This window comes from Anolis carolinensis, unplaced genomic scaffold (assembly GCF_035594765.1).
Source record: "Anolis carolinensis isolate JA03-04 unplaced genomic scaffold, rAnoCar3.1.pri scaffold_11, whole genome shotgun sequence".
NCBI classification, from domain to species: Eukaryota; Metazoa; Chordata; class Lepidosauria; order Squamata; family Dactyloidae; genus Anolis; species Anolis carolinensis.
Window position 1 is genome coordinate 17,632,632 of NW_026943822.1, and position 121,896 is coordinate 17,754,527.

Below are 121,896 nucleotides of genomic sequence, written 5' to 3' on the forward strand. Positions count from 1 at the left end.
CTGCATCCTGAGGATAGTTCTGAAGATCTCTAGTATTTCCCTAATTTCTACGACTTCCTCAATCAAGTTATTCTGATTCTAAGTATTATACGAATGATTACTCAAGAATTAAGATTTTTCTTGGTTCTAATCTTAATATCTAAGTGGTAGATAATGAAAAAAAGGACAGAGATACAAGGATGACTTCAGAACTTTTAATTCAGCCAAGTGTAACACAAAAATATATATTTTAAATGAGCTTGCAAATAACTAGACGCATTGTGCTTTCTGTCCAAACAGGTAGATCAACAAATATAAGTCACTTTCTTAAAGTGCATTTTATATTTATCACATGAAAGTTATATATTTTTGAAAGAAGCCATGTTTCATACATTGTAACACAAAGAAAAATACATTAAACTATTTGATTTCCCTTTGTTTTTTAAAAAGAAGTTTTCACACAAAATATTTTGTCATATACACATTAAAACTTCAACACTGTATTCCCAAAACTACTGGCTAAAACTGGTTTGAGAACACAAATGTTTTATACATGTATTTTAAATATTTGTTCACTTACAAACAAACAGACACACTCAATCCAGAGCAACATCTTTCAGCTTTGATATTCAAGACAGTTGCATGACAAGCCTATTTGCCTCAAGGCTCCATGAAAATTATTTCTATCATAAATATTTAATCCCTTTTACACATCTTCTTACAAGTATGTACAACTTTTTCTCAAAGATCCTGCAATGAAATGGTGTCCGGGATATACTGCCTTAAAACCAATGGCTGGTCCCAAGTAAAGAAGACCCAGTGAATCAATGAGATATGCACCACAAATGAGTCAGGAATTGATTCTATGGGGACTACTTTAGTCAGAAGCAAAGTACTGGATGCAGGCCATTGTTGCTACGGTGCTATGTTTTCATAGCAGAAACAATGAAGGCAATTGCTAGTGCTGGAAGGCTCACTTCCTTTTTTAATGGATAGTAAAAGGACACCGGTCTGCAGAAGGCAGAAGATCAAATAATTTTAGTGCAAGTATACTTAATGGAATTATCTATATTCAACTTGTAACAAGTACATCATAATAAAATCAATCCAAAAGATTTGCTTTTGAAACTTCAGATATCTAGTTCTGTAAGAACTGCTTTCAGTGTTGCTTTTCATTATCTTCTACTGCTGATAGGAAGAAGTTGCATAGGAATTTTCTTCGTTGTCCTCCCTGTTGTGGAAAAAATAAATCAAAATGTGCAAAGATGTCTAAAATTTATTTCACAACTCTTCAATCATAGTTCAAGTAAACTAGTTCAACGTTGCAGCCTGAAATGCTTCCCAATTTTTGAACAATATGGAAAATGTCCCTACAAGCAAAATTCCATATACAACAAATGTTCAATGTTCATATAGATGTCACTTTTATTTCATTGAATCATAGAGTTGGAAGAGACCTCATGGGCCATCCATTTGCTAAAAAGTTGTGGTTAACTTTGCTGCACTCATGTTTTCCTTCAATGCTTAGAACAAAGCATTTAATAAACTCTTATTCAGAAAATTGCAGCAAGACTAGAATTAGTTCAGAACCTTTACATTTTTAATCTAACACTGAATACGCCTGCTTTAGGAACTATGCAGCAGTTTAGTACTGTTCTGCCAAGCTTTTGCCATTTCTAGTGTGATTAAAATAGAAAATTATTTCACGAATGTTTGGCCAACATGTTTCCTCTTTTCGGAAGAGATGAAGGGTGATAATTATGTAAATAACATACTTTATTCACTAACACAAGCAGTGAGCTATTCCAAGCAGGCCAAAAATGTGCTCAGAAGCAAAGTGTGTTATGGTAATTGAAAGAGTACAATTAGTAATGACCCAAGGAACCAACTAACACTTGTTCATCTTTGCATAATGTCAGCAGGGAAGCTTTACTATGGTCAAGTGAAATCAACCATGCATACAGCCTGTGTTACAGAGACATCCAAATCAAGCAATTACAAAAAAATGTTTCAACAAGATTCTCAAATCCTTGCTTGAACTGTCTGATACTCAAAATATCAGTCTATTCAACAGAAAGCTTACCGTTTATGTATCTATATCAATGCACGCAAACTATACTAGCTTATAAACCATAAAATACTAAAGACACAAAAATAAAATCTGTATATATATATTGTAATACTGAGATTCTACACAGTGGCAGGGGATGCAAATATATTATTACATGGTCATATAATGCAATTTCAGAATTCAGATTAACTGCATTGAACTGGGTTATGTGGCAATGTAGATCCAGCCCTAGACTCCCAGAAACAAGCTTGCTCCCTCCTCAATATCACATCCGTTAAAATATTTAAACAAGGCTATCATGTCCACTCTTAACCTTTTCTTTTCCAGGCTAAATGCACCCAGCTCCCTAAGCTGCTCCTCATAGGGCTTGGCTTCTAGTCAGCATGTGTTTCATTGATGATAATTGAGCAACAAAGTGATATTTTAGTAGGTATGTTACTAACTCTCAGCTTCAGGTGTCACTGACCATCTAAACCCACTCAGTCTTCCAACTGTATTCAAATAAACAAGCAGAGAAGATGGTACCTGCTGTCTTCTGGTTTTAATTTCTGAGCTGCCTGCTTGGACAACTTAATCTGTAAATCCAGTCTGTGTAGAAAATCTTTGGCAGATAACTCTTCAGGTGGAGGAAGCTGACTGTCAGTTTCTGGAGGGCTGGGTGAAGAGTTGTCTTCCTGAACTGTCACTGGACCTTCTTCACAAGAAGACAGGCTGTCAGAGTCATTCTCAGGAGACTCTAGTGCATTAAGTCCATTAAATAGCAATGGCTTCTCAGATATAACAGGAATATTCAATGTTTTCTTCAGAAACATACAGTCATTTGTAAACAGTTTATTTGCCCTTTTTATTTGTTCCATCTGAAACAGAAAAAGAAATACCATTTGCTAATTTAAGTCAGCCAAACATCACAATAGAACATACCCTAGTTTCCCGCAAACACCTTCCATTACTTTGATATATTTCCCTTATATTAAATTATTTTTAAGTAATCTAAAGCTGTGCAGTACCCACTAAGAAAAACAGTATTTTCTCTAAGGCATTTCTTTTCACAATGGGCTAGTGAGATGATGTCAGCACAGCTTAATAAATAATGCACTTAAAGCTATTGTATAACCCAGGCTCTTGTTCCATTCTCTCTCTCTATAATATGGTTTAAGTCCTTTAGACATATGGAGTATTATGGATTGGTTATAAATGCTTAATGATTTGATTTTCACAAATGTTGAGCTTTCATGATTATAAATTGTTCAAAATTAAGATTTTTTCAAACACAATATTCTTCAGTCATCAGTTTATACATTCAGCTGCTAGCAATCAGCTGTAAAGCTCTTTTTAATGTTAAAATTAAAATTCATGTCCTTTTGAAACAGTGAATCTTACATGGGCTTCTTGAAATGAAATATAAATACAAACATGTTACACTATACTTTCCTCTTAAGTCCAACTAATGTGTATTAAAGATAATTTTGTTTCATAAAGAACCATGGGGAAATATCTTCTAAATATTAAGTTCACAAATAAAGTACAGGCAGCCTATATACATATATACATATGTTTTGCTGTTTGTGCCCCTGTTCAGAAGATTTCAATGCACTTTCTGTCCCTGTGAGAATTGGATTTTGAAAAATTTGGTTTGTTGTGGAAACAAGGATTGGTGAGAAAGCTTCATTTGGACTCTGTACATGCTCAGGCACCCTCGCTTCAATTCTGTACATGCTCTCCATCCTCATTTGCACTCTGTACATGTTCTCTTTCCTTGCTTGCACTCTGTATATGCTCAGGCAGCCTCATTTGCACTCTGTACATGCTCTCCATCCTCTGCACATGCTCAGGCACCCTCGCTTGCACTCTGCACATGCTCTCCATCCTCATTTGCACTCTGTACATGTTCGTTCCTTGCTTGCACTCTGCATATGCTCAGGCACCCTCGTTTGCACTCTGTACATGTTCTCCATCCTCTGCACATGCTCAGGCAACCTCGCTTGCACTCTACACATGCTCTCCATCCTCATTTGCATTCTGTACCTGTTCTCTTTCCTTGCTTGCACTCTGCATATGCTCAGGCAGCCTCATTTGCACTCTACCTGCTTGCCACCTTCATTTTCACTCTGTACCTGCTTGTCACCCTCATTTGCACTCTGCATATGCTCAGGCACCCTCGTTTGCACACTGTACATGCTCTCCATCCTCTGCACATGCTCAGGCACCCTCGCTTGCACTCTACACATGCTCTCCATCCTCATTTGCACTCTGTATATACTCTCAGACACCCTCGTTTGCACTCTACACATGCTCTCCATCCTCATTTGCATTCTATACATGTTCTCTTTCCTTGCTTGCACTCTGCATATGCTCAGGCACCCTCATTTGCACTCTGTACCTGCTAGCCACCCTCATTTGCACTCTGCATATGCTCTGCACCCTCTGCACATGCTCAGACACCCTCGTTTGCACTCTAGACATGCTCAGGCCCCCTCCCGCGCGGGGCCCGGACTGACCGTGACGCCGTACTGGAGGGCGAGGCCCTGGAGGGTGTCTCCGGGGCGGAGGCGGTGTGGGTGGAGGCGGTGGGCGAGGGGGGCGCGGGCGGAGGCGGTGCTGCCGTAGGAGCGGGCTTTGACGCGGGCCAGGCCCAGGGACAGCTCCGCCTCGCTCTCGCCGCCCTCGGGACCCGGGAGGGGCTCCTCCCGCAGCCCCAGCCCCGCCGCCGGCAGCGACTCCGCCATGGCGCCTCCCTTTCAGCAACAGCACCGCATCGGAAAAGGCGGGAAGGCGCCTGAGGTAAAAAGGGCCCACTCCGCCAAAGCGTCGAACGATCTGCGCCTGCGCGGATGGTTCGCGCATGCGCCACCCCCTCACATCGCCTTGCTGTGAAATCAATGCAGCTTGACGCCACGGCTCAACGGTACGAGGCTGAGGCTGGACCAGGCATGAGCAAACTTGGGCCCTCCGGGTGTTTTGGACTTCAACTCCCACAATTCCTAGCAGCCGGTAGGCTGCTAGGAATTGTGGGAGTTGAAGTCCAAAACACCCGGAGGGCCCAAGTTTGCATTGCACCGCCTTGATGTTCTGCTCCTTCCTTAACCTACAGGCCTCTGCCGCCATCTTGAGGCCTAGTGGGAAAGAGCATTGCTTTGTTATATTTGGAAGAAAAGGGAAGAAAGGCAGGAACAAGCCAGGAGAGTAAAGACAAAGATCCACCCAGAGGAAAAGTGTTCTTACCATACCTCAAGGGAACCTACATACCTCAAGGGTCCTCCAAGGTGAACTGAACCACCTAAACCAGGCTCTACAGGCCAATGGAGGCTCCACCACAGACGTTAGAAGAGCTGCAAGGCCAAGAATAAGCCACTAAAGTAAAGACAAAGATCCACCCTGAGGAAAAGTGTTCTTACCATAGCTCAAGGGAACCTACATAAAAACTCCAACCATCACCCAGATAAAAAAAGAAGCACCATCAAAGACCTGGCAGACCGTACAAAAAGGAGCTGCCAACCCACTGGGTGAACTAAATCACCTAAACTGGGATTTACAGGCCAGTGGAGACTCTATCACAGACATCAGGAGAGCTGCAAGTGCAAGAACAAGCCAGGAGAGGAAAGACAAAGATCCACCCAAAGGAAAAGTGTTCTTACCATACATCAAGGAAACCACTGACCGCATAGAGAGGCTGATGAAGAAAAACAAACTAACTACAGACCCAATAAGAAAATCCAACAAATGCTACATTCAGCAAAGGACAAGAGGGATCCTCTCACCTATACAGGAGTCTACTGTATACCATGCAGCTGTGGACAAGTCTACATAAGGACCACCAAACGAAGCAGGAAATAATCAGGGCCAGCAAACACCTCCCAACAAAGGATTCTCCCAGGCAGGAAGAAGCCAGGCTTTGAAACTGCAAGGCTATTCAATGCTAATCAAGGTGGCCAATTGCAACATTCACACTTGCAGCAAACAGACAAGTGGTCTTTCTCCCACCCTGATATATAACCCTCACTTGCCTCGTTTCCAACTGACCTCACAACCTCTGAGGATGACTGCCATAGACGTGGGTGAAACTTCAAGAGAGAATGCTTCTGGAACATGGCCATATAGCCCAGAAAACTCACAGCAACCCGGTTGTATGTGTGTTTTTGTGTTTGTGTGTGGGTTCCTTTTGCTGTAGGTGACTTCTAGGGAAAAATTAGGAGAGGAGAAGGCGGCCATAACTTGATTTTTAACTGGGGATTTTAAAATGCTGTTTATATTTAATCCTGTTTAAAGGATTGTATATTTGTATATTTTAAATGGTTATATGTTAAGCCCCTTTGAGCCCCCTTCGGGGATAAAGCAGGGTATAAATAAATATAATGACTTTGAAGGTCTCTCATACATGGGATCCCATAAATCGAAGTCAACTTGATGGCAATTAACAACAACAACAAGAGATAAAAGTAGATCAAATTGTACTTAGGAGGAAGAGGATAAAGGAAGTTACTTACAAGGTGGAGTTAAGCAGCGAAGCAGACTGTTACAAAGTATGGCCCACAAGTGCACAGAATACCCATTGTATGGTTCAGATCATAAGATACGCATCACAGTAATAAATTGCCATACAGTAAAAAGCAGCTCAGGTGGCACAGTAGATCCACCACATGCAAATACAGCATCATATACAGTGGTTACAATTATAATTACAACCTCCTTGGCATTAGGGAGGCCTGATGAAACAAGAATCATCCAACTCAACATCTGAGTTCATGTGGTTAAACATCTCAATCGGAGAGTAGCCTTGTGAATGAAGCCATGGTACCTGTGTCAAAACCTAATCTCCAGGAGGCCACATCTATTGACCATCAAAAGCTGCCTTGTACCAAGTAGATGGTGAGTCTTGGTATTAATATTGCCCATATTAAACGGCCCTCCATGGTTTTGGAGTATTTCCCATCTCTCCCTGTAAGCACCATGGAATAAATGTGGGATCTTCTGCAAGGTGTGGTTTCTCTCTGCTTTTGAGAGCAAAATCGTACAAATGAGCATCAGCTTGTGGGCAACACCATGGAAGGCCTAGCTCATAGGTTGCTCAAATCCCATAAAAGTTACAGATTCCCAACCCCCCAAAGTGCCAACTGGAGCCTTTTGTGTCTTATAGAGACAAAGCTATTTCGCATGCGGGTTCTGTTAATACTATATAAATCAGGTCAGTGTTAAAAGCAATATCCTTAAGTGTAATATCTCATACATTACCAATGTCAGGATTGTCCATGTCATGTATGGTTGTGAAAAGTGACAGTTAGGAAAGCTAATAGGAGAATCAACTCATTTGAAATGTGGTACTAGAGGAGAGTTTGGTGGATATTCTAAATCAGCCATGGGCAAATTCCGGCCCTCCAGATGTTTTGGACTCCAACAAATGTGCAAAATCAGGGTTGCATCTTAAAAAAATAAACCTTGGTGATTAGAAAAAACCACAGTACTTTGATTGAGTGATAATCTTGTCTTCCTGTAAAAAAACATATTTATTTGTTTATATATATTTAAACTAAGTGGCTTGAAGCTAGTTTAAGTTTGGCAACACTTGTGTTGGTTACATGAAGTCACCCAACAGGACAACACATTGAAAAGCTGGTTGGTCTCACTTAACACATGTAAACAGTTAGGATTCAACAGCACTCACAAAGACAACTCAAATTGCACCAAGGAATTCACAGGACATTTGGTGGTATGAACATGGAAAAGCTCAGTTTCCCCTCAGTTGATTTAGTGGAAGTGTTGGTTTTTTTTTGTACATGACTTCTAGCCTGGAAGGATGGCTATGGCCAACCTTACACCACGTACATTTCTATCTGAATTCAGACCAAACTGAGCTATGATTAGGGCTGATGTTTGAAACTACTCATTTACCAATCAGCCAGCAAATCAATTTTGTGCAAATCAAAGTTGATTCGAACTATGCTCTGCTGTGCCGTCTGAACCAATTCATTATGTGATTCACCTCATGCACTTTGCTCAGCAAACTCTTCCCGGCAGTGGCTGTGTATGGCACATTGTAGTCTGGATTTCAAAACCTGACCTATTTGACAAAAGAAGGCTGCTGGTAGAAAAATGACTCTGCCTTGAAGTGTCTTAAAATGACCTCTTTGTCACTTTTGGCTCTATGCTGTATACAAAGTCTCACATATAAAGTGATCACTATAGTGGACTCAAAGTGGATCTATCCCTACTTTGAGGCAGGATGGAATGGTGGAATATAAGACAGAAACACAGTCACACCCAAGTCCCATTTGTTTCAGTGAAAGTTTCTGAGTGGGTTTGTGATTCTCATTCATTAGCAAGGAAATGTCAATTTGAGTATCTGTGCTTAGGTAGGACCTGCCTCAGAGTTCTGAGTGACCTGAATTCAGAGCTTGAGTATAGGTTACCAGAATGGGAACAACTGATATAGCACTGCATTGCAAAAAAATAAAATAAAAATCAATTGCATGGAATTTTTCTTATTTGTGCAAGTAAAATTTGGACTGGAACAAAGCCAGCATTCATTAGTAGGGTATGACCACAAAAGGACCCTGTTCTAGGTTCATAACAGTTTAGCTTTTTTCTCAAAGAACTGGTCCAGAGTGGCTAAAGGAAGACTGAGTGGTTTTAGAGGTTCCATAAGAAGCTATGTGTTATGTTGGCCTCTATGGTATGCATGTTGGCTTTACATAACAGATTCAAAAAGTGTGTCTTTAAAAAAAAATAAGAAAATCAGGCTGGACCATTCCATTTAAAATATAAGGGCTGGGATAAGCGTAACGGAACATGAGTAGCTTCATTGTAAAGATTTTCCAGTGTCTCCCCTTAAGACCAGTGGATTTTCTTGGCTCGTGGATGGAACAGAACTCTTTGACAGGTAGCTTGGCCATGTCTTCTTAGGCAAGACTAGTGGCGGTCTCCTTCTACTCGCTTCTTGCGAACTAGAGGGGAAAAGAAGGAAGGAAGCACAGCTTTGTATTAAAAGGCATTAAAAATTTCAATTAGTAAGTTTGATCAATAACTCTTGTATATATGTCTTTGCTCAATAACTCTCGTATATATGTCTTTAGCCCATAGGTCTTTGGCCCCTTCCTCCATGGCAACTCATGGGAAATTACCTTTACTGCTTTTACTTTTTTTAGAAATAAAGTCATGTAGATTAAGTTAAAAGTTAATGGCCAGCTCACAAGCACAGCATGAGCTTTATGGCTAAGCAGAGATTTAGACTGAGTTCTCCCTGGCTCAGGTTTAGGTCTGTGCGCTATAACAGCACACATGTTTCACCTCTTCTTTTGTGAATTTCTTAAGAGTGCTTTCTACATTAACATCAGAGAAATATGAGTAAAGTTTTGAGCCATATTAGGCTACATTGAGCCAGAACAGGCATGGGCAAACTTGGGCCCTCCAGGTGTTTTGGACTTCAACTCCCACAATTCCTAACAGCCGGTAGGCTGTTAGGAATTGTGGGAGTTGAAATCCAAAACACCTGGAGGGCCCAAGTTTGCCCATGCCTGAGCTAGAATCTAGCTAGGTGCTAGACAAGACAAAGAGTTCACTGGCAATAAGGCACCTTCCTACATTATGGTAGGAAAAAGATGCAGGAAAAATGTCTTTTCCCAATAGCATTTCCCTGGTCTGAAGTTTGTATACAAAATAGTCTCCCATGCTCTTGCATGACTGAGAATGTCTTACCGAGGTCATTGTTTTTAGTGATGGCTGTGGCTACCCTTGTCCTTGGGCCTTGTTTTGTAAACTGGTACCCAAATTTGAGAATCTGCGAGTTCTCTTCCAACATCTGAGCAATCTCCATCTCTACTGCTGTCCCAAGCTGTTGCCTCTAGGAAAGGAAGCAAAAGAAGATGAAAATGTTTCCGAAACAGAGAGGAGCAAACCTTGTTCATACAGTTATATGTATCACTTGATCCCTCATTACTTTGGTGGCATCTACACTAGAATGAATACAGTTTGACACCACTTTAACCACCAGAGTTCAACGCTATAGAGACACAGGAGTTGTAGTTTTATGAGGTCTTGAGCCTTCTCTGCCAAAAAGTGCATGTGCTTCGCCTAACTACAAATCCCAGGATGCAATATTATTGAACCATGGCAGTCAAAGTGGTGTCAATATGCATTAATTCTACAGTGTAAGTCTTGTAACCAGCCTCTAAACAACACCTTCCAAATGAGTTCATTGCCAAACTGCATCTTTTAGATTCCAGCCAACAATAAGTTGCAGTCTACCGCATTTTGCTTACCTGGTTGTCAATTTTAATCTCCGTTAGTGTTTCATTCCCTTTCAGTGCATCAATCAAGGCAAGGATGCCTGTCCCGGTAATAAAATTGGATTCTATATTTAGGCTTTTTAGGGTCTTGTTCACTTTTAACATATCAGCAAAAGCCTGAAGGGTTAAGAAGAGTTGGATAAGTTAGGATCTCAGGACAATCTGTAATGTACACATTCACATATATGATATCGAGTGTGGACGCATCAAAAAGCACTTTATCTGTAGTTTGAATCCGTTGCTTATAATAATAGAAATGAAATGAGTCATTAACATGTTTAGTGGTTGTTTTTATATTTTCTTATTTATGTTTCATTATTATAGGCTTTATGTTGTACACTGGGTCTAGTATGGATGAATGCTTGTACCACAAAGGCGTCTACATGGCTTGATGGATCTGGACCAAACCTGGCACAGGTACTCTTTATTATCCAACATAATTATTGAAGGGTTTCAACTAAAAGTCTACTCTGTTTTGGGGTGACGGCTCCCAAAACTAAAAAAAAATGTAAACAGTGCTCAGATACAACCACAAGTGGGCAGTGTATAGATGGAAAAGATTAGCTACTATGTATTATGCAGCACTATATTTTTTTCTGGAATTAGTTTGTAGGATGCACAAGTGATTCCTAGATTCTTCATTCTTGATAATATGACTACTTTGTTGGATGGTCACTGCTAAAGCTACTTTTGAATTGCTTTGTTAGCAACTCAGACATTGTAATTTCATCTTATTTAACATATTTATTCACCACCTACCATATATAAAGTTTTATGGACAATCCCCAGCATTAATAAAATAATTAAATACAACTGTACAATTTTAGCCAATTTATGGTTTTTCTAAGGAATAGTGCATTCAACTTACAATGGCAACAGGGTCATTGCTCCGAGTAGCTGCCAGGCTGAATTTCGTCACATGTGCATTGGTTTCCAGTGCTTTTGCAAATTCTTTCAGGGTTGGAATTGGAATATTCTGTATCATCGAAAAAATACATTTAAATATTCAAGTTGGAGATATGTTGGATTGGGTCTGATTTAAGTTATATTTAGAATAGGTCTATTACTATTTCAAAAATTAAGTTAGTAATGACTTGTTCCATTGATTTCTTTGGTCATACTATAAGCCCAAGTAACTCTGGATCCAATATTTTAACGCTAGTGAGTGTTAATACTTGCAGTCTCTTATGTATTCATACAGCCTACAGAACATTTCAATTGACTCTCAGATGCCACTCCTCACCTCCTTCATGACAGAGGAAACACCTTGGAAAACAAATTATGATTGTCTAGAAATATTGTGCAAATATTTGTGATGGAATGGGATAGGAGTACCTTGATGTTATTCAGATTCACTTCCAGGAGAGTAGGATCGTTTGCCTTAATCCTTTGTAAAGTGGCTTCGACATTTGTTGGGTTGGGTGGTTCCTCAAAAATTGGCTTGACTTTTTCACCCTTGACTATGTCTGTGGAGGGGAAACAAATCTGTTACGCCTTGGGGTGTCATTTTCTTGTAACCAGATATATGTGAATTAGAATAATATACTGTAACTTCAATGATGTCTTCCTTGAGAGGTGAGACAAATAAATGAGTCCATGATCAAATCAAGCCTGAACTCTCCCTAGAAGCCAAGCTGACTAAGCTAAGACTCACTAGAAAAGACAATAATGCTTGGTAAGGTAGAAAACAGTAGTAAAAGAAGAAGACAACAGTTGTGTTGGATTAAATCAAGGAAGCTATGACTCTGAATCTGCAAGACCTGAACAAGGCTATTGATAACAGAATGTCATGGAGGCCTCGTTCAAGGGTTGCCAAAAGTCAAAGCTGACTTGATAGAAAATAAACAACACACACACACACACACACACACACACACACACACACACACACACATACACACACATACATACATACATACATGAGACCCCTGTCTGGCTTATTATTGTAAATTGGCTTCCCTTTTTCAGTTAAGCAAATGATCCTTATTCTTCTGGCCACTCATTCTTTCAACCCTCCTTTTTTTATACAAGTCCATAAAACTGCTGCCTTCTTAGGTCCCAATATCTACCTCTCCTAATAGGTCAATTATCTTGACCATCGATTTCAACTTTGCTTTTCTACATGTTTTGGACTTCAGCACCCAGAAGCCCCAGCCAACTTGGCCGATGGGCAGTGAATTCTGGGAGCTTGACATCCAAAGCATGAAAAACCAAAGGCAGAGGACCATAGCTTTAGACTATAGCCCTGAGGAGCACTTCTGCATGGCTTCTCTGTGACATTGGGGAATGTGACATCAGGGATTAAGTCCATCACTGCCAGGAGCTTACTCACAAACCACAATTAAATTCCTTACTGCATGATAGCCAAATGCCCATTATGGGGAAAAATCATAGTAAAAAAAGTGAAACAAGGGATTTTTCCATTCTATAGGAACAAGGTTGTTCTTAACTAGGGAATGCCCATTTGCTTCCAAGAAGGATCTCCTCCCACTATCTTTCTCTTACATTCATACTCCATTTGTAAATTCAATTAGTGCATGAGAAATTGCCATGTCTGCACAGTTTGTACATTTTGTAACCAGCAAAATTGCTCCATCTGTCAGACCATAATTTATCGAATATTTGAGTAGCTTCACTTAAAGAGATACAGCTCACAGTGCTGCTAGCTATGGGTTGTATAGAAGAGCACTGATCATTCTTTAAGTTTTCCAAGACCTGCAGTATTGTATATCCATTTGCAATGAATATTCTGAAGCATTAGATTCTGATACAAATAGCAGACGTGGGCCACCCAAGCTGCTACTAACGGGAAGGTTAGACTTCCTGCAACCAGAGATCTCCAAGCCAAGGAGAAGCTCAAAAGAAAATCCAGAGGAGGAGTTGTGTTTTCCTGTTTCAGGCATATACTCAAGAAGAATCTGCTGTCAACTGAAATAGTGACACATTTATTGTGGCATAAACCTTTGTGGTATTGAATCTATTTTTTAATTTTTTTAAAAAAAAATTAAATTTAAATTTTAAATTTTTTAAATTTCTTTTTAAGAAATGTTATTATCTACTACAGATGCACACACATCTATATTATGATAGTTAACAATATAAAAATGGAGCTAATGGGCCATGGAATGCTCGAAAACACAAATGCAAACAATTGCACCAATAGACACAATCCTCCACAATTTCCCACCTGTAGCAGGAAAGAAAACCATGGTTTCAATAGATATGACATCTACTCCAGTTCAAAGCAGCTAATCTGGATTTTAAATGGCAGTGTAGAAGGGGCCTAAGACAACTTCTTAACCATATCTATGCTATTCTTCATAAGCAATTAGTACTTCTAATTTGCTCTCTTTTTTAAAAAATCTGCTCTTTGGGTGATGTGCATGGTTCAGCTTCCCTCCTTACTGATCTTATGTTTATAGCCCTGTGGTGGGTTGATAAAGGAGAAATTGCCCACCGAGCTACAATATGGCTCTGACCACAGGTCCTCTTCAGTCCAAACAGCACACCGACTCTTCCCCATAGTCTCCTCTTGTGTATCCTCTTGTGACCTCCTATATCTTAAAATTGTATTTCTAAAGTTACTGGAGCTTCTGAGAGACATTCCCATCCCAAGCCCTTCTAATTAAACAAAACAACACATAACTGCCTTGGGAAGGGAAAGTGTTGTTTTTGGAACAAAGTTGGCTGACAGTGCAAATTCCTGCTCCCTAAAGTAGGAGAGCTTAGCAGGCTCACCAAGCTGAAATGGTGGACTTTTTGCGAACTTAACAATAATAATCATAAAGGGACTTGAATTAGCAACATAAGTAGTTTGTGGGTTGTAGCTTTCTTGTCTCTCAATACAGATAGAAGGAAAACTGCAGATTTTCTCCCACAGTTTCCCTCTCTCTCATAGGCAGTTATGAATGTGGGAAGACTGCTGGGATTTCCATCAAACTTGTATAGACCTCTTCCCCCGTCCTGCACCTCTCAAACATGAAATCCTGGATCCAAAGGAAGTGAAAATTAGTTTCCATTGATGTGGGCTATGTAATTTTACGGTTACAGGAATCAAGGGTAGAGAGCCACTGCCAATCGAAATAGAGGTTAGATTTGATATCAGGCAGGTGATGTGTATTACAGCTGGCACAGGCATAAAGAGAGTTTTACTACATTTAAATTATTCATTAATTAGTAAATGTAGACTTTATCACATTTAGATATCACTACACAGTTAGAGTTGTAGAATTCTATTTTAACTCCCATGATAATATCCTATGATCTTGGGACTCCATAGAGGTCTTCATTGTATCCATAACTGAATACAATAAAATATTTAAACCTCTGTCACACTTTAGGATCACTATCCAGTTACAGTGTGGACAACCTCTTATATGCTCCCTTGCTTGGGCTGAGTGTTTGCAAATCATCAGGGGAATGTGTTGTCGAAGGCTTTCATGGCTGGGATCACAGGGTCGTTGTATGCTTTCCGGGCTGTATGGCCATGTTCCAGAAGTATTCTCTCCTGACGTTTTGCCCACATCTATGGCAAGCATCCTCAGACCCATACAGCCCAGAAAACATACAACAACCCACCAGGGGAATACTTCTACTTACTTTTCACGATCCCTTTGCCATCTTTACTGGTGGCTCCTTCATCAAACTTGGGGTTGTTGACCAAGTTGTGTACTCCAAGAACAGCTAAAAGCACCAAAAACAGAAGGAGATACAATGAAATATTGGAAAGATACCGAAACCCTTGATAGAAATTGCCATTTTCTGCTTAAATCACAAACCTGGAGAATATAAAGTGAATACAAGGAGTTGTAATATAAAAATATTTTGTCAACATAAACCTCTATGGCCTGTCTATGGCCTGAGGAGCATCCTGGAAAACCAGTTTAAAGTATTAGATTACTCCTCCCAGGAGAGTTTGGGGTTGGATTGGGGCTGAGCTTGGCTGAGACTCAGCCAAGCTCTAAGAATATGTTACACATTTATCGTTATTATTATTTTAGGGGGGTTAATTTATTGTTACATTATGATTGAAACACCAGAAACTTCTTCTAAAAAGAAATAAAAAGAGTCAACAAACCTGCCAGGTCATACAGCTCTGTATCTGAGGCACTGGCCAGGGCTTCTTCTAATTCTGGATCCAATGTCACCTTCTCTTCCGTATGCGTTTCTATGGGTCTGTCTTTAGGGATAAACACTTTCCCTTTAAGAAGAAGAAAAAAAAGGATGTAAAATGGAAATAAAATTTGAGTAAGCTGAGGTCAAAAAAGAAAAATTGGGAGAGCAGTGAGGAACTGGAGGATTTTAAATGCAGCTGAAAAAGTGGGATAACAGAGAGACTGTCCCTGTCAAATCAGAAACAGTGGAGGGTATGTATCAGCAGTCAGTTATCTTTTTTAAAAATCTTTGCACTGGACATTAGACATCTGGGTTTTATGAGATGAGTTTCTGAAGCCATTTTGTCTTGGCCTGGGTCTTCCCAACAGCAACATCTATCGATTCTGACAAGATTGAAGCCACGAAAAGGTTGAGAGCTATTGCATTCCCACTTAATGAGTCACTATGTTTATTTTTAAGGCACAGTTTTCTAAGGATCTGGCAACTGTCCAAGAAGCATCCCTCTGTAAGAACATTCCACTATACAGAAGCTTGTAAAAGGGGGGAGAAAACCGCACACAAATTCTCAAGAACTGTTCCCACACGATGCATTGCCTGCTGATTACAGTAATTCAAGGCTCTCTTGATTCCACCAAGAACCCACAAGTAGTGCGCCTGGGAAGTTAAAGCTGAGATGGTTATTCCCTCAAGCTAAATACAGAAAGGGAGACCAAGCCTAAAAGAAATGAGAGGCACATGAGACCTGGGGGAAATACTGTGTGAGAATTGAGCTGTGTTAGCAAAAGTATGTGGACATAGGCAACAGGTTGAAACTAAAACACTGATAATGTCTACATAGGCTTTGTAATGATGATCATCATCATCATAATTATCACTAATATCCTAGGCCCTTGGGAAGAGCCCGATAGTCAGAGATGAATGCCAGACACTTGGACCTAATGTGCATGTGTTCTGTGATGTTATGTACATGTAAACAATGCTAGTAATAATAATAAATGTACTTTGTCCGGAAACTAATTGGCATAGTCCATACTTATTATGCAGTCATTCCTGTCTGCCTGTTCAGTATGATATAGTGGTTTGAGCATTGGACTATGACTCCGGAGAGCAGAGTTCAAATCCCTGTTCAGTGTTGTAAATCCACTGGATGGCCTTGGACAAATGACACTCAAAGGAAAGTGGAGGCAACTCCCTACTAAAGAAATCTTGCCAAGAAAACCATGTAGTAGGGAGTCACCTTATGGTTGTTGTAAGTTGGGATAACTCGAACCACACAACAATAAATGTGTGCAGAGCTGTAGTCTCCAAGCCCAGGTGATACTGATCCAAACTGTTGTTGTTTACTGTCAAGTTAAGCTCCCATCATCAACTGCTGCATTCAAGTCTTGCAGGCAGAATCAATCCACCTGGAGTATTGTCTTCTTTTTCTAATGCCTTCTACTTTAACAAGCCTCATTGTCTTTGAGAACCACTAATGCCTTGTGCCTAGAAAACCCTATGAGGATATGATCCACTAAACTTCAGAGCTTCAAAGCCTTAAGTGGCTTAGGATCAGCCTTTCTCCATATGTTCATCCCCTCTAGATGCCATTTGTAAGGTGGTGAGATGGGGATCTACCAGGGAAAATGTCTTTGGCATGATGGCCTCCCATCTGTGGCATGTGCTCACTAAAGAGCTCTATCTAACCTTCTTACTGTGGTACTTAGATGTATCTCCAAGGCTTTTCTTTCCTAGAAGGCATTGCATCTCAATTTTGCTATATTTTAATTCCCAGTTTTGCTGCTGAGTTTTAAAGAGCTCAATATTTTAATATTGCAGCTATTGTCTTAATGGATACGATTGTAAATTAAATCAAGGATCTTTGCTGATTAGGCCATACACTTGTGATAAATAAAGCAGAAACATGTAATTAAGAGAGTATTGTGCTATCCCTATTTACAAAATGTATAGCACAATCCTACAATGCTTATTCAAGTGCCCCACTACAAGTAAACACCAATGAGAAGCAAATGGTGCACCATCTGCAATAATGCTGACAGATAAAATATTACACCCACATTCTATTATTACCTAACTGCATCACTGATTCCAGCAATAACATTAAGAGAAATCTTGGGCTTATAAGAAAATCCCATCTAGCAAGAAAGAAAGATGTCATTCTTTCTCAAATGAAGCCATCTTAAGTTTTTCTAGGTTTTACATGAAGTTGGCCAAGTTCCTTGGATTTCTGCGCTGTGCACCAAATTCTTCTCGTGCAAAAAGAGCCAACAGATACAACAGGGATTTCAGCTGTTATGAATTCAGCCCACACTACCTCGGGTTTCTTTGGAACACCACAACGTTGCTTTGCTCTGTTTTTGAACAATAGCCTGGAACAGTTAAAGGATCCATTCTCTACATCAGGAACAGATGCTTTCGGCACGAAAGGGTCAATCAACCACCCAAGCTTTGTTGATGCTGTTTGCCATCAAGTTGACTTTGACTTATAGTGACCTAGTGAAAGAGACCTCCAAGATCCTTGATCATCAATTGTCCTGGTCAAGTCTTGTAAACTCACAGCTATGGCTTCTTCTTTAAAATTTCATCCTTCACATGTCACCTAGGGTGCATCTACACTGTAGAATTAATGCAGTTTGAAACCACTTCAACTGCCATGGCGCAATGCTACGGAATCCTAAGAATCAGCATTCTTTGGCAGAGAGGGTTAAAGACATTGTGAAACTGCAACTCCTAGGTTTCCATAGCGTAGCAGTTCTCTCAAACTGCATTAATTCGACAGTGGAGATACATCTCTAGTGCAGGAAACTGAAACTTGGGAAGAATTGTTACTCAATAATAACTTTGCATCCAAATTAAATCCCTAGCAACTCCAATAAAATGGATGGATTGGTGGATAGATAGACTGATGGATGGACAGACCTATAGATGGATAGACAAATAGGTAGATAGATCGATAGATTGATCTTGTCCAGCAGGACCATGAAACACTGTTTCGTAGATTTAGAGAGATGCTCACGGTAAAAAATAGTGTAGTCTTCCCTGATGTACCCTCCAGATGTTTTGTTCTATAGAGCCATAGTGGCTGGAATCGATGGGGAAGAGTGGGATGGACAATAGTGAACTGAAAGGAACAATGACATGGGTCAATTTAAGATAGCTTCCCATATTTAGAGAATCGTGGCATTTCAAAGCTGGAGATGTCATCTAGCCTAACCTGCCCTGCAGAAGACAACTAGAGCATGCAAACCAGGCACGAGTAAACTTTGGACCTTCAGGTGTTTTGAACTACAACTCCCACAGTTCCTAACAGCAGGATTGTGGGAGTTGTAGTCCAAAATACCTGGACGGCCGAAGTTTGCCCATGCCTGATATAGACAGATGCTCACTCGGCCTGTTCAAGACACAAGAGCCAAATAAAGCACACTTGATTGATTTCTACTCACAATATTTACCAGCCTGTATTATTTTTAGGGTGGTGATTCATAATTTCCCATCTTAGGAGCTGGCGATACAGTGACAACTCCCAAAAGAATGTATCAACTCCAATACATGGCCCTGCAACCACCATCTACTTTCTTCTCGTAATTCCCGGGGACATATTAAATCATGAGTGTTGTGTTCAGCTTCAGGACTCTCCCCTCTTTGATCATTTCTGTGCTATGTTGTCAGCCCAGCCTTCCTTCAAAACTCGTAGAGGGTTTCCTTCTCTCACATTTTGTCACAACAATTCTTGTGCCAAGAGAGATTGATTGACTTTGAACCTTCTGGTGAACGTTGAACCTTCTGATGAAATGATGATCTGACCTTAATTCTAATCTTACACTCTGCACACTATCTTAGTTTTCTATTTCTGCTATGGGATATCCCATGGATAAAAAGAAAAATGTCTAATAATAATACTAATATATTGGCAAGAGCATGCTCCAAGAACTGCTGTATTTGAGCATTGGATTATGACTCTGAAGATCAGGATTCAGATCCCACTTGGAAACCCATTGGGTGGCCTTTCACAAGTCATACTTTCTCCGCCCCAGAGGAAGACAATGGCAAATCTCCTTTCTAAACAAATGCCAAGAAAACTGTTAGGAATTGTGGGAGTTGAAGTCCAAAACCTCTGGAGGACTGAGGTTTGCCCATGCCTGATGTAAATGAATGCAAAATAATGGGCTCCAGAGCAAAGTTATCACAAAAGGGTCAAACTGCCTTCCCTAGAAAGAGATGAGCAGTTGCTAAGAAAGACATTAGATTTCTATCTTGTTTCTGCTACATCCCAAGAAAGCTTTGAATTCTGCCCAGCATACACAATTCCATCATAATCAAAGCCATACATCTGGCTTTTAATATATGTAAAGAACCTCCCCCCCAACCTCTGAATCTCCATCTCCCAGCCGGCTGGTTGATGTTGGATCGGCTTTTATTGTCCAAGAATTCCCCAGTGAAGCAATCCCTTTCAAACACAAGGCAAATAAGCTGAGTTAGACTAAGAAAGGGGAGAGAAATATGACTGCAGGCATTTCTGGGAAGAATTAGAAAGATTGGCTTTGAATATCATGCCTCCGGTATTCTTTCCACCTCTCTCCCTGACATGACGCATGCAACTCCAACTAGATTCCAATAAATAACATTTGGGGATTTTTTTAAAGAACTCTATGAAATGCCAATATACTCACACGACCTGCCCAACTTGGAGAAGTTACTTTTTAGAACCATGATATATGCAGAAACACTCTTGGTTAACTATGTGCCATCTCAAACTTAGATCCCCTTTCTTAGTAGTGCGTCTTGTCTCAGCTCCCTTTCAATGAGTGAAAATGGCAACATTGGCCCCAAGAGCTCCGTTCCAAGAAGAATCAGCCTGCTAAGCTTTCCAAATAATCATCCCACAAGCATTTACACTACAGGGTCTGCCAAAATAAAGAGTGTGGTCAGAAACACCACACGGCTCGGATGTCCCGCCAGCACTGCTCACGCCTAACCCTTATGCAACATTTGTCACTTTTTGCCAGCTTTGATTGAATAGGTACATCTTGCGTAAGAGCCTGGAGGGCTCACCATCATCGCCAGAAGTTGCATTTGTATAATGGGAGGTTGTGCATTTGTCCTAATACGCCAATATGTATAATGAACACATACCTTTCTTTTCCCCTGTGAAGGGCACGCAGTCCTCCCTGTCTTTGTGCTCCAAGGCTTGCTTCTCCAAGTAGGACAGCAGACGTTCTCGGTCAAAAGGTCCTGTGGTGGTTTTACTGGTCTGATCCTTCTGGCGGAAGCCTGCTGGAAGAAGCGCATTCTGCCAAAGAGACGGAAGGGAAATCACTCTCTTTAGTGAGGTGATATTCTCATATGATATTTTATTTTGCACCCACATCCTAGGCCCGTTTACTTGTGAAAACAATGTGAGAGGACGTACCAAAGTAGGCTTGCCTCAGGTTTTAGTCAATTGCAGAGGAGGTCTCCAAGGTGCTGAAACTATCTTGGGAAATAGGTCTCAGAACCTTGGATAGCTCATTGAAAGGCTGGACTAAAACCTGGAGTGGATTCTCTAGTCCACTGACGTGAAAACCACCAGCAACCATTTGTGTTAATGATTCAGTGGACATATATTATTTAGCCTATTTTTGTTTCTCAGATCTTTCTCAGTGACTCTCTAAATGTAAATTTGTACATAGTCAATAGGCGCTGTGGGGGGGTCAAAATTCTGTAGGCTAAAGTTACACAGAGAACATGACTTTCTTGGTAGGAGAGTCTCATTGGCTTCTACTCAATTTCAGAGCATAATTCAAAGTGCTTGTTATGACACTTAGGAGTCCTGTATGACTTCTCCGCAGACTATTTAAGGGCTGCATTCTCTAATATAAGCTTGTCAAGGCTGTCAGATCTTCGGGGCATATTGAATGGGGATATAAAGAAGGGCCTCTGTTTAAGGAGCTCCACTGGCTGCCGCTTATTTTCCGAGCCCAATTCAAGGTGCAGGTTCTTACCTACAAAGCCCTAAACGGTTTGGGACCCGCTTACCTTAGAGACCGCATTTCCCCCTATGAACCCGCACGATCTCTTCGCTCGTCGGGGGAGGCCCTCCTCTCGCTCCAACCACCCTCGCAGGCATGGTTGGTGGGGACGAGAGAGAGGGCCTTCTCTGTCGTGGCCCCCCAGCGTTGGAACCTGCTCCCTAGGGAGATTAGGCTGGCCCCCACCCTCCTCTCCTTCCGGAAGAATCTGAAAACCTGGCTTTTCCGGAAAGCCTTTGATGAGTGACTTTTGTTGATTTAAGATGCCTGCCTATGTAATAATAGACCCACTGATCTGCCCTTTTATTGTCACTATTGTCATTTATAGTACTTCATTGACTATGTCAATTGTGTAACTATCTCCTCCCGATTTGACACATTCACTTTTCGGCCCAGACTTGTGTTTGATATACCTGTTTTAACATTTTATCTTGTAAGATTGTCCTTTTCGATTGTTTTACCGATATTGTTGATTTATTGTTGTAAATTTGTGTTTTTGTTTTGATTTTATATTGTGATGTTGGGCAAGGCCCCATGTGAGCCGCCCCGAGTCCCTTCGGGGAGATGGGGCGGGGTACAAGAATAAATTATTATTATTATTGTTGTTGTTGTTGTTGTTGTTGTTGTTGTTGTTGTTGCCAGGCTCTGGACTTCTCTTCCAAGGAAAACTAGCTGCCATTCCACCAGCAAGGCAAAGACATTTTTTAAAGTCAAGCTGACTTTTGGCAGTAGATTGATTCCTTAGTTTTAGTTACTGATATGTCTTTTAAAATCACACTGTTTCAGATGTAAAATGAAGATGGTAGCTGCCATTTGTAACAACGATTTGAGAGGGAGGCCAGATGAACTTCAATGTTTTTGTTTTCTGTAACTTATAAATCTAACCTTGTTCTTTATACAATACAAACCTCTGGATCCAAGTCATCAAGAACACTCTCCAGCTGCTTCAGTTCATCCTCTGAAAGTTTGTTGAGAATTTCATCTTCATTGATGTTCTTGTATTTCTCCAGTTCTTTTCTGAATGGTACCGACATGACTCCTTCTCAGCCCTTGGAGCTTACCTGTCAACCATTCAAAGTGTAATCTTCCAAATTCCTGTGAAGAAAGAGAACTTGTTACTTCTCTCTGTTACATTCTATTCATTCCAGGGTTACGGAAATGGCTTGTCAACGATGGATGGATGGAGATATGACAGATAAAGACAGATAAACAAACAGACAGAAATGAAGAGGGTTCTCTTGCAATATGTTATTCCCTCTTTTTCAAGTTACAATCCATTCCCATTCTTACTGTTTTTAAAAATAGTTTAAAAACACAGCTTTCCAAAGTGGTCTTTTAAACAGTTTTGATGTCTAAAACATTGCCTTTCTTTCAGATGGGTCCTCAAGACATGCTGGGAAAATACTTGTGCATGATAGATCTATATCACCATTTTGCTTTGTCCTCAGACTTCGGTGTATGTTACCTAACAAGACGTTGCATTATATTTTGTTTTGCTGCTGGCCAATGAACAACTCAAGGAAATCTTAATAGATGAACAGGGTTATGCAAAACCAGCAGCCAAAGAGAATTAGTATAATCCTTTGCTGTTTTGTGCCGCTAAATACCAGCATTAGTTTTACAAAAGCTGACTTGATCCACATTATAGCCAATACTCCACTCCTTTGAGCATTAAGCCTTTTTCTGTTTCATTTCAAAGACAAATGTGCCAGAAAGATGATGTACTTTAGAGACTTTAGAGAGCTGGGAAGGAACCCATGGACCAAACATTCAGGGAAATAAGAATCCACCAGTATACCTATGAATCAACATCCAACTTCTGGTCTTCTATGCAGGAGTCATTTCCAGGATGGAAAAAAAAAACCTTCGAGGGGATTAATACTTCCAGGGATTGCATTATAAGATTTGCAAGTGTTCATGACATTTTAATAATATCTTTGAGTAAGTCAAGGCCAACTTGACTCAAGGATATACAGAATCAGTGAAGCAGAGTTTCAATGCAGTACTAAATAACAATGGAGGATTCATAAAAGGACCACAGACTACTGCACTTCCCATTTGTGCTCCGTCTGGAGGAGCCCTAGAAAAAACAGCCTCAGGCAATATTGAAAAACCAGTAGGGGAATATTCCAGTCTGCCTGGACACTGGGCTGTCAACCTGTCAATTGTCATTTTCCAGTAGAAGTCGTTCAAAGGGAGAAGGGATGAGCTGAACTGGAACTAATATCAGAGCTCAGTGTGGATCTCAAGAGGCATGGCAATTTCCTCTGCCATTACCAGCATTCATTTTCTCACCCAGGATAAAGTGATTGCATTATTGCACGTTTTTATATATATATATATAAATTTGGAGGTTATACAAAAGATAACTGAATGGGAAGCCAGCCTCTGTACACACCATTGACTGGTACAGGAATATTTCCCATTGCACCGAAACAATAGAACCAAGTAAAGGCAGTTCAGCAATTGCTTATGGAAGCTGGTTGCTAAAGGTTTCAGCAACACACTTTATCATTCCCCTTGAGAGATTTTTAAGTGCCACAAACTTTGTCTTGCACTTTCATTTCGCTTGCTTCCTGCCTAGTTTATCTCTGGGTGCATCTACACTGCAGAATTAATACAGTTTGGCACCGTTTTATCTGCCGTTGGCCCAATGCTATTGAATCCTGGAATTTGTAGTTTGCTGGCTGTCAATGAATACTAGGTGCTATAGCAAAATTCAGAGGAAAATACTGTCAAAACCACCTTTGGGTATAACTTACCTAAAAAAACCCTATGAAATTCATGGGATCAGCATGAGTTGACGACCGACTTGAAGACACATACATATACAAACATGTCAACAAAAGAAAGTTTAATTTGAACTGGAGCTAGGATGAAAGCAAAAGAACTAAAAATGTGTTTCCTTTTGTACATATCAACACTTCATATCTATTTCTGGGGCAAAGAACTTAATTGCAAGTAACTAGTTTGGGAGGGGAGTGAGTGCCCACTGTTAGCCCCAGCTTCTGCCAACCTAGTAGTTCGAAAACATGCAAAAATGTGAGTAGATCAATAGGTACCGCTCTGGCGGGAAGGTAATGGCGCTCCATGCAGTCATGCTTGCCACATGACCTTGGAGGTGTCTATGGACAACGCCGGCTCTTCAGCTTAGAAGTGAAACACCAGAGTCGGACACAACTAGACTTAATGTTAGGGGAAAACCTTTCCCTTAACCTAGTTTATATCTGGTTACTTGCCAGGTCAAACCAGTGGACTTTCACAAAACAATACTGGTAGGGAGAGATTCCCTTTATCTGAAATTTATTACTCCTAAAAATGAAGTCTGTCCTCAATTTGAAAGGCATTTCTCTCCCTGGCCGCAGTCCTTCACTAATGTGCCCAGACAATCGGAGCTTTGGTGTTCGCTTGGCAAAAATGCCCCTCTAACAGCATAGCTATTTATGAACATCAGGCTCACACACTTTTTTCTTTGATCCAGAGAAGATGAAAGAGCTTAGTGTTGGAAATGAAAGACGGGGGAGAAAAAGAAAGAATAGCACATCCTGCCACTTTGATGTGCTGTAAACCTGCAATAGAGTTGGACAGCAATCTTGTGGGCTCGAAATCCCATGATGGAAATAACCATTGTGCATTAATCCCCTTAGAGCAGTCATGGGCAAACTTCAGCCCACCAGGTGTTTTGGACTTCAACTCCCATGATTCCTAACAGCTGGCAGTTTGCCCATGCCTGCCTTATAGCCACCTATGGCCGGAATCACCAGGTTGCTGTGAGTTTTCTGGACTGTATGGCCATGTTCCAGAAGCATTCTCTCCTGACATTTTGCCCACATCCATGGCAGGTATCCTCAGAGGTTGTGAGGTCTGCTAGAAACTAGGCAAGTGGGGTTTATATATCTGTGGAATGTCCAGGGTGGGATAAAGAACTTTCGTCTATTGAAGGGCAGTGTGAATGTTCCTGCCCCTAGGCAGGAAGCAGCCAGGCTTTGAAGCTGCAAAGCTTTTCAGTGATAATCAAGGTGACCAATGGCAACATTCACACTGCCTCCAACAGACAAGAGTTCTTTCTCCCACTCTGGACCTTCCACAGATATATAAATCTCCCTTGCTTAGTTTCCAACAGACCTCATAACCTCTGCCATAGATGTGGGTGGAACATCAGGAGAGAATGCTTCTGGAACATGGCCATACAGCCCAGAAAACTCACAGCAAAACAATAACTAACATTCTTTCCATCCCTCCTGAAAAATATAATTTTCTCCTGTGATTTTCCAAGGGATGCAGCAGTGGCACCAGGAAGACATTTCAGCTGCTCTACCGGCACTGATGCTCAAACTGATAAGGAATCCAACAAAGGCAGGCAGACCTTGGTGCAGAAGGGAATCAGGTGCGGCCTGAACTCGTATTTCGCCTGGAGCTGTTGTTTCTGCTGGATCTGCCAAGGGCTCCCTGGTCATGATCATTATCTGAGTGAGACAAGAGGCTCCTTGATGAGCCAGCCATTCCACCGAGGTGCGTCCTCTGTCTTTTTGATGCCACGGGATGGCATAACACTCCAGAGAGGACAGGCCTGCCAAAGAATGTTTTCTGCCTGCGGCAAAGGACAAAAGGGCTCCCCTGCACTTCTCAGTTGCATGCTGAAAAATGTCCTGGCAGAGCACCTGATGAACCAACCTGGACACAACATATTATTTGAGAACACAGAAATACTGGACCACTCTAACAACCACCATGTCAGACTACACAGAGGAGTCACTGAAATCCACAAGCATGTGGACTATTTCAACAGAAAGGAGGGAACCACGAAAATGAACAAAATCTTGCTACCAGTATTTTAAAAACTCTAAAATCAGGACAGTGAATAAAGAACAATACTCAGAAGACAGGGAAATTCCAGACAGGAAACAATCAGGGCCAGGTAACACCTCCCAACAAAGGATTCCCCCAGGTAGGAAGCAGCCAGGCTTTGAAGCTGAAAGGCTATTCAGTGCTAATCAAGATGGTCAGTTGCAACATTCACACTTTCCTCAAACAGACAAGAATTCTTTCTCCCACTGATATATAAATCCCACTTGCCTAGTTTCCAACAACCGCACAACCTCTAAGGATGCCTGCCATAGATGTGGGTGAAACGTCAGGAGAGAATGCTTCTGGAACATGACCATACAGCCTGGAAAACTCACAATATTGGCGACATATTGTCCTGGTTTTCTTTTGTCAAATGTTGGAGGATATGACTTCCAAGTCTGCCCATATCCTCGGCAGCTGGCATTCAGCCCTAGGCTATCCTGCCTTGAAACTTGGAGTCATCATGGTTAACCAGGTATAATGACAGGCTTTTCCTACTCATTACATCTTGTGACAGTGAATTCCACAAGTGGATCCTGTATTTGTGTGGGCAAGCCCTTCCTCTCCTCTGCCCTACACTGCTGTCAGTGTTTTTTCCTGGGGCATTGTTATGAGACATCTGTCTGGCTTTTCCCTCTGTGTAGTTGAACCCAAAGGAGATTTCTGAAACCTAGTCAAGCTGTGAGATACTCTTTCATAGAATCATAGAATCATAGAGTTGGAAGAGTCCATGTGGGTCATCTAGTCCAACCTCCTGCCATACAGGAAAAGCACAAAGTAACCCTGACCGATGGCCATCCAGCTTCTGTTTAAACCAGGCTTGGGCAAACTTTGACCCTCCGGGTGTTTTGGACTCCAGTTCCCACAAGAAAGAAACCTAGATTAGAAAGAAAGAATCCTTTGCAAACATGTAACAAGTATTTTCAACCAAAAGAAGAAGAAAAGATATGACTTGCTCACCCAAGGAAACTTGTCTGCACACAGAGCACAAGGCGTTCTCCAACAAGCTATCCTTTGACATCACTGTTTCCATTCAGAAAGAACTAATGAAACCCATGATTAACCAAGGTCATAATCTTGTCAATGGCTTCTTTAGACTCCTGCAAAGGGAGTTTCCCCATTCAGCGTCTTGGAAATAACAATCCATGGAAATACAAGGTTGTTTTTGGTCAGTTTGTATCATTGCATAGTCCTTAAAATGCATGGGAATCATATGCCTCTTGGACTGTTAACTTACAACGTGCTTTATATTGCAGAACGGCTGGAAATTGCACTCCAGCATCTGGACAGCGTCAGGATTCCTACCCCTGCCTTAAAACAACCCAATGGATCTGGGTTGCCGTGAGTTTTCAGGGCTGTATGGCTATGTTCCAACAGCATGTTCCAGAAGCATATCCCACAATTTCTTACAGCCAAAAGGACCGTATTTACGACTGCCTGGAATGCAACCATACAGCCCGGAAAACAAACAGCAACCCAGTGATTCTGGCCATGAAAGCCTTTGACAACAGAATGGATCATTTATATATATATATATATATTCACATCCCTTTGGAAGAGTGATAGTAGTATAGTGGTTTATTTTATGATTTTATCAATATGTATTGTATGTGTTTTTAACTTGTTTTATTCTGTTTGATTTGTTTTATTGCTTGTTTTATACTGTTGATGACTGGGTTTGGCCCCATGTAAGCCGCCCCGAGTCCCTTTGGGGAGATGGGGCGGGGTATAAGAATAAAATAATAATAATAATAATTATTATTATTATTATTTGACTCTGGAAGAAAGGGATGCACATCTCCACTCAGCCATGGAAACCCAATGGTTGATCTTGGGCGAGTCATAATTTCTCAGCCTTCTAAATCAGAAATGACTTGAAGACACAGACAATAACAAGTACCCTGAATGATAGTGTATTAGTCTAGACCAGACATGGGCAAACTTTGGCCCTCCAGGTGTTTTGGACTTCCACAATTCCTAACAGCCTACCCTCGATTTATACATGGAGTTGACTTATATATTAGTATACACAGCAGCCTTGTATCATAGAATCACAGCAAATGGATAACGCCATGATCCCTGGCTTCCTTGAATCAATCCATCATGTATTAATAAAATGAAACTCAATCTGACAGCAAATAACGAATTGTGGAACTAGTAGTTTTGCTTCTCCCAAGAATGCATTGTTATTGTTGTACATAAAGTCATTTAACACTAGAGTAAACGTATCACAGGATAACGGGATTGTTGTTGTTCTGACCAAGTTGATTTCGACTGATGGCAACCCTGTGAGTGAGAGACCTACGAGGCCCTATCTACGCTGACTATTTAATGCAGTTCAGAACTATCTTCAAACTGCGGCAGCCAGACAACAAACTCAATGAAAGTGTACAAAAGGATGCTCTCAATGTGCATTGGTGCTCTACGGCTTGTGCAACCACCATTGGTGCCGCAAATGGGTCCAAGATTTGTTATTATCTGCATGGTGAAACCACTTCCTTCAATATTATTTTGAAACTGCAGATCAAGCATAGGCAAACTTTGGCCCTCCAGGTGTTTTGGACTTCAACTCCCACCATTCCTAACAGCCGATAGGCTGTTAGGAATGGTGGGAGTTGAAGTCCAAAACACCTGGAGGGCCAAAGTTTGCCCATGCCTGGTGTAGATGGCCCCCAATTTGACCTGTCTATCATCAACAGCTCTGCTTTGGTCTTAGATATTACTTCCTCGTCAGTAATTCCAAAGGGCTTCTCGCTTTCCAAGTGGTGTGAGTCCAGGATTCTGCAAGAGATTGTTTTGAGAGCATGTGTGTGTGTGAGTCCACGCTTGAAGCCAACCCTCCTCCTTCTGGCATGCTTCTTTTGGCATCCACATTTGGCCCCATGCACCTCCCTTGCTCTTCCCCGATTACACAACCACAGCTGGATTAAACCGGGGTCATCTCCTGGGGATGGCTAGGGAGGGGCAGAGAGGAGGAGGCAGCAACACAGATGGGCTGGAATCGCATTGACAATCAGCTGGGTCCTTTTTAGCTCTTTTATTAATCAATCAAAGTATTTATATTAAAATGCTAAGTATGATACTCAAACCCTTTTATATTTGTATTTGATTGCTAAGTGTCCCATCCATCAAGAAATACAAACCACAAACACTTCGCCAAGAACAAGTGATGGAAGTAGACAAAGATCCACCCAAGGAAAAGTGTTCTTACCAGACATCAAGGGAACTACTGACCGCAGAGGGAAGCTGATGAGGAAACACAACCTACAAACTATCTACAGACCCACTAAGAAAATCCAACAAATGCAACATTCAGCAAAGGACAAGAGGGATCCTCTCATCTCTGCAGGAGTTTACCATGTACCATGCAGCTGTGGACAAGCCTACATAGGAACCACCCAACGCAGCATTGCCCAGATACAAATCAAAGGACACGAAAGGCATTACAGACTAATTCAACCAGAGAAGTCAGCCATAGCAGAGCACCTGATAAACCATCCTAGACACAGGATATTATAGGAGAACATATACATTGTGGACCACTCTAACAACCACCATGTCAGACAACACAGAGAAGCCATTGAAATCCACAAGCATGTGGACAATTTCAACAGAAAAGAGGAAATCATGAAAATGAACAAAACCTCGCTACAAGGACAGCAAATAAAGAACAACACTCTGAAGAAAAGAATTCCAGACAAGAAACAATCAAGGACAGTTAACACCTCCCAACAAAGGATTCCCCCAGGCGGGAAGCAGCTAGGCATTGAAACTGCAAGGCTATTCAGTCTAATCAAGGTGGCCAACTGCAACAGTCACACTTGCCTCAAACAGACAAGAGTTCTTTCTCCTACCCTGGACATTATTCCACAGATATGTAAACCGGACTTGCCTAGTTTCCAACACACCTCACAATATATGAGGATGTGTGAGATAGATGTGGGTGAAATGTCAGGAAAGAATGCTTCTGGAACACGGCCTGGAAAACTCACAACAACCCAGTGATTGCATCCATGAAAGCCTTCGACAACACACTCCCCATTATATATTTGTATCTGATTGCAAGTGTCCCATCCATCAAGAACTATAAATTGCAGACACCCCCTATTCTATATTTATACTTGATTGAAAGTCCCATCTATTAAGAACTATAGACCACAAAATCTCCCTATTATATATTTGTATCTGATTGCAAGTGTCCCATCCATCAAGAACTATAAATCGCAAACACCCCCTATTACATATTTCTATTTGATTGAAAGTAGTGCGTTAAAGCGCTGAGCTGCTGAACTTGCAGACCGAAAGGTCTCAGGTTCAAATCCCGGAAGCGGCTTGAGCATCCACCGTTAGCTCCAGCTCCTGCCAACCTAGCAGTTCGAAAACATGCAAATGTGAGTAGATCAATAGGTATTGCTCCAGCGGGAAGGTAATGGCGCTCCATGCAGTCATGCCGGCCACATGACCTAGGAGGTGTCTATGGACAACGCCGGCTCTTTGGCTTAGAAATGGAGATGAGCACCAACCCCCAGAGTCGGACATAATTAGACTTAGGGAAACCTTTACCTTTTTACTATCTATTAAGAACTATAGACCACAAACTCTCCCTATTATATATTTATATCTGATTGCAAGTATCCCATCCATCAAGAACTATAAATCGCAAACATCCCCTATTACATATTTCTATTTGATTGAAAGTCCCATCTATTAAGAACTATAGACCACAAACTCTCTCTATTATATATTTATATCTGATTGCAAGTGCCCCATCCATCAAGAACTATAAATCGCAAACATCCCCTATTACATATTTCTATTTGATTGAAAGTCCCATCTATTATGAACTATAGACCACAAAATCTCCCTATTATATATTTATATCTGATTGTAAGCATCCCATCCATCAAGAACTCATTTTCTCCATAGAGTGCACTAGGTGCACCCGATGCCCAACTTAAACCCTATTTATTAGGGGACGACTGTAACAGAGCAGGAACGGCAATCCTATCTCATCCGACACAGTGAAAAATAACAAGGCAAGCCACCAAAGCTGCTTTCGGAGTTAATTCTATGTACATGCCGCACCTTTTTTTAAAAAATCCTTGCGACACATGGAAAGCACCTGCCAAAGAAGAAAGACCAAGAGACTCAAATTAGCACAACCCCAAAATAATTGCTTGGGGTTTTTGTTTCCAACCCTGCAGAAACCTTGGGTGTGGTGAATGAGGAGCTATCCAGGGGATGAATATCCCATCTTCCTTGGGCAAAAGGACCCAGCAAGGCCGCGCCTAGGAAGCCTCAAGCCTTGTTTTTCCTTAGGGATGGATGCAGCAAAAGCAGGGATTTGATGCAAAGATGGGCGAAGGCATTTCAAAGGCATCTTCTCACGCCCGGCTTGGCTGCTTCGGGGTCCCTGGCGCATCCTTAAGCATCAAGGAAGGAAGGAAGAAATAGGAAGGGAGAAAGGAAGGAAGGAAGAAAAAGGGATGCTCAAGATGCTCCTCGCCTTGCTGCAAAAGCCAGCCTCTAAGAGGGATGCATAGGAGCATCCCAAAGCCAGAAAATATGGGAACATCCTTCGACTCACCCTGGTCCTTGCTTTCCTCGGAGTGGAAGATGCAACTGGGTCTCTCCAACCTCTCTCTCCTCTGTCCTGATCTCTCCAAAACAGATCCAGATCCCAAGCCCAGGCTGGGCTCACTGTCAACAGGCAAAGCGCCTCTCTCTCTTCCCTCTCTTGCTCAGTCTCTGGCCAGCTCCCCTCCTCGCCCCTGCGGCTGCGCAGCCTCCCAGGCGTTGCTGAGCACTCTGGGAGTTGTAGTTCCTCTTTGGCTTCGAAAGGCAGGCATCCTGGAGGGGATCTGAGGGGACTGACTCACCAGAATGGGAGTTGTGGTTCACCCTGCAGCCAGAGAGCACTCTGAACCCCACCAAGGATGGACTTGGAACTCACTTGGCACACAGAACCCACATTGTCTTTGGAGGGATTTATAGGAGTTGAAGTTCACCTTCATCCAATGAATAATAATAATAATAATAATAATAATAATAATAATAATAATAATAAATGGAAGGAAAAGCTGATAAGGAGAAGACCTGGCTCTGGCTCACGAATGGGACCCTGAAGAAGGAGACAGAAGGCCTGATCCTTGCAGCCCAGGAGCAAGCCATCAGAACAAAGGCAATTAAGGCCAAGATCGAAAAATCAGCTGATGACCCAAAATGCAGACTCTCCAAGGAAGCTGACGAAACCATTGATCATATCCTCAGCTGCTGTAAGAAAATTGCACAGACAGACTACAAACAGAGGCACAACTATGTGGCCCAAATGATTCATTGGAACTTATGCCTCAAGTACCACAGCAGCAAAGAACTGGTGGGATCACAAACTTGCAAAGGTTGTGGAAAATGAGCACGCAAAGATACTGTGGGACTTCCGAATCCAGACTGACAAAGTTCTGGAACACAACACACCAGACATCACAGTTGTGGAAAAGAAAAAGATTTGGATCATTGATGTTGCCATCCCAGGTGACAGTCGCATTGAGGAAAAACAACAGGAAAAACTCAGCCGCTCTCAGGACCTCAAGATTGAACTTCAAAGACTCTGGCAGAAACCAGTGCAGGTGGTTCTGGTGGTGATGGGCATTGTTATTATTGACAAAACAATATTGTATGACACAGCAAACAAGATAGACATGCTGGATTTCGTATCACAAAATCACAAGTCGAACACTTCCCAAGTGTCTAGGACTGTGTGATGTATTTTCGGATGATCCGCGCAGATCCCAGTAGGGTGGCCTTTTGCAGTTGGCAGATCGTAATTTTGTTAATGTCTGTTGTTTCCAAATGCCGGCTGAGATCTTTTGGCATGGCACCCAGTGTGCCCATCACCACCGGGACCACCTGCACTGGTTTCTGCCAGAGTCTTTGAAGTTCGATCTTGAGGTCCTGATAGCGGCGGAGTTTTTCCTGTTGTTTTTCATCAGTGCGACTGTCACCTGGGATGGCAACATCAATGATCCACACCTTTTTCTTTTCCACAACTGTGATGTCTGGTGTGTTGTGTTCCAGAACTTTGTCAGTCTGGATTCGGAAGTCCCACAGTATCTTTGCGTGCTCATTTTCCAATATTTTTGCAGGTTTGTGATCCCACCAGTTCTTTACTGCTGGGAGGTGGTACTTGAGGCATAAGTTCCAATGGATCATTTGGGCCACATGGTTGTGCCTCTGTTTGTAGTCTGTCTGTGCGATTTTCTTACAGCAGCTGAGGTTGTGATCAATGGTTTCGTCGGTTTCCTTGCACAGTCTGAATTTTGGGTCATCAGCTGATTTTTCGATCTTGGCCTGAATTGCCTTTGTCCTGATGGCTTGCTCCTGGGCTGCAAGGATCAGGCCTTCTGTCTCCTTCTTCAGGGTCCCATTCATGAGCCAGAGCCAGGTCTTCTCCTTATCAGCTTTTCTTTCAATTTTGTCAAGGAACTTTCCATGCAATGTTTTGTTATTATTATTATTAAACAGAGAAACATTGCTACAGGTAGAGACACGTCTTTTCCAAAAGCTTAAACTATTTTCTCTTTTTCCATCAGTTTCTACATTTGTAATGCCTGTCTTCGGCTCAATTAAAGGTTACAGAAGCTGGAAACGTCCTTCGAAGAAGAGGCTTTTTCCTCTGGCAACTCTTCATTGCAAATTTGGGGAAGCCTGGTGCTTGAAGGAGCCTTGCAGAATGATAATGGCACTCGGCACAATGGCAAGGCTCCTCTGGGAGAGACAAAAGCCTCTCTTCATTGGAGCCATGGGCAGCGGGCCAGCAGCACTCAGCTTTGCTTTCTGGCATTTCTCACCGCCTTTAAACAGCCAGCCTTGCACATTCATTGAGGTTAGGGGCAGAGGATGCTCTTGAAAGTGAAAAACCATGAATTAAAGAATTGCTGTTTTCCTTCCCTCTAGGAATTTCTAGGTCTTCCAGCATCACTATGGCAAACGTATGCTGGAGGACCAAAGTATGGGAACCATTGGTTTATACCAGGCATGGGCAAACTTGGGCCTTCCAGGTGTTTTGGACTACAACTCCCACCATTCCTAACAGCCTCAGGCCCCTTCCTTTTGCCCCTCAGCCGCTTAAGCGGCTGAGGGGCAAAAGGAAAGGGCCTGAGGCTGTTAGGAATGGTGGGAGTTGTAGTCCAAAACACCCGGAGGCCCCAAGTTTGCCCATGTCTGGTATAGATGGTGTATATATTTATTTTAAAAAATACAAAATAAATATGAATTATATGCATTTTGGGAGAAATGCAAAAAAAATTATTCCTGAATTATAAAGTATGATGACTATAAGTATACATTTTGAAAAAAAAAAAAAGCAAAATAAATTCCTAAATTACTATTGAAACTATATACAGTTTGGAAAGAGATTGCATATACAGTAGAGTCTCACTTATCCAAGCTAAACGGGCCGGCAGAAGCTTGGATAAGCGAATATCTTGGATAATAAGGCGGGATTAAGGAAAAGCCTATTAAACATCAAAATAGGTTATGATTTTACAAATTGAACACCAAAACATCATGTTATACAACAAATTTGACAGAAAAAGTAGCTCAGTACACAGTAATGTTAAGTTGTAATTACTGTATTCACGAATTTAGCACCAAAATATCACGATATATTGAAAATATTGACTACAAAAATGGCTTGGATAATCCAGAGGCTTGGATAAGCGAGGCTTGGATAAGTGAGACTCTACTGTAATGCTCTATATTACAAGCTATGATGACTATAAATTTTGGGGGGAAATGCAAAAACAAATCCTGAATTACAAGCTATTAAGTGTGTGTGTGCATGTATTTTATATATATACTAGCTGTGCCCGGCCACACGTTGCTGTGGTGTTGTCTGGTGGTGTTGGTGAGAAATGGTTGAGTTAGTGGTGGTATTGAATGTCTGTTGTATGGTTGTCTTTATGTTTAGTATGCATTTGATTGTTTGTGTACAGTGAAAGTGGTGATGGTAGAGGGGTCTATGTCCCTGGGTAGTATTGTATAGTATTTATACGTTGTCAATGTGTTGTGAATGCTTGGATTGTGTCCTGCTGCATAGTAGAAAGGGTTGGGCTGGATGGCCCTTAGGGGTCTCTCCAAACTCTTGTGCCTGTCCCCTGGGCTGAGTAGGTTGCTAGGAGACCAAGTAGGCGGAACTTAGCCTTGTAACTGGCAGAAATTGGATAAAAACAATTATTCCTCTCCCTCTAATTAGGATTTTATTTTTCTTTTCTTTTTGTTGTATCAACCTAGAGCTGTGGATGATGGGTTGTGTTGTCAAATTTCGAGGTTTGGGGGGCCTGTAGTTTTGTTGTTTTGTCCGCTGCCCTGATGCCATCACTCTCTTATATACATATATATATATATATATATATATATATATATATATATATATATCTCCCACATACATGTATATGTATGTATAAATATATATATGAAATCATTTCCAACCTTGAGATATATATGTGTGTGTGCGTGTATGTATATATCAGGGTTGGAAATGATTTCATATACAGTAGAGTCTCACTTATCCAACATTCGCTTATCCAAGTTTCTGGATTATCCAAGGCATTTTTGTAGTCAATGTTTTCAATACATCGTGATATTTTGGTGCTAAATTCGTAAATACAGTAATTACTACATAGCATTAATGTGTAATGAACTACTTTTTCTGTCAAATTTGTTGTATAACATGATGTTTTGGTGCTTAATTTGTAAAATCATAACCTATTTTGGTGTTTAATGGGCTTTTTCTTAATCTCTCCTTATTATCCAACATATTCGTTTATCCAACGTTCTGCCGGCCTGTTTATGTTGGATAAGTGAGACTCTACTGTACATAGATACATACATGTATGTGTTTGTGTGTATATGTATGTATATATATATATATATATATATATATACACACACACACACACATATATGTGTGTATGTGTGTGAAATTATTTCTGACCAGGTTGGAATTTTTTCCCCACTCTGCATTGAAACCTTCTCTTTCTTGCGCAGGCGCAGTCACGGCAGACGCAACCCAGGAGGAACTACGCTTCCCAGAATGCAGCGGGGCCCTGACGCCTGTAGACACGCAGAGGAAGCGGGTGCGCATGCGCAGTGGGCGGGCGGTGGTTGCAAGAGGATCCTGGCTGCTTTCTGAAAGGTTGGGCAGGCAGCGGGGCTGGGAGTTCTCCTTGCGGTCCGGTGAGTACCTTCCTGGGGGGAACAATTGAGAAGGCCGTGGATCTGAACCTTTGGATCGCTTTAGCCAACTTTTGGAAGAGTTTAGATTGGATAAACTGGTGTCAGAAATGGGTCACAAAGGACTTGCATTGCAGGAATCCCATTAAAGTGATGCAAAAAGAGTAAATTACACAATTAGGGTGCTTCTACACTGTGGAAGGAATGCCTTTTGGTAGCACTTTGACCGCCAAAGCTCAGTGCAGTGGAAACTTGGGATTGGTAGTTTGGTGGGGCAGAGAACACTAGAGGCATTGCAAAACTACAACTCCCAGGATTTCATAGAACTGAGCCATTGCTGTTAGAGGAGTGTCAAACTACATTACATTTGTGTGAGATCCATTGCAATCAAGGGGTGGTGGTGATGGTGATTTCCTTCTAAAAGTATGTGTTTACCTGTAGTTTTCATAGCATTGAGCCATGCATTAATGCTACAGTATGGATGCACCCTGTGTTGTTGTTGTTTTTTCTTCTTCTTCTGCCTACTCTTCCCTATTTTCCCTACAACTTTTTCTTTGGGAACTGGGTGAAAAAGGAATCCACACCCAGGAAATGCACTCGGCCAGCCCTGGAGGCTTTCCTCCTCCTCTGACTTGTCAGTCAGGTCCAGCCCTCCCCCCTCCTCCCTGGGAAACTCCCTTCCTTCCTCTCTGAAAACTGCATTTCATTTGGTTGTTGTATGTCTTTCGGGCTGTGTGGCCATGTTCCAGAAGTATTCTCTCCTGACGTTTCGCCCACATCTGTGGCAGGCATTTTTTATTTATTTATTTATTTATTTACAGCATTTATATTCCGCCCTTCTTTCTCACCCCGAAGGGGACTCAGGACGGATCACATTACACATATAGGCAAACATTCAGTGCCTTTTAACATAGAACAAAGACAAACAAACATAGGCTCCGAGCGGCCTCGAACTCATGACCTCCTGGTCAGAGTGATTCATTGCAGTTAATTGCAGCTGGCTTGCTCTCCCGCCTGTGCCACAGCCCGGGCCATAGATCCACAGATGCCTGCCATAGATATGGGTGAAACGTCAGGAGAGAATACTTCTAGACCATGGCCATACAGCCTGGAAACCATACAACAACCCTATGATCCCGGCCATGAAAGCCTTCGACAACACATTTGCTGAGCAGTTGGGCAGCTCGCAAAGGGAAATGCTTGATGTCCCGCTAAAGGACTTTTTAGGAAAACTTGAGTTTGGATAGATGGCATTAAAAGAATCTCAAATCAGATTTATAAGAGTCCTATCCTACTTTTTACTTACTTACTAGGTCCCTCTTATCTGGGTACAGTAGAGTCTCACTTATCCAACACTCGCTTATCCAACGTTCTGGATTATCCAACGCATTTTTGTAGTCAATGTTTTCAAAACATCGTAATATTTTGGTGCTAAATTCATAAATACAGTAATTACTACATAGCATTACTGTGTATTGAACTACTTTTTCTGTCAAATTTGTTGTCTAACATGATGTTTTGGTGCTTAATTTGTAAAATCATAACTTAATTTGATATTTAATAGGCTTTTCCTTAATGCCTCCTTATTATCCAACATATTCACTTATCCAACGTTCTGCCAGCCCGTTTATGTTGGATAAGTGAGACTCTACTGTATTTTAATCTAATGATTCTATCTTTATATTGCTGCTGCAGTCCTTCCCCCCCCACCTATGAAATTTACTGTATTGATATTATTACTGTTGTATTAACTTTTGTTTTAACTTTGTTTTATTACCTTATTGTGTTTTAACCTGTGTATATTGTGCTAATGTATTTGTGTTGAAATGAAAGTTTATTAAACTGCACAAACTGCAACATCCTGCAGCACATTTTGCTATAGTTTTTCAATGAATATCTGTCTCATGGTGTCCCAACCAATTCAACATACAATAGAGTCTCACTTATCCAACACTCGCTTATCCAACATACTGGATTATCCAACACATTTTTGTAGTCAATGTTTTCAATACATCGTGATATTTTGGTGCTAAATTCGTAAATACAGTAATTACTACATAGCATTCCTGCGTATTGAACTACTTTTTCTGTCAAATTTGTTGTATAACATGATGTTTTGGTGCTTAATTTGTAAAATCATAACCTAATTTGATGCTTAATAGGCTTTTCCTTAATACCTCCTTATTATCCAACATATTCGCTTATCCAACATTCTGCCGGCCCGTTTATGTTGGATAAGTGAGACTCTACTGTAATTTGATGTTTAATAGGCTTTTCCTTAATGCCTCCTTATTATCCAACATATTCACTTATCCAACGTTCTGCCGGCCCGTTTATGTTGGATAAGCGAGACTCTACTGTATTACCTTATTGTGTTTTAATCTGTGTATATTGTGCTAATGTATTTGTGTTGTAATGAAAGTTTATTAAACTGCACAAACTTTGTTTTGGTGCAACATCCTGCAGCACATTTTGCTATAGTTTTTTAATGAATATCTATCTCATGGAGTCCCAACCAAGTCAACATAGTTTGTGGCGAACATAGAAACAAAGTTTCTGGAGTGTAACAACTACTTTCAAAGTAACAATTATACAGGAAATAACACTTTCTGGGTTGTTGTTTTTTTTCCAAATTTTGTTACATAGCGTAATAATAAATAACGACAGCCAATCCTTTCATAAACCCTTTTGGAGAGTTAAAGAATGCCAAAAGCTATCCTTTTAGTCAAAACATTCCTAAATTCTTAGCCAATGGACTAATGTATTAGGCTGAGTCTCCCAAATCCAGGTGTCCCTCTTGGGTTGGTTTGTTTGTTTCTCCGATTTCCAGTGTGTTGTTTCTGTACTGACGGGACTTAAAGGCCACACAGGTATGTCATTTATAACAACGCATCATGGCAAAAGAATGCCAGTCCTGAGATGGCACGGGTAGTAATGTCCTAGGTGTGTCCCCGTTGCTTTATGGCATGTGGGTTGCCAACTGAGTGGAAACAGGAAATAAACCACATCAGAGAGGTATGTTTGCTTCTAGAGCAGCACTTGAGTGACAAGAGCTCCCTTGGGTCTCTGCGCTGTTTGCTGTGCAAATGTGTACACACTCGACACGTTTCCACAACACTGGGGCATCTCCTAGCACAGGCTTTGGGAATTGCTGGCCTCCAGGATGCAGGGTTCACTGGGACAGCTCTGGAAAATAGAACCATTGTGTCACTTGAAAAAAAAGAACTTATGGGGGACGAAGAGGATGGGGAGGCAGGGCTATTCATAACTGTGTTCCGGAAAATGACTTTTAAAAATCGGAATCTACTTACTGCACTAGGCTGCGGATTACACTTTTCCTTGCACCGAGAACACACACAAATCTATCCATTCTCTGCATGTTCAATCTCCTTCATATTCCCTTATTTTTCGCTCCTGACAACACTGTTTATGCCCACATAGTGTCCCAATGCGTTCCTGATATTAGAGTACCATTTCCAAAATCTCCCCAGCTAGGGAGTTGTAGTCCAAACTGAAGACCGCTGACTACGCTTCTGAGAGACGTAGTCCAGAAAAAGTTTCCAACTGTCCCACTAGAGAAGATTTTGGCGTTGCATTTCAAAAAAGTACAGTAGAGTCTCACTTATCCAAGCTAAACGGGCCAGCAGAAGCTTGGATAAGCGAATATCTTGGATAATAAGGAGGGATTAAGGAAAAGCCTATTAAACATCAAATTAGGTTATGATTTTACAAATGAAGCACCAAAACATCATGTTATACAACAAATTTGACAGAAAAAGTAGTTCAATACGCAGTAATGTTATGTTGTAAATACTGTATTTATGACTTTAGCACCAAAATATCATGATATATTGAAAACATTGACTACAAAAAAGGCTTGGATTATCCAGAGGCTTGGATAAGCGAGGCTTGGATAAGTGAGACTCTACTGTAACTTTTCCAAGTTCCTGTCTTTTCTCCCCTATGGAAAAAAAAAATCATTCTGTCCTAGCAACTGACCATGCTGCCTTTGGGGGGTACTGGGGGTTGTAATTCCCAAAAGAGAACTCATTCAAGGGTGCTTATCTAGATACTTTTGATAGCAAATGTTTTCATGACAATTGAAAAGTTGTCATGGAAACATTTGGTATCAAAAGTATTTATTTATTTACAACATTAGTACCCCGCCCTTCTCACCCGAGGGGACTCAGGGCGGCTCACAGAAATTGGCAAAATTTAATGCCCAAAACACAATTATAAATCAAAACAATACATACAAATTAAATGATAAAATTATTAAAATACATTATAAAACTTAAAAGCATATATAATTAGTTCCATTCATACAGAACCTCATGCTTGAACCTTAATTCAGACCATGTCGAATTAAACGTTTAGTCATTAAAAGCTTGGGCGCACAACCATGTCTTTACAGCTTTTCTAAAGCCCAGAAGGGTCGGGGCTTGTCAGAGTATCTAGATAAGCACCCTTGAATGAGTTCCCTTTCGGAAACTACAACCGTCAGTAAGGATTCTCTGGAGGGAAGGTTGAAGCAGCCCTTTTGGACCAGTTTCAGGCCCCTGATTCATGGTAGAAAACTGATAAATCCTCCCTCCTCTGGTCCAGGTTCATCCAGAGGATGACGGGGAGAAGGCACAAGCAAGACAACACAGTGCAGTATTAGCTTTCTGGCCCAAACTAGCCCCTTTAATTTGCCTCTGAGGTCATTTTCTATTTTAAAGTATGAGCAACAAGGTTTGGTTTATGGGGATTATCAGCAAACTCAAAAGTCCCGTCCAGCTCTGTCACAGCAGTGCTTACTCCCCTCTAATAACATTCTCCAAAATCATGCTAGAGATCAAGGACCCTGAATACATAGGTTTTGGATGCATTTGCTAACATGTTTTATCTAGATTTCATTTCAAAACATGGCAATACTACATTAACTGATTTTAGATTTGCAGGGGAAAGACAGAGATCTTAGTTTTGTGTATCCCTGAGGAGACAATAGATGCAACACTGAGCAAAAGAGACAAAGGGTTTGGAAAGAGCTCAGAAAAGTTGCCTGGACTTTTATTCATTGTTGTAAGCTAGACTTATGACCACCTTGTGAACAAGAGGTCTCCAAGTCACCCTGTTGTCGTTGTCTTGCAAGTCATGGCTTCTTTGATCTGGTCTATCCACCTGTAGTGCAGTCCTCCTCTTTTCCTACTGCTTTACTAAGCATTATTGCTTGTGAGTCATGCCTTCTCATGCTATGCCCAAAGTACAGTTTAGTCATCTCGACTTCTAGGAAAGGTTCAGGCTTCATTTCCCCTTGGACCCATCTATTTGCTTTTTTAGGAGTCCATAGTATCCACAAACTCTTTTATTTGAACTATAAATCCGCAAATCCAATGGTCTCACTCTGGTAGACATAGGCCCAATGAACTATTCTTTTGCAGTCCTGAACTTGCCTTTGTCTAAGCCAGATGTTTGTTTACAAATATGTCTGTTCCTTGTTCTGATAGAGGGAAAACTCCAAAGTGTGTTGTGTTTCTGGAGGAAAAAATAGAGCAACTAATGGTTACATGTTTTAATTTGTTTTTAATTGTAATTTACATGTTATTGAGTTTTGTGTTTATTGTATAACACTGGCATTGAATTTTTGCCAAAACTTATAAGCCACTCTGAGTCCCCCATGAAGTGAGAAGAGTGGGGTAGAAATAAATAAAGTATGCATAAAATAAAAGATTCAGTCCCTGACATTTGTAGCTAGAAACAAACATCTATGATATTTAAAGCACTGTAAAGCATTGTTGAATAGACTGGCCCTCCATAATGTGATTTCCGGTGTATGTTTTGGACCTTACCTCCCATGAACTCTCCATATTGGACTTGACATCTGATTTGAATGAATAAAAAAGAAATTAAGCATGAAACCATTCTGGAAAATGGTTTATCCTCAGATGCAGAAAATATAGTCAAGAGGATAGCAAAGTGGAGAATTTGAAAACAGGACGTCCAGTGTCAAAAGAGGCATTTTTCAAAAGACTGCTTATGACTGTAAAGTGCATCTGCCCCAAATCTGTGTATAATTAGTCTGGGCGAATTTTGCCTTGTCCTCGCATTATGTAGCCATTTGTCCTCCAAATGTAATGGTTAGGTTAGAAAGCAAGGAAAGAGAAGAAAGCCCAAGGCTGTGGAAGCTCCTGTTGTACGCATGACTACTTGGATGAAGGTCTACATGTAATCCAATGGACTTCCCCAGCAAGTTCATTCTTGCATTGGAAAGTCACATGAGGTTTTTGATCGGTTCAACCTCAGCATGCTTTGCAATCCAAAGAGCCAGTTTAATGCCTGAAGGCAACTACACAAAGTTCTCATGCGGTGAGAAATGCCCACAGAGAGGAAGCGAAGCTTGACTGGAAGGGACAGTAGGACCTTGCTGTTGCAATCGTTTTTTGATCACTTGCCTCCTTCCTGAGAGAACAAAATAATGAACCCATTTAGCGTACGTTGGTTGGTGGGAATGGTCACATACCGCCTGCATCCCTTTGGAGAAGCAAAAACACAAAAACAAGGAGGCTCAAAATAATGAGCACATCAAAACCTAAGCTGAAAAAACAATGTTCTCTGTATGTATCCCATCAATTGCACTCATGTTGTAAATGTTCCGTCGGCACCAGCCCCAGGATTGTGGTCTTGTTATGATTATAAACAGATTTGCACAATGTCGGAGAAGTGGGGATGGGGGGAGAACGCCGCACAATGGCAACTTGGCAAAGGCATATGCAACTTGGCAGCTCACGGCGCTGCGATAATTAGTTTCAGGAAGCCATTTCCTTTTAAGATATTGGCGCATATTGAAGTATGCTCGAGAAGAGGGAGAGAACATTGGTGTGCTTGAAGTAGGAAGCTTTGTTTCTCTGCTATATGGGAATGACTTCTGGGACAGTTTTTTTAAAAAATATCACCAGAATGTTCCAGCGGCAGCAAAACAACAAAATATGGAAACACTTTACATTAGAAAAATTCTAGGGATACCAAATTGTGGAGGCAAAACCTGTTTGAAGAGAGATAAGTATGTGTTGTCAAAGGCTTTTATGGCCAGGATCACAGGGCTGTTGTACGGTTTCCGGATGTTCCAGAAGTATTCTCTCCTGACGTTTCGCCCACATCTATGGCAGGCATCCTCAGAGGTTGTGAGGTATACCTCACAACCATACCTCACAACCTCTGAAGATGCCTGCCATGATGTGGGTGAAACATCAGGAGAGAATACTTCTGGAACATGGCCATACAGCCCGGAAAACATACAACATCCCAGAGATAGGTACAGTAGAATCTCACTTATCCAAGCTAAACGGGCTGGCAGAAGTTGGGATAAGCGAATATCTTGTATAATAAGAAGGGGTTAAGGAAAAGCCTATTAAACATCAAATTAGGTTATGATTTTACAAATTAAGCACCAAAATATCATGTTACACAACAAATTTGACAGAAAAAGTAGTTCAATACACAGTAAAGTTATGTTGTGATTACTGTATTTACGAATTTAGCACCAAAATATCACGATATATTGAAAACATTGACTACAAAAATGGTTTGGATAATCCAGAAGCTTGGATAAGCGAGTGTTGGATAAGTGAGACTCTACTGTATGTGATGTCCATGTTCCATGTTTGCAGATTCAACCATCCATAGCTTGAAAAAAAATGAGAGTTCCAAAAAGCCAACCTTGATTTTGCTATTTTATATAAGAGAAATCATTTTACTATGGCATTGTATATATATTTAAAATCTTGGTGTCTTGGTTTTTAGGCTTGTTATTTGTGTCATTGATTCAGAAAATTTCATTGGGTCGACCGCAACAGCTCTAGTTTCTTAGATATGCTTATCATGGTTTTCTGTAGGCAAGCAGATGCTGATTGGTAGATGGCATACTTTCTGTATCTCAAAAACTAGAGCAGATAGGGGGAAACCGGTGCCATTTTTGGAATCGGCAGGTTAAATACCTCCAGAAACAGATTGTAACATTTGAAGCACTACAATGTGTCTTGGCCAGTGATAGGACAAACATCTTTGGATTTTGGTGTCCATGGGCGTCCTGGAACTATGCCTCAGTGGCTTATTGATGCTGATGTTTTTATTGTTGGGATATTTGTTTTAGTGTTTTATTGTTGCTATTATATTGTTGTATCAGGCAAGGCCCCATGTAAGCCACCCCGAGTCCCTTTGGGGAGATGGGGCGGGGTATAAAAATAAAGTTATTATTATTATTATTATTATTATTATTATTATTATTATTATTATTATTATTATTATTATCATCTACTTCATTGGGTTCTTGCTCTCAAAATCTTCCAAGTGTCAATTAGAACAGTATTTCTCAAACATTCATCCTCCAGAAGATTGAGGCTTCAACTTCCAGAAAACCCCAGCCAATTTGGCCACATCGCCAGGTATTCTGGGAGATGGAAGTCCAAAACATCTGACTGAGAATCACAGGATTAGAGCCTAACTCCAAGATACAATTCAATATCTACTCTGCCAGTCTGTTTATCTGCAGACCACGTGTGGGATCTCTTTGCTTCCTCAACAGTGGTTCTCAACCTTTGGGTCCCCAGATGTTTGTGGCCTTCAACTTCCAGAAATCCTAACAGCTGGTAAACTGACTGGGATTTCTAGGAGTTGTAGACCAAAAACATCTAGAGACCCCAGATTGAGAATCACTGCTCAGTGGAGTGTCCCACTTGGAAAGATCAGCACCATCCTTTCAACCTTTACTTCTAGAAAAGCATGAAAAACACTGGGACTATTCCAAGAGCCCCTCCATGATGTAGAAGGTCTAATGCAGGGGTCCCCAAACTAAGGCCCGTGGGCCAGATGCGGCCCTCCAGGGTCATTTACCTGGCCCCTGTCCTAAACTTTAGACTTAAGGTTGACCTAAGTTTACCTAGTCTTTGGAGGTCTCTTTCCTTACCGATGGTCTTATGAGATCATCTAGATGTCTTTGAGGGTCTCTTTCCTTACCTATGGTCTTATGAAACCATCTAGATGGTCTTTGAGGGTCCCTTTCCTTATCTATGGTCTTCTGATGGCCTGATGAGATCATCTAGATGGCCTTAGAGGGTCCTTTTGCTTACCGATGGTCTTATGAGACCATCTAGATGGTCTTTGGAGGTCTCTTTCCTCACCTATGGTCTTATGAAACCATCTAGATGGTCTTTGAGGGTCCCTTTCCTTATCTATGGTCTTCTGGTGTTCTTATGAGATCATCTAGATGGCCTTTGAGGGTCCTTTTGCTTACCGATGGTCTTATGAGACCATCTAGATGGTCTTTGGAGGTCTCTTTGCTTACCTATGGTCTTATGAGATCGTCTAGATTCGGGGCCACCAAACTAAGGCCCCCCCAAGGTCATTGACCTGGCCTCTGTCCTAAACTTTAGGCGTAGGCTTGACCTAAGTCTGAAATGACTTGAAGGCACACAACAATAACAATCCGTCCCTCCAACAGTCTGAGGGACTGTGAATCAGCCCTCCACTTAAAAAGTTTGAGGACCCCTGGTCTAATGTAAACAACCAACCAAGTGGTTGCTCAGTTTCACTCTAGGAATATAGGTAGTGGTTGGTGAGAATCAAGAGTTTCTGATGGTTTTAGCCCAAATGTATGAAGGGGCTTCCGGGATATGCTCATCATTTTATATGTAGAGCATTGGGAAGTTGCTTTACTTCCCTCCCACCTTTTATGCCCCAACACTTAATGGCAAATTTATTACAGGAAAGGAAACCTTCTCCCCAAAGTGCAATCGCCTCCATCAGTAATACATCAGAGCGTTGTCTTAGGGAGCAGCAAATGGATTGAGTGGCCCCTCGGGAGCAGTTGCTAATAAACAGCTTGTCATGCATGTTTCCAAATATGGCTCCATTATATCCAAGGAAGATGCTGAAGTTCACATGCAGACACACTCTTGGTATTAGAATCAGCAGAGTGGGAAGGTCATCTAATCTAGACCCCTGTCCAAGGAAGAAATGGGCAGCTATAGCTTCCCAGGAGCAAGGGTGCATCTACACGCCTATCTATATTTTATAAATGCATTTTATGAATGTTATATGTAAGTTAATTTTTTAACTGATTTATAGTGTATTGTACTGTTTTTATATGTCTGTTTTATTGTAAGCCGCCCTGAGTCCCCTGTTGGGTGAGAAGGGCGGGATATAAATATTGTAATAAATAATAAATAAATAAAATAAATACATGGTAGATTTAATGCAGTCGGACACCACTTGCAGTCCGAATATTATTGTAATCTTCTGAGCAAAACCCTAGCGATATTCTGCTATCTCATTCTTTATGCATCTGGCATCCTGTTTGAAAGCTAACAGGGCCACATGCTTTGTAAACACTAAAAAACTTGCCAAGTTGTATAGGGCATGATTCCTAAAATGAAATCTCCCATGTCTCTGAGTTGAAAGAATCTGCTAGCCAAAGGTTACACATGCAGAGATCAAGTCATTAGCCACTTCCTTTAAAGTAAACACTGGAGTTCAAACAGTTTCTCCGTCTGAGGTCATCATGTGGACTTGAGTGAGTAGCGGCTTTAGGCTTGGCAGTGAAGGATGTGGACACGACAGCATTTTTTCCTGTACTTGGAGAGGAGTGAAGTGCTACATGTATGTTATTTATTGTGGTTGCGTAAGGAATTATTTATTGTGGTTGCGTAAGGCAATAAGTCAAGCAAAGAAAATATATTCTGGTCAACAAGTTTAGTATAGTGGTTTAGATCAGCTTCTTTAACCTGGAGGAATCCTAGAAATAATTTTTAAGTTTCCGTGTCCCTCCTGCATGCAAACTACAACTGTCTGTCTCTATATATATATACACACACACACACACACACACACACATACATACATACACACACTAGCTGTGCCCAGCCACGCGTTGCTGTGGCTAAGTATGGTGTTATGGGAAATAAAGTATTGAGGAATTGGTGGTAGTTAAGGTAAAGGGTAAAGGTTTTCTCCTGACATTACGTCCAGTTGTGTCCGACTGCACACTGAAGTGGATTATATGGCAGTGTGGAGTCAAGCTAATCCAGTTCAAAGCAGATAATATAAGATTATTAATGGGTTATATAGCTGTGTGGAAGGGCCTTGAGTCTACACTGCCATATAATCCAGTTAAAATCAGATAATCTGTATTTTATAGGCAGTGTGCAAGAGGCCTAAGTGAGGCCTAACTCTGCCTGTCCCCTGGGCTGAGTGGGTTGCTAGGAGACCAAGTGGGCGGAGCTTAGCCTTCTAACTGGCAGCAATTGGAATAAAAACAATTATTGCTCTCCCTCTAATTAGGACTTTATTTTTCTTTTCTTTTTGTTGTATGAACGCAGAGGCATGGATGAGGGGTTGTGCTGCCAAGTTTAGTGTTTCTGGGATGTGCAGTTTTGTTGTTTTGTCCTAGGCTGAAATTTCATTACCCTTATATATATATATATATATATATACACACACACACACACACACACACACACACACACACACACACACACATACATATATATATTACAAATTTGTGAAACTCTGGTTTAGAGGGTAGGATTGAGCCAAGTTTATTCTCGTAGTCTGACCTGCTTTACAGGGTTGATGTTCTAAAGTTTAAACTCTAAACTAAGCCATGTTTCCCAAACTCTGATCTTCCAGGTGTTTGGGACTTCAGCACCAAGAAACCCCGATTACTGTATTGCCCAAGCTCAGGATTCTGGGAATTGAAGTCCAAAACACTTAGACTAAATTTGGGGATCATTTGTTACATTGGTGTCAGCTCCCCAGAATATTGGGCTTTATCACTTGCTCCCTGTGATCCCTTTGAACAGAGAAAAAGGAACTGAACTTGGGAAATTTACATGCAAAGCTCTGCTCCAGAGATCTGATTTCCTGAGATCCATCTCGTCGTTGTAAATACGATGCAAATAAGTTGTTTTGTTCAAACTACAACTGTTCAGCTTCCGTCTACTGAACTGGAAATATATTTATTTTCCACCGCTTGGAGAAAACATTCTTCTGCATGACAACTACCGACTTTTGCTTCTGGGAAGCATTGTGTGCTGAGCTTGGAATGAATATCATGCACAATATCTCTTTGTATAGCATTAAACTATGCCAACCTAGCAGTTCGAAAACATGCCAATGTGAGTAGATCAATAGGTACCGCTCCGGCGGGAAGGTAACGACACTCCATGCAGTCATGCCGGCCACATGACCTTGGAGATGTCTATGGACAACGCCGGCTCTTCAGCTTAGAAATGGAGATGAGCACCAACCCCCAGAGTCAGACATGACTGGACTTAACGTCAGGGGAAACCTTTATCTATGCCAGTTAAAGTGGTATCAAACTGCATTAATTCCACCGTATAGATGCACCTTTGTGAATACAGAGTAAGTGGCCTACCACAGTGTCAGTTTCTTTTCCCAGATGGGTTTGGTGGCCCACATCTGGCTTCCTCCAGCCGTCAGTTGAGCATCTTAGTTTTATGACTTTCAAGCACTTCATCTCTCTCCGCGCTCTGGTTGCAAATCAACTGGGGATTAAGAGAGTATTTTAATAATACAAAATTAGTATCCCACATTGGAATGCAAGCAAGTCAGCGGAAAATTATTTGGTGTTCCTTGCTGACTCATGTCTGCGTTACTTGGATTGTAGCATCAGTCGCCTTCATGGAAACTTCTTTGCGTTCCAGCTGTGAAGGTGATCTTGGGCATGAAGGCGGCGGGACAGTCAAAGTTTCTGTATGCACAGCTGATTCTAGCAAGCTTTGCAGAGTAAATAAACACGCAGCTCCTTCTTTCTCCGGTCACCAAATTCACCCGTGGTATTTTAATCATTTGTTGTTGTGTGCCTTCCAGTTATTTCTGACTTATCCTAAGGCGAAACTATCACCATAAGTCGGAGAAGGCTCAACAGCAAGTAAAAACCAGTTATGATACAAGCAGTATTATTTTGTACAAAAATAATATTGTGTTGTATTTTGTACAAAATATTATCATTATTATTATTATTACAGTAGAGTCTCACTTATCCAAGCTAAACGGGCTGGCAGAAGCTTGGATAAGCAAATATCTTGGATAATAAGGAGGGATTAAGGAAAAGCCTATTAAACATCAAATGAGGTTATGATTTTACAAATTAAGCACCAAAACATCATGTTATACAACAAATTTGACAGAAAAAGTAGTTCATTACACATTAATGCTATCCAGAAGCTTGGATAAACGAGTGTTGAATAAGTGAGACTCTACTGTATTAAATATTATTTTGTTGGCCGGAAAACATACAACAACCCTGTGATCCCGGCCATGAAAGCCTTCAACAACATATTATTTGTTGCTGTTGTAGTTGTGTGTTCTTCCAAGTCCCTTCCAACTTACGACAATGCTAAAGTGAACCTAACGTTGTGGCAAAATTTGTTCAGAGTGGGTTGGCTTTGAAGCTGAAAAAGTGTGATTTACTCAAAGTCCACCAATGGATTTTGTGGTCAAACAGGGTTTCAAATTTATTTATTTATTATTTATTTACAGCATTTATGTTCCGCCCTTCTCACCCCGAAGGGGACTCAGGGCGGATCACATTACACATATAGGCAAACATTCAATGCCTTTTAACATAGAACAAAGACAGACAAACTTAGGCTCCGAGCGGGCCTCGAACTCATGACCTCCTGGTCAGAGTGATTCATTGCAGTGATTCATTGCAGCTGCTCTCCAGCCTGCGCCACAGCCTGAGCCAAATCTTGATATTTTAGATTTGTAGTCCAACACTTAAACCAGTGGTTCTCAACCTGGGGTCCCCAGATGTTTTTGGCTTACAACTTCCAGAAATCCCAGCCAGTTTACCAGCTTTTAGGATTTCTGGGAGTTGAAGGCCAAAAACATCTGGGGACCCCAGGTTGAGAACCACTGACTTAAACTATTACACCTAATAGGCGTTTTGTATCATGAGTTTGACTCATTGTGTACTGAGCTAAGCCATAATCGCACTTGGAATAAGATAACATCTGGGGGTCTAGAATGGCACAAAAAAGGAAGGTTAGTTTTGGTGTGTTCTCTCTCTCAGCTCAAGAATACAAGACTCTTGTATGCCATGCAGGTTGGTACTTGAGTTGAAAAGGAATCTGAGACGTGACCTGAATTTAACTCAAAGAGGAAACAGCGAACGTGACCTGTGCCGTTCTTAGGGTCACTTCTTTCTGCCGGTCCGTACTCAAGGGCGGGTGCCTGCTGTGAAATGAACAAACCTCATAAAAGGCCCACGTCTCACTGTTGTTTTGTGTGCTTCCTTTCCTTGGATACTGTGCTCAAAATTCATTCACGCACCCGAGGGTGACGGAATACTATTGCAAGTAAACAAACGGATCCATTGCCACGGATCAAAATAATATGAAATATTAACATGCGTGCAGTTTAAAGCATGTCCTTGGGAAGCGTCCCGGTGCTTTGAGGATTTTGTGAAGCCTGTATTTTGAAATGATCTCTGCCTCATCTTGGACTTTTTAGCATGGCTTGGAAAGCATTTATCTTTAAGGTTGGATAGTTGGGAGTGCAAATAAACACTCATGTTGGTGTGTAAAATTGTTTTGTTTCCTCTCCACTCCCATTTCTAGAGTTTTGGTGGAAAACAAAAGCTGTTTGGCCAGTCCTGCTGAACATTTCGACAAGCTGCTGGCTCCTATCCTTCTAGAGTGATGGCACTCCCCTTCCTGAAAGACTTGGACAAGTATAAAGACCTTGATGAAGATGAGATCCTGGGGAAGTTGTCAGAGGAAGAGCTGAAGCAGCTGGAAACTGTTTTGGATGATCTGGACCCGGAGGTGTGTATCAGGTCAACTGGACAAGCCCCGCTGTCCTCTTGAAAAGTTCCATAATCTGCTGTTCTATAAAAATAATAGTTATAATCCATTGTGTTTCTGACTTGCTTTACTGCAAGGCTTGAGGCAGGGTATAAGATAAAGCAAGGGTCTGTAAAATCAGGACAGTAAATAAAGAACAACACTCAGAAAACAGGGACATTCCAGACAGGAAACAATCAGGGCCAGGTAACACCTCCCAACAAAGGATTCCCCCAGGCAGGAAGCAGCCTTGATTAGCTATTCAATGCTAATCAAGGTAGCCAATCGCAACATTCACACTTTCTTCAAACAGACAAGAGTTTTTCCCCCACCCCAGACTTTCCACAGATATATCAACCCTACTTGCCTAGTTTCCAACAGACCTCATAACCTCTGAGGATGCCTACCATAGATGTGGGCAAAACATCAGGAGAGCATGCTTCTGGAACATGGCCATACAGCCCAGAATACTCTCAGCAACTCAGTTTTGATTATTTACAAGCGTGCACCACCCCATTCACTCTCTGTGGAAAAACATCTCCACGGGTCATATCAAAATCCATAATTTTGGCACTAAAACCTGCCCTCAACTTATATATGAAGTCAGTGTATACATGAGTATGTACGGTAATACTTCTCTTTAGGATAGGACTAGTGTGTGCAACCTGTAACTGTAAGAACACATGGAACCATCAGGCTTATTTCCATTGGCCTTTTGTTTTATTTCATGGGTAATTTTATTAATGGTAGGAATGTCTTTGAGTGTTGACAACTTCCGTAGCTTTCCGTGGGACTAATCCGGAAAGTGCATCTCTGTGCAAGGCAATCTAACAAGCCCATCTTGTTTTGCAGAATGCGCTGTTGCCTGCAGGATTCCGGCAAAAGGACCAAACTTCCAAAAAACCCTCTGCTCCTTTTAACAGGGAGAAACTCCTTTCCTTCTTGGAAAAGCAAGCACTGGAGCTGAAAGACGTGGAAGATTATGTCCCCTACACAGGAGAAAAGAAAGGTAATTCCTCCTGAATAAGGCTCTTTGTGTAAACATACTATATTCCCTTCCTTTTGTCCTACATGGGTTCAAATGACAGGTAAGGAGATTCCACCTGAACATTAGGAAGACTGTTAGAGATGTTCACCAGTGGAACTTTCTGCCTCAGAGTCCGGTGGAGGCATCTTCCTTGGAGGCTTTTAAAAAGAGACTGGATGGCTATCTGTTGGGGGTACTTTGATTGTGTTTTTCCTGCATGGCATAGGGTTGGACTAGATGGCCCATGTGGTCTCTTCCAGCTCTAAAAGGTAAAGGATTTATTCTGACATTAAGTCTAGTCGTGTCCGACTGGGGGTTGGAGCTCATCTCCATTTCTAAGCCGAAGAGCCGGCGTTGTCCATAGACACCTCCAAGGTCACGTGGATGGCATGACTGCATGGGGCGCCATCACCTTCCTGCCAGAGCAGTACCTATTGATCTACTCACGTTTGCATGTTTTCGAACTGCTCGGTTGGCAGAAGCTGGAGCTAACAGCAGGAGCTCACCCCGCTCCCTGGATTCGAACCGCCGACCTTTCGATCAGCATGTTCCACAGTGCCACCAGGGGCTCCAATATTTTTCTATAATATTATAATAATTATTATTCTGTCATTCTACCTGCACAACATTACTTCTAATAATAATATATAATAATAATACTTTATTTTTCTATTATTTATTATTTTTCTACATTATTTATTTATAATAATGTATATTATTATTTATTGTATTGTTTTAATTGTGTTATGATATGTTGTTTTTATATTTTATTATATTGTACTGCTCTGGGCATGGCCCCATGTTAGCCGCCCCGAGTCCCCGTTGGGGAGATGGTGGCGGGGTATAAATAAAGTTTTATTATTATTATTATTATTATTATTATTATTATCCCGCCACCATCTCCCCAAAGGGACTCGGGGCGGCTAACATGGGGCGATGCCCAAAACAAAACAGAATAAATCAATTACAATGAATATCAAAACAAAAACAGTACAGTAGAGTCTCACTTATCCAACATAAAAGGGGCCGGCAGAACATTGGATAAGCAAATATGTTGGATAATAAGGAAAGATTAAAGAGAAGCCTATTAAACATCAAATGAGGTTATGATTTTACAAATTAAGCACCAAAACATCATGTTATACAACAAATTTGACATAAAAAGTAGTTCAATACGCAGTAATGCTATGTAGTAATTACTGTATTTACGAATTTAGCACCAAAATATCACGATGTATTGAAAGCATTGACTACGAAAATGCGTTGGATAATCCAGAATGTTGGATAAGCGAGTGTTGGATAAGTGAGACGCTACTGTATATGAAATAAAATAAACAATTTAAACATTTTAAAAATACAATAAAACACATACAGTCAGAACAAATGAGTAATAATACAGCATCTGCCATTGGAGATAAAAGGGGTCGGGCATATAAAACGCAATATCCAAAGCTTTGATAAAGTGCATAAACAAGTGTCAGAGAGTCAATTGGGATAATATGGGATAAGGTAAGGTAGGAAGGGATTAAAGTGCTACAGTAGAGTCTCACTTATCCAACATTCTGGATTATCCAACGCATTTTTGTAGTCAATGTTTTCAATATATCGTGATATTTTGGTGCTAAATTCGCAAATACAGTAATTACTACATAGCATTGCTGCATATTGAACTACTTTTTCTGTCAAATTTGTTGTATAACATGATATTTTGGTGCTTAATTTGTAAAATCATAACCTAATTTGATGTTTAATAGGCTTTTCCTTAATGCCTCCTTATTATCCAACATATTCACTTATCCAACGTTCTGCAGACCCGTTTATGTTGGATAAGTGAGACTCTACTGTACTTCTAGGCTGGGATGTCCTCTGCTCTCACCCATCCACACCCATGCGATGTATGAACAGTACTTTCCCAAAAGGGACCAAACAAATACACTTCGAAATCAGCTGCCGTAACTTGAAAGTCTCATTCTGTACCATTTGTTGATAAACATAACAATGGTCCACTGTTGCCCAAGGGGAAAGCCTGACCTCGCTGGCTTCCTTTCATGGAATGACATTTAAAATGTAAATTACATTAGAAAAATAAACAATAGAAGCTTTGTGGGTGCCCTGTGAATATCAACATGGCATGTTAACATCATTGTCTGCTGGAGGCCAGAGAGCAGGGCAGCTTGAGCACCAAAGGGGTCATGGGGTTGCCTTTCCTGCTCAGTTGGCAAGGCCGGCTTCTCTTGGCCTCCTTGGGAAGGTCCCTGGGGCCGAGGGTGCGAATCATGGGGCCCTCCAGATGTTGTTGGGCTTCATCTCACAGCATCCGTCGCCTTGAGCTGTGCTGACTTTGCTGGCAGTTGCAATGCCACAACATGCTAGATAGAGCCATTTCATTTGGTTTATTTATTTATTTGGGACTCAAAGGCACTGCAGACTAATCCAACCAGAGAAGTCAGCCATAGCAGAGCACTTGATGGCCCAACCTGGACACAGCATATTACCATATATACTCGAGTATAAGCCGACCCGGATATAAGCCGAGGCACCTAATTTTACCAAAAAAAAAAAACTGGGAAAACATTGACTCTAGAATAAGCCGAGGGTGGTAAATTTCTGTCCAACTCTGATCAAATCATTATTCTCGTCTTCTTCAATGTAAGTGTGCTTATGTATCCTTTTAATAATAATAATAGGATAAAATAATACAGATAATAATAATAATAATAATAATAATAAGAAGAAGAAGAAGAAGAAGAAGAAAATAATACAAGTACAGTAATAATAAATAGAGTAAAATAATAAATGCAATATTAATAAGAGCAGACAAAATTGAAGGAAAAGCTGATAAGGAGAAGACCTGGCTCTGGCTCATGAATGGGACCCTGAAGAAGGAGACAGAAGGCCTGATCCTTGCAGCCCAGGAGCAAGCCATCAGAACAAAGGCAATTAAAGCCAAGATCGAAAAATCAGCTGATGACCCAAAATGCAGACTGTGCAAGGAAACCGACGAAACCATTGATCATATCCTCAGCTGCTGTAAGAAAATCGCACAGACAGACTACAAACAGAGGCACAACTATGTGGCCCAAATGATTCATTGGAACTTATGCCTCAAGTACCACCTTCCAGCAGCAAAGAACTGGTGGGATCACAAACCTGCAAAAGTATTGGAAAATGAGCACGCAAAGATACTGTGGGACTTCCGAATCCAGACTGACAAAGTTCTGGAGCACAACACACCAGACATCACAGTTGTGGAAAAGAAAAAGGTTTGGATCATGGATGTTGCCATCCCAGGTGACAGTCGCATTGACGAAAAACAACAGGAAAAACTCAGCCGCTATCAGGACCTCAAGATTGAACTTCAAAGACTCTGGCAGAAACCAGTGCAGGCGGTCCCGGTAGTGATGGGCACACTGGGTGCCGTGCCAAAAGATCTCAGGCGGCATTTGGAAACAATAGACATTGACAAAATTACGATCTGCCAACTGCAAAAGGCCACCCTACTGGGATCTGCGCGCATCATCCGAAGATACATCACACAGTCCTAGACACTTGGGAAGTGTTCGACTTGTGATTTTGTGATAGGAAATCCAGCATATCTATCTTGTTTGCTATGTCATAATAAAATAACAACAACAACAACATTAATAATTTTATTTTTATACCCCGCCTCCATCTCCCCGTGGGGACTCGAGGTGGCTAACATGGGGCCAAGCCTCAATTTCCACAATAAACAAAAATACATTCACAATAAAAACATCAGTAACACAGGTCAAACCAACAATTTACAGCAATATAACGGTAAGTAGAACCACCGAATAAGAACAAGATAATAAAAGGCTGGGCAGTGGTGCAAAGTGCATGATTAAAATCTAATGAAGTAAATAAAAGTACAGTAGAGTCTCACTTATCCAAGCTAAACGGGCCGGCAGAAGCTTGGATAAGCGAATATCTTGGATAATAAGGAGGGATTAAGGAAAAGCCTATTAAACATCAAATTAGGTTATGATTTTACAAATTAAGCACCAAAACTTCATGTTCTACAATAAATTTGATAGAAAAAGTAGTTCAATACGCAGTAATGTTATATTGTAATTACTGTATTTACGAATTTAACACCAAAATATCACGATATATTGAAAACATTGACTACCAAAATGGCTTGGATTATCCAGAGGCTTGGATAAGCGAGGCTTGGATAAGTGAGACTCTACTGTAATAATAATAACAACAACAACATTAATAATAACTTTATTTTTATACCTCGCCTCTATCTCCCCGTGGGGACTCGGGGTAGCTAACATGGGGCCAAGCCTCAATTTCCACAATAAACAAAAATACATTCACAATAAAAACATCATTAACACAGGTCAAATCAACAATTTACAGCAATATAATGGTAAGTAGAACCACCAAATAAGAACAAGATAATAAAAGGCTGGGCAGTGGTGCAAAGTGCATGATTAAAATCTAATGAAGTAAATAAAAGTACAGTAGAGTCTCGCTAATCCAAGCCTCGCTTATCCATGCCTCTGGATAATCCAAGCCATTTTTGTGTTCAATGTTTTCAATATATCATGATATTTTGGTGCTAAATTTGTAAATACAGTAATTACAACATAACATTACTGCGTGTTGAACTACTTTTTCTGTCAAATTTGTTGTATAACATGATGTTTTGGTGCTTAATTTGTAAAATCATAACCTAATTGGATGTTTAATAGGCTTTTCCTTAATCCCTCCTTATTATCCAAGATATTCGCTTATCCAAGCTTCTGCTGGCCCATTTAGCTTGGATAAGTGAGACTCTACTGTACTATAAAAAGGAGAATTCAATTGCAGTAACTAACTTTCATTTCCCTCTTGAGAAACCCAAATATTGTGATGTCACAAGTAACTTATTAAAATGTTTCTCCTCTTCCCTTGTTTGTTTTGTTAAACAGGGAAAGTCTTCATCCCCAAACAGAAGCCAGTACAGACGTACATGGAAGAAAAAGTGACTCTTGATCCGGAATTGGAGGAAGCGTTGACAAGCGCGACTGACACCGAACTTTGCGACCTGGCAGGTTGGTGGTGTGCGACGGTTGGGCTCGCAACTGAGAAATGCAAAGAACAGGAAGGAACTTTCTTCCACATGTGGTGGCCCAGTAAAAAAAGCAAAAAAATAAAAAATAAATTCTGGGTCAAGGTACAAAAAAATGCTTCAAGAAATTTTTCATTCAAAGATGCATTTGGAGCCTGAATTAATTTTATTGGGAATACAGGTGAGGTAGAAATGTGGATCATAAGGACTACTATAGCTTTCGTAGCTGATAAAATTTTATGTCTTATCGAAGCGGTGCATTGGAAAAGGTAACTGATTTCCCCCTGCTTTCTTTCTCTCGATAGCTATCCTTGGAATGCACAACTTGATAAGCAACTCTCAGTTCTGCGATATTGTGGGAAGCAGCAACGGAGTCAGCAATGAAGGTTTCTCAAGTGAGTATTCGCCTAAAAGAGGCCTAAAAGAAACACCGGTGGGTTACATTGGGGGGAGAGCCTTCCTTGAACAAGAGAGAAGCCTTGCGGCAAACCTCATCTAGAAACATCTTGCCCAGAAAATCCTATTTTAATGTTGCCATAGGTTAGAATCAACTTAAAGTCACATAGCAAGAATGCAACGTTGATGTTTGTTTAGATAACTTCACCATGGAAGATTAAGTGTGTTACAATTGTAATGTATTACAATATAATACTGAAAATAATACAATTTAATAATATTAATTATCTATATATATAAAAGAGTGATGGCATCACAGCGACCCACAAAACAACAAAACTACAGGCCCCCCAACCTCAAAATTTGACAACACAACCCATCATCCACGGCTCTAGGTTGATACCACAAAAAAGAAAAGAAAAAGAAAGTCCTAATTAGAGAGAGAGGGGAATAATTGCTTTTATCCAATTGCTGCCAGTTAGAAGGCTAAGCTCCTCCAACTTGGTCTCCTAGCAACCCAATAAAAAATAATTAAAAACACTAAAAAATAATTAAAAACACTAAAAAAATCAATACAATAAAATACTATAACAAAATAACTAAAAATAATACAAGAAATTAATAAAATATAATAAAAAGATAACTTACAATAAAATTTATTAAAAAAAATACAAATAACGTCAAATAAAAATTACACAACAATTTTTAACCAATACCACCACCACTTTGCCACAGCAACGCGTGGCCGGGCACAGCTAGTATATTATATATTAAATGTAATATTACTAATAATATTACAATGTAATGATATAGTACAATATAGTAATGTAATACTAGTATTGTACTATGCTAATAATATAATGTATTGTATGTGAATGGAATTTGTAAGCCGCTCTGAGTCCCCTTTGGGGTGAGAAAGGCGGCATATAAATGTAGTAAATAAATAAATAAATGGTTATCTTGGTAGGTTTTAATATACTGTATATACTCGAGTATAAGTCTAGTTTTTCAGCCCTTTTTTTAAGACTGAAAAAGCCCCCCTCGGCTTATACTCGGGTAAGGGTCCTGGTTGGCTTATATTTGGGTCAGCTTATACTCGAGAATATATGGTACATTTATTATTTTTCTCTATTATTACTGGTATTATTACATTTATTATTTTTCTCTATTATTGTTGCTACTATTACATTTATTTTACTCTAATTTTTATTATTAATAATAATACATTTATTATTTCACTCTGATCTTATTATTTTTATTGCATTTATTATTTTACTCTATTATTATTACAGTAGAATCTCACTTATCCAACACAAACGGGCCGGCAGAATGTTGGATATGCGAATATGTTGGATAATAAGGAGGCATTAAGGAAAAGCCTATTAAACATCAAATGAGGTTATGATTTTACAAATTAAGCACCAAAACATCATGTTATACAACAAATTTGACAGAAAAAGTAGTTCAATGCGCAGTAATGCTATGTAGAAATTACTGTATTTAGGAATTTAGCACCAAAATATCACGATATATTGAAAACATTGACTACAAAAATGCGTTGGATAATCCAGAACGTTGGATAAGCGAGTGTTGGATAAGTGAGACTCTACTGTACTTGTATTATTTTCCTGTATTTATTATTGTCATTATTACATGCATTACTTTACTCTATTATTATTAAAAGGATACATAAGCCCATTTACATTGAAGAAGATGAGAATAATGATTTGATCGGAGTTGGACAGTCTTATCTTAAATTTGAGCTTTATGTAAATATTCAAAAACATTTAACCTACTGATGCCACAATTAATGTAATTTTATTGGTATTTATTTTTATTTCTGAAATTTACCACCCTCAGCTTATACTGGAGTCAATGTTTTCCCAGTTTTTGTGGTAAAATTAGGTGCTTCGGCTTATATTCGGGTCGGCTTATAGTCGCGTATATATAGTATTTATTTCCATAGGATGGACGTCTCTGCATGAACACTTGCAGAACTGGGCCAGAAACTCTGTAGCCTTCTCGATATTGTTGGGCTTCACTTCCCATCATCCCCAATGGTCAAAGATGATGGAGGTTGTTGTCTAACATTTTAAGGGCCATAGATTCCAGAGTCTTGTTGTAGAAGATACTATAGCTGGCATATTTTTATGACAGGAAAATCTACTAATGGCCAAAAATGGTTCCAAGAACCCATATATCATTCAGTGTTAAATAAGAAACAACTTTGTGTGAATCGTCTTCTTTATTTCTTACTTCAGACGTAGTCAAAGGTGAAAAGATGGTTCCTGTCTTTGATGAGCCTCCAAATCCAACAAACGTGGAGCAGAGCTTGCAGAGGATTAAAGAGAACGATCCTCGGCTCGTCGACGTTAACTTGAACAACATAAAGGTAACTTTCAAGGGGAAAAACCTATCCAGAGCAATTGCAGTTGGTTCCAGTAAACATTGGGTTATGCTAACCTGAAATCTATATATATAAAAGGGTAGTGACATTTCGGCCTAGGACAAAACAACAAAACTACACATCCCAGAAACACTAAACTTGGCAGCACAACCCCTCATCCGTGCCTCTATGTTCATACAACAAACAGCTCCAGCTACTCCAGAAAATGGCCAGGCTTAGAGGCTGCAAAGCTATTCACTGCTATCTATATATATAAAAGGGTAATGAAATTTCGGCCTAGGACAAAACAACAAAACTACACATCCCAGAAACACTAAACTTGGCAACACAACCCCTCATCCATGCCTCTATGTTCATACAACAAAAAGCTCCAGCTACTCCAGAAAACAGCCAGGCTTTGTGACTGCAAGGCTATTATCTGCTATTTCACCTGGCCAACAAATGATTCCCATAAGCCACAGCAACGCTTGGCTGGGCACATATATAGGATAGTGGTGTACATATGTGAGTAAATAATGATTACAAAGTATTCGTAATAATTTTTTTTTTTGGTTTTAATTCAAGAACATTCCAATTCCGACGTTGAAAGAATTTGCCAAGGCACTGGAGAGAAACACCCACGTGGAGAGTTTTAGTCTCGCGGCCACGCGGAGCAACGACCCTGTTGCAGTTGTAAGTGATACAACGGGTTTTGCTAATAATGTTTATGTTTATTGTAGGGGATGGTTGGGAGTCAAGACAGGCAAGCCAGAAAACTGGGCAGCTGCTTGAAATCAATTTAATATAGTCCAAATGACAACCTGATAGGCATTTCCAGTGCCAGTGTGGTCTGTGACCAACTTTGGAGGCAGATCCAGCTAGAAACAGTGGTATATTTGGCTCTCTGCATTTGCAAGTTAGATATGATTTAGATCTGATTTGGAAATGGAAATGTCCTCTCTAGGAATATCTAGGTCCTCTAGGATGATTCTGTGGCTGATTTCCATCATAGATTTGTGTGGAAGGACCTAATAATAATAATAATAATAATAATAATAATAATAATAATAATAATAATAATGGAAAAGAAAAAGGTTTGGATCATTGATGTTGTCATCCCAGGTGACAGTCGCATTGACGAAAAACAACAAGAAAAACTCAGCCGCTATCAGGACCTCAAGATTGAACTTCAAAGACTCTGGCAGAAACCAGTACAGGTGGTCCCAGAGGTGACCGGCACATTGGGTGCCGTGCCAAAAGATCTCAGCCGGCATTTGGAAACAATAGACATTGACAAAATTATGATCTGCCAGCTGCAAAAGGCCACCCTGCTGGGATCTGTGCACATCATCCGAAAATACATCACACAGTCCTAGACACTCGGGAAATGTTCGACTTGTGATTTTGTGATATGAAATCCAGCATATCTATCTTGTTTGCTGTGTCATAATAAAATAATAATAAGTTTATTTATATCCCGCCTCCATCTGCCCCGAAGGGGACTCGGGGCGGCTTACAGCAAAATCAGATACAAAACAATGATAAAATAAAATAGGAAACATCAAAGAACAATAATAAAAACCAATAAAAATATATACACAGCAGCCAAAAAAACACACCGGAGTATTAAAACATCAAATTAAAAACAATGAGTAATTTTACAGTGTAGATGCGCCCTTAGTCCCCAGAAATAAAAAAATATTCATTGAGGGTGAAAGGTGCCAAGTGAAGGCAACGTCTCAATTCAGACACTTTTAAGCTTTCTCCAAGAGCTTTGACTTCTTCCTTTTATTGGTAAGTCCTCCTCCTGCCTGTGATGCTTGTCTAAGCATCACAAGCAAGGAAGAGAACCTTCCAATAAAAGGCAAAAGTTGGTCCAGACACAGCTGCCTTTGAGTTTTCTATACCCTCTGATGACATTGATGTTGTTTGTATTTCCAAGGCCTTTGCGGACATGCTCAGGGCGAACAAAACACTGAAGAGCCTCAATGTTGAGTCCAACTTCATCACCTCCGCAGGGATCCTGGCGCTGGTGGATGCGCTAAGAGAGAATGAAACCCTCACCGAGATCAAAATTGATAACCAGGTAAGTTTAATTGCATAGTTAAGATTAACCACCTAAAGAGAGGTTGCCAAGTATTGATTAAAGACTAGTGTGGATGGAATGTGGTTTCATATTTGTCACTGCGATTAAGTTTCAAAGTTTGCTGTGTGGTCCAAGCTTCTTGGGAGAGTCACAAATCAAATCAAACTGTCATTCAATCCCAGCACTAAGCTTTTTTGCTCCTATTAGCTTTAGGTAGGTTTATCCTACCTTCGTAAGGAATTAAGTACCTTAAAAGAAAATAACTTTCTTGGATTTTAAGTCCCGCATTGCCATGTTGTTTGGGGATTCTGGGAATCAATCAAAAAGCTGACTTTGCCAAATACAGTAGAATCTCACTTATCCAAGTTAAACGGGCCGGCAGAAGCTTGGATAAGCGAATATCTTGGATAATAAGGAGGGATTAAGGAGAAGCCTATTAAACATCAAATTAGGTTATGATTTTACAAATTAAGCACCAAAACATCATGTTATACAACAAATTTGATAGAAAAAGCAGTTCAACATGCAGTAATGTTATGTTGTAATTAGTGTATTTACGAATTTAGCACCAAAATATCACGATATATTGAAAATATTGACTCCAAAAATGGCTTGGATAATCCAGAAGCTTGGATAAGTGAGGCTTGGATAAGTGAGACTCTACTGTAGTGCAAGTAATGGGACAACCCAGCACCATCCAAGAGAGGTAAAGAAGACCTTAAGATCATGATGGGGGGTATCTAGATGCTGTTTTAATATCGTAATGTTAATGGCTTTAAATTGTATTTATATGTTGGTTGCTTCTATTGATTTTACGTTATGTTTTATTTTCTTTGTATAATGAGGCATTGAAATTTTGCCTAAATGTATGTTGTACGCCGCTCTGAGTCCCCTGCGGGGTGAGAAGAGCAGGACAGAAATGAAATTAATAATAACAGTAATAATAATAATAATAATAATAATAATAATAATAAAAAATAACAAATACACCTAGTTTTCAAGGCCTTATCATGGATTCTCTCAGAATGTCTAATTAGTCTATTTTTCACTCCCTCTATTCTCAAGCCTAATCTGGCTTCTCAGGAAATACTAAATTGTATTTATATGTTGGTTGCTTCTATTGATTTTATGTTATGTTTTATTTGCTTTGTATAATGAGGCATTGAATTTTTGCCTAAATGTATGTTATGCGCTGCTCTGAGTCCCCTGCGGGGTGAGAAGAGCAGGATAGAAATGAAATTATTATTATTATTATTATTATTATTATTAATAATAATAATAATAATAATAATAATAATAATAAAAAATAACAAATACACCTAGTTCTCAAGGTCTTATCATGGATTCTCTCAGAATGTCTAATTAGTCTATTTTTCACTCCCTCTATTCTCAAGCCTAATCTGGCTTCTCGGGAAAACTTCCCCTCGGCCAAAGGCTGTTTCTCAAGAGAAATGGACCTTTCACTTCTTTCACTTTCCCCGGTTGCCTGAGAACAATCACAGGAATCCAAAACATCGACCACATCTGCCTGCAATCCTCTCCTAACACTGACAGACTCATCACTTTGAACCCCAACAAACCCCTCGTCAGAAATGTCAGAAAAATCTTCTGCCACTTGCCGAGCTACAACACTTTCTTTGAGCAACCCTTTCTAAAACACTAGTGTTGACTGACTTCTAACGTTTGCTGATCCTAACAGAGGCAGCAGCTGGGGACCCCGACGGAAGTGGAGATCGCAAAGATGCTTGAGGAAAACACCAAGATCCTTAAATTTGGGTATCACTTCACGCAGCAGGGACCACGGACAAGAGCAGCCAATGCCATCACGAAAAATAACGATTTAGGTACGTAAGGCTTTCTCTTCTATAGAAGAGATATTATTATACTAGGTCTGGTGAATGTTGCTTTGCATAAAGAGGCCTCTTATAATATTGAATCGGATGAGGGAAATCCTTCCAGTGTTGGGGGTCTTTAGACAAACGTTGGATGAGTGTCTGTCAGGAGTACAGTAGAGTCTCGCTTATCCAACATAAACGGGCCGGCAGAACGTTTGATAAGCGAATATGTTGGATAATAAGGAGAGATTAAGGAAAAGCCTATTAAACATCAAATTAGGTTATGATTTTACAAATTAAGCACCAAAACATCATGTTATACAACAAATTTTACAGAAAAAGTAGTTCAATACACAGTAATGCTATGTAGTAATTATTGTATTTACGAATTTAGCTCCAAGATATCATGATACAGTAGAGTCTCATTTATCCAAGCCTCGCTTATCCAAACCTCTGGATTATCCAAGCCATTTTTGTAGTCAATGTTTTCAATATTTTGTGATATTTTGGTGCTAAATTTGTAAATACAGTAATTACAACATAACATTACTGTGTATTGAACTACTTTTTCTGTCAAATTTGTTGTATAACATGGTGTTTTGGTGCTTAGCTTGTAAATCATAACCTGATTTGATGTTTAATAGGCTTTTCCTTAATCCCTCCTTATTATCCAAGATATTTAATCATCTATCCTGTTTTTATTACGGTCTTACCATTTATGTGTTTTAAATGAAATTTTTATCCTATATTGTTGTTTACACTGATATATTGTATTACTGTTTTATCTTTTTATATTGTGATTGTGTTGTTTTTGCTTATATTTTGTTCTTATGTTGTTTGGGCCACTGCCCCATGTAAGCCGCCCCGAGTCCCCTCGGGGAGATGGTGGCGGGATATAAATAAAGTTTTATTATTATTTTATTATTATTATTCGCTCATCCAAGCTTCTGCCGGCCCATTTAGCTTGGATAAGTCAGACTCTACTGTATATTGAAAACATTGACTACAAAAATGCGTTGGATAATCCAGAACGTTGGATAAGCGAGTGTTGGATAAGTGAGACTCTGCTGTACTTCAGTTGTGTATTCCCACATGGAGAGAAGTGGGACTAGATGGCATTTTTAGCCCTGCTATGTCAAAAGCAATCTGGTTTCCAACCATGGCCACACTAGAATAAATCCTAGGGTTTGTAATTTGGTGTAGCATTAACGCTCCCGGGCTGAGAAATCTATACTTTCTCTCCACTGCAAATCCCAGGATTCTAGGACAGATCCATATCAGTTAAATTAGGATTCTGTAGTGAACTGATTCTTAGTTTCCTTATTTATCAAAAGGTCTCTTTGTTCATTTAACAGCTCTGCCCCATTGCTCACACATTCCTCCTTTCATATTCCATAGTTGGGAGATCTTCCTTTTACTTGCTATTGACATCTTGCTTTTTTCTTGCTTTCCTAGTCTGGAGCATAGCATTTCTGCAAATCCTGCCTTTCCATCTCTTCAGCCCTGAAACTTCTGACGCGGGTTATTGCAAATGCCTGTTTGGGTTCTGAGCACTGCAAGAGAAACTGCTTGTTAAACTCTCACAGGTCATATATCTCTGTCTGTGTCACCCAGCAGAGCTGTCTACTCCCTGCTTATATCACACTCTTTTGCACGTCTGTTTTGTTTGGGCCGGCTTTCCTTTCAAACTGCATGATTACCTGGACATCACTAACCATTCAGAGATAAAACATGAAATCAGTTTAACAGTCAAAAGCTTTCATGGCTGGAAACACTAGGTTGCTGTGAGTTTTCCGGGCTGTATAGCCATGTTCCAGAAGCATTCTCTCCTGATGTTTCGCCCACATCTATGGCAGGCATTCTCAAAGGTTGTGAGACCTGTTGGAAACTAGTCAAGTTGGGTTTATATATCTGTGGAATAATGTCCAGGGTGGGAGAAATAATTCTTGTCTGTTGGAGGCAAGTGTGAATGTTGCAATTAATCACCTTGATTAGCATTGAATAAACTCACAGATTTAACGCCTGGCTGTTTCCTACCTGGGGGAATCCTTTGTTGGGAGGTGTTAACTGGCTCTGATTGTTTCTTGTCTTGAATTCCCCTGTCTTCTGAGTGTTGCTCTTTATTTACAATCCTGATTTTAGAGTTTTTAAATACAGTAGAGTCTCATTTATCCAAGCTAAACGGGCCGACAGAAGCTTGGATAAGCGAATATCTTGGATAATAAGGAGGGATTAAGGAAAAGCCTATTAAACATCAAATTAGGTTATGATTTTACAAATTAAGCACCAACATCATGTTATATAACAAATTTGACAGAAAAAGTAGTTCAACACGCAGTAATGTTATGTTGTAATTATTGTATTTACAAATTTAGCACCCTAATATCACGATATATTGAAAACATTGACTACAAAAATGGGTTGGATTATCCACAGGCTTGGATAAGCAAGGCTTGGATAAGTGAGATTCTACTGTACTGGTAACCTATTCAATGCAAATCAAGGTGGCCAATTGCAACATTCACATTTGCCTCAGGCAGACAAGAGTTCTTTCTCCCACCCTGGACATTATTCCACAGATACGGAAACCCCACTTGCCTAGTTTCCAACACCTCACAGCCTCTTGAGGATGCATGCCATAGATGTGGGTGAAACGTCAGGAGAAAATGCTTCTGGACAATGGCCAGACAGCACAGAAAACTCACAACAACCCAGTGATTCCGGCCATGAAAGCCTTTGACAACACAAACTCACAGCAACCTTGCAACTCCCATATTTTCATAGCATTGAGCCATGGCAGTTAAAGCGATATAAAACTGGATTAACTGCACAGTGTAGAAGCGCCTTTGACAACGCAACGGTGTAACTCTTTATCATGAATGTCACATGGTCATGACTCAGGTTTTCAGCATGTCCCTTAGGCAATACCCACTTAATCATTCTGCAAGTGTGTGACCACATGTCCATTAGAACTGTATTTTACCCTGTTTCCCCTAAAATAAGACATCCCCAGAAAATAAGACCTAGTAGAGGTTTTGCTGAATTGCTAAATATAAGGCCTCCCCTGAAAGTAAGACCTAGCAACGTTATTGTTTGGAAGCATGCCCGCCGAACACAACACCAGAGCATGCAGGATCAGTAAATTTGCGTACCATAAAGTGTTGTACATGGAATTATTGGTAGTAACAATAAATTCTTGATAGGATTCAGTTTGTCTGGTTATGCTGGTTTATGATGACAACTACTGTACAGTATATAATAAATGTTCATTTTTTTGTTCAACAATAAATATGAATTCTTCTTCATGGAAAAATAAGACATCCCCTGAAAATAAGACCTAGAGCATCTTTGGGAGCAAAAATTAATATAAGACACTGTCTTATTTTCGGGGAAACACAGTACACAATAGGATTGCTGCCAGTGCATTCCTATCTAACAACACATTCTTTATCAAACAATTTAATGGATGCAACTGGTCTTTCTCAGCCTGACTTACTCCAAAGGGCTGTGAGGAGAGAGAACCATCTTGAACTCTCTGGAAGAGAAAAGAGAGTTCAATTCAACACATTTAGAAATAACCCTGTGACAATGGTTAGTTGTGACTGCAACCCTTGCTGCAATTATTCCTTCTCGCTTTTGAGTGTTAGCAGACATCCTTCTCAGAATCAAATTAAACAGTAAAACTAACTAGTATTTTCTGTTGTTTTCCCCATTCCGGCGCAGTTCGCAAGAGGAGAGTGGAAGGAGACCATCCGTAAATCAAATGTGCGAGACGCGGAGGACGCGGAGCTCCCCGCCCACATCTGCTTGGCTTGGGCTTCCACAACCCCGAGATTTCTTCTTACCTGGGTAGAAGGGAAAAGACTGGAATTGCCATTCCTCTTTGTTTGTTTGCTCCTTTTGTGTCTTTGGGACTTGTATGTGGTAAAATTATATTGTTATACGTGATATCCAACGCCTGAATATTTTATGACCCCATCTTAACCAAGATAGCTTCTCGAAAAACCCATTTTCTTTCCACACTTGGGGGAGATGCCTTCCAGAATGATAAGCACCAATGCTAAAATCTGTGTTACGAGCAATGGGTTTTGGAAATATTTTTGACGTCTTACTTCATCTGCCCTGTTTATATACAGTGATGCGGCTGATACTAGACAGCAGATACTTCCATCATTCCTTAAATACTCAGTGTTTTCTCCGTACGGAAATTACGCTTGACGTTTCTTATTTGTGTTTGTATATAAGAGAAGAGGATTCCACTTCACGGGACTGCTTTTGCTCGCTTTTTGCCTTCTTGGGGATAAGCTACGTTGACTAAAAAGGAGATGGGTTGCTTAAGCCTTTGCAAGGAAGGGCTTGAGTTTTATTATATTTCCCCTGTTAGTTTGCAGAAAATCACATTTCAGGTTTTTTGCTTCTTTGTGTCTGAACTGGATGTATTTATAGACCTCTCTTTTTCGGTGTCCTTGGTCTTGTGTTGGCCTATGTTGCCTTAGTATTTAAAGTTGGAGGGAAAATGCTATAATATCTATGGCATTCCTCTTCCATTCCACTGATCAGATAACAACTCAAAACTACCTTAAAACAAAACGAATAAGACTGTTGTCCTTTGATTGGGTACTTGATGTGTTGCAAGTTGCGTCGAAACCATATCGTTGGAAAAATCGTTCTGTTGGACAACGGCTCACAGCATCCCCTAGATAAGCAGATTCCGGGAATTGTAGTCCAAGCAGTGCCTTTGTCCTGCTCTGGATGGGCAGGAATGTCTTGTGGGCAACGCCGGTGCTAAAACTAACTCAAACCAAAGCATGAGAGATGCTTGAACTGTGTTACACCGTCGGAAACCAAGCATGGGGGAATCCGTGTATCCATCGCAGTGGTTGCAGCATGATCTTTCCTATTTAGTGCAGCTTGGGTGGCAACTTCGGGATCCAAGGATGTTAGTTCTGTATGTGTATCCTTCGGAGAATAATATTATAATTTCTTAAATGCCTAACGTAATCTAAAAGTTACCAGAAGAGATGAAAACACAAGCAATTAGTAGATGTTATTTGAAGTAGAAGGGATATTTGTCAAGTCAACCCATTCTGTTGTCGAAGGCTTTCATGGCTGGGATCACAGGGTTGTTGTATGTCTTTCAGGCTGTGTGGCCATGTTCCAGAAGTATTCTCTCCTGACGTTTTGCCCACATCTATGGCAGGCATACCTCACAACCTCTGAGGATGCCTGCCATAGATGTGGGCGAAACGTCAGGAGAGAATACTTCTGGAACATGGCCACACAGCCCGAAAGACATACAACAACCCTCAGCCCATTCTGTTGGTGTTCTACTTCCCAGTATGAAAAGTTTCAGTTGAGTATTAAAGCAGAGTGGGAATTGTGCAGCCTTCCAGATGCTATGTGCGGCAAATCCCAGCCGCTCTATAAACAGTATAGCAAATGTTGAAAAATACTGGGAATTGCAATCCAACAACTTCTAAATGCTCATCACTAGGAGCAAGTTCTGCGGACATTCCAGAAAGAAAACGAATGGCAAAATATTGAATTGCATAATTAAAATATTAATATTGAATTGCATAATTAAAATATTGATATTGAATTACATGATTAAAATATTTTTCCAGTAAGAAGAGCAAGGGGCAACAAAAATGAATTGGTGGGTTTGACCACACTGTCTTAGGAGAAGCAGGCCTAACAGCTCGGATTAGCCAACAAGGGGTTATGGGCCCAGCGTGCTTCCACTGCACAACTCTGCTATATTTCTGATGGAATGACTCCAACTGAGGGCCCATAACCCTTTGTTGGGGAATCCAAGTTTTTAGGCTTAAGATAACCCTCAGTTGGGTGATTCCATCGTAAATATAGCTGAGTTGTGCAGTGGCACATTTTTGTTGGCCCTTGCTCTTCTTACTGGAAAAATATGTCCTCCATAACACAACAAACTATTTAATAGCATCTATAGCCAGGGCTCCTTCTGGATTGGTCACTAGCATCCTAAAGTTACCAACTATGTCTTAGGAGAAGCAGGCATCCGTCATCCCCGTTTGGTCCATAACAAAGCAAACTGAAGCAAAATTTCACCATGGAAGAATTCTGCAAAATGTTGTTTTGTGCTTTCAAGTCATTTCTGACTTATAGTGACATATCAGACGGGTTTCTCGGCACAGTTGGTTCAGAAGAGCCTTGATGTTGTCTGCGGCCGAGAGAGTGTGATTTGCCAAGGTTACTCAGTGGGTTTCATGTCCGAACGGGGATTTGAACACAACTCTTATACTCCAACCACTACACCTCAATATTTCCCTCTTCGGAATGGGCGACAAGGATGCCCAAACAATTGCACGTTCTGTTCATGCACATTATTATTATTTCACTTTTCCGTTGGGAGTGAAAGCTTTAAAGTCAGGACGTTATTTTCTCTCTTTGAGGCTTGCATTTAAGGCACATAAACATAACCCTACCTATTTGTTGATTCAGTTTCCCAAGAGGCGAACTTCTGTCCATTTTCGCGGACAAACGGTGGCTCTTCGTTGGAGAAGGGAATTTGCTTCTTTAGAACAAACCTCCTATTTTTGTTGATTGTCTTTAGCTTCCGATGTTAAGACCCCCCAATAGAATGATTCCACATTATATTATGAAATAATGTGCTTACTATTAATACTGTTTACAAATGTTTATCTTCTCTTACGATTTTTGATACAAATAACGCTGTTCGTAAGCTGCAAAAATAAAGCTGTGGTCCGATCTGGTTGGCATTTCCGTCAAAGAGGCGGGGATGGACGTTTTTGCAGTAAGTTGTCAGCTCTGTATGCTGCCATTATTGTAATAAAAGTATCCAAATGGTATTTTTATTTCTGATGTATTATTATTCCCATACCATTATTTTACATCAATGAGTTGGTCATTTGACGCAATTCAGAAAGGATTAGCTACTAACCTATAGGGATGTATATATGCAGTCCTCAGATACAACCACAAGAGGGCAGCATATAAAGTATTAGCTAATAGCCCATAGGGATGTTTACATGCAGCACTCGGATACAACCACAAGAGGGCAGTATATAGATAGAAAGGATTAGCTAATAGCCTATAGGGATGTATATATGCAGCACTCAGATACAACCACAAGAGGGTAGTATATAGATAGAAAGGATTAGCTAATAGCCTATAGGGCTGTATATATGCAGCACTCAGATACAACCACAAGAGGGCAGTATATAGATAGAAAGGATTAGCTAATAGCCTATAGGGATGTATATATGCAGCACTCAGATACAACCACAAGAGGGCAGTATAAAGATAGAAAGGATTAGCTAATAGCCTATAGGGATGTATATATGCAGCACTCAGATACAACCACAAGAGGGCAGTACATAGATAGAAAGTATTAGCTAATAGCCTATAGGGCTGTATATATGCAGCACTCAGATACAACCACAAGAGGGCAGTATATAAATAGAAAGTATCAGCTAATAGCCTATAGGGCCGTATATATGCAGCACTCAGATACAACCACAAGAGGGCAGTATATAAATAGAAAGTATTAGCTAATAGCCTATAGGGCTGTATATATGCAGCACTCAGATACAACCACAAGAGGGCAGTATATAAATAGAAAGTATTAGCTAATAGCCTATAGGGATGTATATATGCAGCACTCAGATACAACCACAAGAGGGCAGTATATAAATAGAAAGTATCAGCTAATAGCCTATAGGGCCGTATATATGCAGCACTCAGATACAACCACAAGAGGGCAGTATATAAATAGAAAGTATTAGCTAATAGCCTATAGGGCTGTATATATGCAGCACTCAGATACAACCACAAGAGGGCAGTATATAAATAGAAAGTATTAGCTAATAGCCTATAGGGATGTATATATGCAGCACTCGGATACAACCACAAAAGGGTAGTATATAGATAGAAAGAATTAGCTACTAGCCTATAGGGAAGTATTTATGCAACACTCAGATACAACCACAAGAGGGCAGCATATAAAGTATTAGCTAATAGCCTATAGGGATGTCTATATAGAGCACTCAGATACAACCACAAGAGGGCAGTATATAGATAGAAAGAATTAGCTAATGGCCTATGTGTATGTGCAGCACTCGGATACAACCGCAAGAGGGCAGTATATGAACACAGCATTAGCTAATAGCCTATAGGGAAGTATATATGCAGCACTCGGATACAACCACAAGAGGGTAGTATATAGATAGAAAGGATTAGCTAATAGTCTATAGGGAAGTATATATGCAGCACTCGGATACAACCACAGGAGGGCAGTATATAGAGAAAGAATTAGCTAATAGCCTATGGGGATGTATATATGCAGCACTTGGATACAACCACAAGAGGGCAGTATATACATAGAAAGGATTAGCTAATAGCCTATGGGGATGTGTATGTGAAGCACTCAGATACAACCACAAGAGGGCAGTATATAGATAACAAGAATTAGCTGCTGGAGTATATGGATGTATATATGCAGTGCTCAGTGTAGATGCAGTTTCCTATTTCTATGGTACCATCATGGCAAGCGTAGTATTTCTTCTGGTCTTCCATCTGACTGATTCAATTTAAATGAGTAAATCATTTAAATACAAGTGCACTGTTCAGGCTCCACTATGCCAAAAATGGCAGATTCTGGTGGTGATGTTTTCGTGAGGTTTCTCCCTGCTTCTGTATGCGACCTGTCAAGAACACCTGTGTCCCAGATGCTGCCTAAACCAAGAGCGGCTTCCTCTGTTTAGAGCAGGATTCTGTCTTGAGCATTTGTGGAAGAAGAAGGCATTTAATGCTGTACCTTAGGAAAAGGCATTTGCAATCTGTCTTTCAGAATCTTTACTGTGCCATAGGATCTCCTATGAAATGCCCTTCATTACATCCTTTTAAAAAAACTACTGAAGAAGACCAAAAAGAGTGAAAATATTCCGAAAAACTCGACCAAGAAGCCCCTGAGACGCAAGTTGCAGGTAACTTTGTTTTTGTGTTGTCGAAGTCTTTCAATGGCCGGAATCACTGGTTTGCTGTGAGTTTTCCGGGCTGTATGGCCATGTTCCAGAAGCATTGTCTTCTGACGTTTCACCCACATCTACGGCAGGCATCCCCAGAGGTTGTGAAGTCTGTTGGAAACTGGGCAAGTGGGGTTTATATATCTGTGTAATGTTCAGGGTGGGAGAAAGAACTCTTGTCTGTTGGAGGCAGGTGTGAACATTGCCATTGGTCACCTTGATTAGCATTGAATAGCCTTGCAGCTTCAAAGCTTGGCTGCTTCCTACCTGGGGGAATCCTTTATTGGGAGGTGTTAGAAGGGGAGCACAGGGGTGAATGTCAATAAAAGAGGAGGAAATGTATAGAATATGTTTATATAACTTAACTTTTTCTCAAATAATAAAATAAAAAAGTCCAAAACACCTGGAGGACCGAAGTTTACCCAAGCCTGGTATATCTATATATATAAAAGAGTGATGGCATCAGGGCAGAGGACAAAACAACAAAACTACAGGGCCCCCAACCTTGAAATTTGACAACACAACCCATCATCCACGCCTCTAGGTTGATACAACAAAAAGAAAAGAAAAATAAAGTCCTAATTAGAGAGAGAGGAATAATTGCTTTTTTCCAATTGCTGCCAGTTAGAAGGCTAAGCTCCTCCAACTTGGTCTCCTAGCAACCCAAAAAAAAACCACTAAAAAATTAATACAATAAAATACTATAATAACAGAAAATAACTAAAAATAATACAAGAAAATAATAAAATAATAAATAAAAATATAACTTACAATAAAATTAATTAAAAATGCAAATAACGTCAAATAAAAATTACACAACAATTTTTAACCAATACCACCACCACTTTGCCACAGCAACGCGTGGCCGGGCACAGCTAGTATGCATATAAAAGAGAGTAGCAAAAAATAGATGGAAGTTGTCATCTGTTTCATTTGAAGTTTACTATAGCAGATGTCAACAAAGTGAGAACAGTACAGAGGGAAAATAACTACGAGATGAGAAAGTGAAGCCTTAAAAAAAACAAACCAAAATATAGATTTCTCCAGGTTTATATGATACAGTTTTTCCTAACAATCATAATGCAAAGCAGAAGAAAGTTACGAAAGAACAAAAAAAGAACCAAACTAGTTGAGCTCAAATGGTCAACCCTACTGTCCACATCATAATAAGAGAATAAACTCATAATCTGAGCCACAAATGCAGAGTTGGACGGCAAAAGTGCAATTTCTCCCGACACTAAAAAAAATCACCGGTTTCTGACTTTGTAGCATCATGAATGTAGACGATGATGCAAAATGGCTGGAGTGGGTGGCCCAGCAGTTTGAAAGTATCGCCGGCAAGGATAAAGAAATTGATTTGGAAGAGTTCAAAACAGCTCTCAACGTGAAGGAGGTAGGTTTCCGATCACTGCTGTAAGTTGCTCAAGGGCTTTGGCTCGGAAGGATTTGGATGTTTGGCTTCCCTGGGGGGAATTTAATACACCAAAACTTCTCTCACTAAGACTCTTTCCCCATATAAATTCAATATGCCATAGATACTCATGTATATGTCTAGAACAGTGATTCCCAAAGTGGGCGCTACTGCCCCCTGGTGGGCACTGCAGCGATCCAGGGGGGCGGTGATGGCACCTATTAGGACACAGGGGCGGGGCCAGGGGAGGGGCGGGGCCTCTTCCCAAGTGCCAGAGACAGGGCTGAGCACCTTAGGTGCCTGTTAGGACACAGGGGGCGGAGCTAGAGGAGTGGGCGTGGCTTCTTCCCAAGAGCCCAAGACAGGGCTGAGCATCTATACCTCTCCTGAGGTGCTTGTTGGGAGACAGAGGGCGGAGCTAGGGAAGGGGGCGGGGCCTCCTTCCAAGAGCCTGAGACAGGGCTGAGCCTCTATACCTCTCCTGAGAGGCTTTTTAGGACTAAAGGGCGGGGCTGGGGTGGGGGCGGGGCCTCTTCCCAAGAGTGTGAGACAGGGCTGAGCCTCTATCTCTCTCCTGAGAGGCTTTTTAGGACTAAAGGGCGGGGCTAGGGGTGGGGGCGGGGCCTCTTCCGAAGAGCATGAGACAGGGCTGAGCCTCTATCTCTCTCCTGAGAGGCCTTTTAGGACTAAAGGGCGGGGCTAGCTGTGGGGTGGGGCCTCTTCCCAAGAGCATGAGACAGGGCTGAGCCTCTGTATACCTGTCAGACCCCAGGCAGCAGGGCACCAAGAACCATACACGGAGGCCAATCTCTATCTAATATCTTTATTAAAGAAATGTATAAAAGCAATAAAAACAAGTGAAGAATATAGTTCAGAAGCAGACCTTTCAAATGAGGTCAAATATAGTCCAAAAATGTATTGTCCAATAAATGATATTAGAGTTCAAAGTTTTTATCCAATACCGAAACACACACTATTGCCAAGCAATAGTGTGGGGAAATGTCTGAGTCTTAGGAGTCCAAGGTAGCTTGACAACAAGGCTGGAAACAAGGCTGGATACAGGGCTGGATACAAGGCTGGATACAAGGCTGGATACAAGGCAAACAGTGATTCTTGGAACAAGGTCCGTGGTTAAAAGCAAGGCGAGGCAAGTCTTGAATACTTAATCCGGGAAGCAAGGAACTGGGGTTACGAAGTCCACACACGATCTTACTCCTGAAGCTGCTCTGTTGACTCCGCAAAGAATCTCCCGCGTCAGGCACCTATATTGGGTCTCGTTTTCCCGCCAACAATCTCTTTCCCTAGAGAACGGGAAGCGAAACCCAACTTTGTCCAGATGCAAGACTCCTTAGAATTTCCCAAGGGAAGCAGGTCTAATCAGCCTGTTGTTTGGCAGCAATCCGTAAACTCCTGCGATTCTGTTCCCTGACTCCTCTGTCAGCACAATAGGATTCTTTTCTAGGGAACGGAGGCGAGGAATGTCCAAGGTCTGTTTTACTGAATTCTTGGGTACAAACATCAACATCCGGCAGGTGAAAGGACTCCGGCTCTTGTTGAACCGGCGAAAACCCCATGTTTTCATCTTCATCTGCCTCGATGGCACTAGGAACAGGACTACAAGGCCCATGAGGCATCACAATACCTCCCCTGAAGCACTTGACAGAACATGGGGGGGGGGGGGTAATAGAGGTTCAGCCCCATCAGGCACTTGGGAAGAGGCCACGCCCCCTCCTCTAGCCCCGCCCCCGTGTCCTGGCAGGTGCTGCAGGACAGGGATAGAAGCTCAGCCCTGCCTCAGAGCTCGTAACTCCGCCCATCCCAGTCCTGGCCTCCCATTTGTGGCCCCGCCCACCTCCTCTCCCAGCCCTGCATCTTGGACTAGGGGAGAGGCTCAGCCCCGCCTTCTTGAACAGGAGCCACACCCACCCCTCTAAGCCACGCCCCTTTCCAGGGGGCGCTGAGTCATATTTTTTCTGGAAAGGGGGCAGCAGGCCAAATAAGTTTGGGAACCACTGGTCTAGACATTTTGGTTAAAAAAAATCAACCCCCCAAAAACTGGGTCAAAAGTGAGTCATGAGGGCTGATTTTTCTTTCCCCCCTTCTCTCCCTTAGTCCTTTTTTGCCGAGCGGTTCTTTGCTTTGTTCGACTCGGACGGAAGCGGCACCATCAGCCTGGATGAGCTGCTCGAGGCCCTGAAGCTGCTGATCCACGGAAGCGAAGCAGACAAGCTCCGGTTCCTCTTCCATGTTTATGACGTGGATGGTAAAACCCCAACGACCACCTTCCTTCCGCCAGAGCTTCTCAATCTAAGATTTTGCTTTTCCACAACCCTCTTGCTCTGCCCATTTCAAGACAGTCACTGCTGGTGGTTGCTTGTGTGTGCATGTTTCCATTGGGGCTCCTGGGCTGTATGTGCCGTAACCCAGAGTCCTCAATATGTATTTATTTATGTACAGTATTTATATTCCGCCCTTCTCACCCCAAAGGAGACTGAGGGCGGATCACAGAACTCACATATACGGCAAACATTCAATGCCATTTATACATTGAGAGACAGATAATTATACATAGATAGAGGTATATAGGGGCCTCCAGTGGCGCAGTGAGTTAAAGCGCTGAGCTGCTGAACTTGCGGACCAAAATATCACAGGTGCGAATGCGGGGAGCGGAATGAGCGCACACTGTTAGCCCCAGCTTCTGCCAACCTAGCAGTTCAAAAACATGCAAATGTGAGTAGATCAATAGGTACTGCTCTGGCGGGAAGGTAACGGTGCTCCATGCAGTCATGCCGGCCACATGACCTTGGCGGTGTCTATGGACAACGCCGGCTCTTCGGCTTAGAAATGGAGATGAGCACCAACCCCCAGAGTCAGTCATGACTAGACTTAACGTCAGGGGAAAACCTTTACCTTTATATATATATACTAGCTTGGGGACCCGGCAGTGCCCGGGTTATTAGTAGACGGCATTGAGTTGTTTGAAGATGTTAGGAAATATCACTTAAGTTTGGTCCAGATCCATCATCAGCTGGTTTCAATGCTGTCTGTATAAGGGTGAACTACAACTCCCAGAGCAAGAAATGAGTGATGCTACTTGGTCCATCTTCCCCCAATCTGCTCCAGGGCGAAAAGGGTTTCATGGGGGTTCTATGTGCCAAGTTTGGTCCAGTTCCGTCACTGCTGGGCGTCGCAGTGACCTGTGGGAGTCGTAGCGATTGAAAGTACTACAAATCCTATCACCCATGGGCCATCGTCCCACAAACGGCACCAGGGCGTAAAGCGCATCATGGGGATTAAGTGTGCTAAGTTTGGTCCAGATCCGTCATTCCTGGTGGTCTCAGTGGCCTGTGATAGTGGCGGCCAATCAGAAAGCTGGCACATACTCGCATGCATACATACATACATACATACAAACATACATACAAACATTCACTATATATATATATCCATATATATATCCATATATGGTGTCCATTGGGAATCCTCCCTCTGTTGTCCTAGGCAGTGGATCTATCGAACGTGGAGAGCTGCGCACGGTCTTGAAATCATGCCTGAAAGAAAGTTCGATTTCTTTGCCGGAAAAGACGCTGGATGACCTCACGGGAGCCCTCTTTGAGTCGGCTGACTCTGACTGCAGCGGAGCCATAACCTTTGAGGAGCTCCGAGCGGAGCTGGAACATTTCCCCGAAGTCATGGAGAACTTAACCATCAGGTATAATGCCCTTTCCATGGTCTCCACTTTTTAAGCCGAGGGCCGGTCCACAATCCTTCAGACTGTTGACGGGCCGGATTATCATTTGAAAAAAAAAATACAAACAAATTCCGATGCACACTGTACATGTCTTATTTGTAGTGCAAAAACAAACAAACAACAACATTGAAAGAACAATATAATATTTAAAAATAAAAATAATTTTAACCAACATACATTTATCAGGATTTCAATGGGAAGTGTAGTCCTGCTTCTGGCCAATGAGATAATCAAGTTAATTAGGGTTGTTGTTGTTGTTGTTGTTGTTGTTGTGTGCCTTCAAGTCATTTCAAACTTTGGGCGAGCCTAAGTCTAAAATGTATTTATTTATTATTTATTTATTTACTGCATTTATTTACTACATTTGTATCACACCCTTCTCACCCCAAAGGGGACTCAGAGTGGCCTACAAATTATATGTACATACAATATAATATATTATTAGCATAACACAATATTAGCATTATATATTACTTTATTGAACTATACCACTATACTGTAATATAATATAGTAATATTATATGTAATATAGAATTGATATTATTATATGGTATTATTATTAGTGTTATATTGTATTACATTATAATATTATTATCAATATTATATGTATATACAATATATTATATTGTAAAACTGAGGGCGGGGGCCAGGTAAATGACCTCGGAGAGCCGCATCCGGCCCCCGGGCCTTAGTTTGGGGACCCCTGGTCTCCACACTCTCTAAACACCAATTTATCCCCAAAAGGACTCTTCTTAGTAATGGATAGGTCTGACAAAAGGGTTATCAATCTGAGGTCTGTTGCTCTGTAGACTATATTGTGAGAACCGACAAAATAACATGAAAATTACATTGTTTTTGCTTATTTGTTCTAGAGACATAGACGTTCGAGGAGTTTGCAATCTCACTCTCTGCGAATGTGGCATGCTATCAGCACTATTGGGAGATTTGATTTAAGTAACATATCTAATATTATGGCCTTACACCAGTAAGGGGGTCTATGGTGACTTACAGTAGTAAAAATAAATGTTTTCCCCTGGCATGTACCTAGCGATCTATTCACATTTGCATGTTTTCGAACTGCTAAGTTGGCAGAAGCTGGGGCTAACAGCGGGAGCTCACCCCACTTCCCGGATTCAAACTACTGACCTTTTGGTCAACAAGTTCAGCAGCTTAGCGGTTTAACCTGCTGTGTCACTGGGCACTCCAGTACAGTACAGATATTAAAATGAACCATGCACAGTGCCACTTGGGTTGCATCTACATTGCAGAATTACTGCCATGGCTGAATGCTATGGAGTTGTAGTTTTACAAGGTCTTTCACCATCAGACAGTGGGTGCTGATGCTTCACCAAACTACAACTCCCGAAACCATTGAGTGGTGCCAAACTGCCTTAATTCGACAGCAAGTGGCTGCTCCGTTGATGCCTTATGCCTCTTTCTTGCAGTGCCGCAAGCTGGTTAAAGCCCCCCATGACTCCCCCAAAGGACCACCCACCGCGCTACCTGAGTCCGGCCTATTGGCACAACAATGGGAGCAAACTGCTTTTCCTGGGCAGCTACCTGGCAGTGAACATCCTCCTGTTCACTTTGGCAGCATTGAAGCATCTTGGCTCCGGCGCCTGGATCATGCTGGCGAAAGGCTGTGGGCAGTGCCTGAACCTCAACTGTACCTTCCTAGTGGTGAGTAAATTGTGTGTATCCATTGCATAAGGTGCACATATGGCCATGGTGGGCTGGGCTGTGGCGCAGCTGGCTAGTAACCAGCTGCAATAAATCACTACTGACCGGGAGGTCATGAGTTCGAAGCCCGGATCGGGTTAAGCCCCCGACCATTAAATAGCCCGGCTTGCTGTTCACCTATGCAGCCCCGAAAGACAGTTGCATCTGTCAAGTAGGGAAATTTAGGTATGCTTTATGCGGGAGGATAATTTAACTAATTTACAACATCATAAAACTGCCAGCAAAACACGAGGAAAGGAATGAGGAAGTACAGCCACTAGTGGACGGTGAAGCAACAGCTCCCCCTGTGGCCAGAATCGTGAAGCTGGAAAAAAATGTTAAATGCCTCTGTGTCTGTCTATACTGTATGTTGTTTGTCTGTTGACATTGAATGTTTGCCATATATGTGTTCAGTGTAATCCGCCCTGAGTCCCCTTCGGGGTGAGAAGGGCGGAATATAAATACTGTAAATAAATAAAATAATAAATCTACACTGAGGCATTAATTTCACAAGGTCTTTCACCCTCTTTGCCAAAGAGTGCTGATGCCTCCCCAGCTATCATTCCCATGTCACCATAACATTGAGCATGTTACACAATCTTGCTTGGAATATCATTCTTATCTTATTTTCTCCTATGGAAGTGCTTTGGCATTGTAAAATATAAATCTTGTGCTGGTGTGACAATGGTGTCCCGGTTGGTAAGGATGACAATGTCAAAGAGATATGCAAACACACTGAAGGTTCAAAACATAAAACAACATAAGAGCATCATATACATTTGACATTCACATAAGTGTTCACAACAATAATAAAGTACAGTCAACTGTTGTAATACACAGCAGTATCTTACAGAATATAATGTTTAAAGAAACTGCAATCATAGAGACTTAAATGCGGGCTGGAGTCAAACCACATAGAGTAGTCTACGGTATTTGAACAATTTCTCAGGACTCCAACTAAATTTTGTAAACAACACAGTACTGTAGAGTCTCACTTATCCAACATAAATGGGCCGGCAGAATGTTGGATAAGCGAATATGTTGGATAATAAGGAGGCATTAAGGAAAAGCCCATTAAACATCAAATTAGGTTATGATTTTACAAATTAAGCATCAAAACATCATGTTATACAACAAATTTGACAGAAAAAGTAGTTCAATAAGCAGTAATGCTATGTGATAATTACTGTATTTACGAATTTCAAAATATGATATATACTACAAAAATGTGTTGGATAATCCAGAACGTTGGATAAGGGAGTGTTAGATAAGTGAGACTCTACTGTATGTGTGTGTGTGTGTTTGTGTGTGTGTATATATATATATATATGTGTGTGTGTGTGTGTGTGTGCGCATGCACACACACACACACGCACACACATGAATATATATAATATTAATATTAATAATAATATTATGTTGTAATACAATGTAATAATAATTATAATTCACTATTATAATTGTATATTTATATTATATGCAATATTACTAATAATATTGCAATATAGTAGTATAATATAATATATTGTATGTATATATACTTGTAAACCGCCCTGAGTCCCCTTCGGGGTGAGAAGGGCGGTATATAAATGTCGCAAATAAATAAATAAATAAATAAATATGTGTATTAGTCCATCATGCACATTCAACCTTTGCAAACTAATATATGATGATACAATGTGAAACTAAAAGAATCAATTATAAAATCAATTGGCTTAAACCTGATGTGGAGTCAAACTGACTCAGAGTCTCTGTAGTACTGGAGCAATTCTTCAGGACTCCACAGGTCTTGAAACACTTAATCTAGAAGATAAACCTTGAGAAAAAGATCTTATAGCTATTTAAGATCCTGTGTTGTCGAATGTATATGATGCTCTAATATACATACTGTGTTTTATGTTTTGAACCTTCAGTGTGTTTGCATATCTCTTTGACATTGTTTAGGATAGACATCTGTGTTTATTTATTACTATATTCTGCCTGCAATATGGTAAGGATGACAACCTGTCCCCCGTTTTGCCTCCAAGGTGGTGATGTTGCGCCGGTGCCTGACCTGGTTGCGGGCCACTTGGGCGGCCAAAGTCCTTCCGCTTGACCAGAGCGTCCTTCTCCATCGGCTGATCGGCTGCTCCGTGGCCGCTCTGAGCGTCCTTCACACAGGGGCTCACGTGGCCAACTTTGGTGAGTGCCTCTTTCCATTGAGGTTGTCTTCTGCTGACTTTCATAGAATCATAGAAGTTCTTCCTAATGTTTAGGTGGAATCTGTCAGAGCGCGCGGTTTGGATAAACACACATGCAGCGGAAGATCAACGAAGAATCACTGGCACCAATAAATAGGCTGAAGCCTGTTTGGCTTTCTACAAAAGATTTACTGACAAACGGAAAACTCTCAAGACGACATATACATACAGAGTGCAAATAGGCAGAGAGCAGAGGGCAGAGGTCAGAACAGATAACACAGGGAGCTATTTATAACCACCTCTGCTGTCTGATGCAATACACAGTTAACTCTTTACACCAGGGGTCCCCAAACTAAGGCCCGGGGGCCGGATGCAGCCCTCCAAGGTCATTTACCTGGCCCCCGCCCTCAGTTTTATAATATATTTTTTATATCAGTTTTAATAATATAATATATTGTATATACATATAATATTGATAAAAATATTATAACGTTATACAATATAATACTAATAATAATACCATATAATAATATTAATTATATGTTATATATTACATATAGCATTACAGTATAGTGGTATAGTTCAATATAGTAATGTATAATGCTAATATTGTGCTATGCTAATACAGTAATATAATATATTGTATGTACATACAGCTGCTCTGAGTCCCCTTCGGGGTAAGAAAGGTGGGATATAAATGTAGTAAATAAATGTAGTAAGTAAATAATTAATTAATTTTAGACTTAGGCTCACCCAAATTCTGAAATGACTTGAAGGCACACAACAACAACAACAACAACAACCCTAATTAACTTGACTATCTCATTGGCCAGTAGCAGGCCCACACTTTCCATTGAAATCCTGATCGGTTTATGTTGGTTAAGATTGTTTTCATTTTTAAATATTGTATTGTTCTTTCATTGTTGTTGTTGTTGTTGTTGTTTTGCACTACAAATAAGACATGTGCAGTGTGCATAGGAATTTGTATTTTTTTTCAAATGATAATTCGGCCCCTCTATAGTCTGAAGGATTGTAGACCGGCCCTTTGCTTTAAAAGTTTGAGAACCCCTGCTTTACACACTCGCATCGTGGACAGCAGACAGTGCATGATGCAATCTCCAGCTCACATTGCAACACTATAACTCAATTACATTTAAACAACTCTATATACAATCATTCCCACTTCAACAGAATCTCTCTCCTGCAGTGAGGCTGTCTCAGACCAACGACACCTTCTACCTCTGGGAATACCTCTTCACCACGCGGACCGGGATTGGCTGGGTTTACGGAACGGCTTCCGTCACCGGCCTGGCTCTGCAGCTCCTCATTGGCCTCATGTCCGTGTGCTCCAGCACTTTTGTCCGTAAGAGTGGCCACTTTGAGGTGAGGTCCATTGGAAGTTTCCACCAGAGCTTGACCATATAGTCACGCTGAAGGACTGGCCTAGAGAGATTGTATTTTTTGTGTTGTCGAAGGCTTTCATGGCCGGGATCACAGCATTGTTGTATGTTTTCCGGGCTGTGTGGCCATGTTCCAGAAGTATTCTCTCCTGACGTTTCACCCACATCTATGGCAGGCATCCTCAGAGGTTGTGAGGTATGGAGAAACTAAGCAAGGAAGGTTTATATATACAGAAGAGTCTCACTTATCCAAGCCTCGCTTATCCAAGCCTCTGGATAATCCAAGCCATTTTTGTAGTCGTTTTCAATATTTCGTGATATTTTGGTGCTAAATTCGTAAATACAATAATTACAACATGACATTACTGCGTATTGAACTACTTTTTCTGTCAAATTTGTTGTATAACATAATGTTTTGGTGCTTAATTTGTAAAATCATAACCTAATTTGATGTTTAATAGGCTTTTCCTTAATCCCTCCTTATTATCCAAGATATTCACTTATCCAAGCTTCTGCTGGCCCGTTTAGCTTGGATAAGTGAGACTCTACTGTATCTGTGGAAAGTCCAGGGTGAGAGAAGAACTCTAAACTGGCAGCAATTGGATAAAAACAATTATTGCTCTCCCTCTAATTAGGACTTTATTTTTCTTTTCTTTTTGTTGTATCAACCTAGAGGCGTGGATGATGGGTTGTATTGTCAAATTTCGAGGTTGGGGGACCTGTAGTTTTGTTGTTTTGTCGGTCGCTGTGATGCCATCACTCTTTTATATATATAGATATTGTACTATACCATTATACCATAATATTATTAGTAATATTACATTTAATATATAATACTATCATATTATACAATATTATTATATTGTATAATTATTATTAGCTGCCCTGAGTCCCCTATTGGGTGAGAAGGGTGGGGTAGAAATACTATAATAAATAAATAAATATTATATTACATTATAATATTATTATCAATATTATATGTATACACAATATATTATATTATTACCATATCATTCATTTACGATACAGTAGAGTCTCACTTATCCAACGTTCTGGATTATCCAACGCATTTTTGTAGTCAATGTTTTCAATACATCGTGATATTTTGGTGCTAAATTCGTAAATACAGTAATATAGTATTACTGCGTATTGAACTACTTTTTCTGTCAAATTTGTTGTATAACATGATGTTTTTGGTGCTTAATTTGTAAAATCATAACCTAATTTGATGTTTAATAGGCTTCTCCTTAATCTCTCCTTGTTATCCAATGTATTCGCTTATCGAACATTCTGCCGGCCCGTTTATGTTGGATAAGTGAGACTCTACTGTATTTGGCATACAGCAGATTTTGCAGTCATGCAATTGTTTTCAAGATCCCCTACTTGAGTATCCTCATCGAGGTAGTTTACATCCTTGGTGTGTCCTCTAGCTTCCAGGATGTTTCCCAAACTTTCCTTGCTCTTCCCTATGAGATCCTCCTCTCCACAACCCGTAGGTCTTCTACTGGACCCATCTCTCCTACGTCTTCATCTGGACCTTGTTAATTATCCATGGACCCAATTTCTGGAAGTGGTTTGTTGTGCCTGGATTTCTGTTCCTCGTAGAGAAGATCTTTGGGGTGTTCTTGTCCCGCACTAGGAGGCTCTACATTGTGGAAATCAACCTTTTGCCCTCAAAGGTTTGTTCTCTGGAAAAAAATACATATAAGCCAGAAAAAAATATTCCATCTAAATATTAGGAAGAGCTCTTCAACATGGGATTCTGCAGCTGTCTGGGTGGCCATCTATCAGGCGTGCTTGGATTGTGTTTTCTTAGATGGCCCAACTCTGATTCCATAAACAAAATTCTGACTCCATCCTTCTCCATCCACTAAACCAATGATGGGCAACCTTTTGCACTTGGTGTGTCAAAATTCACCAAAAAACCTAGCATGACTTGGGTGGTGTGTCACTTCGAGAGAGAAAACCATAATTTCACAATATATATAGTTTAAATAACAAAAATATATAATTGTAATATATAACTGTATTTAATAAATCAAAAACTATTTACTACCATTATTTCCATGTACAACAATCTATGGTACCTCTTGCAGTTTCCACGCTGATTTCTCTCTGTTGTAGTTTCAATGTAGTCATGAATAATGAATAATTATAATAATAATAATATAATAGTAATAATATAATAATATACTACAATAATAATAGAATAATAATAGAATGATTTTATAGATAGATAGATAGAGAGATAGATAGATAGATAGATAGATAGATAGATAGATAGATAGATAGATAGATATGTAATGTGCATAATTCCCATGGAGTAAACAACAAAACCACTGGACCAAATCACACCAAATTTGGCCACAAAAGACATTAGTCATCCAATCAATCTGCATGTAGAAGCGTGGCAGCAAAAATGGCTAGGCGTGTCAGTACTGACACGCATGTCATAGGTTGGCCATCTAAATGTGGGAGCCGCAGCCAAGAAGAGAAGGGTTGGATTGGGTGACCTTTGTGGTCTCTTCCAACTCTATAGTCCAATGTGGATGGAGTGGGACATGTGGAAATGAGTGCACTTTATTTATTTATTTATTTATTTATTTATTTATTTATTTACAGTATTTATATTCCGCCCTTCTCACCCCATTGTACACATATAAGGCAAACATTCAATGCCATATAACATAGAATAGAGACAGAGACAGACGCAGAGGCAATTTAAACCTTCTCCAGCTTCCAGCTTCCTGAGGGTATGCTTGATTCCGGCCACAGGGGGAGCAGCTGCTTCATCATCCACTGCGACTGCAACTTCCTCATTCCAACGACAGCTGGGTGATTTTTATGGTGTCGTAAATTAGCCTCCCCATGTATAAGTGGTATCTAAATTTCCTACTTGATAGATGCAACTATCTTTAGGGTTGCTTAGGTCAACAACGAGCAAGAGCTATATTTTTATTTTTATTGGCGGGTGCTCACCCCGACACTGGCCTCGAACTCATGACCTCTTGGTCAGAGTGATTTATTGCAGCTGGCTGCTAACCAGCCTGCGCCACAGCCCGGCCCCGGGTTGCAGAACTTGATGTCTCACCAGTTTGTTGGAGGACATCATCCATAGCTTGATTCCATCGTCCTTCTTCCAAAGTTGGCTGCCTTTCTTTCCTCTGTCTTTAAGTGCAGGTGACCCACTTGGTGATCCAGAGACCCCCGTTTTTCCACTACAAGCCCGGAGACTATGTGTACCTAAATATCCCAGCTATAGCCAAGTACGAATGGCACCCATTCACCATCAGCAGTGCCCCGGAGCAACCAGGTGGGTGGCCGCCAGAAAGGCTTTCGAAATTTAGTAAAGGGAAGGGAGATGGAAAATGCTGGAAGTGCGGAAAACACAATGGAGATTTTATACATATGTGGTGGAGGTGTAAGAGAATAAAAAAGTTCTGGCAGGAAATTCACAAAGAAATGGAGAAAATACTCCGAAATAAATTTGCTTTACAACCAGAGTACTTCCTTTTAGGTAATACAGATTTTCAGATGGACCTCAATACAGAAAAGCTTTTCACATACAGTAGAGTCTCACTTATCCAACATAAACGGGCCGGCAGAATGTTGGATAAGCGAATATGTTGGATAATGAGGGATTAAGGAAAAGCCTATTAAACATCAAATTAGGTTATTTTACAAATTAAGCATCAAAACATCATGTTATATAACAAACTAGCTGTGCCTGGCCACGCGTTGCTGTGACGTTGTCTGGTGGTGTTGGTGAGAAATTGTTGAGGTAGTGGTGGTATTGAATGTGTGTTGTATGGTTGTCTTTATGTTTAGTATGCACACTGAAGTGGATTATATGGCAGTGTGGAGTCAAGATAATCCAGTTCAAAGCAGATAATATAAGATTCTAAATGAGTTATATAGCTGTGTGGAAGGGCTTTGAGTCTACACTACCATATAATCCAGTTAAAATCTGATAATCTGTGGAAGAGGCCTAAGTGAGGCCTAACTGTGCCTGTCCCCTGGGCTGAGTAGATTGCTAGGAGACCAAGTGGGCGGAGCTTAGCCACCTAACTGGCAGCAATTGGATAAAAACTATTATTCCTCTCCCTGTAATTAGGACTTTATTTTTCTTTTCTTTTTGTTGTATCAACCTAGAGCCGTGAATGATGGGTTGTGTTGTCAAATTTCAAGGTTGGGGGTCCTGTAGTTTTGTTGTTTTGTCCGCTGCCCTGATGCCATCACTCTTTTATATATATAGATTTGACAGAAAAAGTAGTTCAGTACACAGTAATGCTATGTGATAATTACTGTATTTATGAATTTAGCACCAAAATATCACGATGTATTGAAAACATTGACTACAAGAATGCGTTGGATAATCCAGAACGTTGGATAAGTGAGACTCTACTGTATATGGATGTTTAGCCGGCTACAATTATTTGGAAGAAGATGTGTTTCGCGATGCAGAGAACCTGGAAGTAGAAAATAGTTTGTTTGTTTGTTTGTTTGTTTGTTTGTTTGTTTCTTTCTTTCTTTCTTTCTTTCTTTCTTTCCTTCTTTCTTTCTTTCTTTCTTTCCTTCCTTCCTTCCTTCCTTCCTTCCTTCCTTCCTTCCTTCCTTCCTTCCTTCCTTCCTTCCTTCCTTCCTTCTTTCCTTCCTTCCTTCCTTCCTTCCTTCCTTCCTTCCTTCCTTCCTTCCTTCTTTCTTTGCTTCCTTCCTTCCTTCCTTCTTTGCTTCCTTCCTTCCTTCCTTCCTTCCTTCCTTCCTTCCTTCCTTCCTTCCTTCCTTCCTTCTTTCTTTCTTTCTTTTCTTCTCTTTCTATTTCATTCAATTGTTCCACAACTTTTTATGTATATGTTTAAAATCATAAATAAAATATGGAGGGGAAATAAACATGGGTGGCCGCCCAGAAACCAACCTGAATTGGGAATTAATGTGGAAAAGTTGCATATGGCTTATTTTCCCATTCAAATTTGGCACAATTTTGGGGTGAAACCGGCTCCAAATAGTACTTTGGGTTCTCCCAAAGTGTGCCAAAACTCCCTGCTCAACTCTCCGTTGCACAAGAAACCATCACAAATACCTTCTGCTCCTTCCATTTCCCCTTCGTAATAGCAGGAAAAAGGTGATGAAATGTCTTTTCATGGCAACATTTTGGAAACAGAGAGAAAACAAATGTGACACTAGAATAATTATGTCATGGTAAGGGATGCCAGCAAGAGGAGAATGGTTCAAAGCACCAGAAACCCCTCAACTGGAGGATCCAGAAAAGTGTCCCTCTTCTCGAGCCCTCTCTTCTTTCTTCTTTCTCCCCAAAGGGACTATTTGGCTCCATATTCGGTCTCTGGGACAATGGACCAACCAATTGTATGAATACTTCTGGCACCAAGGTGACCTTCGTGACTGTGAACCCGACACAAAGCAACAGAAGAAAACCAGCTCCGAGAAATGGGTAGATTTGCAGTTTAAAATTGGAATTATCATTAATGTAGACTCCTCTCTGGCCTTTGTTGTTGCTGTTTAAATAGCACCAGGCGTATTAAATGTGAATATGTACAATATTTTTGGCAGACTTTACAAAACGAGTCAAATCAAATACTACGAAATGAGTGGGTCATAACAAAGGAAATAGCAGTATTAGGGAAAAGAGAGGAAATGGGAAATAAAAGGGAAATCAAAGAAGCAATAATTGAATGTGCACAAGCAGTAATAGTATTAGGGTGGAAAGATAAATCCAAATGGTCAGTACGTAAATGGTCAGTACCAATATATGGTGGAGCAAATGGAATTTGAAATTATGAATGTGAAACTAAATGGTGTAAAAACTAATGAAAATAGAACAAGAGAAATGGAAGAAAGATGGACAAGGGTAAAGAACTATATCATGAATCAATCTGGAGATCAAGCCGTAAGAAATAAGATACAAATGTTATATAGTATATAGGATGGAAATGGATAAAGATAAAGATATAAAGATTGTCTCACAAAGAAACGAATATGTAAAAAGGAAACAATCCTCGTGTTGGTGGTGGGAATTGTAAATGTTTTGTATGTCTACGGTATGTATTTTTTGTGTTTTAAAAAATAAGAAATCTGTATTAAAAAAAATAGCACCAGGCATATTAAAATACCGTATATACTCGAGTATAAGCCGACCCGAATATAAGCCGAGGCACCTAATTTTACCACAAAATCAGTTCTTTACTGCTGGGAAGTGGTACTTGAGGCATAAGTTCCAATGAATCATTTGGGCCACATAGTTGTGCCTCTGTTTGTAGTCAGTCTGTGCGATTTTCTTACAGCAGCTGAGGATATGATCAATAGTTTTGTCGGTTTCCTTGCACAGTCTGCATTTTGGGTCATCAGCTGATTTGTTGTTGTTGTTGTTGTTGTTGTTGTTGTTGTTGTTAGGAGCCATACATTGGACTGTGTAAGCTCACCAAGACGTTCCCCGGAACTTTTCTTTCAGAAGTGCCTCTTTGGCTCCTCTGATGTGGAGCAGCCTGTGGTCAGAAGCGAGGATGAGATGGTGGAGATCTTATCCTACAGGACCATTGGCTCTCCCAATGGAAGGACTGCAAATGAGGAGGTAAAGCAAATTTATCTTGGACAACGTAAAGCAGGGAGTGCGTCTAAACCAGGCATGGGCATAATTTGGCTCTCCGGGTATTTTGAACATCAGATGCAAGGAGATCAAGTCCAAAACACCTAGGGTCGAAATTTGCCCTTTACCTGGTCTACACTATAGAATTAATGCAGACTGACCTCATTGACTCAATGCTGGGGAACTTTGAACTGCATTATTTGCCAGCCTTACTCTGGGGGTAAATACCATATATACTTAAGAATAAGCCAACCCGAATATAAGCCGAGGCACCTAATTTTACTGGGAAAACATTGACTCCAGTATAAGCCGAGAGTGGTAAATTTCAGAAATAAAAATAGATACCAATAAAATTACATTCATTGAGGCATCAGTAGGTTAAATGTTTTTGAATATTTACATTTTAGGAAAAGACTGTCCAACTCTGGTTAAATCATTATTCTCATCTTCTTCAATGTAAATTTGCTTATGTATCCTTTTAATAATAATAGAGTAAAATAATACATGCAATAATAATAATAATAATAATAAATACAGGAAAACAATACATGCAATAATAAATAGAGTAAAATAAAAAATGTAATATAATAATAATAAGACCAGAGTGAAATAATAAATGTATTAATAATAATAAAAATAGAGTAAAATAAATGTAATAGTAACAACAATAATAGAGAAAAATAATAAATGTAATACAGTAGAGTCTCACTTATCCAACATAAACAGGCCCGGCAGAACGTTGGATAAGCAAATATGTTGGATAATAAGAAGGGATTAAGGAAAAGCCTATTAAAGATCAAATTAGGTTATGATTTTACAAATTAAGCACCAAAACATCATGTTATACAACAAATTTGACAGAAAAAGTAGTTCAATACGCAGTAATGTTATGTTGTAATTACTGTATTTACAAATTTAGCACCAAAATATCACGATGTATTGAAAACATTGACTACAAAAATGCGTTGGATAATCCAGAACGTTGGATAAGCGAATGTTGGATAAGTGAGACTCTATTGTAATAATAATAATAATAATAATAATAATAATAATCATAATAATAATAATAAATACAGGAAAATAATACATGTAATAATAAATAGAGTAAAATAATAAATGTAATAATAATAATATCAGAGTGAAATAACAAATGTATTAATTATAAAAATAGAGCAAAATAAATGTAATAGTAGCAACAGTAAAAGAGAAAAATAATAAATGTAATAATACCAATAATAATAGAGAAAAATAATAAATGTACCATATATTCTCGAGTATAAGCTGACCCAAATATAAGCCAACCAGGACCCTCACCTGAGTATAAGCCGAGGGGGGCTTTTTCAGTCTTAAAAAAAAGGGGCTGAAAAACTAGGCTTATACTCGAGTATATAGAGTAGTTGTCCAGTGAGTAGATATTTGGTAGCTATACTTTTATACTTTTGTTACCACTATCGTCTTTGCTCAACAGGTTTCTGGAAAGGCTTGCGAGAATCAGAGACTCTGTCACATCAAGGTAAAACATACTCATACCCTCACTACTGTTAATGTGGGATTTGTGTATTGATAGTGTTTAAATGAGATTTGTGTCTTGTCTGTATTGCATACTGATTGCATCATCCAGAGTGTGACATAGTCTAGAAAGAGTTAATTACTGACCTTGATGTGTGGCTGGAACTGGGGAGTGTCCAGACACAAGTGTGTATGCATTACTGATTGCATCAGTTCAGTTCTGTTCTGAGTCAAGTCCTGTGTTCGTCGATTGTCTGCAAGCCTGTTTGTCTTGATTATTACTGCTTACAGTAAAACTTTGTATATAGTTTTACTAATGTCTCTGGGTCTCTCTTCGTTCTGCGTTCCACTGATTCCATCCAACTACTGCTGTGCTGCAAATTACTCTGACAACTACACCTGAAAGATGGCAGTTTGTGTTTAGTGGCCATGTTAGAGTGGAAGATGGGAATGATAGTATAGAAGGAAGGAGCCCAAGGTATATTGGGTAGCAGGAAAGGGATGCAGAATGTGAAGCTGACATGTTTTAAGAAAAACAACAGGAAGGAGCATGTATGCAACATGGATATGTCAGAGAGAATCAGTTGGCCACGTATATTGTTTTATAGGCATGGGCAAACTTGGGCCCTCCAGGTGTTTTGGACTTCAACTCTCACAATTCCTAACAGCCTACCGGCTGTTATGAATTGTGAGAGTTGAAGTCCAAAACACCTGGAGGGCCCAAGTTTGCCCATGCCAGTTCTATAGCAAAATGTGCTACAGGAGGTATCATAACATGACAATATAATCAACCAGCACAATGTTGTTTTCTTCAGTGTTACATTGACGGTCCTTATGGCACTCCCACGCGGAGGATCTTCACCTCGGAGCACGCGGTGTTGATCGGCGCAGGGATCGGAATCACTCCTTTTGCCTCTATCTTGCAAAGCATCATGTTCAGGTTGGTCTGCGGCCGGCACATTTTGGGGCAGAATGTATATCGTTTAACCCCACCTCAACTGCTATGACTCAATGCTACGGAAGCATGGGAGTTGTAGTTTGGTGAGACACCAGCCCTCTATAGCAGAGAAGGTTAAAGATGTTAAAGACTCCCCATGAAAGGCTAAACAACAAGGGGCCGGGCTGTGGCGCAGCTGGCTAGTAACCAGCTGCTATAAATCACTACTGACCGAGAGGTCATGAGTTCGAAGCCCGGGTCGGGTTAAGCCTCCAACCATAAAAAAAAAAAAAATAGCCCCGGCTTGCTGTTGACCTAGCAGCCCCGAAAGACAGTTGCATCTGTCAAGTAGGGAAAATTTAGGTACGCTCTATGCAGGAGGCTAATTTAACTAATCTACAACACCATAAAACTGCTCACGAGGAAAAGAAGAGGAAGAACAGCCACCAATGGACAGTGAAGCAACAGCTCCCCCTGTGGCCGGAATCGTGAAGCTGGAAAGATGTTAAAAAATGCCTCTGTGTCTGTCTAAAACTGAATGTTGTTTGTCTGTTGGCATTGAATGTTTGCCATATATGTGTTCATTGTAATCCGCCCTGAGTCCCCTTCGGGGTGAGAAGGGCGGAATATAAATACTGTAAATAAAGCCTCCTGCTTGTTGCTTCTCCTCCTCTCTCCTCCTGAGTGGAGCTGTTCTATTTGGGGTGTTGATTCAAAATATAAAAGGTAAAGGTTTCCCCTGATGTTAAGTCCAGTCGTGTTTGACTCTGGGGGTTGGTTCGAAAACATGCCAATGTGAGTAGATCAATAGGTACCGCTCCGGCGGGAAGGTAACGACGCTCCATGCAGTCATGACCTTGGAGGTGTCTATGGACAACGCCGGCTCTTCGGCTTAGAAATGGAGATGAGCACCAACCCCCAGAGTCAGACACGACTGAACTTAACATCAGGAGAAACCTTTACCTTATGTAGACTTGTCCATAGCTGCATGGAATACGGTAGACTCCACTATTGTTCATCTTTCACAATAATGAGCAATATATGTTCCTGACAGTACAGTAGAGTCTCGCTTATCCAACGTAAACGGGCCAGCAGAACGTTGGATAAGCGAATATGTTGGATAATAAGGAGGGATTAAGGAAAAGCCTATTCAACATCAAATTAGGTTATGATTTTACAAATGAAGCACCAAAACATCATGTTATACAACAAATTTGACAGAAAAAGTAGTTCAATACGCAGTAATGCTATGTAGTAATTACTGTATTTACGAATTTAGTACCAAAATATCATGATGTATTGAAAACATTGTCTACAAAAATGCGTTGGATAATCCAGAACGTTGGATAAGCGAGTGTTGGATAAGTGAGACTCTATTGTATTTAGAATTTTTTAAAAACTGTGAATAGTGTGCATCATTCCAGATCATTTTTTTTGGATGTTCTGTATCTTGTTTCTTCATAGGCACCATATGCAGAAGCAGACTTCCCGCAGCCAGGACCTCACATTGAATGAGAACCTTAAAAACGACAACATGAAACTTCAAAAGGTGAGACAATGCCTCCAGCTGCTGCTTGGCATGATATATATTTGCAAAGCTTTGGAAAGTACCATTTAAATGGGTTCCTGAGTCAACTCAACACAAATGACCTACTCAATACACAATTGAAAATAAACCAGTTCAGTAAACAATATGTATGGCAAATTAGTTATACTGTTTAAATTCACAGTAATAACAAACAACATCAAATGGATTGTCCAATATACATTGAAATACAGTCGGTGTTGTGTATTCTAATGCCGAGAAGAATAAGTCCGCCACGACCGGTTTTGGCCCCGCATCAGGCCTTTCTCTGGTGGTCTGAAAATAGTTACGTACACTAACATAAATAAGAAAATATATCCATAGAACATCATCCATTGCCAAATACTAACCTGGTTCCACACCTAACACTTGTTCTCTTTAGAGATACATGTCATTTACACTGTGAAATATATATCAAAGAAACCAATACAGTAGAGTCTCACTTATCCAAGCTAAACGGGCCGGCAGAAGCTTGGATCAGCGAATATCTTGGATAATAAGGAGGGATTAAGGAAAAGTCTATTAAACATCAAATTAGGTTATGATTTTACAAATTAAGCACCAAAATGTCATGTTATACAACAAATTTGACAGTAAAAGTAATTCAATACGCAGTAATGCTATGTTGTAATTACTATTACTGTATTTACGAATTTAACACCAAAATATCACAATGTATTGAAAACATTGACTACAAAAATGGCTTGGATTATCCAGAGGCTTGGATAAGCGAGGCTTGGATAAGTGAGACTCTACTGTAGTTACATACATAAAATATAAGTAACTACCTATCCATTGAACATCAACTATAAAAAATTGCAAAAACTTACACAGTTCCAAATTTAATACTTGTTCTCCTTAGAGATACAGTACAGTATCATTTATCCAACATAAACGGGCCAGCAGAATGTTGGATAAGCGAATATGTTGGATAATAAGGAGGGATTAAGGAAAAGTCTATTAAACATCAAATTAGGTTATGATTTTACAAATTAAGCACCAAAACAACAAATTTGACAGAAAAAGTAGTTCAATACGCAGTAATGCTATGTAGTAATTACCGTATTTACGAGTTTAGCACCAAAATATCATGATATATTGAAAACATTGACTACAAAAATGCGTTGGATAATCCAGAACGTTGGATAAGCGAGTGTTGGATAAATGAGACTCTACTGTACATGTTTTTTACAGTGGAATCTAGGTCAAAGGAACAAGGAGTGGCTGTAAGCATCAAAGAGTTACATACATCCAAAATAATTGTATTTCAATATATATTGGACAATCCATTTGATGTTGTTTGTTATTACTGTGAATTTAAACAGTATAACTAATTTGCCATACATATTGTTTACTGAACTGGTTAATTTTCAATTGTGTATTGAGTAGGTCATTTGTGTTGAGATGATATATATTTGCCCAACGAAGAGAGACGGTAATTGGCAGCATTTTTTCCCCATCACCAGGTGGACTTTATCTGGATTAACCGAGACCAAACATCCTTTGAGTGGTTTGTCAGCCTCCTGATGCAACTGGAAGGCAGCCAGGCTGATGAAGACCCCAGCGGTAGGTTGGCTCTGTTTTTATGCTGCCATGGCCAAAATAGCACAATTCTATAACATTTAAAAGGTCCCAGGTTCAAATCCTGGGAGCGGAATGAGCGCCCGCTGTTAGCTCCAGCTCCTGTCTACCTAGCAGTTCGAAAACACACCAATGTGAGTAGATCAATAGGTACCACTCCGGCGGGAAGGTAACGGCGCTCCATGCAGTCATGCCTATGGCCACATGACCTTGGAGGTGTCTATGGACAACGCCGGCTCTTTGGCTTAGAAATGGAGATGAGCACCAACCCCCAGAGTCGGTCACGACTGGACTTAACGTCAGGGGAAACCTTTACCTTTACCTATAGCATTTATTAAATTCAGTAGACTGTACTATTATTGACATTTCCATGGTCAGTCTAGAAACGTATGCCATGTATATATGGGTGTTGTATTGTACTGTAAGTTCCTTTTCCTGCTTACTAACCTTCTTTCCTTTCTTCAGATTTGCTAAGCATCTCTTTTGGGATTACTGTCAATATTTTAAGTTATTTTAATATTTATAAGATGTGTTATTATACTATGATTTTATTGTGTTACTGTTTTTATTGATGTACGGTAATACTGTTTTGGGCTTGTTTCAGGGTAAGCCTCCCCAAGTCATTTGGGAGATGGAGCGGGGTATAAATAATAATAATAATAATAATAATAATAATAATAATAATAATAATAATAATAATAATGACACAGCAAACAAGATAGATATGCTGGATCTCGTTTCACAAAATCACAAGTTGAACACTTCCCAAGTGTCTAGGACTGTGTGATGTATTTTCGGATGATGCGTGCAGATCCCAGTAGGGTGGCCTTTTGCAGTTGACAGATCGTAATTTTGTCAATGTCTATTGTTTCCAAATGCCGGCTGAGATCTTTTGGCACGGCACCCAGTGTGCCCATCACCACCGGAACTACCTGTACTGGTTTCTGCCAGAGTCTTTGAAGTTCAATCTTGAGGTCCTGATAGCGGCTGAGTTTTTCCTGTTGTTTTTCGTCAATGCGACTGTCACCTGGGATGGCAACATCAATGATCCAACCCTTTTTCTTTTCCACAACTATGATGTCTGGTGTGTTGTGTTCCAGAACTTTGTCAGTCTGAATTTGGAAGTCCCACAGTATCTTTGCGTGTTCATTTTCCAATACTTTTGCAGGTTTGGGCCACATGGTTGTGCCTCTGTTTGTAGTCTGTCTGTGCAATTTTCTTACAGCAGCTGAGGATATGATCAATGGTTTTGTCGGTTTCCTTGCACAGTGAGAGCACCTTGAAGTGGGGCTGAACCCAGTGGCTTTATCAGCAAGATATATAAATAAAAATTAATAATAATAATAATAATCTGCACGCATCATCCGAAAATACATCACACAGTCCTAGACACTTGGGAAGTCTTCGACTTGTGATTTTGTGATACGAAATCCAGCATATCTATCTTGTTTGCTGTGTCATAATAAAATAATACAGTAGAGTCTCACTTATCCAACATAAACGGGCCGGCAGAATGTTGGATAAGCGAATATCTTGGATAATAAGGAGGGATTAAGGAAAAGCCTATTAAACATCAAATTAGGTTATGATTTTACAAATTAAGCACCAAAATATCATGTTAGACAACAAATTTGGCAGAAAAAGTAGTTCAATATGCAGTAATGCTATTTAGTAATTACTGTATTTATGAATTTAGCACAAAAATATCACGATATATTGAAAACATTGACTCCAAAAATGCGTAGGATAATCCAGAACGTTGGATAAGCGAGTATTGGATAAGTGAGACTCTACTGTAATTACTGTATTTACGAATTTAGCACCAGAATATTATGATGTATTGAAAACATTGACTACAAAAATGCGTTGGATAATCCAGAATGTTGGATAAGTGAGACTCTACTGTAATAATAATTCTGACCTTGCTAAAGTATCTATATGTGACCGTGTCCATTTTCCTCTTAATTGTAACCTCTCGTTGCACTGATTTGCTGTACTCCACTCGCAAAAATACAAAAAAGTCCTGCAAGTTGTTATTTAATGTATTTTCGAAGACTTTCTTGGCCAGAATCACTGGTGTGTTGTGTGGTTTCCGGACTGTATGGCTATGTTCTAGCTGCATTTTCTCCTGATGTTTCACCTACATCTCTGGTTGGCATCTTCAGAGGATCCTCTGAAGATGCCAATCATAGATGTATGCGAAACATCAGGAGATGATGCCGCTAGAACATTGTCATACAGTCTGGAAACCACACAACACTCCATTCCTGCACGAATTCTGACATGTCCTTCTGACACCCAGACCGCTTCCTGGAGATGCACCTCTACATGACCTCGGCCCTCAACAGGAATGACATGAAGGCCATTGGCTTGCAGGTGGCCTTAGACCTGCTTGCTGAAAAGGAGAAGAAGGACTCCATCACAGGCCTCAAGACAAGGACCCAGCCTGGACGCCCAAACTGGAACAAGGTGGGCTCCCAAAAGGTTGTCTACTAGCATTTCCAATGCATAGTTTGTTCCCCAGACTTGGGATCTTACTCTTGAGAAACGGAACTTACTTCCAAAGTTTACTATTTTCTGGCTTATGGTCCCTTCAATTCCTCTTTCTACGCTGAACTAAATCATGAGAAGAGCAGGATCTAAATTCCGTATGTTATTGTTGACAAGTTTAGGGAGAGATGTTACACCTGACTTGTTTTGCTCCCCAGCTTTTCCAGAAACTGGCCAAAGACAACAAAGGGAAGGTCCATGTCTTCTTCTGCGGCTCTCCGGCTCTGGCCAAAGTCATCAAAGGCCACTGTGAGCAGTTCGGCTTCAGGTTCTTCAAAGAGAACTTCTGAAGGTTGGATTCTCCATGTCTCCATCCCTGCTGGGTTGGGAAGCCCCATCTTCTCCGTCCGGACTCCTTCCTTGGAGAGCTTTCACTATGAGAGGCATCCAGAAACACCTTTTGTTTCGTCTTCTCTAGTTTGTAGGAGCTCCTCAGAGCTCTTCAGAGGCACCGCCGGGTCCCCAAGCTAGTTCTCAATAAATTTATTTATTTATTTATTAGCTACATTTATATGCCGCCCTTCTCACCCCGAAGGGGACTCAGAGCGGCTTACAAATTAAATTTACATACAATATTATCTTAGCATAGTACAATACTGGTAATAAAATTACTATATTGTACTGTATCAATATATTGTAATATTATTAGTAATATTACATGTAAAATATAATAGATAATGAATATTATATTGTATTATTAGTATTATATCGTATTGCAAATAAAATAAAATAAAATAAAATGGAAAAAAATTATTGGAACATTTTCTATCATTAATACAAAAATATATTCTAGTTGCACGTGACTCTTTTTTTTAATGATTTTTATTGATATATCATATTTAAAAGAGCAGAGTAAGTGAGAGGGGAGTAGGTATAGGAAAGAATGTAGAGATAGTTGGGATCAGGTCAGGGAGTGGGAACTGGATTAAAGTTAGGGGGATTTTTAGAAAAAGCTGTCAGCCAGAGAGCCAAGGCAAGAATACTAAAAAACGAAAGATTTTTGCCTGTTGTACATGTCTCTTGATGGGAAATGCTTACAAAACCCTGGCTTCCCTCTTGGCTTGTTTTAGAAGCTGCATCTCTTTATCTATCAGATCCTTCAGCACCTGTTGGGTCTGACGGTTTGGATTTTCACAGAACACAGCCTTGATGGTCTTCAGGATGGCTATCGCTTTGTCCACAATCTCTTTGGATGCTTTTCTATTTGGAGAATTTCGCACAAAGGAACTTAGTCGGGCAGTGAAATGATCCAGCACTCTCAAAAATGATTTGAGCTTCGCCAATTCCATTTGCAGTTGGGCCAACTTGAGGTCTGTCGAGTCAGGGGTGGTGGGTGTCTCCACGTGGATCGTCAACGACACCGTGGTGGCCGGGGGCGAAGGCACGATGGTGTCATTGGCCACCTCCTCCTGCTTCTGTTTGAAACCCTTGACCAGCTTATTCTCCGCATTTTTCACCAGCGCCAGCATCTCTCTCAGGTAATCTTTGACATTCTCGAGCTTTGTGTTGAAGTCTGGGTCAATTTTAACAACCACCGGAGTATTCCTTAACATTTTGGTCAAGACATCAATCAAGCCCATGATGTCTCCTCTGGAAGATTTATGATTCCAGGTGAAATGATTGGTTTTCACTATGGCTATGTTGTTATTTTTCGGTGGCTTTTCTGAATGGGAAGAATAGATGGCAACCGATGCGCTCATTACGTGATGGGTGACTTTTGGAGAGACGACCTCGGCCACAGCAGGCGTGTCCGGACGCAGAATGATGGTGCCATGTATATCACTCTGAGGCCTCGAGGGTGATGTCTCAAAGCTGACCTCCACCTTCTGTGGCAGAATGCTGATCACGGGTTCTTCTGTGACAGAAAGAGTTATCCCATTCTGGGGAACCTCTTGAGTGGTGGTCTCTTGGGTGGTGGTTGTGTCCTTGTGCAGCACGATGGTGGCAATTTTGTCATTCCGCAGTCTCCAAAAAGCTGTTGTCGTTGGGGTGTGATGTACTTCGGTTCCGGTCGTCTCCAATCTCTGTGATCCTGATCCCTCTGGTCGTTCTGATCTCTCTGAAAAGCAGAAAGTCAGGCCGTGTAAGTGACAGCTGGATGCCTCTAGTTCAGGGGTCCCTAAAATTTTTAAACACGAGGCCAATTCACTGTCCCTCAGACTGCTGGAGTGCAAGACTATAGTTTTTTGTAAAAAACTATGAACAAATTCCTATGCACACTACACATATCTTATTTTGAAGTAAAAACAAAACAAAATGGGAACAAATACAACCTCAATGTTGTATTTGTGGTGGGCTGTGGCGCAGGCTGATAAGCAGTCAGCTGCAGCCAGCTGCAACAAATCACTCTGACCAAGAGGTCATGAGTTCGAGGCCAGCTCGGAGCTGCGTTTGTCTCTGTCTTTGTTCTATGTTAAGGCACTGAATGTTTGCCTTATATGTGTAATGTGATCCGCCCTGGGTCCCCTTCGGAGTGAGAAGGGCGCAATATAAATACTGTAAATGATAAATTGTGGATAATAAAACCAAAAGGAAGAAGAACGGAAGCTGAATTTTTTTTATTCCATTTTTTACATTTTTATCTTTTTTCTACTATATTACTAAATATATTTCTTCTCTCTTTTCTTCTCTCTCTTTTTCTTTTTTCTTCCCTCTCTCCCCTTTTTTTCTTTACCACCTCCCCCTCCCTTTTCACTTTCTTTTCTAGATCCATGATTGTTCTCACTCTTTCAATGTTTAAAACTTCCTAATAAAAACTATTTTAAAAAAATAACAAAAAGGGTTGGAAGAGACCCCTTGGTCCATCTAGTCCAACTCCTTTCTGCTTTTGTGCACCAAAACAGAATCAAAGCACCCCTGACAGATGGCCACCCAGCCTCAATGTGAAGAAGAAGAAGAAGAAGAAGAAGGATAATAATAATAATAATAATAATAATAATAATAATAATAATAATAATAATAATGGTTGGAAGAGACCCCTTGGGACATTTAGTCCAACCCCCGTCTGCCTTTGATAGAATTGTGCTTTTCCGGAATGGCACGGGGATGGACTTGATGACCCCCGTGGTGTCTTCCAGCTCTATGATTCTATGATTTTCCAAAATTTCATTGAAAAGGAACTTACTCTGGCCGCCTTGTTGCCCTGCCGAAATATGTACCGTCGCCATTGGTTCGATGGAAATCTGCACAAGGAAAAAGAAAGGCAACACTAGCCATTTCCATTGGATTGTTATGGTATTTTCTTTTCATCCTTTGCCACAAGCCTGAATTTCAAAATGCAGGAGGGTTCGGAGTCGTGTGCCTTCAAGTCATTCCTGGCTTGTAAGGCAGTCTTTCTCACGGGGTTTCTTAATGAAATTCGTTCAGAAGGGGTTTTTTTTTCCTTCCCATAAAATGTCTTGACTTGAGAACATCCAAAATACAACCCTCTTGAACTAAGATTACCTGTAAATGTTGAACATTTTGAAAATCCCGGTGCAGATCTGAAGAAAGAAATGGTTGTTGTTATTATTATTATTATTTTATTATGACACAGCAAACAAGATAGATATGCTGGATTTCGTATCACAAAATCACAAGTCGAACACTTCCCAAGTGTCTAGGACTGTGTGATGTATTTTCAGATGATGCGTACAGATCCCAGTAGGGATTATTATTATTATTATTATTATTATTATTATTATTATTATTATTACTATTATTAGTCACAGAGCATATTTATTGCGTTTGGGGTATGACTCAACCCCAGTCCAGGATCCTCCTGAGGCTGGATATACGTTGCTATAGAATCCAGTTTCTGAATCTGAATTATCTGCTTGGAACTGGTTTACACTATGTCACAAAAAACTGAAAACAAGTTATGTTCCTGGTTTGAAAGTATTATTTCCTGTTTAATTGTGTAGTCCTTACTATGAAAGTACAGTAGAGTCTCACTTATCCAACATTCTGGATTATCCAACGCTTTTTTGTAGTCAATGTTTTCAATACATCGTGATATTTTGGTGCTAAATTCGTAAATACAGTAATTACTATGTAGCATTAATGCGTATTGAACTACTTTTTCTGTCAAATTTGTTGTATAACATGATGTTTTGGTGCTTAATTTGTAAAATCATAACCTAATTTGATGTTTAATAGACTTTTCCTGATGAGAATGATTTACTTGAGCATTGTGGAGAAATGACCATTGTTATAAAGAAGAGTAATGGTTTGAAAAGTGACTGTGTCCTAGAAAAAGATTTGCCAGAGAAAGATGGTGACATGAAGTTGCTTGGTGCTAACAGAGCAAACAATGTGGTTCCCAGTGAAAATGGGAAGGAGGAAGATGAAGTTCTGAGGGAATTTGGGGAAATGACTGATTCTATTTACTCAGTGATTACCTCTTTGGTCACTACAAGTACAGAATCGAGTCAGGGGTCGTGGCCAGGAAAAAATTTACCTCTGGAAACCACCAAATTTGATCCAGTTGAATTACTGTGCGCGGGAGAGCCTAAAGGACCAACAAACACACCAAAGAAGATGGACATCTTGAGCCTGTGGGTCATCGCCAATCGCAGCGAATCAAGAAGCAAGCGGATATTGTTTTTCAGCGGAGTGAGTTCTGAGGACCACTATGCAGCAGAGATTGGTACAGTAGAGTCTCACTTATCCACGCCTCGCTTATCCAAGCCTCTGGCTAATCCAAGCCATTTTTGTCGTCAATGTTTTCAATATATCATGATATTTTGGTGCTAAATTCATAAATACAGTAATTACAACATAACATTACTGCATATTGAACTACTTTTTCTGTCAAATTTGTTGTATAACATGATGTTTTGGTGCTTAATTTGTAAAATCATAACCTAATTTGATGTTTAATAGGTTTTTCCTTAATCCCTCCTTATTATCCAAGATATTCGCTTATCCAAGCTTCTGCTGCCACGTTTAGCTTGGATAAGTGAGACTCTACTGTAGTTTCAACCATCAGCGGTTTGCTTTCAACGTTCCACAAAAGTGCTTGAACTATGTTTCGCAAGACTTCTTAAATGACTCTTGGAAGTTTCGCAAAAGACATTTTGGGACAGAGGGAATTCATTGTGTTGCTGGGAAGGATGAGTGTAATTGTCACTGGCAACATGTTAACCTCTGGAATGCGCCGCAGTGTGAAACGTCTATATGCTGTGCCAGGTGGCATGAAGAGGATTCCTGTGAAATGTACTGAGTTGGTTGATTGGTCCAGTGTACGAATAAAAATTAAACTGTTAGAAATATGATTTATGGAAAATGTATTTTGAAATGTCTTTTGATTTAAGTTTGTGAATCTTAACAACAGAAAAGATGGTAAGACTGGACATGTGTATAGAAGTGTTTATGCATATTACTTACATAATTGTATGGTAAGATATGAATATGTTTTGTGTATGTGCAACATTGAAGGTTTGTATTTATGGTTTAAGTGTTGCATGATAAAAGGATAAGATTATATGTTAAATGTATGTTAACATGTATTGTATAAATTTGGATGCAATCCATATTGTTTTTGACCATTCTGGGATATAGAAGAGTCAAAAATAATCTTTATGGGTTGGGAGGTGTAAAGAAGTGTGTTTTATTTTGATTTATGGATGACATGTTTGTTTGATTTTGTTTAAACAGTCAGGTTTGGCTATGTTTAAAATGGGTAAGTATTAGAGTTGATAATATGTAGGGGAAGGTAGCCATCTTAGCATTCTGAGGCAGTTGCCATAGCAACGGGGGCGGAGCTAACCGCTGTTTGAAGGAAAAAAGGAGGGAACATTTTAAAAACACGTCAGTCTGTAATGGTGGAATTACAGTGAAGACTGATTCTCAAGTGGAGAATCAGGGTGGCTCAAATGAGGGAATTTGAGTCAATTCTGAAATAAAGTGACTTATTTTAGGCAGTCTGTGATTTCTAGTCACAGGAGATAGACTGGTTCCAGATTAGGGAAACAGGGAGACAGACCTCTAATAGGCCAGACTAAGCAAGTTGGGTGACTTGTTTAGGGTTATTTGTGGAGGCTGTGAAGTAAGGGGAAGTAATCCCAGTGGATCTAAGTGATCAGTTATTAGTTTGAAGCGAGAGGAGAAAGTATTTTGGAGTTGGAACACCTCAACATCTATTGTAACTGTTATTTAAGTGCCTTTAAGAAGTTATTGAACCACTAAGCTCTGTACCTGAATAAACTTGTTTTTGTTCTTTAAACCATCTAAGTCTCTGTCACACTCATATTCTAAGCTAAGCAACATCACTAATTCAGTACCTAATATCACTTAAAAAGAATAACCATCCTCTGCCTGACATCTTCATAATTGGTGGCAGCGGTTATAAGAAAAATATATAATCATCATCAAGACATCTTTACAATTTGGTGGCAACTGTATGGTGGGATAGTTAAATATATAATAACATAATTGATTTAAAAGTGAATAAAAAGATTCCTCCCTGCCTCACCTCTTTACAATTGGTGGCAGCGGTGGGATCAAAAGGATTCCTTCCTGTCACATCTGTACAGCCGTCTACAGAGACATTGCCCAGGGAACGCTCGGATGTGTTAGCTGGGAGGCTTCTCCCATGTCCCCGCAAGCTAGAGCCTATAGACGGGAGCTCACCCCATCTCGCAGATTCGAACCAGCAACCTTCAGGTCAGCTGTTTAGCCAGCACAAGGGTTTAACCCGTTACGCCAGGTTGAGACTCTATGAGATATTTGTTGAAAAACTAGAGCAAAAAGTGCTGCAGGATGTCCTACAAAAACAAAGTTTTTGCAGTTTAATAAACCTTTTCCATGTTTTTATGATAGACCCAATTGGGAAATGGCATTTATAGCCCAGGAACAAAAATCGTATTACTGTACATAGTGTTAGTAGGAGTCTACAATGCCATACAATCCAGTTCAAAGCAAAACATCTGGATTCTGTGGCAGTGTAGATGAGGCCTGAAAGGTTCCTACTTGTCTCCGTAAGGAATAGAAGACCCTTCCTAACTATTCCTCCCATGAAGCAAAGTCTTATAAAAGGGACCCCAGCCTCCTCCTCCTCCTGGAAGCCACTTACTGGGAATCGGGGCCCCGTCCAGTCCTGGCACGAGACATAGCAAGGCTATCAAGAGCAGCATTGGTAGCAAGATCTCCATGTCTCCTACTTCGCCTTCTGGCCAACTGAGCTCAAGGGAGAGAATCATCCCTGGCCCATTCATTGTGACACAAGGTGTTGTTGCCGTGGAAATGGTGGTCAGGAACAACACAGCAAGTGCAGGAAATGTTACCAGGTGAGAGTATAGCGGAATCAGTAGCGTCCAGTCCAGACCAGGCAGAGGAATTGAAATGAACAAAGGAACTTTACTCTTGCTTGTAGAGTTGAAATATAAAACAGTTCTGCAATCATACAATGTCCATGTAGTTGCATAAGATCAATAACTAATCAATCAGGATCAATATATACAGCATAGCACATTCAAAACAGCTACTTGACCGTAGCTAGAGAGCCTGACTTTCCTGTGCTCTCCGTCCAAGCTCAAATTCCAACTGACAATCTCAGCCACCTGCCAGCAAATAGATACATTGTTTTAGGCGTGGCTTTGCCTCTGCAAAAAGGCTGAGCTCTTTTGCAGAGTTCCCTTTGCAAACCAACTTTGCAAGGATTTCTTTGCAAGGATTTCTTTACACACACACATAGCAATTTGGCGCAATAGGAAATCCATCCCAACCTTGGATGAGACTTTTTCTAACTTGGACAGAAGGGCCATTGAATCCATGGATGGACAACCCATGGACACAGAGGGCCAAATAGATTTTTTTTATAAATACAGTGGTCAGCACTTTTCAGTTTTTACCCGGTTTGGGTCTCCAGATATAACTGAATGATAACTCCCATAATTTGTATTATTATCCACTCTGCGGAGTGGGGATGATGGGAATTGCAACCCAAAACACGTGTGTCTCTGTGGTAGGGGAAAGGGGGAAGGATATTTTACGGCCAGGCATCATCAAAACCACAAGCCTGTTCTCTCACTTATCGCTGAGGTTAGGTTCCAGAACCACCCGCAATAAGTGAAAATTCGCCAAGCAGGGACACTATATATTTATACATTATTTTAGTAGTAATACACTATTCAGGGTATTTTTCAAGTGTATTTTTCAAGTGTAAGCGAACAGAATTTTGCCCCCCCCCCAAAAAAAAACAACAACAACTAATAACTGAAAAATAAAAGGTAGAAGGTAGAGGTGAATATAATGGATAAGAGTTACCTTACAAACCAGAAGTTTATTTACATCATTATATTCATATAGTTATGTTACATAGAATTAATGCAAATCTACTTGCATTTTAGAATACAAATATTTTATTAAATTTAGCGTGGGTGCCCACGCGCGTGGGGAGGAGGAGAGGCAAGGGGGAGGAAGCAGCACCATTCAATCCCTCTCAACAGATGACCATCTAGCCTACCCTTAAAGACCTCCAGAGAAAGAAATTCCACCATAGAGTCTATAATTCAATTAGACTTGGAACGGGAGGGAACCCCAAAGGTTATTCGGACAGACCCTGTAGTGCAAAAGAGGAAAGCACCATTCAATCCCTCTCAACAGATGACCATCCAGCCTACCCTTAAAGACCTCCAGAGAAAGAAATTACACCATAGAGTCTATAATTCAATTAGACTTATTTATTTATTTATTTATCTACAGCATTTATATTCCGCCCTTCTCACCCCGAAGGGGACTCAGGGCGGATCACATTACACATATAGGCAAACATTCAATGCCTTTTTACATAGAACAAAGACAAGATAAACATGGCTCCGAGCGGGCCTCGAACTCATGACCTCCTGGTCAGAGTGATTCATTGCAGTGATTCATTGCAGCTGCTCTCCAGCCTGCGCCACAGCCCGAGCCTTGGAACAGAAGGGAACCCCAAAGGCTATTCGGACAGACCCTGTAGTGCAAAAGAGGAAAGCACCATTCAATCCCTCCAGACAGATGACCATCCAGCCTCTGCTTAATAATTGCATTAGAGTCGAATGGGAACCCCAAGAGTCATCTATCCCAGCCCTTTTCTGCCGGGCCGGGACAGGCATGAATCAATCAATCATAGAATCACAAGAGTTGGAAGGGAACCCTTCAGGTCATGTAGTCCATTCAGTCCGACCTCCCTTCTGCAATAGAGAGAGACACCATTCAATGCCTCCCCACAGATGGCCAACCACTAAGTCTTTATCAACTAATAGTGTATTGATAAATTGCCTCCTTCTCCTCCCATTGCCGCTTGGGCTCCTTTTCTCTCCCTTCAGCTTCTCCTTCCTCTCCTCCTTAGGCTGTAAATTGTAATTTTTATTTATTTATAATATTCTTTTAGTTTATCAAAAAACCGCAAACCAGTGAATCCGCAAAAAGCGAACCGCGAAGTAGTGAGGGAACACAGTACATCCAAACCACCCTCTCTTGACCAAAGAGAACAAGTGGCACGCTTAAGCGGCTGAGGGGCAAAAGGAAGGGGCCTGAGGCTGTTAGGAATGGTGGGAGTTGCAGTCCAAAACACCTGCAGGGCCCTGTTTTTGTCACATTGCTATGGCCACGCAATAAATAGTTCTTTTGCAGTTTGAAGATACAACTTTTGTGGTGTTTTTCCTCGCCCTCTTCACAGAAAAGGGGCCTCCTGCTTTTGACTTGGGATTAAGAGGAGTATTTTTTTACATCTTTTACATCCTTGCCCCTTCAATACAATAAAAGGACTGTTTCCTGTGTTCAATAAACATATTTTTGGTTATCTTTAACCATCTTCAAGAGTGTTTACTTTGGGGTTTGAGGTATAATTAAAGGGTAAACCGAACGCCGCTTGGGTAGCCAGACCTAGAGATAGCCATTTCCCCCAGCGTGCCTTCACAGTGATTTATGTACCTGTGTGGCCCAGACACTTTTGATTTGCCTATAGAAAGTAAAGATAGTGCCCACTCCTTTGAGTGTGTGAGTGGAAGAAAGGCACTGTTATCACAGTGATATAAGTATCCTGCTTGGCCCTGCCATTTTAGGATTACTTATTGAAAGACAAATATAGAGCTCTCTCCCTGCTATGTGCGTGTGAGGGAGAGAGAAGAGCAGTTTTTTATAAGTGTAAAGATCTGTTCATCTTTTTAAAAGCAGTATAGGCTTTCTCCCTGTGTTAGGGGTTTGAGAAAGTTAAAAGTCAGAGCTCCCAACTGTTATTTCACTTATAGAGGCGTTTTGGCGCCAAAAGGGGGTTTGCTGCTTGGCAGCCATTTGCATTGGTCCTTTTAGGCTTCCCTCACAGAAGTGAAGCAGAGGGGTGGCGGCCATTTTGTTTCCACCTTTTCTATATACAGTAGAGTCTCGATTATCCAAGCTTCTGGATTATCCAAGCCATTTTTGTAGTCAATGTTTTCAATATATCATGATATTTTGGTGCTAAATTTGTAAATACAGTAATTACAACATAACATTACCACGTATTGAACTACTTTTTCTGTCAAATTTGTTGTATAACATGATGTTATGGTGCTTAATTTGTAAAATCATAACCCAATTTGATATTTAATAGGCTTTTCCTTAATCCCTCCTTATTATCCAAGATATTCACTTATCCAAGCTTCTGCTGGCCCGTTTAGCTTGGATGAGTGAGACTCTACTGTAGTTTTCTTTGGGGATGTGTGCTTTGGTTGAAAGGAGCGGGGAATAGTTTGTTTCGTGTTTGTTTTGCCTTTTGCCTGAGGAAAGGAGTTAATACTCACTACCGATTCCATATTTTGTGATTTCACTGCTAGTTTAGGTGGTGTTTGTAGGATTTGTGCAGTCTGTGACTTTAGTCCTCTTCCCACACAGAGTTTAGCAGTGATCTATCATAATGGATAGGCTTTCTGAGGGAAGCGCAAGCAGACATTCGCATAGCACCCGCTCCCATAGAGAAAAGCACCCATCAGAAAAGGACCTGGAACTGTTGTTGGAAAGGGAAAGCTGTTTAATTATAGAGGCTGGAATAACTTGGAAAGATTTGGAAGATGACGTGCATACTTTGTCAACCACCCATGATCCTGTGAAAATAGCAGTGTATAAAGAAGGGCTTCAGGATAATTTTTCTGAATGGACAGCCTTAATAGATAAGCAACAACAAGTTCTTAAAGACATTAATAATGATGAGGCCAAAGCAAGGCTTCAAGCTTTATTATTTGACTCACAAAGAAAAGAAAGTGGAGTTAATGCTGTGCTTGAAGCCTCTCGGTCTCAGCTTCAAAAATTTCAGTTGAGCGGGGTTTACTTTACATCCCCGCCTCAGAATTCTCAAGTCAGTCAGGGGTTTTACCCTTCTCGGCCACAGAGCACCAAAAGTTCTGTCACACACCGGTCGAATATGTCATCTGCCAGTAGGCACCATTCACATTCTGTTCGTGGCAGTGATGGTACTTCATATCATAGTAAGGCTCCTTCTAGAGCAGCTCAGCATTTAGAAGAGTTGAGGAGAAATCTCAAAGCTCAGATTCTCCAGGCAGAAGCCAAAGCTGCTATGGCCAAAATTGAGGCAGAGCAAGCCAAGCAGCAAGCCCATATTTGGGCAGAACAAGCCAAACAGCAAGCCAAAATCGAGGCAGAGCAAATTAGACAACAAGCCGAAATTAAAGTCCAGATATTGGCTCTTCAAAGTGAAAGAGACAGATTACGAAAATGCAAAGAAGCAGCTAAGCTAGCTGTTAGGGCAAAAATTCTGGCAAAAGCTTTTCAGGATGAAGTAATTCCTGAGAATGTTAGGTTGCTGCCTCAGAAGAATGTCTCTTCTCTTTACTGACAAAAATGTCATTCCCAAGGAGCAGCACTCTATTGAGGGCAACATCATTGAAGTTTTGCCTAATACCAGAATTAACGAACCTGTGCCTCAGCTAGATAATCTGCCGCCATTGTCATCAGTTGGCATCAAAGAGGAAAATCCTTTAAAAGGGCAGAAGCCCACAGCGGGGAGCCATTCTTTCCCCACCTGTACTCCTGCTATTAAAACTTTCATGCCTGCCCTAATGAAGGGGCAAGGATGTAAAAGATGTAAAAATACTCTTAATCCAAAGTGAAAAGCAGGAGGCCCCTTTTTCTATGAAGAGGGCAAGGAAAAACACCACAAAAGTTGGATCTTCAAACTGCAAAAGAATTATTTATTGCGTGGCCATAGCAATGAGACAAAAACATGCATACATGCAATCAAAGGATTTGTCTGAATTTCCAAAATGGTTGCAAGGTTTTTATCACATCACAGAAGTTATCAAGCATATCCTTATTGGCTTACAAAGATCATTTACCCCATTTGTCTAATGTTGTCTACGTCACAAGCATCTTAACCATCATGCAATCCCATTGGGTTTCTATGCTGTAACAACATGTAATTCTTTAGACAATGGTGCTTTCATGTTATTGACCCTGACTTGTTGCAAGTATATGCTCGAAATTGTATGGGAACCGGTTCTGACTTGATGTATTGTTATTATTTGAAAGTAACTTCTTTTCTCTGGGACAACTCTTTTCCCAAACATCAGCATTTTCTCTCAAGTGCAGGCCTTCCTCAAACATAGGCATTTTGCAACTTAGGTCAATCAAAACATATGGGACTTATAGTCATTACAAGTATCTTTGAAAATTCTTTTTAAACCCATGTCTCCCTCATTGTCACCAACAGTGGAAGAGGAAAACATAGTGAGGCAGCTGAAAAACGAAGGAGACACAGGGGATGTTGGGGATGCACTAGGTGAAATTGAAACTGATAAAGCAGTGGCTACCATGGAGTCAAATGATGATGGCATATTAGATGAAGTCATGACACAGGAAGGCAGTGAAAGCATGAGTTTGGGTACACCAACTGGCTTGCTGGTAGAGGAGGGGCAGGGCTGGAAGCAAGTAGAAATACCAAGTCACAGTGGTAAGGCACCCTCATTGTCTGGACCACTGGCTACAACTCCTGTCCCGATCCCATCACCTTCGGTAGCCTCGCTACATAAAGCAGAGCAACATCCTGAAAAACTGCAGTTTCACTTAAGTCCTGCTGCCCACGATAGTTTGGAGTCCTATGGACTTGATGCAAGCAGTTGTACGCCCTCAGATCCTCGAGCGATTTTCTCTAAAGATGCCCTTTCACTTTTAGAGCAGAAACCGAAAAGAAAACTCTTGGAAGAAAAACCAGGGGTTTCCTCTCTTCCTTCACAACAAGTTGAAGTGCCTTTAATGCCATCACCTGATGGAAAACCAGTTTCTGCTGTGCATTCTCCAGCTCCACCAGTTTCTGTGCCAGGTCTGCCTCCTTCCACGGGCACATTCACTGAGGTCCCTACTAGCAACATTAGAAGAGTTATTGCCAAGGGATTAACAGAATCAAAAACTACTGTCCCTCATGCATATGCAACTGCTGAATGTGGCCTTGGTGCAGTTCTGAAGCTAAGGCAGAAGCTGGCAAAAGAGGATGATTTGAGTTTCTTTGAGAATGAGCAAACGTTTTTGAATGTTTTGAGCAAAGAAACAGTACAGTCGGAGGAGGGAAGCTAGGTAGCCCCCCTCCCTTTTAAAGACACTTACCCTCAAAGGCCTAGCAAAGAGAATTTAGTCTTTGAATCCAGCAAGAAGAGTTTCTTTAAAGGATGTTCCAGCTGAACTCGCACCCAGAGCCACCTGCGGGCTCTTTACATCTAAAGCAGCCATTGCAGCAGTTGAACATCATAGAGTCAAGCTCGAGCAAGAAGCTCATGTAGATTTTGCTATGGCCAAGTCCAAAGTGGCCCCTGTGCAAACACCACCTAGATTGGAGCTGCATGCAACCCTGCTCGCAGCTCAGCTGCTGGTTCCTGCAATGCTCCAGCCTGCCAACTCTCCATCCCGGAAAGACATTGTCGTGCCTGTTCCAAAGGGTGATTACATCAGCCAGAGGAAGCGGGTGCGAGATCTGGCCTGCGAGTTCTGGAGGCCCTGGAGGGCCGAATACCTGGGTCATCTTCGGAGGGAAGGTTTGGTACCACTCCCGGGAGGACATCTAGGTGGAGTGCAGTTTCGTTTTAAGGGACCAAAGTGCTTCCAAGAACTCTTGGAGTATGGGTGTTACCCAAGAAGACTTTTTGAGTGTGGATGACCACATCCAGAAGGCTGCAGGATGTCCTACAAATACAAAGTTTTTGCAGTTTAATAAACCTTTTCCATGTTTTTATGATAGAACCAATTAGGAAATGGCATTTATAGCCCAGGAACAAAAATTGTATTACTGTACATAGTGTTAGTAGGAGTCTACAATGCCATATAATCCAGTTCAAAGCAAAACATCTGGATTCTGTGGCAGTGTAGATGAGGCCTGAAAGGTTCCTACTTGTCTCCGTAAGGAATAGAAGACCCTTCCTAACTATTCCTCCCATGAAGCAAAGTCTTATAAAAGGGACCCCAGCCGCCGCCTCCTCCTCCTCCTCCTCCTCCTCCTCCTCCTCCTCCTCCTCCTCCTCCTCCTCCTCCTCCTCGAAGCCACTTACTGGGACTCGGGGCCCCGTCCAGTCCTGGCACCAGACATAGCAAGAGCAGCATTGGCAGCAAGATCTCCATGTCTCCTAGGGTTGTCCAAAATTTCGTAATGATTCTTAATTCGGATTGATTTCGGATTGTTCTCGCTTTTTGAACCGAGTATTGAGACGTTGTCCCTGGGCGCAACTGGCAATGTAATTCGAACCATCGTTGGCCCATTCTGTAATTGTGTCTTAATGTTTCGTTAAATTCCCCCCCCCCCAAATTTTTTTTATATTTTTTAAAAATATATTTTTTTTAATTTTTTGTTTCTGCAACCTAACTTGAATGGGAGCCTAGCGCAGCCCCCTACTTTAGAAACGAGAATTGAAACATTTTTTCCATCGATCAGACAAGCCTACTGTTTAGAGAAGAAAGAATAGAAGTAAGAGAGGATAGTCTAGTTCTAAGGCTTTCGGATCCCACCTCATGCAAGTGTTCAGCTTTCAGAGGAACCTGTGAGGAAGGAAAAGGTCTACCATAGAGAATTTCAAAAGGACCTAGCTTCAGTTTACCCCTAAGAGCCGCCCTAACTCGAGTGAGAGCGAGTTGAAGGGCCTCAGGCCAAGGCAGGTTAGCTTGCTGACAGATCTTAGCCACTTGTCTCTTGAGGGTCTGGTTCATCCTTTCGACCTTCCCGCTTGCTTCTGGTTGCCAGCTGGTGTGTAAGTCCCATTGGATCTGGAGAGCCTGGAAGACCTGTTGGGTGTCTTTGGAGATAAAAGAAGCTCAGTTGTCCGAGGATATGCAAAGGGGCATACCGAAACGTGGTATGATGTGGTTAAGAAGCGCTTGAGTAACTTCTTTGGTGGTGCAAGTATAACAGACAAAGGCTTCTGGCCATCCACTGTAACAGTCCACAAACACCAACAGATATTTGTACTTCTTACTGGAAGGCAGTTCAGCAAAGTCCACCTGCCACACCTGCCCAGGTTGTAGTCCTGCTTTTAGATGCCCCACTTCTGGCTTCTTCTGGATCTTGGGGTTGTTTTTTAAACAAAGGAGGCACCGCTTGCAAGCCCAGATGGATTGTTGGGCCATGCGAGGTCCAATGAAGAAGGATCTGAGGTGTTCCAGCATGGCATCATGACCCCAGTGGGTGCTCTTGTGGAGACGGAGGGCCACTTCACGCATCAGGGGGTCCGTGAGGAGCAAACGGCCTTCGCTGTCCTTCCACCAGCCTTCATCCTGAGTCAAACCTTCCTTCCTAGCAAATTCATCGTCCATGGTACCGTATAGAGGGAGGTTTGACACAGTGGTGTCAGGGATGAAGGCACCCTGGAAGGTGGGCACCCGGTTGGCAGCCCCCTTGGCCGCAGCATCTGCTCTCCGGTTCCCTCTGGCAGCGTCCTGGTCCCCCGTTTGGTGTCCTCGGCAGTGGATGACAGCAACAGCAGTGGGTTTACAAACAGCATCCAGTAGCCTCAGGATTTCTGCCTGGTGCTTGACTGGGCTGCCTGCAGTGGTCAACAGCCCCCTCTCCTTCCAGATGGCTCCATGGGCATGAAGGACATTGAAGGCAAATTTAGAGTCTGTGTAGATGTTAACAGTCTTTCCTTCAGCCAGCTCCAGAGCTCTGGTGAGGGCGATGAGTTCTGCTTTTTGGGCAGAGGTACCGGCTGGCAATGGTTCTGCCTCTATGGTGTCCCATAGAGTAACAACCGCATAGCCCGCCCTTCTCACGCCCTGGTGGACACTGCTCGACCCATCAGTGTAGTATTCCAAATCTGCCTGGGGAAGAGGTTGGTCCTTGAGGTCCGGCCGGCTGGAGTAGACTTGTTCAATGGTGGCGATGCAGTCGTGTGGTTCTGGGTCGTCTCCTTCCGCTGACTCGATGGGCATCAGGGTTGAGGCAGTTGGTAGTTGCCATGGTGAGGTCCCCTTGGTCAATGAGTAGAGCCTTATGAGATATTGCCACAGAATATAAAGTCTTGTTATGACTGGATTCTTTGTATCTTTGAGATGACTTCAATGCAATGTTGACATGGCTTTCTCTATTGCTGTAGTCTATGGCTTTTTAATCTAATTTGAATACAGTTCCAACGTGATGTGAATTTCTGTGATCCTTTTGCTTCCTGCACTTCCTTCCAGTGCCTCACCAACTGACAAAATCTGACAAAAAAACTGCCATTTCAGGCTGGCAGGAGCCAAGACTAAGCTCCGCACTTTTAGAATCTTAAAGGAAGAGGACAGCAGGTGATGTTCTGCCTCCTCGTGGCAGGACAATTATTATTATTATTATTATTATTATTATTATTATTATTATTATTAAACAGTGAGGCTGGGTGGCCATCTGTCAGGGATGCTTTGCTTGTGCTTTTGGTGCACAAAGGTAGAAAGAGTTGGATTAAATGGCCCAAGGGGTCTCTTCCAACCCTCTTTATTATTACAGTAGAGTCTCACTTATCCAAGCCTCGCTTATCCAAGCTTCTGGATAATCCAAGCCATTTTTGTAGTCAATGTTTTCAATATATCGTGATATTTTGGTGCTAAATTCGTAAATACAGTAATTACTATGTAGCATTACTGCCTATTGAACTACTTTTTCTGCCAAATTTGTGGTATAAAATGATGTTTTGGTGCTTAATTTGTAAAATCATAACCTAATTTGGTGTTTAATAGGCTTTTCCTTAATCTCTCCTTATTATCCAACATATTCACTTATCCAATGTTCTGCTGGCCCGTTTATGTCGGATAAGTGAGACTCTACTGTACTTGAGTATAAGCTGACCTGAATATAAGCCCACCAGGACCCTCACCCAAGTATAAGCCGAGGAGGGTTTTTTTCAGTTCTAACAAGGGCTGAAAAACTAGGCTTATACTCGAGTATATACAGTACCTTTGGCTTATCTAAAATTGACCAATGGCAGAGGGTCTTCCTCACCTTCCACACCCACCTGGCATAAGTGATACCTGTGACCTCATTTGTTGATTTCAAGCTAACTGTTGGTCTTGGAACTTTCTGGAGAAAGGCACCAGCTCACAGGAAGGGAGGGGCACATGCAGAGGCAAAGCCACATAGGCAAAAGTTTACTATTTTCCGGCTTATGGTCCCTTCAATTCCTCTTTCTGAACTAAATCATGAGAAGAGCAGGATCTAAATTCAGTATATTATTGTTGACAAGTTTAGGGAGAGATGTTACACCTGACTTGTTTTGCTCCCCAGCTTTTCCAGAAACTGGCCAAAGAGAACAAAGGGAAGGTCCATGTCTTCTTCTGTGGCTCTCCGGCTCTGGCCAAAGTCATCAAAGGCCACTATGAGCAGTTCGGCTTCAGGTTCTTCAAAGAGAACTTCTGAAGTTTGGATTCTCCACGTCTCCATCCCTGCTGGGTTGGGAAGCCCCGTCTTCTCCGTTCGGACTCCTTCCTTGGAGAGCTTTCACTATGAGAGGCATCCAGAAACACCTTTCGTTTCGTCTTCTCTAGTTTGTGGGAGCTCCTCAGAGGCATCATCGCAGATGAAATGGTGTCAAACCGCATTCATTCTACAGTGTAGATGCACCCAAAAAGGCAGCACCTAGAGAAAAGCTAACAGAGTAAAGCATGCAGGCCTCCCAGTGTCCAAATATATTAATCTGTTTGCAGCAGACGTACAGTTGATGTATAGTATAGAATAGTACAGCCTCAGAGGCGTGAGGTCGGAAACTGGACCTCACAACCTCTGAGGATGCCTGCCATAGATGTGGGTGAAACATCAGAAGAGAATGCTTCTTGAACATGGCCATACAGCCCAGAAAACTCAGAGCAACCCAGTTATTCTGGCCATGAAAGCCTTCAATGTTACCTCTTCATCTAATTCTTTTTTAAAAAATTGTTGTGTGTGTGTGTATGTGTGTGTGCATTTTCTTCTTTTGCTTTCATTCCTACTGTCGGAAACTGGACCTCACAACCTCTGAGGATGCCTGCCATAGATGTGGGTGAAACGTCAGAAGAGAATGCTTCTTGAACATGGCCATACAGCCCAGAAAACTCAGAGCAACCCAGTTATTCTGGCCATGAAAGCCTTCAATGTTACATCTTCATCTAATTCTTTTTAAAAAAATTGTTGTGTGTGTGTATGTGTGTGTGCATTTTCTTCTTTTGCTTTCATTCCTACTATCCTATAAATGAACTGTTCCACCACTTTCGTTGTAAAAAGAAAAGACAGCATTAATTACTTTTTTCACTTTTTATTTATCTTTATCACATCCTATCTATATATAACAATCTATATATATATCTACCTATATCTATATCAATCTATATCTATCTATATCAATCTATATCTATATCTATATCAATCTATATCTATAGGGGGAGAGGGTGTCAGCCCGAGAGCCAGGGAAAGAATACTAAAAAATGAAAGAAAGGGAGGGGTGGGGATTTTTGACTTTTGTACATGTCTGTTGATGGGAAATGCTTACAAAACCCCTCTTTCCCTCTTGGCTTGTTTGAGAAGCTGCATCTCTTTATCTATCAGATCTTTCAGCATCTGTTGGTTCCGACCGTTTGGATTCTCACAGAACACACTCTTGATGGTCCTCTGGATGGCTATCGCTTTGTCCACAATCTCTTTGGATGCTTTTCTATTTGGAGAATTTCGCACAAAGGAACTTAGTCGGGCAGTGAAACGATCCAGCACTTTCACAAACGATTTGAACTTCGCCACTTCCTTTTGCAGTTCTGCCAACTTGAGGTCTGTCGAATCAGGGGTGGTGGGTGTCTCCACGTGGATGGTCAACAACACCGTGGTGGCCGGGGGCGAAGGCACGATGGTGTCTTTGGCCACCTCCTCCTGCTTCTGTTTGAGACCCTTGACCAGCTTATTCTCCACTTTTCTCGCCAGCTCCAGGATCTCTCTCAGGTAATCTTTGACTTTCTTGAACCTTGAGTTGAAGTCTGTGTCCTCTCTAACAGCCACCGGACTATGCCTTAACATTTTGGTCAAGACATCAATCAAGCCCATGATGTCTCCTCCGGAAGATTTATGATTCCAGGTGAAATGATTAGTTTTCACTATGGCTATGTTGTTACTTTTCAGTGGCTTTTCTGAATGGGAAGAATAGATGGCAAACAATGCGCTCATCACGTGAAGGTTGACTTTTGGAGAGATGATCTTGGCCACAGCAGGCGTGTCCGGACGCAGAATGATGGTGCCATGTATATCACTCTGAGGCCTCGAAGGTGATGTCTCAATGCTGACCTCCACCTTCTGTGGCAGAATGCTGATCACGGGTTCTTCTGGAAGAGAAAGAGATATCACTTTCTGGGGAACCTCTGGAGTGGTGCTCTCTTGGGTGGTGGTGGTGTCCTTATGCAGCATGATGGTGGCAATTTTGTCATTCCGCAGCCTCCAAAAAGCTGTTGTCGTTGGGGTGTGATGTACTTCCGTTCCGGTCGTCTCCAATCGCTGTGATCCTGATCCCTCTGGTCGTTCTGATCTCTCTGAAAAGCAGAAAGTCAGGCCGTGTAAGTGACAGCTGGATGCCTCTAGTTCAGGGGTCCCCAAACTTTTTAAACAAGGGGCCAAGTCACTGTCCCTCAGACTGCTGGAGGGCAAGACTATAGTTTATAAAAAAAAACTGTGAACGAATTCCTATGCACACTACACATATCTTATTTTGAAGTAAAAACAAAACAAAATGGGAACAAATACAACCTCAATGTTAATACTCATTATCATAATAAAAATAATAAAAAGGGTTGGAAGAGACCCCTTGAGCCATCCAGTCCAACCCCCACCTGCTTTTGTGCACCAAAACATAATCAAAGCACCCCTGACAGATGGGCACCCAGCCTCAATATTATTATTATTATTAATAATAATAATAATAATAATGACCATTCCTTTCTTCAGGTCTGCGCCAGGATTTTCAAAATGTTTGGCATCTACAGGTAATTTTAGTTGTATTTTGGATGTTTTCAAGCCATAACATTTTCTGGGAAGGAAAATAAATAAAAAACAAACCCTTCTGAACAATCTCACTAAGAAACCCCGTGAGAAAGGCTGCTTTATAAGCCAGGAATGATTTGAAGGCACACGGCATCGAACCCCTCTGCCGCTTGAAATTCAGGCTTGTGGCAAATGATGAAAAGCCTGCCTCAATAATATAACAATCCAATGTAAATGGCTAGTGTTGCCTTTCTTTTTCCTTCTGCAGATATCTATCGAACCAACAGCGAATGTACATATTTTGGCAGAGGAACACAACACCAAGAGTAAGTTCCTTTTCAATGACATTTCGGAAAAATCATCGAGTTATAGAGCTGGAAGACACCGCGGGGGTCATCAAGCCCATCCACGTGCCATGCAGGAAAAGCACAATTCGATCAATCCTAGAGAAAAAGCATTTCTGTTTGTTGTTTATGTTTTGTGCCTTTTTGGTTGCACTGAGAACGGCAATACCATAGTATGGATACATGAATGTGCCTATTATCCAGCAGAGTTTGCTATTTCTTCCAGTACTGAAAAATAAAAGAATTTTAGGCAGAACTGTGTGCTATGGTCCTGTTTAATTGTGTGGTCCTTACATTGAAAGTAGTTGTTATTCTCCAGAAACTTTGTTTCTGTGGCTGCCACAAACTATGTTGAATAGGGTTGTTTTTAATTGTGTCAAAAGCGACTTGAGAACATACTGCAAGTCGCTTTTGGTGTGAGAGAATTGGCCGTCTACAGAGACATTGCCCAGGGAACGCTCGGATGTGTTAGCTGGGAGGCTTCTCCCATGTCCCCGCAAGCTAGAGCTGACAGACGGGAGCTCACCCCATCTCGCAGATTCGAACCGGCAACCTTCAGGTCAGCTGTTTAGCCAGCACAAGGGTTTAACCCGTTACGCCAGGTTGAGACTCTATGAGATATTTGTTGAAAAACTAGAGCAAAAAGCGCTGCAGGATGTCCTACAAAAACAAAGTTTTTGCAGTTTAATAAACCTTTTCCATGTTTTTATGATAGAACCAATTAGGAAATGGCCCAGGAACAAAAATCGTATTACTGTACATAGTGTTAATAGGAGTCTACAATGCCATATAATCCAGTTCAAAGCAAAACATCTGGATTCTGTGGCAGTGTAGATGAGGCCTGAAAGGTTCCTACTTGTCTCCGTAAGGAATAGAAGACCCTTCCTAACTATTCCTCCCATGAAGCAAAGTCTTATAAAAGGGAACCCAGCCTCCTCCTCCTCCTCCTCCTCCTCGAAGCCACTTACTGGGAATCGGGGCCCCGTCCAGTCCTGGCACGAGACATAGCAAGGCTATCAAGAGCAGCATTGGTAGCAAGATCTCCATGTCTCCTACTAGCAAGCAACTCCTTTGCCTTCTGGCCAACTGAGCTCAAGGGAGAGAACCAGCCCTGGCCCATCCATTGTGACACAAGGTGTTGTTGCCGTGGAAATGGTGGTCAGGAACAACACAGCAAGTGCAGGAAATCCATCCCAACCTTGGATGAGTCTATAATTCAATTAGACTTGGAACGGAAGGGAACCCCAAAGGCTATTGGGACAGACCCTGTAGTGCAAAAGAGGAAAGCACCATTCAATCCCTCCAGACAGATGACCATCCAGCCTCTGCTTAATAATTGCATTAGAGTCGAATGGGAACCCCAAGAGTCATCTATCCCAGCCCTTATCTGCCGGGCCGGGACAGGCATGAATCAATCAATCATAGAATCACAAGAGTTGGAAGGGAACCCTTCAGGTCATGTAGTCCATTCAGTCCGACCTCCCTTCTGCAATAGAGAGAGACACCATTCAATGCCTCCCCACAGATGGCCAACCACTAAGTCTTTATCAACTAATAGTGTATTGATAAATCGCCTCCTTCTCCTCCCGCTTGGGCTCCTTTTCTCTCCCTTCAGCTTCTCCTTCCTCTCCTCCTTAGGCTGTAAATTGTAATTTTTATTTATTTATAATATTCTTTTAGTTTATTGAAAAACCGCAAACCAGTGAATCCTCAAAAAGCGAACCGCGAAGTAGTGAGGGAACACAGTACATCCAAACCACACTCTCTTGACCAAAGAGAACAAGTGGCACGCTTAAGCGGCTGAGGGGCAAAAGGAAGGGGCCTGAGACTGTTAGGAATGGTGGGAGTTGCAGTCCAAAACACCAGCAGGGCCCAAGTTGGCCCATGCCTGCTATATATCTATATAATAAAAGTCAGTGTTTGTATGTGGGTATGTATGTATGTGGGTATGCAGAATGACGGACCTGGCCCAAACTTGACACACTTAACCCCCATGACGCACTTTATGGCCTGGTCTGTTTGGGGGAGGATGGACCACGGATGATGGGATTTGCAGTACTTTGTAACGCTTTGACTCCCACAGACTACTGCAATGCCCACCAATGATGGAACTGGACCAAACTTGGCACACAGAACCCCCATGACCCCCTTTATGTCCTGGTGTAGATTGGGGGGAAATGAACTGTGGATAATGGGATTTGCAGTACCTTCACTCACTTCCTGAGACTATTGCGACTACCAGGAATGACAGAATTGGACCAAACTTGGCATACATATACCAAATAACACACTTTGCATGCTGCACCACTTTGGGGGAGAATGGACCAAGGAGTATGGGATTTGCAGTACTTTCAAACACTGTGTCTCTGACAGACCACTGTTACTCTAACTCATGACGGATCAGGACCAAAACTGGCACACATACCCCCCATGACCCAATTTATGTCCTGGTTCAATTTGAGGGAGGATTTACCAAGGATAATGGGACTTGCAGTACCTTCACTCACGTCCTGAGACCACTGCAACTGCCACAAATGACTGATCCAGACCAAACTTGGTACACAGAGCACCCATGACCCACTCTATACCCTGGTGTGGTTTGGAGGATGATGGACTATGGATGATGGAAATTGCAATACCTTCACTCACTTCCAGAGACCACTGCGACCCCCAGCAATGACTGATCAAGTCCAAACTTCACACACAGAGCCCCAATGACCCACTCTACACCCT

General features: G+C 40.9%; 7 protein-coding genes and 1 long non-coding RNA gene across 11 annotated transcripts; 4 read left to right on the forward strand and 4 right to left on the reverse strand.

Moving 5' to 3' along the window:
• Positions 1 to 180: 180 nt before the first annotated feature.
• lysmd2 (LysM domain containing 2) lies at positions 181 to 4,909 on the reverse strand. Its single transcript, XM_003225886.4, has 3 exons — positions 4,549 to 4,909; positions 2,576 to 2,907; positions 181 to 1,210 (listed from the first exon to the last, which is right to left on the reverse strand). Exons 1-3 carry the CDS (start codon positions 4,774 to 4,776, stop codon positions 1,162 to 1,164), a joined length of 609 nt encoding a protein of 202 aa, XP_003225934.1. The 5' UTR covers positions 4,777 to 4,909; the 3' UTR covers positions 181 to 1,161.
• A 64-nt stretch (positions 4,910 to 4,973) lies between these two features.
• Positions 4,974 to 16,457, forward strand: LOC134293959 (uncharacterized). Its single transcript, XR_010000923.1, has 3 exons — positions 4,974 to 6,174; positions 10,654 to 10,746; positions 15,904 to 16,457. It is a non-coding gene; the product is annotated as an uncharacterized LOC134293959 (long non-coding RNA).
• Positions 6,482 to 32,076, reverse strand: tmod2 (tropomodulin 2). Its single transcript, XM_062963267.1, has 10 exons — positions 31,888 to 32,076; positions 22,361 to 22,547; positions 20,578 to 20,734; positions 15,407 to 15,529; positions 14,929 to 15,012; positions 11,665 to 11,795; positions 11,198 to 11,305; positions 10,303 to 10,446; positions 9,740 to 9,884; positions 6,482 to 8,988 (listed from the first exon to the last, which is right to left on the reverse strand). The coding sequence occupies exons 2-10, from the start codon at positions 22,484 to 22,486 to the stop codon at positions 8,954 to 8,956; spliced, it is 1,053 nt and encodes a 350-aa protein (XP_062819337.1). The 5' UTR covers positions 22,487 to 22,547; positions 31,888 to 32,076; the 3' UTR covers positions 6,482 to 8,953.
• Positions 32,077 to 36,387: 4,311 nt separating this feature from the next.
• LOC100565008 (tropomodulin-3) lies at positions 36,388 to 71,031 on the forward strand. 2 transcript variants are annotated; one of them, XM_062963265.1, is made up of 11 exons: positions 36,388 to 36,536; positions 51,155 to 51,361; positions 52,232 to 52,388; positions 57,347 to 57,469; positions 57,792 to 57,881; positions 60,144 to 60,274; positions 60,854 to 60,961; positions 62,211 to 62,354; positions 64,054 to 64,198; positions 65,645 to 65,775; positions 67,913 to 71,031. In XM_062963265.1, exons 2-10 carry the CDS (start codon positions 51,236 to 51,238, stop codon positions 65,737 to 65,739), a joined length of 1,119 nt encoding a protein of 372 aa, XP_062819335.1. In that variant the 5' UTR covers positions 36,388 to 36,536; positions 51,155 to 51,235; the 3' UTR covers positions 65,740 to 65,775; positions 67,913 to 71,031. The 2 variants fall into 2 exon arrangements, with proteins under 2 accessions (XP_062819335.1, XP_062819336.1); XM_062963266.1 differs by lacking the exon at positions 65,645 to 65,775.
• A 1,243-nt stretch (positions 71,032 to 72,274) lies between these two features.
• Positions 72,275 to 99,192, forward strand: nox5 (NADPH oxidase 5). Its single transcript, XM_062963143.1, has 17 exons — positions 72,275 to 73,167; positions 74,476 to 74,599; positions 76,730 to 76,880; positions 78,119 to 78,329; positions 79,814 to 80,048; positions 82,115 to 82,268; positions 83,475 to 83,650; positions 85,164 to 85,346; positions 86,848 to 86,980; positions 88,983 to 89,116; positions 90,134 to 90,253; positions 91,737 to 91,781; positions 92,593 to 92,717; positions 94,179 to 94,263; positions 95,766 to 95,865; positions 98,183 to 98,349; positions 98,589 to 99,192. Exons 2-17 carry the CDS (start codon positions 74,480 to 74,482, stop codon positions 98,718 to 98,720), a joined length of 2,271 nt encoding a protein of 756 aa, XP_062819213.1. The 5' UTR covers positions 72,275 to 73,167; positions 74,476 to 74,479; the 3' UTR covers positions 98,721 to 99,192.
• A 42-nt stretch (positions 99,193 to 99,234) lies between these two features.
• LOC100566389 (uncharacterized) lies at positions 99,235 to 106,037 on the reverse strand. 3 transcript variants are annotated; one of them, XM_003225888.4, is made up of 4 exons: positions 105,485 to 106,037; positions 101,875 to 101,912; positions 101,555 to 101,612; positions 99,235 to 100,489 (listed from the first exon to the last, which is right to left on the reverse strand). In XM_003225888.4, the coding sequence occupies exons 1-4, from the start codon at positions 105,624 to 105,626 to the stop codon at positions 99,465 to 99,467; spliced, it is 1,263 nt and encodes a 420-aa protein (XP_003225936.3). In that variant the 5' UTR covers positions 105,627 to 106,037; the 3' UTR covers positions 99,235 to 99,464. The 3 variants fall into 3 exon arrangements, with proteins under 3 accessions (XP_003225936.3, XP_062819215.1, XP_062819214.1); XM_062963145.1 differs by lacking the exon at positions 101,875 to 101,912; XM_062963144.1 differs by lacking the exons at positions 101,555 to 101,612; positions 101,875 to 101,912.
• A 5,032-nt stretch (positions 106,038 to 111,069) lies between these two features.
• On the forward strand, positions 111,070 to 112,858 carry LOC134293935 (pyruvate dehydrogenase protein X component, mitochondrial-like). Its single transcript, XM_062963146.1, has one exon. It carries the CDS (start codon positions 111,070 to 111,072, stop codon positions 111,952 to 111,954), a length of 885 nt encoding a protein of 294 aa, XP_062819216.1. The 3' UTR covers positions 111,955 to 112,858.
• Positions 112,859 to 117,103: 4,245 nt separating this feature from the next.
• On the reverse strand, positions 117,104 to 120,360 carry LOC134293936 (uncharacterized). Its single transcript, XM_062963148.1, has 2 exons — positions 120,132 to 120,360; positions 117,104 to 118,371 (listed from the first exon to the last, which is right to left on the reverse strand). The coding sequence occupies exons 1-2, from the start codon at positions 120,208 to 120,210 to the stop codon at positions 117,347 to 117,349; spliced, it is 1,104 nt and encodes a 367-aa protein (XP_062819218.1). The 5' UTR covers positions 120,211 to 120,360; the 3' UTR covers positions 117,104 to 117,346.
• Between the last annotated feature and the right edge of the window lie 1,536 nt (positions 120,361 to 121,896).

Coding starts and splice junctions, on each gene's coding strand:
- lysmd2 (XM_003225886.4), bottom strand. CDS start 4,776: ATGGCGGAGTCGCTGCCGGCGGCGGGGCTGGGGCTGCGGGAGGAGCCC. Junction 2,908..4,548: donor CCCTCCAGTACGGCGTCACG/GTCAGTCCGGGC, acceptor TTTCTGTTTCAG/ATGGAACAAATAAAAAGGGC. Junction 1,211..2,575: donor TTAAAACCAGAAGACAGCAG/GTACCATCTTCT, acceptor TTTCCACAACAG/GGAGGACAACGAAGAAAATT.
- tmod2 (XM_062963267.1), bottom strand. CDS start 22,486: ATGTCGGTACCATTCAGAAAAGAACTGGAGAAATACAAGAACATCAAT. Junction 15,013..15,406: donor AGAGCTGTATGACCTGGCAG/GTTTGTTGACTC, acceptor TGGTGCTTTTAG/CTGTTCTTGGAGTACACAAC. Junction 11,306..11,664: donor TGAATCTGAATAACATCAAG/GTACTCCTATCC, acceptor TCGATGATACAG/AATATTCCAATTCCAACCCT.
- LOC100565008 (XM_062963265.1), top strand. CDS start 51,236: ATGGCACTCCCCTTCCTGAAAGACTTGGACAAGTATAAAGACCTTGAT. Junction 57,470..57,791: donor CGAACTTTGCGACCTGGCAG/GTTGGTGGTGTG, acceptor TTCTCTCGATAG/CTATCCTTGGAATGCACAAC. Junction 62,355..64,053: donor AGATCAAAATTGATAACCAG/GTAAGTTTAATT, acceptor TGATCCTAACAG/AGGCAGCAGCTGGGGACCCC.
- nox5 (XM_062963143.1), top strand. CDS start 74,480: ATGAATGTAGACGATGATGCAAAATGGCTGGAGTGGGTGGCCCAGCAG. Junction 91,782..92,592: donor AGAGACTCTGTCACATCAAG/GTAAAACATACT, acceptor TGTTTTCTTCAG/TGTTACATTGACGGTCCTTA. Junction 92,718..94,178: donor TTGCAAAGCATCATGTTCAG/GTTGGTCTGCGG, acceptor GTTTCTTCATAG/GCACCATATGCAGAAGCAGA.
- LOC100566389 (XM_003225888.4), bottom strand. CDS start 105,626: ATGAATGGGCCAGGGATGATTCTCTCCCTTGAGCTCAGTTGGCCAGAA. Junction 101,913..105,484: donor GGACGGGGCCCCGATTCCCA/GTAAGTGGCTTC, acceptor TTCTTTCTTCAG/ATCTGCACCGGGATTTTCAA. Junction 100,490..101,554: donor AGGGCAACAAGGCGGCCAGA/GTAAGTTCCTTT, acceptor TCTGCTTTTCAG/AGAGATCAGAACGACCAGAG.
- LOC134293935 (XM_062963146.1), top strand. CDS start 111,070: ATGTCTCCCTCATTGTCACCAACAGTGGAAGAGGAAAACATAGTGAGG.
- LOC134293936 (XM_062963148.1), bottom strand. CDS start 120,210: ATGGAGATCTTGCTACCAATGCTGCTCTTGATAGCCTTGCTATGTCTC. Junction 118,372..120,131: donor GGACGGGGCCCCGATTCCCA/GTAAGTGGCTTC, acceptor TCTGCTTTTCAG/AGAGATCAGAACGACCAGAG.